This window comes from Manis pentadactyla, chromosome 13 (genome assembly GCF_030020395.1).
Source record: "Manis pentadactyla isolate mManPen7 chromosome 13, mManPen7.hap1, whole genome shotgun sequence".
Lineage (NCBI taxonomy): Eukaryota > Metazoa > Chordata > Mammalia > Pholidota > Manidae > Manis > Manis pentadactyla.
The window spans coordinates 60,149,022-60,271,338 of record NC_080031.1 but is presented as its reverse complement, the minus strand read 5'-3'; the positions used below and the strand labels follow the sequence as shown (position 1 = coordinate 60,271,338).

At 45.5% G+C, this 122,317-nt stretch overlaps 1 protein-coding gene and 1 pseudogene across 2 annotated transcripts; both read left to right on the top strand.

The window, feature by feature from the left end:
- Nucleotides 1-6,924: 6,924 nt before the first annotated feature.
- LOC118916124 (solute carrier family 22 member 4-like) lies at nucleotides 6,925-50,509 on the top strand (annotated as a pseudogene).
- Nucleotides 50,510-50,576: 67 nt separating this feature from the next.
- SLC22A5 (solute carrier family 22 member 5) lies at nucleotides 50,577-74,203 on the top strand. 2 transcript variants are annotated; one of them, XM_057490541.1, is made up of 10 exons: nucleotides 50,577-51,217; nucleotides 58,237-58,340; nucleotides 63,600-63,754; nucleotides 64,808-64,931; nucleotides 66,098-66,224; nucleotides 67,836-67,936; nucleotides 69,511-69,725; nucleotides 71,205-71,387; nucleotides 72,330-72,465; nucleotides 72,791-74,203. In XM_057490541.1, the coding sequence occupies exons 1-10, from the start codon at nucleotides 50,825-50,827 to the stop codon at nucleotides 72,876-72,878; spliced, it is 1,626 nt and encodes a 541-aa protein (XP_057346524.1). In that variant the 5' UTR covers nucleotides 50,577-50,824; the 3' UTR covers nucleotides 72,879-74,203. The 2 variants fall into 2 exon arrangements, with proteins under 2 accessions (XP_057346524.1, XP_036748499.2); XM_036892604.2 differs by having other exon boundaries at nucleotides 50,583-51,217; nucleotides 64,760-64,931.
- The last annotated feature ends 48,114 nt before the right edge of the window (nucleotides 74,204-122,317 follow it).

Sequence of the window (122,317 nt, the reverse complement as noted above, 5' to 3'; positions counted from 1 at the left end):
TGCTCTTTGCTCTATATCATGCTGCCTTCTGGCATTCTCAGTTCTATGCAGGTCAGAGGGATACACTTATCTTTATGGTCCTTTATGGCTTTGGTAAAGGCTCAAACTGCCAGACTTTGGCCCCTTGGAGAATTCAAGGTTGAGGGTGATTTTTAAGGACGGTGTGTGATACCAGACATTTTCCAAACTCATTTTCTATTACTCCCAATTGTTCAACATTCATTCATCAACAATTTAAGCAATCACCAAACGCCTAGCCTCATGCAAGTATTAGTTACCTAAAATGATTATATGAATGGATTCACGTTTTAGAACTCTATCCATCTGGAAGAGGATGAGGAGGGCGCACCTCTTCTCCTCACTGGCCAGAGAGCAAGGCCACAGTAGCCCAGAACAGCACCCACCCCCCAAGGATTGCTGGGCTCATGCATGCCCATGGCACACCTGACCTGTCCTGTAAGGAATGCTTGACCTTGAATTTTGTGGAGGAAGTGACCGTGTGGAGGAACTGTGCTGCCCATGTGTGTTTGTATGTGAATGCACATACGCACATACAGAGACCAAAGGGATAGTTCTGTCTCAGCAAAGAGAAGTCTGTCTCCCATGGGCCCTACCATGTTACTGTTAACCACAGGGAGTTCCCTGGCCCTGGCTAGTCTTGGGGCCCCAAGAAACACTCTCAAACCCCAAAGCTTGGCTTCCCCAAGAATAGTCCTGAGGAGAAAAGTGCCCCTCTTTAGACTGGCAGCTGATTTACTGGACTCCAGTCCTATTGAGATAGGGCAGAGACATGGGACAGGCATCATGATTAATTTTCCAAAAAAGCCAAGATATAAACACTATAATAAGAACAGGAGAGATTCCATCTTAAGGCTAAGGTTCCATTTTAAAAACCAGGAAGTTAAAAGGTAAGATTCTTAGCATATTCTTGGTAAACAGACAATAACTCAACCCACTTTGGGTTGACATGGATTGGTTGATATGTTCCCAGAGGGAAGCTGCTCCCCTGGAGAGGAAATGACCAATTTCTTGTATTAAGTTAATTTTGCAGAATTATCTGGAGGACTAGTAATGGAAGAGGGGAGACATAATATCTCTCACCAGAGATAAGCATTTTTTTCAGGTTTTTTAAATAAAAGATCATTGATATATAATCTTATGAAGGTTTCACATGAACAACATCATGGTTTCAACATTCACCCGTATTATCAAGTCCTCTCTCCCCACTCCACTGCAATCACTGTCCATCAGCGTAGCAAGATGCTATGGAGTCACTACTTGTCTTCTACGTGCTGTACTGCCTTCCCCATGACCTACCTATACTGTGAGTCCTAATTATAGTGCCCCTTAATCCCTTTCTCCCTCCTTCTGCACTCCCCTCCCCAGCCCCTTCCTTTCGGCACCTCCTAGTCCCTTCTTGGAGTCTGTGATTCTGCTGCTGTTTTATCCCTTCAGTTTTGCTTTGTTCTTATGCTCCACAAATGAGTGAAATCATTTGGTACTTGTCTTTCTCCACCTGGCTTATTTCACTGAGCATAATACCCTCTGGCTCCACCCATGTTGTTGCAAACGGTAGGATTTGTTTTCTTCTTGTGGATGAATAATGTTCCATTGTGTATATGCACCACATCTTTTTTACCCATTCATCTATTGATTGACACTTAGGTTGCTTCCATATCTTGGCTATTGTAAATAGTGCTGTGATAAACATAGGGGTGCATATGTTTTTTTGAATCGGGGATCTTGTTTTCTTTAGGTAAATTCCTAGGAGTGGAATTACTGAGTCAATATTTCTATTTTTAGTTTTTTGAGGAACCTCCATACTGCTTTCCACAACAGTTGAACTAATTTACATTCCCACCAACAGTGTAGGAGGGTTCCCCTTCAGAAATAAGCATTTTGAGACTATACCCCCTGGCCCTTTGTCACATTCCTGAAAATCCTTAAAAGACAGAAATCCAAGCCTTTGAAGCATGCCTCCTCTCAGAGTTCACCCACACTTGCCTTTCTTTAAGTACCTACTTTTAAATAAAGCTTTCTCACTGCTCAACTCACTGCGTTTTGTCTCTGCGCTTTTCCAGTGGTAAGTGTCTCTGTTTTTCTGCTATTTCATTCTATTTCCAAGTCTTCACTTAGTCTCCACTTTACTCCTGATAAGTAGGGAGGGGCTGCTGAGAGCTCTGATTTGGGTCTGCAATTTCCCAGTCACCTGGGTGACCCGGACAGAACTGCAGCTGTGTGATCTTCTTTTAAGTAGCCTTTCTTTGGGAAGAAAATCTCCTTTCTTGGCAAGTTCTCAGAGCATAATCTCACTCCCATACCATGCTCCACAGCTCCCCCAAATCCTAGGGTAGAAGAGGCTAGTCCCCATGCCATGCAGATCCAAGCAGACACTGGATGCCAGGTGACACTGGCTTATGGAGTGGGTGAGGGAATCTGCCCTAGGCCAAGAAGGACTTCAGTGAACTTTCCTTCTTTGCCTCTGCACTTTCCTGTTTTTAGCTGACTGCAAGGGAACTACCATTCCCTGCTACTCTCACTTTAGCGAACTCCTTTCTTACCTATACTCAGCTGACCTACTCGAGAATTCTTTCTTGTTCAGAGTCAAGAACCCTCCCCTGTCCAGGTTGAAGTTTTATCTGGTGCACAGGGAGAGACCTCCCCAGACACAGCTGCCAGGCAATACCATGAGCTGCAGCTGGAACTTTGTCTGCCAATCCTGGTGTGTTAATACCAGGCCCCTTGCAGCTTTCCAAAAAGACTCCTTAGGCACAGTAGGCCCCCAAGAGAGGGCCAGCCCTGGAACCTACTCTGAGGTCCACTTCCCTCCCCTGCTGTGTGTGAGCAGGATGTCCAAAAGCAGACACCACCACCATGGGCCTGGGGCAGATGGCTGCAGTGTGCACGTGGCTGCCTCCTGTGCTGTAGGATTCTGACGGGCTTTGTGAACCCTTCTCCAGGGATGGAAAGGGGACCTAGAGCCATGGATCTATGCCTCCAGGAGGAAAGCAATGGGGAGCTCGTCCTAGCCCCCTTTCCTGGCACCCTAATTCAGAACTTCTGCTCCATTCCCCAGAGGCCATGCTTAACCCCCTACTAGGGCCAGCTTCAGGGGCATGCAACTGGTATAGTCACACAGGCCCCACACTTTGTGGGGCTGCACTGCCGTTGACATCTTGAAGTTCTTAATTTTTGAACAAGGGGTCCTGCCTTTTCAGGTTGCCAATTAGGCAGGCAGCCCTGCTCCCTGCAGTTGCCCTCCCAATGCCTGGCTGCCCATCTGGAAGCCTTCCTCTTTCCTTTCTGTATCTGAGTCCTATCTATCCTACCCTCAGGCAAAGTCCTGACTGGAAAATATTTTAAAACCACAAACAGGAGCACATTATCCCTGTAAGAGCTTTTCTGTTTAACTGCAGATGGAAAGGTGATGGTCAGTAATAGACCCACTAATACCTATACCAAGCTTGAGATTTTTCTCAGCTCTGTGCAAGGCTAAGGGCTGTGGTGGAGGCTCCTCTACCCTAGTGCTGGGCCATTTTCCTTGAAGAAGTGTAGGAGATAGTATTAATAAGCTCATTTTGGCTGCTTCTGGGGTTCTCATCCAAGCAGAACATGGGAACAGTTTGGGTCCCGAAGCCCGAGTTGGTACCCAACATGCCCACTTACTTGCTGTGACTTCAGATGAACACCAGTCCCAGAGCCTCAGTTTACTCTTCTGTAAAAGTCCGTGGTCACACTCATATCATGAGGCTCTGGGGCTTCAATCGCTAATCTCTCTGTGTATTGGGGCAGATCCCAGGCTCTTTCCTGACACTTTGGCCAGTGATTTTTAGAAGCGGGTGGCCGTTACTTTAGGCGCATGTCCTGTCTACCCCTTCTGACCTGTGGCCTGCCTGGCAGGGCACCTGAATCCAACCATACAGTTTTGGAGCACTTGCGCCTCTTCCCCTGAAACCATTTGGGCAGCCCAGCTGCAGCTACCCTGCTCGGGATATGTCTCAGACTTACCCTGGGATTGTGCCTGAGGAGTGGGGAGCAGCAGTCCTGGCCCACGTGGGTTTTTCTTCTGCAGAGCTGGGCTTGGGCATCGTGCCTGTGGCCAGCATTGTGGGCACAGGAGAGGCAGCCTCGTGAATCTTGCTATTGTCTCCAGGACAGGGTATTCTCGAGGACATTATCCTCAACACCACAGAGTGACCCCTTTGTGGAAGGAAGTAGATAGGAGAGCCTTCTCTCAGGTCTCAGCATTCAGAACAACCAATCCTCTGCAGTGCAAATTTATCACTTTTGCACTGTGATCCTGAGCTGAGCTGCTGGAATACTCAGAGCTGGATTTCAGGGCTGCCCCTGGCAGAGGTCCTAGGGCAGGAGGGCGGGGGTCAGACCTACCCCTGCTCGGTAGCACAACCCTTCCTCCTCTGAGCTTCCTGTTTGCTGGGGTTCCTTAGATTTCGGTTTAACACTTCTCTCTTGCATGTTCCTTATCAACACCTCCCTCTACTGAAGACATAAACGTGTGAATTCATTTTAAATCTACTTCAGGGAAGTTGTGAGGATTAGGAACTGAACTGCTCTGTAAGTGCCGTGGAAGCAGTACCACTGTGAGTGGAGCTGGGATTGGGTAGGAGGCAGAATGCCTTCCCTCGAGACAGGATCGTCTTGCCACACACAGCAACCTCCAAGCCACAGCCATGAAATGCCTACTGGCATCTGCTTATTTTTTTAAATAAATGGAAGCTCATTGAACATACTTCGAAAGTTTTGCAACCTCTCTCAAGATTTTGCTGAATCGGCTTGTGACAAGAGCTGGGAACTGAAACTCTGGCCAAAACCCCCATTTTATGGATCCACCAACAGGGACTTGTTGGGGCTACAGCAGCCCACAGGCCCCAGGCAATGGGAGGGACCACGCTTCCTGGAAGACTGGGCGGGAAGGAGGGTGGAAGGGTTTAGAGGGGAGACAAAGAGCAGAGCCCCAGAGAGATGTGCAAGTCACAAGTTTGGCCTGTGGTGGGAATGACCTGGGTGCACAGGATTCTCCAGAGGGGTCTGGTCAGAAAATATAATCATAGACACCCCTGGGGCCACTTAACGCTTTTCGACAAAGCAGAGGAAACTTTTGCACCTGGACCAGTGACCGTGCCCTCTGCCCTGCCCCTTGGGAGTTCCAAGCACCGCCCCTCTGGGGGGGTGCCACCTGGGCCTCATAAGCTTCACAGCTGGGGGCTCCCCAGTCAGAGCCTCAGCCTCAGCTCGCCTCTGCCTGTGGGAGCTGAGCAGTTCCAGAGGCCTTGCCTTTCCTTGCAGAGGAGGAAGGTGAGTTTCAGGGAGGAGGGCCACTTGCCCCAGTAAATGGGAGAGTCAGGAGTCAAGCCCAGGGCTGTGAGGCCTCTGCCTTTACACAAAGGCGACAGGCTGGCGCAGGGGAGGAGAGCTGCCCTGCAGCTGGCTAACCCTCCGGCGGAGCTGCGCTGGGGCTCGGCCTGCTGCCTGGCGGGGCTCTTCCCTGCAGCAGGGCCTGGTATGTGAGGGCACTTGGAAGAAGGAAAGGTGGGAGAGGGCCCCTTGTCAGTTCACTGCCTGTCTTAGGTTGGACTGAATTCAAGCTACTTCCACCCAGAGAAAGGGAGGTCCCTCAGGCCAGCAGGCCAGTGAGGTCTCCTGCTCTCCTCGCCCGCAGTCCCTTGCTGGAGCCTACTTTGGCTCAGTTCTCCAGTCTTTCCCTTCCAGGGTTTTGGCTAAGGGTGGGGAGGGGGCAGTGGCCCCACTGGAAAGTGGAGTCTTTATACCACCAACCCCCTCAAAAAACACACAGCTGCCATGATCACTGCCTCCCCACTCCACCCCTGCCTCTTAGAGGACACGTGATCTGTCCACAAAGAGTCATGAGCCAGACTCAGGGCCAGACGGTGAGCACCCACTTCTGCTGTGGGCTGGGCCCCTGGCCTGACTCTGGGGCCACAGAGCTGACGCAGGCTGGTTCTGGGCCTCCCAGAGCTCACATTCTGGAGGAGATAGTCTCAAATCTCTGGGAGGAGTGCCCCACTGGCCCCTGAGTACGATGTGGGGACCCCAGCAGGAAGGTGGGAGTACTAAAGAGCAGTGCTGGGGAAGGCTTCCCAGAGGATGGCTGGCCCTCCCCCAGGGCACAAAGCCCACAGGGACCCTGAGCCCAGCAGCCTAAGATCTGAGTTTGGAAAATGGGATGGAAGACTGTTCTGCTCACACCTGGGCTCCCTTCCAGCCATTGGTCCCCATCAGAATCTGACATTCAGACTTCAGCCAACTACAGTCACTACTGGCATTGCTGGAAGCTACACTTCCCATACAACAGTGGTTCACAATTTTGGTTGCACTTTACACTCACCTGGGAAAAAATTTTAAATCCAAATACCCAAACAGCATCCCAGACAATAAGAACCTGGGGCGCCGACACCAGAATTTTTTGAAACTCTCCAGGATTCCAAGGCCAGCTAAGGTCGAAGCCCACTGCCAAACAGGGAGGCTTGGTTCTGCAGGGATGGAATTACGGCGCTGCTATTAGATGTGGTTACAATCTGTACTGCACCCATCTTCCAGAACCGTGGTGGCAGAGTCTGCCCATGCCTTGTTCTAAAGAGCAGATGTCCATATGGGCCTTGCATAAGCTGCTCTCTGCTTTCGTGATGTGGCGCCTCTACAGGAGGCTCAGACTCTCAGAAGTAGGGCAGCTGGACACCCTGAGGCTGGACCAAGGGGGAACCTGGGAGGATGTGACGCAGAGAAAAGTCTGTGACAGCCCTGAAAAAAACCCAAATCTGCCCCGCTGCCTGGCTCAGGGCTTGCCACATGCCCTGAGTTACAGCTGCTGGAGATGGCACATGCCACATTTTGTGCTGTGCCATCCTCCACAGCCTTGGCAGGAAGAGCATCCTCTTCATGACCATGGCTGTGCAGATTGGCTTCAGCTTCTTGCAGATCTTCTCCTCAGCTGGGAGATGCTCCCTGTGTAATCTGTCATCATTGGCACGGGCCAGATCTCCAAGTATGTGATGGCCTTCAGACTAGCTAGGAATGGCTTCTGACCCCCAGGGCTTCTCTTCCAGCGCTCAGAGAGGCCTGGGAAGAGGAAGCCACCAAATTGGGCACAGGGAGTGTTCCTGCACAGAAGGAAGCACCTCAACCCATGGGCTGTGCCTCTAAAGCGTGTCCTGTGGTGGAGGCTGTAGCCACGGGATCTTTGACCCAGTCGTGGGCAAGGCAGGCACTCCCGGGGAGCCCGCTCTGTGCTGGGCCCGGGAATGTGGTGGTGAGGAAGAGCTGCGGCTGGTGAGGACCAGCCACATGGTAACAGAGACACGATTCAGGAGCACAGGGCTTGGGGGAGGTGCAAAGGAAGGGGTCTCGGCAGAGGCACAGCCCAAGGATGTCTTTGGCCTGGGTTGTGGCAGCTGGAGACTTCTGAGGGGCCGGGGCAGCTCTGCTTGGCTCATGAGGGACTTAGGGTGGTTGGCACGGCCGGTGGGCAGGCGGAGGAGCCACGTGTCACATCAGGCTTCTCTTCCAGCCCGCTATTGCTGGGCAGATCTGGCCTCACCCAAGTCAGAGTCCGCTCCCAGAGCTGGTCAGCTGCATGCAGGACGAACCTGTGTGCCAGTGGCAGGCCTGTGTCGTAGCAGCAGCCCTGCTTCTGGAATCTCAGGCTGCATGAGGGGACTCACAAGCTGAAGGCCATGAGGAGGCCTCCAGAGCCCTCGCCAGCTTTTCCTGGGAGGAAGCCAGTGAGCTCCAGGCAGGCTGATCAGGGCCGTCTGCAGGAGTACGGCTCCCCGACACACTCTCTGAGGCTCCCTGCTCTGAGCAGGTGGGAGAAGGAGCAATAAGGAGAACCTCTGGGAAAATTCCCACCATCTCTAGTGTGATAATAGATCCTTGTTGCCTCAGGGCTGTCCCAGTTTATCCTTATTGTGTAATGATTAACAGTGCCCCTTTTTATAAATCCAATAACTTCTTGCCTCAAAAGTCTGAATTTGGTAACATGATTCTTATCACTTTGAAGAATCTGGATGAACCACCGGCTTTGGAGATCCTGTGTTCTCTTAGTTGAGGATGTGCACATGCTCTATCAGGTTGCCAAAATGGAATTGTTCAAATTCCTCTCCTTTAATCATCTGTGAAGGGTCCCTTGCCACAGGCCAAGGTGTCAGAAGAGGGCAGAAGGGAGAGCATGCTGAAGCCACATGGTCCTGGCACATAGCACCCTCTTCAGCAGGCCTCAGCAGGAAGGGACTCTCTGCTCCAGGCAAGGGAAAGGAGGGGAGCAAGGTTTTCTTAAAGAAAGTCATTTATATAGAGGACACAGAGAGCAACGAGGCCAGTAATTCTGGAGACTGGATATTGGAGGAATTTAGGAAAGAAATTGCAATTTCCTAGTGCCCAGTAGCCCCAGGGCTCTTGGGTACAGCAAAGCCTATTGTGCTCACAGTCTGGGTGCCCCAGAATCCATCTTCCTTGTTGTGACCCTCCCTATACCTGACAAGCTCAATGTGTGGCTCTGCTTGGGCCAGACACATACTAGAGACTAAACAGGCCTCCTCCAAATAGAGGATTCTGCCTCAGGATATCCAAGCCCTTTAGGAAGACCTAGAGGACCATCTGAAATGGATGTCAGAGAATCATGGTGAAATCAGAGAAGCTTTAGTGTTGGGATTGGGAGCCAGAAGGGCTTTGTGCCGGGCATGGAATCCCCCGGGTTCTGCAGAAGGTCCAGCCTGTCCAGGAGCACAGGGTCCTTCTGGGGCCACGGAGCCTCCCCTGGCTGATACATGAGGCTGGAAGAGCCCACCCTGGCCTCCTGCAAAAAAGTCCTCCCCAGCTGGCCCTGACACTATAACCTACTCCCCTCCCTACTCCCCATGCTAAGAAGAGACAGGAGGCCAAGGGGAAGGTAAGATCATGTGAGATCGGTGTACAAGCCAGCAATGGGCAGGACGCGGGGCTGGGGCTGCGGCTGCTGGGGGGTGCGCTGGGAGCTACCCAGGCTGTACTTCCACTCCTCGTGCTCTGGGGCACCCTGCTGACCGTATCCTGGCCTGAGGCTGCTGGGTCTCAGGCGGCAGCTGGTCTCTCTGCGGAACAGCATCGCCCTCTGGTGTTTCGGAGCTGAAATGGCAAAGGGCTGGCAAGACTGCGCTGCTTATTTCCTTTTACGTCTTCACATGAATTCAGGGAGCTGAGTTTCTCCCATTCTCAAAGCAGTGCAGAAATGGATCCTCTCCTTGCTCCGCTTTTTAAAAATTATAAAACCTGCCAGAGTCAGTGGATGCGAGACAAGGGGAGGCGAGAGCAGTGCTATCCAGAGGAACATGAGTGGATATGCTGGGAAGTGAGGGGCTGCCGGAAAGACGCTGGTTAGGAGGGAGTGACACTGAGGACCAGGAACACGGACCCTCCCCACACGCCTGCTCCCCTCACAGTCTCCCACTGCCTCCCAGAAATAACACCTTCAACCTGTCCACAACTTCCTGGGTAAAATGCCAGCGGCACCTTCCTTTTCCCCTCATAACTAGCTGTTTGAATTTATTTTGCATAGTTAACTGCCTCTTGTTTTGATTGACTCACTAATTCAGCACTTTCCCCAAGGATGTGGAAGAGGAGGGTGGGGAATGCGGGTAATGTCTCGCATCCACACTAATTTCACCAGTACCCCTTCCATCAACCTCCTACGCAACATTTATTCCAGTGAGCTGAACTGCTTAAAGCTCTGCTCCCTCTGTTGGCTGGATGTATTCTTCCTTTTGATATGCATGCAACTGATGACATTTTCCTTTATGCCTTTGGCTACCAGGAAGCTCAGGCAAACTTGAAATTTAATTATATCAATTATGCAGCCTTTATCAGCCACATAGTTTTACAATGTTTTTAAATTGAGGTATAGTTCGCATACCTTGTATTCACTCTGATAAAGTATATTATTCAGTGGTTATTAGTATGTTCACAAAATAGTACAACCATCAACTCTAGCAGACTCCAGAACATTTTCATCACCCCCAAAAGAAACCCTGTACCCATTACCCGCATTCCCCACCCTCCTCTTCCCCATTCTTGGCAGCCACTCATCTACTTTCTGTCTGTACAGATTTGTCTATTCTGGACATTTCAGATAAATGAGATCATACCATGTGAGACCTTTGTGACTGATTTCGTTCTCTTAATGTTTTCAGGGTTGGTCCAGGTGGTAGCATGAGTCAGTATTCCATTGGGTGGATAGACCACATTTTGCTCATCTTTTTATCAGGCGATGGACACCTGGGTTGTTTCCACTTGTAGGGTACTGTGAATAATGCTGTTGACATTCGAGTGCAGGTTTTTTTGGGATATATGTTTTCAGTTCTCTTGGTTATGTACTCAGGATTGGAATTGCTGGATCACGTGGTAATTTTACATTTAACCATTTGAGGAACTGCCAGGCTGTTTTCCAAAGAGGTCAGTTGCATATTTTTGTTCTTTTCTCCAAGACTTAATTTTTCACCTGTCTTTCTATTTTCCTTTTATGTTACCACTATTTTATTGTATTCAAATTATAAGCTACCTCAAAACCTTCAAGGGATGAGATAGGATATACATACATGAAAAGATGCAGAAATTTGCTGGCATCCCTTGTCCGCACTGCACCATGTGAGGGCAGACCTGGGTCGGTGGGTAGGGAGGCGAGGAGGCAAGGACTCCCTCCTGTCTGGGCTCAAGGAACGCACGTCTGTCAGCAGAGGCACCAGTGCAGTTATCACTAAGGATAAGGGTCACAGGCAGGGAGCAGATAACTACTCTGGGTATATGCAGAGGTGTGCAAGGTCACTTTGAACTAGAATTATCTATGAAGGCTTATAGAGAGGAGAGAGGAGGTCCTGAGCAGGAGAATATCTGTTAACTTGAAGAGAATTCTGAGCATTTTCCAGGGAGCAAAGACAGGTCTGGTCTTCTGGTCAAAGGCACTGTGCTCTCCATTATTCCCCTGACAGGTAGCGCATTTCAGCTATTTGACCAGGATAAAAGAATGCACTATTCCTTAGCACCTACCACATGCCAGATATGCTTCTAGGCACTCTCTGTACATTACCTCAGTCCTCATAATAATAATCCCATGAAGTAGGATTAATCAAAGCCACTCTAGTGGGAATGAGTGTCAGGGAGCCCAGGCCCTCTGCACATGGCCGATGGAGCACACTCCCCATCCAGGGGCCCCTGGGCAACTGCACCATGGTCTTGTTCCTTGAAGCGGTGTCTCCTGCAGGCCTCTGCTGGTCATTCACGGAGGGCAGCTCTGCCTCCATGTGTAATGGATTCAGTGGTTCCTAGGCTGACTACCCCAGAAGGGCAGTGAGTTACTTCCCATTGGAGACAGTGCTCAGATTCAATGACAGCAACAGGTGGTGGGCAAATTCTCCTGGCCAGGACACGCCCCTGTGGCTAAGATGTCAAAGGCTCACTCCCAAGAGACACTCAGAGGCCCAACCAGACCACGACCAACTGGGCTTTGCCCCAGGAGCAAAAACCTAAAGGGTAAAGGAGGCCAGGACAGGGGACCCCACTCAGCAGAGCCAGCAATCACCACTGCCAGCTGACACATGGACCATTTGGGGCAGCACCCTTCAGGCCATGAAAGGTCTGCAGGAATCAGAACTCTCCTAGTGCTCCCCAAAGGGAGCCAGTTGGTTCAAAGACCAGACCAGGCAGGGAAAATGCAAATCCTGACTTCTGAAAGGTGGCTATGGCCTCACCCGTCTTTCATGCATGTCACCATTAGAATCTCAGTTGAAGGAATTCTTAACAGAGCCAAGGCTTTGCTCCCAGGTGATATTTTTCTAGAAGGTATTCATAGGTCAAGCAGATCAGGCTTAAATCCTGTCTGGGCCACCTACTGCATATGTGTGGATTTAGGCAGTTTGCTTCAGCTCTTTCAGTCTCAGCTGATTATATGAAAAATAGAAGTACTATTAGTTCTTATGTAATTGTTGTCAAGATTCAAAGACATACTATATGTAAACAAATAGTCAAGAACCTGGCTCAAGGTGCCTACTGAATAAAAGGCTGGCTATGACAGTGATAATGATGGTCACATGAGGAGGAGGAGGTGGCGGGGTGACTGTCTCAAAGCCAGAGAGCAGGAAGTTGTGCTAACAAGGAACTAATCAGGTTTGTACCATTCATGTTGCTCTGCAGAGATGCAGATTTACAAAGCTTCTGTACTCCCAGGAACTCTGCAAAATTAGAACAACTTTGCTCTGGCCTGAGACCAAAGCTTAGAGAGGGAGATGATCCAGAAATCCAGTGGTATAACTCCTCTCTCTCCGCTCATCAGGGACATGGAAGCAGGGAGCTCCCTCGGCTTATGATTCTACCAGATTTCCACCTGGTTCTGGGCACTTTCTCTTTCCCATAATCAAATCCTCCATGGCTTCACTTCTGAATCTGCTTGGGAAGGAAGCACCCCCTGCTCATTCCCATAGCATGATAATCACAGCCAAAGGGTGAAGAAACCATGGCATGGTGGCTCTTCCTGTGGAGTGGTAGGAAGGTCATTCATGAGGTGAGGAAAGATCTGGAAATGACACTCATGATCCTCAAAAAAAGTCAGGCCCCACGCTTGGAAATGAGTTTAGGGGCTAAGCAATAGCAATGCCCTGTGTGGTTAGGGCTACTGTCCACACTCTGGGATCTGAGAGCCACTCTGTACTGGCCATTTCCATCAGCCTGGAAGTTAGAAATGGCTGTTCTAGAGGGAACCAGTGAGCACATCTCTCAGTTGTGCTGAGTGAGGAAGAAGTAGGGTGAGGACAGGACAGGTAGGCAGTGAGAATGGGAAACCAATGAAAAAGAGATTTTACTGCTTCTCTGGAATTAGCCCATAATTCTTTAGCCTGTCTTCAAGGTTTACAAACACGGCTGAGGAAATCTCTTTGGAAAGCCAAGCCTGAGTGATCTTTACATAGTCTGTTTTGTATTTTCTGAGCTACTTCTCCTTGGTGGGCAGATCTCAAATGAAAGGTGGAGCCACTGCCATTAGCCAGATCTCTGCTCCTAGGGCAGAGGACCAAGAGTGGACGCTGTGGAAAGGTCTGGAGCTCTGATGACACAAGGAGCCTCTGCCGGGACTCCAGGAGAACTGGTGCCAAGCCATCCACTGTAGTGCTGAGCAGAGCAGGAGCTGAAAGCCTCCTGCACGTCCCTGTCCCAAACAGGGCCCGGCATCCGGCAGTGTTGGGCCTTTATGGTGTTGTGGGGAAGCTCAGTTCCCTGGGTGTGTGGCTGGCTCCAGGGCTGCCACCCACAGAGCCAACAGAGCAGCAGCTCGGCCTCTCTCTGTGGTCTGCCAGGGGGGGTGGGTCCTGGGCATTGTGTGGCTGTGGGGGAAATGCAGCCCCGGGTGCTGGGGTCTGCTCTGTGTACTTCCAGGGCCAGCTGGATTCTATTTTTCATCTCTCATGGCTTGAGGGTGACTGAGGGTGTTCCAACATGACTTAAACAGTGAAGTTTCCCGGGAGAAAACTGTTTATTAATGGTGGAGAATTGTAGGAAAGGCTAAAGGCTCCATGACCCCATGTAGCCCCTTAGGAGAGCCCCCGCCGTCTCCCGGACCGTCTGGACCTGCTCCTCATCTGGAGCTCTTATTTGGAAACGTGGCATGCTCAGAAGAGATCACCTTTTGGGGGTGGGCATGATATTTCTAACATGAGATGGCCTTTAAGAAATAAATCTATGGCTCTTTTAAAGTCTCATGAGAACTCATTCTTCTATAAGGTGGTGAGTCTTGGGCCCCTTTCCGCCTTCCTCCAGCCTAACCACGCCTGCTCTGGGCCATGAAGCAACATGTTTTTCCTCTTCTAAATGGGTATAGTTTGGATTCTAACTGCCAGGTAACAAAGTAAAAACCAAATATTAAAGTGAGTTAAATGCTAATACTCCTCCCTTGTTTTGAACAGGAACAGAAATTCTTGGCAAGTCAGTTCGTATTATATTCTCCACATTAGGCGTGTGCGTATTTTTTTCTGCGGCCACTGTTTTTCCTATTTCACCCGAGACTGGCGGATGGCGCCGCAGGCCCTGAGGGTGCCAGGGTTACTGTGCGGCGGCTTTGCTGGGGAGTGGGGCTTGGTCCCAGGAAGTCCCTGCTGCGGGCCAGCCCACCGGGGCCAGCCTTGGCGTGGCCTGGCACGGTCTCGTGGTCGCAGGTGGCGGAGGCCGGGAGAGCTTTGTCTCACGTGGGGGCGCCCATGTGATCTGAGACTGTGCCACAAAGCCCCCTCGACAGGCCATCCAGGCCCCACCTAGGCTCTCCCCACTCTGGTCTGGTGTCGGTCATTCAGGGAGGTGGTACTCTGGGTCTGGCTGGTTCTGACCCTGTCCTTTGCACATTTTCCCTCTCTAGGAAATCCCTCTCTCCTTATTAATTCAACTAATGGAATTTCCTCCAGTTTCCTTATCATGTGACAATTAGCATCTAAGACGTGCCTGTCTAACTGGCTTCGTCTTGAAGGGCAACTCATTTGCTGAATGAATTGTTAGAAAAATGTTCTCTTCTTTCCTCCCACAGCACAGCAACCTGATTTTGACTCATCAGTATGGGAATAATGAAGTTTGGAGAGACCAGCCCCAGTTTCACCCAAAATTATTATGGGAGAGACCTAAGGGGAGAGAATTGATTAAGAAAAATAGATAAGGTCCCAGTCCTACCCTCTTTTTTGGGATTCCCCATTTCTTTAAGCTAGAGGAAAAGGGATTTCTTTCACTGGGCTTGCGTTCTCTCTCTCTCATTAATTCTTCTTCGTTTGGTTTCATAATATCAAAATCAAATCTCTAGCAGTGACTGTTTTACTGAAGTGATTGATCTCTACCTGCTTATATACGATGAAAGCTTCTTGAATCATTTTTTGGAACTCACAGTTTAGACTCACCCTCATGTTGCCCTGTCCTGGCCCCATGGCCTGGGAAGTTGCCTAGAATGTCCTTTATCTTAGTGCCCCTGGTAGGCAGCCACAGAGGTAGCCCACCTTGGTCTTATTAATCAGATGGCTCAGGCTGGACCGCACCAAGCTACTGTTTTTTTTGACCTCCAAGGATGCTGGGCTTACCCGTAAATTCCTGGCATGGGTGCGCACAGGGATAAAGAGCCTTTTTTTTTTCTTCTTACTTCCTTGGAATTTGAAAGACCGTGTATTAAAGTTTAGATGCTATTCTGATTTGGAGGTTTCCTCTGGCACCCAGTGTGAGGGTCAGAAAAGCTTTTGATAAATAAAGGCAGGCCCTTATCTACACAGCTCTGCCTCCATGGAAAGCACTCGAGATTGATAAGAGCAGGGCGGTTTTCTGGAATGAATCATTGTCATCATCATCATCACACCCTCTGACCCTCTCACCACAGTCCCTTTGCTAACTGAATTTATTATAAAAGATGTTGGTGACCAACGATTCTCTCGAGACACAAGACAAGATTATTCAAAGGTTATTTTCTTCTCCTGCAGATGAGTGATTTTCATGACCTATGTTGTCATTTGGCATAGAGACCAGTACTTACAAAATGTGCTACGATCAACCTTATTAGTGTATGCTTCTATCAGAAAGAGAGAATAAAAGTAGAAGGCCTTGACTGACCATAAAGATTAGTAGGGATTTTAATCTGTGGGGCTGGGATCTCAGCCTCAGGACCAAATATTGCAGCCAGGAGCAAATCTGATAGGTCAGTGCTTTGAGTGTCCCGCAGACATGGTGTGTCCCACCAGGAGCAGCCTTCCTCTTGCCCCAAGGAGAGCTCCTTCTTCTGCCGCCCACAGGCTGGCCCTGAGTGCCCCTGCCTGTGGGCACACGGTAGCAAGGACAGGATGGCCCCGGACAGAAGGGCAGCCTGGGGCCAGCACTCACAAGCTGAGTGCTCCTCCTGAAAGTTAACAAGCCTCATCATTTCCCTGTAAAAACAAACTATCTTTCTTTTGAATAACTCATCCTTGATAGTGCGGCTTCCTGGAGTGTTGCTCATCTGCCAACTGGGCTGGCGGGGTGTGGGGAACGCTGCGGGCGCCCGGCTCCCTGCTGGCTGCTTAATATGTGATACACACTGCCCAGCAACACCCTCCCTCTGCTCACTTTGAATTAAATCTGCAGAGCAGCTATGGTGTATGGCCTCCTTTGGCATTCCTCTAACTTTCTTATGATCAGCGAGACTTGATTCTTCAGGTACCAGAAAACCATGGTAATTCAAAAATGGAGATTGCAGCTGCTCTAAGTACAGAGGGCTGGAAATAGGAAGGGGACCTATACAGAGCCACTGTGGGTGGTTTGGGGGTGTTCTATGTCCCAAGTTCCCTTTAAAAGGCCTGGCAGTAAGTGACCACAGGTATGAATGGAGTATGTGTGTAGGGGGAGGGGAGGGAGCCCACACATGCAACGCAGGGAAAGCTTTGCAATATCTAATTGACCAAACATTGGGAGCTGAGGCCAGTGATGCCCCTCAGAGCCTGTACCAAGAAAGGTGGGATAGCTCTAAGACAACCTGACTGGGGAAAGATACTGCTCAGAAGCAGAAGTGCCCCTGAAGTATATAATGGCTGTGTAGTAAGACCACTAATTCTGCACTAATACAGTAGCCACTAGCCCCCTGCAGCAATTTAGATTAAAATGCATTAAAAGTAACTAAAATTAGAAAATCATTTCCTCAGTCTCCCTGGTCACACTAGCTGATAACCACATGTGGTTAGTGGCTATGGTATCAGACAGCACTGATACAGAACTCTGCAGAAAGTGTCTTAGTGCAGCCTTAATCACAGCTACTACAGGGATCGACGAAGGATATATTCTGAAAACCACAAACTGGGTTCATTTCTCAAGCCATGTGCTGGTAGGCTGGGGAAGGCAGCAGGCAGTGGCCATTTGATACATTATGTTTTGCTCTGATTCTTACTGGGGCTTTGGAAGAACCCATTAATTAGAGGAGGCCTCTGTATATGCTACCTGTAATTTATTTTCTAGGATCACTAAATACTGACAAATAGGTAAGGAAAACAAGAGCTGGCAGAAGAATGGCTAGGAGATTCTGAGAAATAAAAATCAGGGAAGACTAGAAAAATATAAATAAGTATAAAAATAAATAGAAAAAGTTAGGAAAGAATAGAAGTCAGCTGTATTGGAGCATCAGGTAAAAATGTGAACAATTGTGTAATAAACAAAATAAGTTTCTAGAAAAAAAATGTTTTTTTAAGACAGCCTTGGCTGTCTTCCAAAAACTGGTTTGGGTTCTCAGTGACCTGGGAATCCATGCAAAGCCATGGGTGCAGCCCACAGGAGGGCTGACCTCCCCTGACTGCAGAGACAGCCCAGGGAACACAGATACCCCAACCATTCTTCACCCAATAAATGGTGAGCCTCGCCAGATGGCCCACCAGGAATTCTCCCAGGGGGCAGAACACTGAAAAGGTACTAGACTGTGTTTCTTTGATGAGCCACACTGGCTTTTTCGTTTTAGATGGTCCTCTCTGGCTGCACTGGCTTAAACCCACCCACTGGTAATGTTACCCCTTACGGTGTGCCCTGGCTTCAAGTACAGCTAACGATCAGTCGTATGATTTGATTGGAATTTTGAACTTGAAGGTGCTTTTATTTATTCCCATAATCAATGGAAATCCTATGAGGCTTCCCTCCTGATTTTCTCTAAAAAGACAAAGTAGAATTACACAAAATAAAATTTGGGGGCAACTTATAGTTCATAGTGTCAAACCCTGCTACTGTGTAAAATTATAAACCATTAAAAATAAATTTTAGGTTTATTCCTGAATCTTCCCAGTGGCTGATATCCCAGAGAAGATTCAGAGAGGCTGAAGATACCATTCAAAAAGTTGCAAAAATGAACAACATAGCTGCCCTGGTGTGATTTTTGATCTTGCATCAGTCAGTATTTGCAGATTTTTCCCCTTGAGATCAGCTATGCGTTCTTGATTTGATGGAGTTTAATTTAATTCAATACGTTTCAAGTGCCCACTTGTACCAGGCACTGTATGAGGCCTTAGAGACACAATGATGGTTAAGTTCTGAGATAAAACCCACCTCAAAGGTCTAGGTACAAATTAAGTGTAATAATATGTATAAACAGCTTAGCATACAGAAAGTGTTGTTTAAATATTAGTTGCCTTCCCTTTTGCAAGTTTTTTTTTTTCTTTGTAAATGATAGCACCTTTATTCCAGGTATGGTTCCAAACACTTTATAAACCCCTTTTGCAAGTTTATCAACAACTTTTTATTGGTGTTGCTCCATACCATTGATGCAGCTACATACTGGTAATTTCTGAACATCAGATTAAGTGGAAAGAAATGTTTTTGAGGGCTACTCCATGCATGGGTTCCCTGCAGCACCCTGAGTCTTACCAAAGTCTGCCGAGGAAGCTGCACATGTCTTTAGTCTTGCTGCATTGTGTCCAGAACCTTGAGGCCTGAGAGCGCAGGCTGGAGGATTCACCTGTGAGGCAGGAGGCCACAAGGAAAAGCAAAGTTTCTAAGATGCAGCCACACTTCCTGGCAGTCTGTGAGGACTCACAGTGTCCTCAGCCATGCTGTGCCAGATCCTAGAGAAAACAAGAAAAATTAGACACAGCTCCTAGGTCAATGTAATTAAGAGTGTCAAGAGGATCAGATAAAAGACAAATGAATGCACAAGAGAGAAAATGCTAAGTACCCAAGGAGTGGACACCGTGCCAGCAGAGGGATAGCTGAGTGACTCAGGGCCAGAGATGCAGGTCCAAACCAGCGAGGAAGCTTAGATGAATGAAGAGGATGGGACAGGACATTCTTGGCTATGAGTAGGGTAGGGGACAGCTCAGGAAAATCAGGGGGGCCGCGTGACAACATGCATGCCCCTGGCTCAAGTCTGTGCTACTGGCTACCCCAGAAAGCAGGACTCTGTGGAGAGTGGGAGGCATGCCAGGGCTCTGCTCGAAGGCTTCCCCCATCCCCAGCCTTTGGCAGAGGCAGACACCTGCTAATGGCTGGAGGATTATTACATTGGCTGTGAACCCAAGCTCTCAGAGAACTGTGGAGACAGACATCTCTTAATTCTTTGCTCCTCAGTGCAAAGGACACTCATTCCATGTCCACTCTTAGTTTAACAGAATGCAAAAATAACATTAGGAGTGTCTAACACCTGTGCATCTCAGGGCTGTGCTAAATGTTTATCAATATTAGTATAAGCTTTATACTGTTATAATACTAACAACTGCAATTAATGTAATCAGTATGTAATAGAATTACATTACTAATTATTAATATATAAAGTTATCATTGATTAATAAAATATTAATTCTTAACATCAATTATTGGATATGTGGTCTGATTCCTGTCTTTGAGGAACTTACAGTCCAGTAGTAAAGCACAGACCTCCATGGGTGAAAGCAACCATAAGATGTATAAGAGATGTAAAGTTATGGACAAAGAAAGATAAAGTCCAGTGTCCAAACACATGCTTCTGAGGGTGTTTCTTGCTGCCATGAGGCACGTGAAGCCTGACATGGACAAGCCCGCTGGGGGAGAGGGAGCATGTGCTCTCCTGAGGCCAGTCATCGCCCTGCTCACCTTGGTAGGGCCCTCCTCGGAGGACCTGCGGAGCCCTGTGCCAGCAAATGTGGCCTGCCCAGAATGATAACACAGAGCCCCCCAGATGCCAGGTGCTTGATGCTCTTACTAGCCTTAGCTTGGAGGTGCTACTATAGGCCTGCTTTTCAGGGAAGGAAACAGAGGTACAGAGAAGGGCCACACAGCCAGAAGTCGCACTAGGTCTCTCTGGTGCCAAAGTGAGTGTTCTTCACAACTGCACTTCCTTATCTCATGTTGGGGTGGTGGCATTAACTTGGACAGGAAAACATGTAGAGCATATCTTGGAAAGTCATCTTGGGCTTCTCTGGCTTTCCTTCTGAAGCACCTTTAACCTGTTCACGACATCCAGTCCAAGGGCATTTTGGTGGCTCCACGCAGGCCTGGGTACAAGAATGTTCTTATCCTGAGGTTTCCCAATCTGGCTGCTTCTCAAAATCACCCAAGGAGCTTAAAACATACAGATTCCCAGGCCTCTGGACCCTAGGAAAGATTCAGATTCAACAGACCTAGGGTGGGACCTGTCAATTTGCGTTTTCACAAGGACCCTGTGGAAGCACCAAGTGTTAGTATAGGCCTGAGCCATGGGTCTTTTCTGTGCACAGCACTACTCCCAGAACCCTCCAGGAGAAACACTAGTTCCTGCTAGTTTATGTAGGCACTTTGCTTTTTTGTGCCAACAGGGTTATACTGCTGGGGGGGCACGTCCTAGAGTTATATACTCCAAATAGTGTAGAAGAAAAATGGGAGTATGGCTGTGAGCTGCTTGAGGAGGTGTCTGATTATTCTTGGACACAGGATGCTACTGTCTGGGGAGTAGTGGCTGCACAGGCTGTTTTGACACTCATTCCTTCACAAGAGACACTCTTTTCTCAGCATCTTACTGCATACACGCTGTAGCGCCACAGAGTCCTTGTACTTTATCTTGAGATAAAGGGCACTTTATTCCCCACCTCAGAGCCTTGTAACTTTTTAGTTTCAACTCTGATAAACTTGGTTATCTAGGTTCCTAATACATGGTAAATGAACTTCAGTAAACGTAAAAGTAAAGGAGAGAAGCCCATTGATAGTGATAAGAAATTGCCCCTAATCACTGACAGCTAGCACCTTTTCCTCAATGATGCAGTAATGATAATAATAGTTCAAATGTATTGGGAATTTACCATGGCTCAAGTACTAGGCTAAATGTTTTATATATATAATCTCACCTAATCTTCTCAACTCCCAATTATTAGATCCATTCTACAGAGAAGGAAACTGAGGCTCCAAGAGGATAAAGGGTAACTTGTCCAAGGTCCCCCAGTTAACCTGAGTCTGTTCTGATGCTGAGATAACAAGAAAAGTATAAGAAGTAGATGTGGACCTCAAGGCAGTTTGGGGCTCTATGGTCCTACCTACTCAACAAAGTCCTAAGGATCACAGCTCAGCGTGGCTGGGGTCACCTGTAGTGATGCTCATGAGGCAAAGACTGTGTTAGCAGCCAGGCTTTATATAAAGAGACAGTAGGGCCAGTGTTATATGTTTAAGAGGCTCCCTTCTAAAATGGGCCACATCTTAAAATATCTTAAAGTGTTAGAATAAGCATCATATATGTAGTTGTTCTTATTCTCTGCGAATTGCAGACTTCTAAGCTTATTCAAGATGAAATGGGAGTTCCATACATGTTTTTTCCCATGCTGTCATGGCTGAAGATATTTCCTCACTACCTCTTAATTCCATGGTTATTTGCATTATTTTAGCTACAAGAACTAAAATTCATGAAGAAGCAGAAAGTTTTCATTCTGGACCTGCTCAGGACTCAGAATATTGCTGCAGTAACCATTGTGTCTTTGCTGCTGTGGTAATAAGTGACCTGGAGATGCAACAGGCATTACATACAGCGGATTTTCTTTAACTCAAGGGAACATCAAAGTGAGGCCTGCATCTTCCTGAGACAAAACTGAAGTTATATAATTCTAAGTTACCTGGAAATGTTTCAATTCAATTCATTTCAGTGATGACCCTGGTGCCTGAAACTGAGATGCTAATTCAGCTCCTGCTTCCTGAAACTGTACTGGCAATCGAATGGTGAAGTTAGAATGACCTGGTTCCCCAGTGCCTGGACAGGAGTTTTGACAAGCTTCTTACACTTGCTAATAGCAAGCTATCAAGAGATTTTTAAGGCACAGAAGTAATGACTTGACTTTGTAGACTTGATTTAATAACATACCTGCTAAGAAATGAGGAAGAAGGATATGGGAACATGCTTACCCCATGGTGGCCACATAGAAAAGGATGATAATCAGAACTAGGAGGTTGAGACTATAGCCAGTCTATTTTGAGGACCATCCTGTTTTGCAATTAGAAGAAATCAGTGACAGTTTATGTGCCTGAATTAAGCAAGTATATCCAAGCACATGCTTTTCCTTACTGAGAGCTCCTTATTTCTTCATGTCATCATGTATCATTGACAAAAATGTGTCTTCAGCAGTATCACTACAAGCCAGCAGTAAACTGTCACTAATTGTATCTAAGCTGCTCTTACAATCAAATGTGAAAATTACAAAGATCCCTAGAGCACTAAAGTTTGATTTTTTGTGTGGTTTTGTGTTAGCCCTGTGCTACCCAACCAAGTAGAGTATATACAGTGTTCCTGAAAATATTTTCCAGAATCCTTTGCTTTTCAGTCAGGTTAATAATAAGCAAATGTCTGCATAGGGGAGTCTGCCTAATACAGTTATTTTTCCACAGACTAGCTTTTACATGGTCATTACCTGTAATAACAGGGTATGCAGCACACACTGTGATACTTTGAAGCTTTTAGGGGCTGTCATTCTTTTCCCTAAAGTGGTTTTACTAAAGCAACTGGAATTTAGTGTAGTGGATCCCACAGTTTTACTGATGTTTTCTTCTTCTTCTTCTCCTTTTTCCCCTTCTTGTTTTTTCTCTTTTTTGGTAAGAGTGAAATCTGGATTTTATATTCACTGATGTGACTAACATTCTTTCTTAAAATAACATCTCTAAAACATAGACAAAAATCTCTTGAACCTAAGTATGAGTAATTTTTTCCTGAACACATCTCCTCAGGCAAGGGAAACAAAATAAAAAATGAGGAAGTGGGGCTACATTAAACTAAAAAGCTTCTGTACAGCAAAAGACACCATCAGCAGAACTAAAAGGCAAAACTAAAAGCAGAACTGTACCTATAATATAGGAGAATATGTTTATTAATGATTCATCTAATAAGGAGTGAACATCCAAAGCATACAAAGAGCCCATATGCCTCAACACCAAAAAAACCAAATAACCCAATTAAAAAATGGGTGGAGAACCTGAACAGACACTTCTCCATAGAAGAAATACAGATGGCCAACAGGCACATGAAAAGATGCTCCACATCGCTAATCATTAGGGAAATACAAATCAAAACCACAATGAGATATCACCTCACACCTGTTAGAATGGCTGCTGTCTAAAAGACAAGAAATAACAAGTGTTGGCAAGGATGTGGAGAGAAAGGAAGCCTCTTACACTGTTGGTGGGAATGTAAATTGGTGCAGCTACTATGCAAAACGGTACGGAGGTTCGGCGAAAAACTAAAAATAGAAATACCATACAACCCAGTAATTCCACTTCTAGGAATTTACCTGAAGAAAACAAAATCCCTAATTCAAAAAGACATATGCGCCCCTATGTTTACTGCCACATTATTTACAATAAGCAAGATATGGAAGTAACCTAAGTGTCCATCAGTAGATGAATGTATAAAGAAGATGTGGTACATATATACAGTGGAATATAATTCAGCCATAAAAAAGAGAGAGCCTGCCATTTGCAACAACATGGATGGATCAAGAGGATATTATGCTCAGTGAAGTAAGCCAGGAGGAGAAAGGCAAATACCGTATGATTTCACTTATTTGTGTAATATAAATACAAAGCAAAATGGAACAAAATAGCAGTAGATTCATAGACACTGAGAAGTGACTAGTGGTTACCATGGGGTAGGTGTTGGGGTGGATGGGTGGGGAAGGCAAGGGGGATAAAGGGGCACAAAAATTCTCAATCATAATAGTCATGGAGATAGTAGTACAGCATGGAGGATATAGTCAATGATTCTGTAACATCTTTCTATGTTGACAGATAGTAACTGCACTGGGTGAGGTAAGGATTTAATAAGGGTAACTGTTGAACCATGTGTTATACATTTGAAACCAATATAAGATTGTATGTCAATGATACTTCAATTAAAATAAAATAAAATAAAATAACATCTCTAAGGGAATGAGAAGATACAAACTGTTCAAGAAATATTGAAATTTGAAATTAACTAGACTAGGATAAGTATTGTTGAATATTGGCATATCTAGACCAGTGCTGTCCAATAGAACTTTCTGTAACAAATAAAATATTTTATATCTGTGTTGTCCATTATAGTACCACTACCCACATGTGGCTATTAAGCAATTAAAGTATGGCTAGTGCAACTAAAGAACTGAATTTCAATTTTTAATCAATTTTATCTATGTTTATATAGTTGTATGTGGCTAGTGGCTACTTGTAGGACAGCAAGTTTTCTAGATTTCTTGACCATCATGAAATCTGACAGTGATTCAGACCATCATTTTGTCATTTTTGTCTTTTCTTTTTGGTCTTTCATGATGCTAACCTCAGTGGCTTACTTTTCTCTCTCTCTCAACGCTCCTAATTTATGTGGAAATGCCTACCTGAACTGTTTCCTCTCTGCTTTGATTGAAATTCCAGCTTATATTACAGCCTGGCTGCTCCAGCACCCCCTGCCCAGGCATTATATCATAGCTGGGGTACTGTTCTTGGGAGGAGGTGTGCTTCTCTTAGTTCACCTGGCACCTGCAGGTAAGAAACTAGCCAATATTAACACCTTACCAGAAAGGATCCACACCTTGATGAGGCCGATTGTAGTCACTGCCTTTATATCATATGTAAATATATGTGGACTTTACATCAGAACCATTCATAAGTCATCTAGACAAGGGAGAGTTAGCTATGCAATTTCCTGTGTTCAGAACAACTCCCCTCAAACAGAAGAGTCAGCTTTGGAGATTAGGAAATCACTACCTGCAGGGGAAGAGCAACAGTCCCTATAATCCCTTTGTAGAAACATTGACCTAAACCCTCCGGCCTCTTTCACTGAGTCACAACCCTTATTCCCAATTTATTGGTACTTTTAGACCTTTGCCCTGAGGTGTATATTCCAGTCTTAGAGTTGGTAGTACAGCCAGTTCCAGTGTCAATTCTGTGATATTTGTGGTCTGCAATCTATAAGCAGTTGAAGAGCACACAAAGGGACATATGTTTCCCTTTTTCCATTATATATAACTTTCTCCTATCATTAAAATGTTAAGTCAATAGATTATTGATACCTAGCATTATACATAGAAATATACAGTTCTTAAATAACAAATAGGATAGAAAGGATTGGTCCTTCTCTTTGAAGATTAAACTTAACTGTACTAACATGCTAACAATTTACCTTGAAACTGTGGTAACAAATAAAAATGGACAAAGGTCACTGAATGCCTAAATGATCTCAGACAATAGTAGAGCAAAGCATCAAGCAACCCCTTCCTCCCCATCTTTGTCCATGTCTCTTATTAAGATATTTGAAGACAAAGTATTATTTAGGGAATATCTTTATATTATAAAAACTTTCCCCTACAAGCAAAAGGGACAGTAAAAGCAAGTGAGTTAAGAAAGGATCACTTTTAAAAGCATCTCTGTTTACACTGGGTCTCTTCCGAATTACAGCTTCTTGACCATTGGTCTGGTGATGTGAGGAAAATGCAGATCATCTCTGCTTTCTCCGGGCTGTGTGTCTGCACTGCAGAGCTCTCTCCAGCCTTGGTCGGTGACATGGCTGTGCAGTCAGTCACATCAAGGCCTCCAGAGAGGCAGCATCATTGTTCTCTACTTTGTTTACCTTGGTAGGATGAATCTTATCAGTTTATCCTTTTTAAAAATATACAAGTAATAGATTTTCCTTATGAAAAATTCAAACAGCATAGAAAGTACTAGAAAAACTACAAGGTCACCTCTTCTCTCTCAGCTCCCAAATCATGTCCTTCAAATAACTGATAATAACAGTTTGGTGAGTAGACCTCAGACATTTTGTTTCTGCACAACATATACATATGTATTTTTAAACACGCAAACAAAATTATATGTATGGTTTCACCTTCTTTTTAGTTAGTGCCTACTCTTCCAAAGTGTGTATAAACATAACTTATTTAACTAGAGTCATGGGTGGGCATTTAGGCCATTTCCAAGTTTTTGTTATCACAAATAACTCTACAATGAGCATTCCCCTAAGCCCCTACACCCTTTGTTCCTTTGATTGCATATATTTGCATTCATGGGTTGCTGGGGAATTTGAAATTTTCATAGCTATTGCCAAATGGACCTTTAAATAGTGTATCAATTTACAATGCAACTATCAACATATAAGACTTCCTGTATCTCCATATCCTCAGCAACAATATGGATTATCCACTTTTTTCATCCTTGATAGTCTGTTACGTGAAAGAATGGGTATCATTGCTGCATTCATTTCCCTTGCTTTAATCATTAATGAGGTTGAGCATTTTTTCATATACTTATTGACATTCTATTTTTGTACATACCTTGTAAACGTTTTTCCTACTTTATCATTTATGTTTGACTTTATGATATTTTTTGAAATGCAGGACATTTTAGTTTTTATATCATCAGATGTCCCATCTGGAATAACACCACAGAGGGGCTTCAGTGGGATGTTAGGCGGATGTAGGATCTGGTACTGCAAGCACTCATTAAAGATTCTACCCGGGAGAGATGTAGACACACCTCCTTATTCTTCCTAGTCATCCCTTGGTTACCTACTGGTTCACACACACATATGCATACACATTCCCAAAGACATGCATGATTCTCAGAAAAGCACATTCTAAATCTTGACAGAAACATTTTCCTATTTTAAACATATTCTGTACAACTTCCCCGAAAAACACCCAAGAAAGCATATTATTACATTGAATGGTGTTGTTTCCCCTTTGTTCTTCCCTACACTTTCAAACCATGCCTCATGGAGGAGTCTGAGAGACAGCTTTCTGTTTCATAATAGTTACTCCTGTTAGTGACACAGAGTCCTCAGAGAAGCCTCAAGATTAATGTTTTTTGTCAAATGAAATTCTTGAGTGTGTTGTTCCTCTGCAATCTCTGTATGCAGAGGGGAAGCAAGATGAGGATCTATTATTCTCCTGCCTGAAATAACGCCAGGTAAAGAAGAGATGGAGTTGTTCTTCTAATCACATTTTTAAAAAAAGAAAAAAAAAACAGGATATATACAGCATAGTGCTTTTATAGTACCTGACATACATTTCTTCGTTTAATTTGGATCAAACATTGAACATATTACTTAGATTTTTTTGAGTCGTATGGCTGTTTGGACCTAGCTTTCCACTGCAACCTACTGGTTTCAGCAAAAGCAAAGGTCACCTCAGCCACAATGGCCAGTACCTGTCCCTGCAATGTCCTGGCCAACCTTTCCCCCTTGATGTCCTCCCAGGCCCCATCTCCAACTGCCCCTACCTTAAAAGGAGAACTTTGGTAGGCAAAGATTTCTGTCAAAGGCACATCTGTCACACTGACTCAGTAGTAGCTGGGAGAATGCCAGCTGATAGGAAAACCTCATGATAATGCAAAGCAAGGAAGCAAAGGATTGTGGAAATGTGAAGTCCATGGCCTCTGCCACAAAGAAACAGATTTTTGCATACTTTTTTCTTCTAAGGATGTCTAGATTTAAGACCACTCTCAAAAACTGCTTGCCAACTTTACAAAACGATTCTCAAGAGCATCTGGAGAACCCCTGTATCTAACTGATATCCTCATGTCTGGTGACTTACAGGTACTTACAGCAGAGCTCTGCCCTACACCCTCAGGGGCAGCCTGACTGTCCTGATGGGAATCATCAACCTTTTTTCCCCTGAAAGTTTGGGAATGACTCTCCCAGAGACATTAGAGCAGATGCAGAAAGTGAAAGGGTAAGTGGAACTTTAAAAATGATGCCAAGGACATCAGAAAGAATAAATGTGCAAGAATATCTAGGAAGGTTCTGAAAAAGAAAAGTAGTAAGTGGGGAGTAATGCTCTCAATAGTGAAGCATGTAACTAAGCATTGGTGATTAAAACAGTGTGATAACAAGATAGGAAGAGAAATCACTGGACTAGAATCAAGAAAACATGAGAATTAGGTATATAAGAAAAAGGAGCAATCAAAATCAGTGGGGAAAAGTTGTTAGAACATTCAGCTAGCCATTTTGGATAAATAAAGAACTTTAATCATACTTCAAAAGGACATCAAGATAAATCCCAGAAAGATTAAAAAGTGAGGCCTAAAAATGTAAAATCATAAATGTACCAAAAAAAAAAAGTATTTTTATAAACTTACAGAAGGCCACTCTGGACAGGTTGTGAAAAGCCAAGAGCCATAAAGGAAAAAAGATTGATATATCTGATTATGTAATTTTAGAAATTGCTGACATAGCAGAAACGAAGCCATAATAAGGTCAACAAGCCAGAGGGGACATATTTGCAATACACAATATGGGCATAGGGTTAATATACCTAACATAGAAAAAAGCCCTATGCAACCAGTGGGAAACAGATAACTCAGTAGAAACACCAGCAAAGGTCATAGAGAGTTCACAGAAAAGAGTTCAGTGGCAGGTATACACAGGTGAAAATAGTACTCGTTTACAGTGATAATGAAATACAAAATAAAATAATCTGGTATCATTTTTTTTTACCTATGAGATTGTGCCAGGGTTTTTCCTTTGATACCAACCAATTCTGACACCAACTGGGTATCTTCTAATTTAACTCAGTTCTCACACTAACACCCCAGAGTTTGTATCAGACTCCACTGGGTTAAAGGCTTAGTCCCACAAGACCGCCCTCACCTCAGAGTTAGTCACACCTGTCAGGCCCCTGGGTATTTACACTTCTATCCAACTTGGTTACAAAGCTGGGCATTTCCACAGTCTCCCTCCTGAAGTTCAGTCATATGCTAGAGTGACTCATAGAACTAGGAAAACACTTCCCATACTATCGCCAGCTTATTATAAAGGATACAGCGAGCAGCCACATGACATGGTACAAAGGGCAAGGTCCAGAAGGATCCAGACACAGGGGCTCCTGTCCCTGTGGAGCTGGGAAGTGCGACCCACCCAGCACGTGGATGTGTTCAACAGGACGCTGTTTTAGGAGCTCTGGGTCAGGAACCAGGGACAAAAATCAAATGTCTTTCTATGACATCTCAGCTTGGGAAACTTTTAAAAGATTACTGGTATGGTAGGACTCATTTAGATTCTAGAGTGGAACTGCCTCCAATTCCAAATCTGCTACATACATTTCTGCAAATTACTTAATTTTCACTAAACCTCAGTCTTCCCATCTATTATATGGGAATAGCTCCTATGGCTATTATGAGATTATATAAGTTTAAGTGTTTCTAGTGCCTGGCCATGATAGAGATGAATTTGTATGTGAATGGATCCTAATCTATGTCCTAACTTGTACCACAAAATTGTTCACTTTTGATAAGTTGTTTTCTTCTAATGATATAACTACTCCAAAATCAACTTTAACTTGCTAAGAACTCCATGCTTACCTCTCTGTCCTTTCCTCAAGGAAAATGGAAAATCATAGAATACAAGTTCTAGACTCAGGAGGTTCTCTTCTGGGTTAAAAGAATTATCTGTTCATTGACTGGATAAATATCTTTCAGGGTCAGTTTGGCAGTTTGAGGAGGAGAGTCTTGAGTATTTAAGTTTCTTGAGCACCTACCTTATTTTTCAGATTCAGATGCAGGAAAAACACGAGAGTCAATGAAGAAAGAAGAAAATCCCAAAGTTCTACTAACTTCCTTCTGATAAAATTTTCACCCTGTTTGATGAACTGAAAAACAGTTACATAAGATTCTATGAAGAAATATAAAGAACTCATACACTTCAATACCCAAAAAGCAAATAACCCTATTAAAAAATGGGCAGAGGACAGACAATTCTCCAAAAAAAAATTCAGATGGCCAAAAGGCACATGAAAAGATGCTCCACATTGCCAATTATCAGGGAAACGCAAATTAAAACCACAATGAGATATCACCTCACACCAGTTAGGATGGCCAAAATAGAAAAGACGAAGAACAACAAATGCTGGCAAGGATGTGGAGAAAGGGGAACCCTCCTACACTGCTGATGGGAATGTAAACTAGTTCAACCATTGTGGAAAGCAGTATGGAGGTTCCTCAAAAAACTCAAAATAGAAATACCATTTGACCCAGGAATTCCACTCCTATAAATTTACCCTAAGAATGCAGTTTCCCAGTCTCAAAAAGACATATGTACCCCTATGTTTATCACAGCACTATTGACAAAAGCCAAGAAATGGAAGCAACCTAAGTGTCAATCAGTAGATGAATGGATAAAGAAGATGTGGTACATATACACAATGGAGTATTATTCAGCCATAAGAAGAAAACAAATCCTACCATTTGCAACAACACGATGGAGCTAGAGGGTATTATGCTCAGTGAAATAAGCCAGGTGGACAAAGACAAGTACCAAATGATTTCACTCATCTGTGGAGCATAAGAACAAAGCAAAAACTGAAGGAACAAAACAGCAGCAGACTCACAGAACCCAAGAATGGACTGAAAGTTGTGTTGGGGGTGAGTGGGAAAGGAGGGAGAAGGGGAATAAGGGGCATTATGATTAGCACACATAATGTAGTGGGCAGGGGCACAGGGAAGGCAGTATAACACAGAGAAGACAAGTAGTGATTCTACAGCATCATACTATGCTGATGGACAGTGACTGCAATGGGGCATGTAGTGGGGAGTTGATAATGGGGGGAATCTAGTAACCACAATGTTGCTCATGTAATTGTATATTAATGATACCAAAAAAAAAAGATTCTATGAAGAAGCCAAAGACTTTCCTGAAGAAATGGACCGATTATAATTAACACTAAAATGGACTGCTATTGGAGTGCTTGTCATCTAGCAAACAGTGGGCCACTCTTCCAGATAATCTCCTTATTTTAAAAAACAAACCATCTTTTGTTTTTTTTCAAACAAGCCATTTCTAGAGAGTCCTTACTAATTACTTTGATAAAATGGGTTTGTAAAATTCAATGTGTTCTGTTGGTCAAGGACTGGTAAATCCATATAAAGATTAACACTCATTTCCAAATACTATCCAAAAAAATTTTTAAGTCATTGTATTAACACAACTCCCCAGTGACAACAGTGCATGTGTGTGTGTGTGTATGTGAGCCAGCAAAAATCAAAATGACAGTTGTTTTCGAAGTGAACTCATATGCTGCTATAATCAAATGATCATACGGCAGTATCTGTATCCTGAAAAATGTACACACTCCTTTGAGAAGAATTGATGGCAGGTATTAATAGCATTTTACAAGTGAAATGCAGCAAGAAATCCAGTAGCCTGGCCCATATGACCTGTCTGCCATTAGGAAGAGAACCACGGCAGTTCCTGGCTACAGTTTTCAGTGGCTATAGCTCACAGCCCATTGAATGGTCCACACTGGTTGTGCTCTTTTGAGTATGTGACTGGGCCTTCTGTTCCCTAAGTCTGGCTTAAGAGAAATTTTACTGGTAAACGGAGAACCAAGAAAAGCACAAACCAGTTAGATTGAGAGAGATGGTTTGTAAGCTGAGATGGGTCAGCACCCAGGAAGAAGTCTGTCCAAGCCAGCAATCTGGAGAGCCCTTTAAAAGTTCTTTCCATTAATACATACCTTCCTAAACACAGTAGGCAGCTGTAACCTCTCCCACCAGGGGTGCATTAGCCAGCGACACTGGGATCTCAGATCCATGAAGGAGCAGCAGGAGGATAAAAGCCACTCATGGGATAATGTATTACCGTAATGTCAGGTCTGTGTCTCACCATGTTTTAGGCAGTCTGAGATCATAATACAGCAAGAAGTTGCTCCTGGAGATGTGCCCCAGCATCCTTTTACTGGAAGTGGCTTCTCTGAAACAGCACTGTAAGGAGCTACTGATCTTTTAACATATCCAGCACTATGTGGCCCTCAGAGGCAGCCACTCATTTTTAATATGCTGCTTAGTAGCATCTTCTCTAAAAAACAATTATCCCCAAATATAAATTGTTACTACCCAAATACCTTTCAAATAACATTTGATGTAACATTTTGACAAACTGTCACTATTTCAAGACCCTTATCTTAAACTTTTCTGATGAACTCAGAATTTTTTTCTTACATTGCCATAGTTCTAACTACTAACACACTGATCCTACCTTGTGATTGGTTGCTTTAAAATCCACTAGCCTATCTTAAAATAGCTTATGCTTTGCCACTGGGGCAGGTGCACAGCTGCCTCCCCTACAGCTTTTATCTCCCCCATTGATGGCAGCCTGTCCGGGTAGCCTCTGCCTACCCTGCCAGGCTCAAGGCTTCCAGGGCCACAAAGAGCAGGTCTTGCTGCCTCCCAAGAAGCTCTCCTTAATCTTCTGTCCACCCAGCAGTGACTGTTGACTACCCAGTGCTCTTCTGGGCCCTGTCATCCTCACTCAGCTGGGTCCCCGTCTGGCTGTCCCCCAGTCTCTGGGAAACCAAGAGCCTGACCTTGCTATCTTTTCAGCCTCTGTAATGCTGCCTAGCATAGTCCCTTCTTGCATGTAACAGGCATTTGATAAATACTCATTTCAATTAAAATACATTGTAATTACAGCTGATGAAAATGTTGTTTGATGCATAGACATTTGAATTTTTAAACATCTAAATATAAAAAGCTCTTAAAGTGTTTTTTAGATATAAGAAGTAAGGATGTGATAATTACCTTTGATTGCTGTTCCTATGGGTGCTTTGTATTTTATAATAGTAAGAGATGATTTTGCAAAGTCTGTTTATAAAAAGGCAACAAGTACACAAAAGATCATCTCTTTGGTAGTTCAAAGGCCAATAGATCCCTACCTGCCAAAATAGTATTTGATTGGTTTCATAATACAGCCCTGATTTTTTAAAACTACTTTTAACTTCCTGAACTTGATTTTGAATATCAGTCTCAGGCTGGCAGCCAATATTACGCTGCATGTTGGAGTGGAACACTAGAACCATTTTAGTCACAGAACTTTTATAGAAACATATTCTAGCATCTTTTCAACATTCTTAGGTAATTTTTAGTAACAATAGTCAAAGTGTAAAATATAGATAAGAAGTAAAGCTATTAGAAAATAGATAAAATTACCAATATTATGAGAAGCATATCATGATATTCCATTTTTAAAATCCAAGAGAATGAAATAGAAATTCTTACATCTCAGAGGATCAGTTTAAGTGAAGGCATATAGGAAGTATCCATAAATCAAGAACTTTTTATGTCCTAGAAGTAACCAACTAGAGAATATACTGAAAGAAACTCGGTTCCATTTATAATAGTCATAAACCATGAAGCACCCAGAAAAAAAAATGTGTAAAACCTAAGTGAAAAAATTATTTCATTTTATTAAGACTGCCACGTTCCTGAGTGGGCAGAGTGAATGCTGTGAACCTACCATCCTTACCAAATTAATTTGATATAATTCTAAATGTGAATTTTAAATTTGAAATAATTCTAAAGGCTCTCTGAGAGAACAGGTACACAAGACTGTCCAAGAAATTCTGGAAGAAGAAGAGTGGTAAGGTGAAATATTCTCTCACGGATTTGGAAACATCAGGAAAGACCAATCAGTCACATAGGACAGGTAGCCCAGAAACAGACCCAAATGTTTATAAAATTGTAGTATATGATAAAGGGACATTCAAAATTCTCGAGAAAAGGACAAATTACTCAAAACTAATGCTGGGATGATTGACAAGGTGGAAAACTGATAAAAATGGAAAAACTGGAAAAAAATAGCATCTCACCATAAAACACATACCAAATGAATTCTCAATGGATTAAAGAGTCAAATGTTTTAAATAAATAAATAAATGAATGAAAAGTTACAAGAAGATATAGGTGATTATTTAATCTCAGGATGGCTAGGGAATTGAAGATAAGTTTAAAATAAATAGATCTTGCTATAAGCTTCTAGAAAACTTCTGTATATTAAAAATCTTTAAATTAGCCCCAGTTGAAAAATATTAACGAAACTAGATTGGACAAAGTTAGCATCCTTTCTGTTTGTGTACAGATCTAAAGAATACATAGATTTAAAAAATAAATTTAAAAAAATCTAGCTAAAGCAAATGATAAGAAAATTATGGGCAGATCCTTAAGAGACCAGTGTCCCAGGGTGGGATGCTGGGTCTGCTCAGCTATGTGGCCTCAAGCAAGTTACAGGCTTCAGCTTCTTCATCTGTTAAAGGAGATAATAGTTCCATGGGGTGACTGTGGGGGGTACATGAGAAAATGCTTATACTTAGCACTGTGCCTACCAGATTTAGATGTTTCCACTCTCTGGCATCTCACTAAATTCAATTGTTAATCATTATATTAACTTCCTTCCCCTTTCTTAATCCATCTTAGTCTTTCGGGCAAACTGCAATGCTGGTTAAATCCAGCTCCCCCCAACACACAAAAAAACTAAAAATGGAAATAGTTAAATAAATAAGGGTGTGACCTTATGGAAAAACATTATTCAACCTTGAAAACAGTGTTTAAGAATTATTCTTAAAAACATAGTAAAATGCTCATGACATAATACAAGTATTAAAAAATAGCATATGATCGTATTTAGGTTTTACCTAAATAAAAAAAATATTATTTACTAAGTAATGAGTGCATTCGTGAATAAACTCTGTTTATAAGGCATGGGGAAAAAAAACTAGAAGGAAATATCTCAATGAACTAATAGTAGGTATGTTTGGGTGGAGGATTATAGATGACTTCTATTTCAGTTTTTTTTCTGTAGTTTTCCATACTTTATAAATGTTTTACAAATAAATACATTAATTTTATAATCATAAGGAAGTTAAAAAATAAAAGCTTACTGAGTGTCAACTAAGTGTGAGGTCTTGGGAAGCAAAGATGAAGAACACAAATAATGCAAAATGCGAGCTCTCAATGGGCTCAGTCCCAGGTCATAAATTCCTATGTTTGTGGCCTCAGCAGTTCAGCACAGCACTCTCACCTGGAGCTGAGTTCTGTAAGCTGAAAGCCAGGGCAGAGTCATTTTCTTTCACCTAGGTGTGGGCATTTCTCTCTCTCTCCTCTCATGCCACTTGAGCAGTGTCACCTCTGTCCTAATTTAGTTTTACCAAGTCAAACTGGCTCTGCTGAGGCAAATTACCTTTTATTATTGAGGTTATGTTTAACAGACCGCTGGAGGGATTGTAAAAAATTATGAGGATTTGAAAGATCACCCAATACCTCTGTTGGCACAGAAGTCCTTAACCTGATTTTGAGACCCCTGAGACCCTCCTTCTCCAACATGGCAAAGGTAATCCTTGTCAAATACTGGCCTTCTAACTCCCCTCTGTGCGCCCTGTCTCTGCTTAGCCTCACCCACCCACAACCGCCTCCCCTGCTCCTGTGTCCTCTGAAACCCTCATCCCATTGTGGACGAACAAGTCTCTCAGGAATATCCCTGGTTGCTCTCTCCTTGTCTTGACCTGGACAGAGATCCAGCTTCCCCTGAGCACGCCACTCCCCCCATGTCCCTGTCTCCAGTGGAGGCTGTTCACTTTCCATCTCCTGCAAACTTCAGAGCTGGGTAAGGCCTTAGCATTTTCCTTGTCCACCACTGCCGTTTCCAAACCGTGACTCCTTCACCTTCACAGTTGTAAAATGTGGCCTTAGAGATTTGTGCTGTGCTCTCTGGCAGCTCTTCCCAGCACTGCCCAGCTGCTAACCCAGTCCGTGAACTATCTGGAACCCACCTGAGGATGAGGTTCCGCACCTCAGCCTCCCAGTGCTTGACCTTGACCTGCACTTCATCTTTCCCTGCCAAGGACTCACCCTGGATGCCATGATCAGTCACAACAATTCCACCTCATTCCAGGACCTCACAACACTTGAAGCTCCAACATGGCAGTTTCCTTCCCTTCCAATTTATGCATCACAATCCCCTCAATCCACTCATGCCCCTACCCTGGTTCTTTTGTTTACTCGTGTTGCAAAATCTAAGCCCAAGGTAAGACAAACCATTTTACCTTTCACTCTCAATCCAAGCTGCTGCATTAAGATATGGAGAGAAGGGGGAACTTTGATGGGTTAGAGAAACATATGGTTTGGGAGATGACAGGTAGGTTGAGGGTCCATCTGTGAGTGGAAATGTAAATCTGTAGAGGCACAGCTCATGATTGTGTGATTTTCCTCCAGGGCTCCCGGGTAGGAGTGAAACACCTTGTGAATGGTCCATGGCATCATACAGTCTCTAAGTCCCTCCCTTGTCATTCTGCTCAAAAATTCCATAAAGCCCCAAATCCAGCCACTGACCATAGCATTTAGACAAAAGGAATCAGAACATGATGACTTCTGTTGTCCTGTTATGCTGTGTCCATCCACGTTCTTTTTCTTTATTTGGGATGGATTAGAACCTGGTACAGTGTTGAGACCCAGAATGTTAAAAGAGGAGACTGTGGGTCAGCCTAAGGGGGCAGGTCAGCACCACCTCTCTCGGCCCACTCACCACTGCAGAGATGTGGCCATGGTCAAACTCAGTCCTTTGGTAAGGGCTGAGGGCTAGATTTCATTTTTCAGGGTAACAAGATATAGCACTAATAATTAGGAGTGTGGGCATGGAGACAGACTGACCAGAGTTCTAATTTGGACCTGCTACCTATTAAGTATAGCAACCAGGTAAATTACTTAACTTCTCTTTGGTTTCTGTCTGTAAAGTGAGGATAGATAAAAACATCTATCTCACAGAGCTGTTTTGAGAACTAAATGATGTCTTGGGCTATTGTTAGCATTATTATTGTAACAATTAAAAGCAAAGAGGATTAATATTTGGCCAGGACTTTCTAATTTCCACTCTAGCCCGGCCTCTAGCTCAGAAGATGAAGATTGTCGATACCTTGTATTACCCGAATTTAACTCAGTTAAAGCCTCCTGATAGCTTCCTATGCAATCTTACCCCAATGTGATTATATCCCATAAGGAGACCTATGTGCTCCTATTTATCTTCTCTCTTGGGGGATCTCGTCCAGACCTGTGGCTTTAAATACCATCATAATGTGGGTAATTCCCTTATTTAGATCTCATTCTGACCTCTTCTATTACCTTCAGACTCACAAATCCAACTGTCCCCAAACTTACACTTAAATGTAAGTTTAAAATACTAATATATGGGGAGGGGCGGAAGATGGCGGCGTGAGTAGAGCAGCGGAAATCTCCTCCCAAAACAACATATATCTATGAAAATATAACAAAGACAACCCTTCCTAGAATAAAGACCAGAGGACACAGGACAATATCCAGACCACATCCACACCTGAGAGAACCCAGCACCTCGCGAAGGGGGTAAGATACAAGCCCCGGCCCCGCGGGAGCCGAGCGCCCCTCCCCCCAGCTCCCGGCGGGAGAAGAGCAGGCAGAGCGGGAGGGAGACGGAGCCCAGGGCTGCCGAACACCCAGCCCCAGCCATCCGGGCCAGAGTGCAGGGCCCTCGATACTAGGAAAACAGGGCAGCAAGAACAGTGAGCAGGCACTGGAGGCTGGGCGACAGAGGACATAAGAAAAGCGCGCGACCATTTTTTTTTTTTTTTTTTGCTTTTTTGCTGCTTTGTTTTGGCGAGCGCTTTTTGGAAGTCTTAAAGGGACAGAGACCCCAATACTAGGGAAACAGGGCAGAAAGACCGGTGAGCAGAGGCCTGAGGCTGGCACCGGAGAATAAAGAAAAACGAACGACCACCTTTTTTTTTTTTTAATTAAAAATTTTTTTTTTTTTTTAAATTAAAAAAATTTTTTTTCTTGTTTTTTTTGTGGTCGTTGTTTTGTTTTGGCGGGTGCTTTTTGGAAGTCTTAAAGGGGCAGGGCGGGTCACTTAATCCAGAGGTAGGGAACCTGGGATCTCTGGGCACCCTAACCCCTGGGATGCAGGGAGCAGGGAGGCCCCTTACGGAGATAAATAGCCTCCCAGCAGCTCCTGCTCCAACGCGACTCCACCATTTTGGAGTAGCTGCCCGAGCCAGGCCACGCCCACAGCAACAGCGGAGATTGACTCCATAGCAACCGGGCAGGAAGCAGAAGCCCTGTCTGCGCGCAGCTGCGCAGCACAAGCCACTAGAGGACGCTGTTCTCCCAGGAGAGGAGGGCCACAAACCAACAAGAAAGGAAATCCTTCCAGCCGTCACTCGTCCCAGTTCTGCAGACTATTCCTATCACCATGAAAAGGCAAAGCTACAGGCAGACAAAGATCACAGAGACAACACCAGAGAAGGAGACAGACCTAACCAGTCTTCCTGACAAAGAATTCAAAATAAGAATCATAAACATGCTGACAGAGATGCAGAGAAATACGCAAGAAAAATGGGATGAAGTCCGGAAAGAGATCACAGATGCCAGAAAGGAGATCGCAGAAATGAAACAAACTCTGGAAGGGTTTATAAGCAGAATGGATAGAATGCAAGAGGCCATTGATGGAATTGAAATCAGAGAACAGGAACGCATAGAAGCTGACAGAGAGAGAGACAAAAGGATCTCCAGGAATGAAACAATATTAAGAGAACTGTGTGACCAATCTAAAAGGAACAATATCCGTATTATAGGGGTCCCAGAAGAAGAAGAGAGAGGAAAAGAGATGGAAAGTATCTTAGAAGAAATAATTGCTGAAAACTTCCCCACACTGGGAGAGGAAGTAATCGAACAGACCACGGAAATACACAGAACCCCCAACAGAAAGGATCCAAGAAGGGCAACACCAAGACACATAATAATTAAAATGGCAAAGATCAAGGACAAGGAAAGAGTGTTAAAGGCAGCTAGAGAGAAAAAGGTCACCTATAAAGGGAAAACCATCAGGCTAACGTCAGATTTCTCAACAGAAACCCTACAGGCCAGAAGAGAATGGCATGATATATTTAATACAATGAAACAGAAGGGCCTTGAACCAAGGATACTGTATCCAGCACGACTATCATTCAAATATGACGGTGGGATTAAACAATTCCCAGACAAACAAAAGCTGAGGGAATTTGCTTCCCACAAACCACCTCTACAGAACATCTTACAGGAACTGCTCTAGATGGGAGCACTCCTAGAAGGAGCACAGCACAAAACACCCAACATATGAAGAATCGAGGAGGAGGAACAAGAAGGGAGAGAAGAAAAGAATCTCCAGACAGTGTATATAACAGCTCAATAAGCGAGCTAAGTTAGGCAGTAAGATACTAAAGAGGCTAACCTTGAACCTTTGGTAACCACGAATTTAAAGCCTGCAATGGCAATAAGTACATATCTTTCAATAGTCACCCTAAATGTTAATGGGTTGAATGCACCAATCAAAAGACACAGAGTAACAGAATGGATAAAAAAGCAAGACCCATCTATATGCTGCTTACAAGAAACTCACCTCAAACCCAAAGACATGTACAGACTAAAAGTCAAGGGATGGAAAAACATATTTCAAGCAACAGTGAGAAGAAAGCAGGGGTTGCAGTACTAATATCAGACAAAATAGACTTCAAAACAAAGAAAGTAACAAGAGATAAAGAAGGACACTACATAATGATAAAGGGCTCAGTCAAACAAGAGGATATAACCATTCTAAATATATATGCACCCAACACAGGAGGACCAGCATATATGAAACAAATACTAACAGAACTAAAGGGGGATATAGACTGCAATGCATTCATTCTAGGAGACTTCAACACACCACTCACCCCAAAGGATAGATCCACTGGGCAGAAAATAAGTAAGGACACGGAAGCACTGAACAACACAGTAGAGCAGATGGACCTAATAGACATCTATAGAACTCTACATCCAAAAGCAGCGGGATATACATTCTTCTCAAGTGCACATGGAACATTCTCCAGAATAGACCACATACTAGGCCACAAAAAGAGCCTCAGAAAATTCCAAAAGATTGAAATCCTACCAACCAACTTTTCAGACCACAAAGGCATAAAACTAGAAATAAACTGTACAAAGAAAGCAAAGAGGCTCACAAACACATGGAGGCTTAACAACACGCTCCTAAATAATCAATGGATCAATGACCAAATCAAAATGGAGATCCAGCAATATATGGAAACAAATGACAACAACAACACTAAGCCCCAACTTCTGTGGGACACAGCAAAAGCAGTCTTAAGAGGAAAGTATATAGCAATCCAAGCATATTTAAAAAAGGAAGAGCAATCCCAAATGAATGGTCTAATGTCACAATTATTGAAATTGGAGAAAGAAGAACAGATGAGGCCTAAGGTCAGCAGAAGGAGGGACATAATAAAGATCAGAGAAGAAATAAAGAAAATTGAGAAGAATAAAACAAGAGCAAAAATCAATGAAACCAAGAGCTGGTTCTTCGATAAAATAAACAAAATAGATAAGCCTCTAGCCAGACTTATTAAGAAGAAAAGAGAGTCAACACAAATCAACAGTATCAGAAACGAGAAAGGAAAAATCACGACGGACCCCACGGAAATGCAAAGAATTATTGGAGAATACTATGAAAACCTATATGCTAACAAGCTGGGAAACCTAGGAGAAATGGACAACTTCCTAGAAAAATATAACCTTCCAAGATTGACCCAGGAAGAAACAGAAAATCTAAACAGACCAATTACCAGCAACGAAATTGAAGAGGTAATCAAAAACTACCAAAGAACAAAACCCCCGGGCCAGATGGATTTACCTCGGAATTTTATCAGACATACAGGGAAGACATAATACCCATTCTCTTTAAAGTTTTCCAAAAAATAGAGGAGGAGGGGATACTCCCAAACTCATTCTATGAAGCTAACATCACCCTAATACAAAAACCAGGCAAAGACCCCACCAAAAAAGAAAACTACAGACCAATATCCCTGATGAACGTAGATGCAAAAATACTCAACAAAATATTAGCAAACCGAATTCAAAAATACATCAAAAGGATCATACACCATGACCAAGTGGGATTCATCCCAGGGATGCAAGGATGGTACAACATTCGAAAGTCCATCAACATCATCCACCACATCAACAAAAAGAAAGACAAAAACCACATGATCATCTCCATAGATGCTGACAAAGCATTTGACAAAGTTCAACATCCATTCATGTTAAAAACTCTCAGCAAAATGGGAATAGAGGGCAAGTACCTCAACATAATAAAGGCCATCTATGATAAACCCACAGCCAACATTATATTGAACAGCGAGAAGCTGAAAGCATTTCCTCTGAGATTGGGAACTAGACAGGGATGCCCACTCTCTCCACTGTTATTTAACATAGTACTGGAGGTCCTAGCCACGGCAATCAGACAAAATAAAGAAATACAAGGAATCCAGATTGGTAAAGAAGAAGTTAAACTGTCACTATTTGCAGATGACATGATACTGTACATAAAAAACCCTAAAGACTCCACCCCAAAACTACTAGAACTGATATCGGAATACAGCAAAGTTGCAGGATACAAAATCAACACACAGAAATCTGTGGCTTTCCTATATACTAACAATGAACCAACAGAAAGAGAAATCAGGAAAACAACTCCATTCACAATTGCATCAAAAAAAATAAAATACCTAGGAATAAACCTAAACAAAGAAGTGAAAGACTTATACTCTGAAAACTACAAGTCACTCTTAAGAGAAATTAAAGGGGACACTAACAGATGGAAACTCATCCCATGCTCGTGGCTAGGAAGAATTAATATCATCAAAATGGCCATCCTGCCCAAAGCAATATACAGATTTGATGCAATCCCTATGAAACTACCAGCAACATTCTTCAATGAACTGGAACAAATAATTCAAAAATTCATATGGAAACACCAAAGACCCCGAATAGCGAAAGCAATCCTGAGAAAGAAGAATAAAGTAGGGGGGATCTCACTCCCCAACTTCAAGCTCTACTATAAAGCCATAGTAATCAAGACAATTTGGTACTGGCACAAGAGCAGAGCCACAGACCAATGGAACAGACTAGAGAATCCAGACATTAACCCAGACATATATGGTCAATTAATATTTGATAAAGGAGCCATGGACATACAATGGCGAAATGACAGTCTCTTCAACAGGTGGTGCTGGCAAAACTGGACAGCTACATGTAGGAGAATGAAACTGGACCATTGTCTAACCCCATATACAAAAGTAAACTCAAAATGGATCAAAGACCTGAATGTAAGCCATGAAACCATTAAACTCTTGGAAGAAAAACATAGGCAAAAACCTCTTAGACATAAACATGAGTGACCTCTTCTTGAACATATCTCCCCGGGCAAGGAAAACAACAGCAAAAATGAGTAAGTGGGACTATATTAAGCTGAAAAGCTTCTGTACAGCAAAAGACACCATCAATAGAACAAGAAGGATCCCTACAGTATGGGAGAATATATTTGTAAATGACAGATCTGATAAAGGCTTGATGTCCAAAATATATAAAGAGCTCACACGCCTCAACAAACAAAAATCAAATAATCCAATTAAAAAATGGGCAGAGGAACTGCAAGACAGTTCTCCAAAAAAGAAATACAGATGGCCAACAGACACATGAAAAGATGCTCCACATCGCTAATTACCAGAGAAATGCAAATTAAAACTACAATGAGGTATCACCTCACACCAGTAAGGATGGCTGCCATCCAAAAGACAAACAACAACAAATGTTGGCGAGGCTGTGGAGAAAGGGGAACCCTCCTACACTGCTGGTGGGAATGTAAGTTAGTTCAACCATTGTGGAAAGCAGTATGGAGGTACATCAAAATGCTCAAAACAGACTTACCATTTGACCCAGGAATTGCACTCCTAGGAATTTACCCTAAGAACGCAGCAATCAAGTTTGAGAAAGACAGATGCACCCCTATGTTTATTGCAGCACTATTTACAATAGCCAAGAATTGGAAGCAACCTAAATGTCCATCAATAGATGAATGGATAAAGAAGATGTGGTACATATACACAATGGAATACTACTCAGCCATAAGAAAAGGGCAAATCCAATCATTTGCAGCAACATGGATGGAGCTGGAGGGTATTATGCTCAGTGAAACAAGCCAAGCGGAGAAAGAGAAATACCAAATGATTTCACTTATCTGTGGAATATAAGAACAAAGGAAAAACTGAAGGAACAAAACAGCAGCAGAATCACAGAACTCAAGAATGGACTAACAGGTACCAAAGGGAAAGGGACTGGGGAGGATGGGTGGGTAGGGAGGGATAAGGGAGGGAGAAGTAGGGGGGTATTAAGATTAACATGCATGGGGGGGTAGGAGAAAAGGGAGGGCTGTACAACACAGAGAAGGCAAGTAGTGATTCTACAACATTTTGCTATGCTGATGGACAGTGACTGTAAAGGGGTTTATAGGGGAGACCTGGTATAGGGGAGAGCCTAGTAAACATAATATTCGTCATGTAAGTGTAGATTAGTGATAGCAAAAAAAAAAAAAAAAAAAAGGCAGTTCCTGTGTGGTAACCTCCAACGAGTTCTACACAAGGGTATAAAGGGCATATAAAAGTGTAGGCAAAGGGTCTGTTTGTGTTTATACAGAGGATCAAAGCCTAATTGGGCTACCCCGAAAATGAACTAAGATACGATATGAAAAAGAACTTCCAATATCTGCACTCTCTGGAAGACTCATGGCAGAAGATGATCATCAAAAAACCCCAACAAAGATCCACGCACTGCTACAGCTGTAGATGCACTCATCCCACCAGTTCCTGGACTTGCCATGGGAATGAGGAAGGAGATATCTAAGCTGGTCTGTGCATACAGTAAAACAACAAAATTGGACTGGATCTATACTGTTGGAACTCAACCAAGAATTTGGAGAAGTGCAAATTGTAGCGCTCCAAAGTCTTACAACTACAAACTATTTGTTAAAAGAACATATGGCATGTGAACAGTCCCCAGGAATGGGTTGTTTTAATTTGTCTGATTTCTCTCAGACTGTTCAAGTTCAGTTGGACAATATCCACCATATCATAGATAAGTTTTCACAAATGCCTAAGGTGCCTAACTGGTTTTCTTGGTTTCACTGCAGATGGCTGGTAATTACAGATATGCTTTGGTTATGTAACTATACTCCCATTATGTTAATGTGTGTGTGCAATTTAAGTAGTAGCTTAAAACCTATACATGCTGAAGTTACTCTACAAGAAGATATATCAAAGAAATAATCAATCTTCCCATGTTTTCTTCCGCCTGCTACTTCTATAGCTTTTCTTCTTCCTTCCTAATTACAACCCTTAAATAGAATTCGTGCCTCATATTAAATTTACCGAGTATCATAATTCTTCCAAGTGGTAAAGATACCTCAAGACAAATGCTGGGCATAGAAGCCACATGGCATAAATATGCAAAGAAGTAAAAAGCTAACTTTTTCAAACAATAAGGCTTCTCTCTCACTTACCAACTTCACATTTCCCTGTATGGCCCCGGAAGATGACTGGTTAGCCAGAGACGGGTAAGATTCCTCAAGGGAGGAACAACCTAAGACAGGCACAGTCGCAGGGGGGCCATCAGGTGAGAAATTGGGGATCAACAGAGGTGAGGCTTAGAACCTCACCCCCCCGTTCTGAGAGAAATCTTCTGCATACGTGGATGTTTTATTGCCCTGGTCTAGCTTGGATTAACACATAGTCTACAGGCACACACCTGATCATCTACATGTGCTCTCTTACAACACTAAACTATGTTTTCTACCTTTATCTTGTATCTACCTACCACTTCAGCATTTTATTAAAAATAATAATAATAAAGAGAGAAATGTGGTATCCACATATAAATCAAGTATAAAAACCAAATGAGTATTCATATTTGAACTGACTGTTTAGAGTTCATAATGCATGAGCAAAACCGAAAGTTTCTGTGATGACTGCCCTTGTACTGTTCACTATGTAACTTATTCATTATGTAAGAATTTGTTCTACATGTAAAAACTTGTTTGTTATGCCTCAGAAGATTGGAGACTGACAAAAATTAGGCTTGGGGTGGATTAATGATTGTGCATTGAGCACTGACTCCCCTATACAGAATTTTATTGTCGTTAACAACCATTTGATCAATAAATATGAGAGATGCCCTCACAAAAAAAAAAAAAAAAAAAAAAGGACAGACTTCCAATGGTAAAATAAATTAGTAACCGGGATGTAATGTATAGCATAAGGAATATAGTCAAGATATTGTAACAGCCTGGTAGGGTGATAGCTGGAACCTAGAATTATGTATATAAATGTTTTGCCACTGTGTTGTACACTTGAAACTCATGTAATGTAATACTGTGTGTCAACTACCCTTCAATAAAAAATAATTATTAAAAAAAAAAAAAATACTAATATATTTATATGTTTGTTCTTATGTTTAAAATAAAACTCTTGCACAGGCAACAAAAGAAAAATAAATAGGACAATATCGAAATTTTAAATATTGCATAATATGTGCATAAAAGGACACAATAAAAATTTAAAACACTACATAAATATGTGCATAAAAGGACACGATCAACAGAGGGAAAAGGCAACCCATGAAATGGGAGAAATATTTGGAAATCATATATCTGATAAAGGGTTACTGTGTGGAATGCAAAGAACTCCTACAACTCAACAACAGCAAAGACAAACACCCCAATATAAAAATGGGTAAAGGGCTTAAACAGACATTTTCTCCAAAAACAACATACACATGGCCAAAAGGCACACAAAGTGATCATCCACATCAGTAGCCACAGGGAAATACAAATCAAAACCGTAGTAAGATATCATCTCACACCCATAGGATGGCTGCTCTTAAGAAAATAGGAAAGGATGAGTGCCAACGAGGGTGAGGGGGAATCAGAACCTTTGCGCACTGTGGGTGGGGATGTGAAATGGTGCAAGTCCTAGTGGAAAACAGGGGGGCGGGTCCTCAAAAATTAAAAACTAGAATTACCATGTGATCCAGCAACTCCATGTCTGGGTATATGTATATACTCAAAAGAATTGAACAGATATTTATACACCTATGGTTATAGCTGCATTATTCACAACAGCCAAAAGATGGAAGCATCCCAAGTGCTCATTGGCAGAATGAGTGGAAAAACAAACCTTGATACGTACGCATGCTGGAACATTATTCAGACTTAAAATGGAAGGAAATTCTGACAGATGCTACAGCAGAGATGAACCCTGAGGGTTATGCTTAGAAAATTAAGCCAGTCATCAAAGGACAAATACTCTATGATTCCATTTATAAGCAGTACCTAGACTGGTCGGTCAGTCCAGAGCGATGGAAAGGAGAAGGGTGGTTGCCAGGAGCTGGGGGAGTGGGGATGGGCAGTTACTGTTTAATGGGTGTGGAGTTTGAGTTTTGCAAGATAAAAAGAGTTCTAGAGATAGGTGACGTGATGGCTGTACAACAAAGTGAATTGTACACTTAAAAATGGCTAAGATGGTCAATTTTATTTTTACCCTGTAAGACCTACCGGCCTTATTCCGGTCAGCGTTTCCCCCCAGTGAGAAAACGAGGGCCACGGCAGATCGATGCAACAAGCAAGAGGTTTATTATTCCAGCTAGCTGGGGTCCAAGTGTCTGCCCGACACAGCGGGCTTCAACAAGGACCCCGAGTACTCAAAGCCAAGGGTTTATATAGCATTTTCAAAGCACTTAACTCATAGTAATTTTCCACAGCTACACACTATTTTTGCAAGTCATACATCCTGGGGTTAAGCAAGAGCAAGATAGGACCACTCCTCAATTGTTAGGGCGGTTCCGCACGATAAGCTTGGTATGTATGATTAGCTGACTAAGGTTAGCTGACCAAGGGTCACAGCTGCCCACAACCCAGTGTTCATGATTAACTTGTTTTTCAAGCCTTACCCAGGTCCAGTTTTTCTTTCTAAGTCACATACTCAGAAAATGGCTTCTAGACCCTTAAGATGGCTACTCTTATGCTAACTTATTCCCATTCTTACAACCCCAATAAACATTTGTTAATCAAAATAAAATAAAACTCTTAATTTCCCTCCACCCCTCCACCCCACCCAATTTCCTCATCCCAAATCCTGGCAACCAAGTTGCTTAGACCAAAAACCCAGGAGTCATCCTTCATTTCCTGCCCTTGTGCCCTTATCCAACAGCAAGTTGCATTATCCTTTGGTTCCAAATTACATTCCACATTCATCCATTTCTCTCTCCTGCAGATGCTGCTCTGCTGCAGACCATCCCAGCTCTTGCCTAGCACGCTGTAGTAGCTGCTAACTAGTCAACCTAGTTGCATTCTAGTCTTCCACAGTCACTCTGCCACAGAGCAGCCAGCATGCTCTTTTTAGAACAGAAATCACACCTTGTCCTTTCTCTGCTGAAAAATGCTCTGATGGTCTCTCATTGTACCTAGAAATCCAACTCCTTGCCACCATCTACAAGGCATGAAGCGATCTGGTGTCCATATAAACAGGCCTCCTGCCAGTGTCTTTGGCCTTAGGTCCCATCACTGCACACTGGGATCCCTGGGTCGCAGTCACACTGGTCTCCTTCCTGCTGCCTGAGCAGCCAGGTGCTCCCCTACCTCGCAGCCTTTCACTGGCTGCTCCTCTGCTTGGTACCCTCCTTCCCAGATCTTCACCTGGTGGGTTCCCTCTCATTCTTTGCATCGCAGCTTAGATAGCGCCTTCTCAGAAAAATATGCACCATTCAGTCTAAAGCTAGCCACCACCGACAGTTACTCAAGATACGTCCTCCTCCTTTATCTCTTCTTGGCACTTACCACTGGTGAAAGTCAAACTTATTTTCACAAGTTTATTGTCAGCTTCACCATCCCCCAACTGAAGTGGGAGCTCCATGAGAACAGATACCCAGTTTCTTTTTCCTTTCCCTGATTCATGGAACTCAGAACAGTGCTGGGCACGTAACAGCCCAGCCAAAGGTTTGCAGGATGAATGAAGACATAAGTAGCACTAATGACCCAACTTGCCTTTTCTGTCACATATATGTATATAAAAGCCTTTTGGGAAAGTTGTAGTTCTACCGTACGCTGTCACCAAAGTTCTTTCCATCTGTTCTGCAATGTGATATGACCAGCCTCATTCCTTGCCACCACTTGAGCACCTAAAAGGGCTGCTTACGTGGCAGCTGCTTCTCCCAAAGAAAAGGAGGAGGGAGGAGGGGGAGGGGAGGAGGAAGGAACATTCAAGATGGAAATCTTTTAAAATACAATTTTAAAAAATCTTGTAAAATGTAATCACTGAAGTGATGAAACATCTGCTATGCGCCATTGGTCACACAGATCAATCCTGGTACAAAGTGGGAGGGAACTACACAGGATATGATTACTGGAAAGCAGGGATCATTGGGTACTGATGTGGAGACCACCTAGCATTTTAATCCACTTACTCTAGGGTTTGAACCCTGATGCTGCTACCTGCCATATAAACCCATTTTATTTTCTTGTATTTATAAAATAGAAATATCCTGATTCAGAATCTTGAGTGATAAAGGGCCTTAGGTAACTGATCCTCTCAGATTCTAAATTCAATCTCTCTTTTAAAAGATGCAGTTTAAACAATCATCACATACAGATAGCAATCACTGCCTCACCTACAACTAGAAGGCTCTGCCCCAGGTTGTTTTTTCACTTTGTGCACTTGTTCAACCCACAGGACAAACAGTTTGTTTGCTTAAGATCTGCAACTTCTTTGGTTGCCTACTGGATTGTTTTCTGGTGCCCGTGACTAATATTTCTTAAAATAAGACTTTTTCACCTTGTGTGGACTGGACACAGGTCAGCATTCTTCTCCTAGGAGCTTTCATTTATTTTGACATCTTCAAACAATTTTGAGAATTGATACAAGAAACAAGTTTGTTTTCCAGATCTTGGCTCTCCTTTTCAGTAAATTCCAGAAAAGGACTGTTATTTGAGATAAGATGTTAGAAAGGATGAAGTACATTTCTGAAGGCATAGCCAGCCCTGTTCAGAAGGCAGGGATATTGAACAGTAAGTGTACACAAAATGACTAATACCCGTGATAACATTTTTATCCTAATTAAAAATATATATAATATGCTTTATGAAAATGTTTGTAATTCCTTTTGTAAAACATGTTGGCAAGGTTATCTTCCCCTTCTCTGTTTTTTATATTCAATTTAGAATTTAATTACTGTGAAATAGTGTTTACCCTACAGATTACATTTTAAAATGTACATTAAAAATCACTTAAAAATAGTTCTTTTTCTGTCACTGTCAATTGAAATCAATATGACTGTTATATTTAAGGAAGATAGAGTTTATTCATAGTCTTACTGAGGACCATGGCCTGAGAGCAGGCCTTTAGTGAGTTCTGACAACTGTTCTAAAGCCCCTTTATTTGGAGACATATTAAATACTTTCTCTACAGCAAGGGATACGTGTAGAAAGGTTACATGTATCCTAGTTATTTTTCTGAAAAATCATGCTGTAGACAATCTGATGCTATCTATGTGCATGAGGGGAGGCAAGGATAAGAGTCTCATTAAGTGGATGACCATATCTTCCTCTGGGGATGGAGAGGGCATATGTGAGATTATCTTATCAATGATGACCAGAAGATTCCTGACTGACTACATTTCTGGGAGGGGTTGAAACGACAATTAGCTTAGGCATTAAGCCCTGGTTTGGTGACTTGGCCTAGCAGAAATGAAACCATGTTGGGCCCGTGTCTTCTTTTTTAACACAACTCTGTCACTGTCATATAAAGAAATGTGCTGCAATGTTCAATTTAGCAGTCCTAATTCTTGAAGACCTTAGAACACTGCTATCCAATAAGATAACCACTAGCTACATGTGGCTGAGGACTTAAGATATGACTAATCCAAACTAAAATGTGCTATAAAATACACACTAGATTCTTGAAATGTACTATAAAAATAAAAAGAATATAAGATCAATGATTTTTAAATATAAAATGTAATCTCAGTAATTTCTATATTGATTCCATGATGAAATGATAATGTTCTGGACATATTGGATTAAATATATTAAAATTAATTTCACCCATTTAAAAAAATTTTTAACATATAGGACTGCCAGATAAAATACAGGGTGCCCGGTTACATTTGAATTTCCTATGTCCCTGCATATACTTTAATGCTGTAAAATTATTCAGTTTAACTGAAATTCAAATTTTAACTGCTGTTCCTATATTTTTATTGGCTAAATCTTGTAACTTTATTATCAGGTACTGGAAAATTTTAAATTACAAATGTATTCTGTTGAACAGTGAAGCTTATCAACCTAGTTGGTATATATACATATATACTTAGGTATTTTTAATCAATCATCTCTTCACTCCGTGAAGAAATAACTAATCTGAGGATACATTTAATTCTCAATTGGGATCATAACTAATCCTTAAGGTAAAGTTTTACAACTGTTTCACCAAGTTGAAGGACGACAAAAGGGCTTGTTACAAACCAAGCATTGAGAGGGCAACTGAATTAAAAGCCACTGCTCGCAGCCGCTCCTTCGGGGTGGTCAGCAGTTCCGGTTTCGGAATATTCTGTCCCTGCCGGGCGGCTGGGCGGCGCAGAGGGCCCTGGTTTGCAGAGAGACTCCCGCAGGCCGCGGCGAGGAGCCGAGGGGCGGCACTTGCAGCCCCGTAGTCCCGCCGCCCGCTCCCCACCCGGGCCTCCCCGGCTCCGCGAGGCGGCCGCGAGCTGGGCCTCCGACTGCGGCCGGGAATTTCGCTGCCTTCCCAGGCCGAGCCAGGGCTCCAGCAGTCCCCTGGGGGCGGGCCAAGCCGAGGCCGGCCCCACCCTCCCCGCCCGCGGGCGCGTCTAGCGGCAGCCCCCGGGGCGCGCGGCGGCCGGGCCCGCCTCCCCCGCCGTCGCGCGCAGCCCCAACTCCGCCTTCATCCGCGCCGCACTGCGGGCGGTCGGGCGGGACACGCCGGGCGGCTCAGGCCCCAAGCCTGCCCCGCCTTGCGCCCCATGAAAGGAGGGCCGCCGCTCACGGGCCTGCGCACTCGACGGGCCGACCCTCGGCGCGGCCCTCGCTGGCCGCTCTGTGGGGACTCGCCGCGCACGCGCACAAGCCCGCCGCGCCCCGCCGCGTCCTTCGACCCCGGGCCGCCTGCTGCGGGCAGTTGAGGGCGGCATGCGGGACTACGACGAGGTGACCGCTTTCCTGGGTAAGTGGGGGCCCTTCCAGCGCCTCATCTTCTTCCTGCTCAGCGCTAGCATCATCCCCAATGGCTTCAACGGGATGTCAGTCGTGTTCCTGGCGGCGACCCCGGAGCACCGCTGCCGGGTGCCGGACACCGCGAACCTGAGCAGCGCGTGGCGCAACCACACTATCCCGCTGCGGATGCAGGACGGCCGCGAGGTGGCTCACAGCTGCCGCCGCTACCGGCTCGCTGCGGTCGCCAACTTCTCAGCGCTCGGGCTGGAGCCGGGACGCGACGTGGACCTGGAGCAGCTGGAGCAGGAGAGCTGCCTGGATGGCTGGGAGTTCAGCCAGGATGTCTACCAGACCACCATCATAACCGAGGTGGGCACCATTCCCGCGCCGGGGCGGGGGACTGGGACATAGGGAGTCTGAGCCCCTGCACTGCAACTCCCCACACGGTGCACGCTGGATGCTGCCTCCCTCTCCCCCATCACACTACACACTGGTGATGGGCATCCTCCAGCCAAGTGTCTCGGGAACACTTCGCAGAGTGACTTCCAGCCAGAGCATGGCCCTCACAGCACGATGTCAGGCCGGCCACCTATTTTGGTGGCCACCCTGGGGAGGGAGCCAAGAAAGCTCTGGCTGCCCCTGGTAGATACTCCACGACCCTGAGTGGTCAAAGACTTCCTCTAGATGGGGGTGGGAGAGTTGGGGAGCAGAGCCAGAGCTCGGGCCAAGGGGCTGCCACCCTTTTTCCTCCAGCCTCATGGCATCTGCCCAGAGAGAGGAAATACTCCTTTCTTGAACTTCTGAAGTTAAAGGAAGCATGAATAATAGGAATGTCTCTTGCTCCTTTCTCAAGGTACTCCTTCCCCTCCCACACTCACCCTAAAATGACAGTCTGGTCATGTCCTGTAAGGAATTGTTGACCTTTTCCTCAGGGTTAGTTACCAGGATCCATGCACCTAAAGGTCTGACTTCACTGCATCCCTCTTCAGTAAGTAACCAGAAGCAGAACTTACAGGGCCTCCTGAATCATGGTATATGGCTTTCCCAAGGCGGTTTTTGCCTATAACCCCAGGGACAGCTTCTGCTTTCACAACTCTCACTGGCATCCAGGAGGGTGACAGACACACTCGCTTGTGAGGCTAGGACTGGATTTGCGATGACTGTAAGTTTTGATTCCTTGTGACCTCTTGGGCCACAAAGCAGTCATCTACCTCCAGCGCCTCTCTTGTGAAGTACCACCACCTCAGGGCACTGGAATGATGTCGCAGGCCGAGAGATCCCACTGGGGCTCCAATCACACTCCTACTACATGCATGTGGGAGTAAGGAGCACAGGTGCTCAGAACATCAGATGTCCAAATGTACAGAGAACACAGACACAAACACAGCTCTCAGGGCAGTGAGACTTCCCTGGAGGGTGATAACCCCAGAAGCATACACACAGGGCCTCTAGAACCCATGTAAACCCCTTTGAGACTCCAGTAGGGTTTGTTGCTGTACTGAACTTGTGCACCCTCCCTTTTAATCCCCTCCCTGTGAACTCTGCCCTCCTGCTAGTCTGTTTCTTGCTGTTCCAGACTTTGCATCTGCTGAGCTGAATGCCCTAGACTCACTGAGAGGCCTCCTCCTCCGGGAATCCTTCCCTAATCTGTAAATCCTTGATCTTGACACTTGGTGAACCTGGGTACCCAAGTGCCTATCAAGCAGGACCCTTTTTGTGGCCCTGCTTGTTGAGTTCTGCCGAGACTCCAGGGAGTTCCAGTGTCTGAGTAAGATGCAAAACACAGCCACATTCATTAACACCATGTCACACATCCAGCTTTAATAGTGACTGCTGGGTCAGCAAAGGGGGACAGAGCCACCCAAAAGGAAAATCTAAGGGGCTGGGGAATGAGAAAATTTTCCCCCTACTGCCAATGAATGAAGGTTGTGTGCTTTCACTCAATCTGGGCAATGATGTTGCATTAGAAAACCCTAAAACATTACAGGTCAACATCACCCTGAATAGATCTTCAGGTGCATGTTCTTCAGGAGTATCTTGAGAAAGGAGTAAGATAATTTTTATATTCATGCTTCCTTTAACTTCAGAAGTTCAAGAAAGGAGTATTTCCTCTCTCTGGGCAGAAGCCAAGAGGCTGGAGGAAAAACGGTGGCAGCCCCTTGGCCCAAGCTCTGGCTCTGCTCCCCAACTCTCCCACCCCCATCTAGAGGAAGTCTTTGACCACTCAGGGTCGTGGAGTATCTACCAGGGGCAGCCAGAGCTTTCTTGGCTCCCTCCCCAGGGTGGCCACCAGGATAGGTGGCCGGCCTGACATCGTGCTATGAGGGCCATGCTCTGGCTGGAAGTCACTCTGTGAAGTGTTCCCGAGACACTTGGCTGGAGGATGCCCATCACCAGTGTGTAGCGCGTTGGGGGACACACTACATGGCATCTCTTTGCTTTTACCTGGCGCCCAGGGTCCCTTGGCTCCCTCTAGTCATCTGCTCCTGCTTTCCTTCCCCCACCCTGCCTTCTGCTGAGAGTGCTGGTGGCGCTGATGATCCCAAAGGTCGGCTGTGCTGGAAGGGTCCTTGAGCTCTGTTGCCGCCTGAGTCAGCCTTCCCTTTTTTATACTTAGTCTCTTTATTTAGCTGTCTTCGTTTTGTAAGAGTTCTTTGCCCTTTCATCTACTTACAGGTTGTCAATCTTCACAGGGAGGCAAGATTAATATATTACTTAGCCCTTTGTTATGAGATGCAGGAATGCCTGACTTTAAAAGTCAAGGCTACTTGTTCCTCACAGGTGAACACTCGCTGTTGGAAGCTATTGCATTAATACTCTGATGGCTCTGTTTTTCTAAGGCCCATTTTCTTTCCACCCCAGACCTGGTGTACTGACTACCACAGCTAGTCCCACATCTTCTAAATCTCTCCAAGCCTGCCCTCTGCCCTAGATCATATGTAGAGGTGTCTGTAAGTACACTGGTATTGAATTCCTATCCACGTTTTTCAACAAAAGATGAAAATCTCCTGTTTCCTGTTTGATTTATTTTTCTTTGTTGAACTTAAAGTTTTTCTTTGTGGTTGGTTCCCATCTTGGCATCTCCCACAAGTCCTGACATGATGCGAGATACAGAAGGTATACTCAGGGAAATTTTTGTTGAATGGATTAATGAAAAATATAAGAAATATTCTCCAGTGTTTCATAAATGAAGATGAAGAGGACAGTTTAATTCCTAGAAGAGAAATTGGGGGTGGTCAGAAAGCATTCACTGAAATATTTTAAAGTATAATCCCTCATCCCACAAGCTAGGGCTTGCTCCTGTGGGGATCTGCAGTCAGGTGTTGGGATTGGCAGGAAGAAGATGACACTCTTTATGAAGTCAAAGTGGTGGCTCTCCCATGTTGCAGGAATAGCTCGTGGTCCGCGTGCCTCTAAGCTGGTCCTTCTCTGGCCCCTCATCATCCTCAGGGTGCTGAGCAATCAGCCACCCCACCTTGCAGAGCTGCTCCAAACTCCAAGTGCTCCCTGGCCCCCAGGACTACCCCTCCTCTGGGAACCTGGGTGATTTCTCAGGCTGCCTGGCTTCCTGCTTTTTGATGCCTCTATAGCCCAGCCTACAGCCAGAAAGCCTCCTTTAGAAACGTCTGGCTCTTCTGGCACCCATGAGTTGGGGTCTCTTCAGCTGAGACCTGGCAGTCCTCTGCATCCCCTTGCTCCCTGCCTGTCTTTGTTTCCCAGAAGCCCCCTATCCCAGCCTTTGGGAGCACTCTGACTTACTTCTTGTTCTGAAAAGTCTCTTTCTCTGGACTAGCTTTTCTCTCAACCTTATCTCATGCCTAGATAGTCTTGGAAGATAGGAGAGCCCCCACTGCCATACACCCTGCCTGAAGGAAAAGCTACATCAGGCCCTCCGCTTGGTGGAGCCCTAGAGACCTGGAGCTCGTGCCTCACTGTTGCGCCTTTGCTGACCTCTCCCTCACGGAAGCGCAGCCCCTCCTCCCTGCCTTTGCAGCTCATGGCAAGCCAGAGAAGCCACTTGCTGGGTCCCCAGAGCCCCCTGTGCACACGCGGTCAGAGCAGACCATCTGGCTGGGAGTGGTCAGATGGAGCCTCCTTCCTGGCTAGCTGAGAACTCGCACCCTGGGTCCAAGGGCTGGCAGTTGACGCAGGGAAGGTGGCAAGGGAGCGAAAAAGAGAATCTATTCTAAAGCTTGAAGTTCTGGCTTCCTGTGGGCTTTGGGCAGCCAAGCCCAATGGATACAAACATGTTGAAGGCTAACAGCCCTTATATTCATCTGTTCACTCACTCACTCATCTATGCACCAAACAGGTTCTGAGCCTCTCCTCTGCAGGGTGCTGCCAGACACAGGAGAGGATATGGCAGCAAATACTTCTTCTCCTTGCCCTGACAGCCTTGGGGGAAGGGTCTGCCATGAGGTGTAGCAGGTGGCAGGACAAGATGTGTGGGGGAATACATGGCATTCAGTAACAGGCATGTGTGTGTGTGTGTGTGTGTGTGTGTGTGTGTGTGTGTGCACCCGCACGCAACCACTGAGGCAGGCAGGTGGGCCCAGCTCTGCTGGGAAGAGCTTCTGCTCTGTGTTCACAGACCTAACCGCCTCTCCCTTCCGACCAGCTTGTAGGTAAGAACATGTAGTCCCAGGGAACCACGTCATCTCAAGTTGCCGTAACTGAGAAACAGTTATGTATTATGTGCCAAGGACATAGTGTCCTCTCTTTAAAAAGCTTAACAGCTTTATAGAGGCATAAATGACATAAAATGAACTGCCCATAACTAAAGTGTGCAGTTTGAAAAGCTATGAGATACACACACACACACACACACACACACATGCATGCATGCATATACATGAAACAGTTACCATCAGACAGGCACATTTCTGACCACAAGATGGCTAGTCTAGGCCCCCAGATTTTTTCCGGTTACACCTGCTTCCACAGCTCACCCAGCTGAGAGGTAGCAAAGTTAGACTTGTGACCTGAATCCTAAGCCCACACATTTCGTTCTGACATGGATTCCTGTTACCACCAGTATAACCCATTCCAAAGACCACTGGGGGCGTCAGTTATTTGGTCTGTAGCTGCTTTAGTCCCGGCTGGGGAGCTAGGAGCTTAGTATAGGAATCCTAGATTCCCCTGTAAACACAGGCCCAGAGCCTGGGTTCCGTGGGCTTCTCTTTCCGCCCCTCCTAAGGAGGATTCAGGCCCTGGAGCCCACTATAGTCCATCTGGCGACTGACCAATAAGTGGGTGAGTCTGCTGGGTGGCACCCAGCCTGTGCCTGCTCCTGTGCTCATTTTTTGAGATCTACTACATGCCCTGACCCTACTCACTTGTTTCCTGTGGCCCGTAGGAAGGAAGTATGAACCCATGTTTGCTTTTGCAGGACGCAAAGCCAGGCCCTGAGAATTGTTGAGCACTGCCGGTGGTAGAGTGCCCAGTTAATCCAGGAAGTTGCACTCTTGCCCAGAGTAAGGACAGGCTGGACCAGGCACTGGAGATGAGGCCCTGGGAACCAGAGACATGCTACAGGGACCTGTCCCATGATGGGCACTGCAGTCACCTTGTCTCCCGCAGGGCACAGTCTGATCTGGTTTTAGGTAGCCCCTGACCTGGCCAGCCCAGAATTCCTTGGAAGCCTGTGTTGGGAGGCCTGACATGGGTTAGGAAGGAGGCTACAACCCGCAAATCCCCTGTGGATTTCTAGTTTAGCTCAGATGTATCAGCCCCCAACCCTCATAAGAGATCTGTCGAGAAATAGTTACTGACCCTTTCTTCAGTTTTTCATCTCCATTGCTACAAAAGTTAATGCATGCCAGCTCAGAACAGATCATGTTCAAGAGCAGCAGTGGCCATAATCCAGCCCCTGAATCCCTGCCTGGCACTTGAGTCCAGCACCCCATCCCTGCGTCCCTCAGCCCTGACTCCCCCGCCACTCCCATCCTGACCTCAGCGGCCATGTCAGGTGGGGGCTGTCTTCCCACAAGAGAGACAGTTATCTGGGTGTTAGCACCACTAAGCCTGCAGAGGCCACAAGGCTCCCGCCGCCGAAACAGTCAGGCCTTGGTGCTCTGATGTTCCTGCCTCCTGCTAGTCTGGACGTCCTCTAGATTTTAGGAGCTGGTCTGTCAGGTCTTCCCTAGGGTGAGTCACCATCCCAGTCTCAGTTCATCCAAGGTGCATGCTTATTCCAGAGTGGAAAACCTGCTGTCTGGTTGAGTGACACTGGTGAGCTGTGGGCAGGGGAAGTTTTTTGTGTCTACCCTGAGGGCTGCCCTCCAACTGTCTGAGGTGCCCACAGGCTGTGTGCACACATACTGCTTAGCAGAGCAGAGACGCAGGCTTGTCTCTCCCTTTGCCACTGGCCTGGAAGAGGTGCTTTGTTCTCTGCAGCTGCATGCTCCCCAGCCTGTGTTACTGAGGAGCCAGCAAGCTCCCTGACGGGCAGGACGGCAGCCCGGCGCCAGGCAGGCGAGAGTCTGAATTCCCTGGAAGAGGGCCTTGGTTGCTACTGAGTGCCGTCTCTGGCCTGGGGACCACTACGCTTCCCGTTCACCTTTTCTCGCTTCTTTTGGCACCTTGCTAGGCTGGGCCGCCCTGATGTCTGAGTGTCCAGCTGCCTCCCCCTGCCTGCAGACCTCTTTTCACGGTAACTGTTGATGGAACAACATAGAGGGTGCTGCCTGTTCCCCATTGCAATCCTTGTTTTACAAATGGGGAAATTAAGGCACAGTGAGGGGGGAAATCTCATTTGAGGTTGGAGAACTGGGTAAGAGTAGAGTGGAAGCTACAACTCTACAAGAGTAGAGTGTTGGCACCACCTCAGGGATCCCAGCTCTAAATGTCACCAGAAAGGCCCAGGACTCAGTGGCTCAGGGTGGGGGCCGGAGCAGAGCTAAAGGAACCGATCCAGGGTGAATCCCAGGCCCTCTGGCCTTGGTCCCTTGCTGGATGCCTTGACCTTAGAGCCCCAGAACCCCTCCTGTGCCGTGCCCGCCCCTGGCCTGCAGCCCACTGAAAGCCCATCCTCAGCCCCGGGCTCTGCTCACATCCTTAGACTGACCATGAGAAGTGGCCGTGCCTTCTCCAGGGTTGGCACATGTGTTCTCTGCCTGTCTCCCCTCCTCACATTAGTAGCAAACAATGGGGCTGAAAGGTACGAAAACAGGCCAGAAGGGAGCTCATTCTCCCTCTGAGCAGGAACCTGCTGTCTGCCTCACTGGCCGCAGGAGCCACCATCTGCCTGAATGAGCTCAGACACCTGAAGGGTGATGCAAACGGAGCACGCAGAATTCAGGAGGTTCTGATTTCATTTTCCAAGAAGCCCTAAATTTAAAACATTAAAAAAAAGAAGTGAGTGACATATTCCTTTGCTCCTCCTACAGTGGAACCTGGTGTGTGAGGACGACTGGAAGGCTCCGCTCATAGTCTCCTTGTTTTTCTGGGGTGTGCTGATGGGCTCCTTCATTTCGGGACAGCTCTCAGACAGGTAAGGTGGGTGTCTGTCCCATGCAGCTGCAGGGACCACAGCACCGAGCAAGGAGCACAGGGGCCTGGACCTCAGCTTCGGGTGGCAGTGTTCTCTCAGCCCAGGGCCCTGTGGTTTAAAAGAAGGGGAAGCTGCATCTGTGGTATAGACTCCATACCAAGTCAAGAGAGCCAGCAACTTCCTCTCTTAATTCTTGCTGAGCAAAATAAGTTGAGCCAAGTGTATCCATGATCCAGCCAACCTGGGACTATGCCATGATTCACTACTGCACCAGCCTGGCTGGCCTTCCCTGGGGAGCCTGGCTCTTTCATGGCCTGAAGCATGGAGAGGTAGACACTACACACACACATGCTCATGACTGTGTTGTGGATCTTACAGTGTGCTGGACGGCCACCTCTCCAGTCCCGAACCGTCGCTGCCTCTGCCAGATGAGAGGAAATCTCATAGCCAGAAGTGGCGTGACAGGCAGAACTCTGTGTCCATAGAGCTGATGCCCCTTTGCTAGGAGGCCTGTGGCTACACCACTTACTTCACAACAAACTGGCAGCATACATTTTGACCCATAAGTGGGTTATTTGTGCAAAATTACAAGTCTTTTTAACTCGAGACCCACTCGTGACTTAGGGAGTTCATCTTCTCTTGAAATTGCAGAATTTTAGAGATTGTACATAAGCACTTAAATGGAGTCCATAGTTTCCAGGAAGTTCTCAGAGAGGTCCATCTTACTGTAGCTCCCTATCCCAAAGCTTCAGGGTCTGTCAGAGAAGCCTATGGCAAGAAGAGTGGCCTTGGGGAAGGTCGTGGCCACACTGGAGAGGTGTCCCCGTGTCCTCCCAGCTGGTTGGGTCTCTGATAGAGAAGTTCAGGATGACAATGTCATTCTACCTTAAGAACAAAACCATTTTTATCCTGTAGCACAAACTCAGGTGATGTTTTGGCATGTTTATATCTTTGGATTATTGTCTTTACTGAGGAGTCTTTCCTCATTGAGAAATATGTGCACTTCTCACTAGATTTGTCTTTTCCAGAGTGCCATCTAACGATTAAAAAAAGGAACCAATTCCTACAGTCCCCAGTGGGCACTAAAGAGTTCAGTAGGCCATGACCACTGACTGGCGATTCTAGGTGAGCCTGACACACTTGCCCCTTTGGGAGAAAGGCCTTTGCTTCCTCAGGTCCTTAATCTAGCAGCAAGTTATCAGCTAATCACCTGTATTTATGTAACAAACACCACGTAATTTGTGCCAGACACACTATAAACACTATACACATTTAAAAAATAAATAAATAACCCTATGAAATAGAAGTATTATTCTTATTTTACAGATGTGGGAAATGAAAACCAGAGGAGTTAATGACTTGCGCAGGGTCCCACAGTCACAGTGGCAGAGCTAGGATTTTGGCCCAGAGAATCTTGAGCCTCTCTTTTGTGTGGACCAGTGTTCTAGGGCCCTGCTCTTCTAGAATTTGCCATCTAGTAAGGCAGAGGTCACTGAGGGAAGTGCCTGTTACCCTTCGCGGTGGTATCATAGAGGAGAGAAGTGCAGGATGTTAAGAACAGGAGGCCCAGTGAGGCTGCCCTGAGAAGGTGAAGCATGCCCTGGGGGTTAAAGATAAAGAGAAATTAGCCAGCTACAAAGGGGGTGGAGAGAGGAAAGAGCACCCGACTGGAGAGAGCTGCATCTGCTTCAGCCTAGACTCAAGAAGAGGTGGGTGTGGCCCACTTTAGGAACTAGAGGAAGTCCGCAGTGGAGGTGTAGAGAGGGCTTGGAGATGAAGGGGAGACGGGCAGAGGCCTGAGCAGAAGAGCAGGCAGGGCGGGGCAGATGGCAGGAGTTTGGCCTTTAGTCACAGAGCAGGGGGAGCTAGTGAGAGTTTTTTAAAGCAAGAGTGTGACATAATCAGATTTGCATTTTTAAAAAAATTACTTGCTGACTGTGGAGAAAGGATGGAAAGGAAGCCAGAGGGGTTGAAGAGAGACCAGTTAAGAGATGATCACAGTGATTTGTGCAGGTGTTATTGGTGATTGATGGTCACTGATGGTGGCTTGGACTCGGCTAAGGGTGGTGGACACGGAGAGGAGTGGCAAGAGGTAAAACCGACAGGACCTGGCTGTGGGTTGGATGTGGGAAGTAATGGGTGGGGGGTTGGATTTCTGGCTTGCACAACCGGGCGTATGATGACAACCTCTAATATAAAGGACTCTGGGAGAGGACCGTGTTTGGAGGAGATGTGCTTTACTTGAATACACTGAATTTGGGGTGACCAGGAGACTCCTCTGAGGGGAGGAATTGAGTGTGGAGTTGATGTCTGGGCAAGGTGCTCTGAGAGAGGGTGGGAATTGTCAGCACCTAGGACCCTTATCAAAGCCCCGAGTGTGGATGAGATAGCCGGGGTCAGGGGGAGGGCAGAGGGAGAAGGGGGCGCTCAGGACTGAGCCGAGAGGCCCTCCTGATGGGATGGTGAGGAACGCCCTCTCACATGGTGAGCGGCAGCTGAGACTCAGAGGAATTTGTCTCATGTGAAAATCAAGGAGGAGATACCCCAAGTTCGGAATTGAAGCTCAGTGTATTTTGGGGTCACCTGTGTCATGGGTTAGGTAGATCTTTGTGGGGTAGCCGAAGAACCTGACTGCCACCTGACACCACGATGCCGTGAGGATAGTGTTCAAGTCCCAGTAGATCTGTTCCAAAGGGAGTAGTGGAAACAAAACTAATGGGTATGGTGAGGACCACCGTAGTCTTTAGCAAGGCTTGGACAGTGTTTTTCAAACCTTTTAAAAAATGTTGTCAGAAGACTTCTGCTTCTAAGTAGGATCATTTGCATCCAGTAAATGAAACGGCTGAAAGTGTGGCTCCTCACTGCAGCTGCCACCTCTCCTCCGCACCCCACAGACCTGTCTGCACCCCCATGGGAGGCCCAGGGCTCTATGGGATGGGCACTTTCTGTTCTTATTACTTCTGAATAAGCCGGTTCAAAACCCTGAGTCAACAAATTACCGAAGAGCAGTAGACTCATGCCCTCATCTCGTTACCTGGGATCAGCAGTAACTTTTCATATACGACAAAGATTTCACCTTCTTTCTGGCATATGAATAAGCCTGAAATTCAAGAGCAATTAAAATAATCCTGGTTGTCAAACTGTTTTATTCGACATCATTGAGTTCTCTTTATGTGCATGAATTACAAGAGAGTCACAACCCTGGGAGGAGGTAAACTGATGTTTCCTGTCTGGTAGGCCTGTACCGCTATAATGTTTTGTTTACAGACTTTAAAAGGGAGTGTGTCTGGCCCCAACCCCAGACTGCCAAGGACTGGTGCTCTGTAAGTGTTCCCTGGGCCTTTCTCTGCCCTGTCACCTCAGGGAGCCCATGGGAAGGGCAAGCAGGTGCGGAGGTTAAAGCTGTCTGCCTGTCGCAGGGACGGCCCCTTGGGTTGTCTGGGGCACTGTTGCCACAGGACCGTGCAGGGGAGGCGAGTCTCCTTCCAGACCCGGGCTTCTCAGCCTTGGCTCTGTTGACATTCTAAGCCAGAGAATTCTTGTTTGCAGGGGGCCATCCTGGGCATTTTAGGATGTTTAGAACATCTCTGGCCTCCACCTACTAGAAGCCAGTAGCATCAAGAACACAAAACCAAAACCAAAAAACCACCTGTTGCAGTGAGAGAAGCACCATACTCATCAGCATCACTTCAAGGCCTTGTGTGGTTTGGCCCCTGCCCACCTCTGCATCTTTTGCTGGCCAGCGGATACCAGCCACGGTGACCCTCATGGTCCTCACGCCCCCTCAAGCCACAGTTGTGTCTGAAGCGCTCCCCACCCGACCCTGTGGCCTTCCTTGGCCACGCAGGCTGAACTCAGGTCCCTGGTTTACATTACCCTGGTTCCTTGTGCCTTTCCTTCACAGCACCGTTCAGAAATTGGTCAATAAAAGGTGTTACCATATGATTAAAGTTGGTGTCCCCACCATATTAGAAATGTCATTGAAAGCATGGTCCCTCACCCCTGCTTCCCCTTGCTGATGACTGCGTCTCAGGGCCCCACCACCAGGGAGACCTTCCCTGAATGCCAGTGTCCCACCTGTCATGCTAGTCCAGGGTTGCTTCCTTTGTTGTGGACTTGGGAGCTGGTCCTGAAGTGCCCTGGTCTCCCTTTAGGACAACTGTGCACCCTTGTATATTCAGTAGGTGGTCGTTTGATTAAAACATGATCACTGTCTGTCTCACCAACTATAGTCTGTCAGCTCCTTGAGGGCAGAAACAGCATCTTTTTTTATTCAGATATATTCTTAGTGCCTAGTATGTAATAGATATTCAGATAAACATTCCCTGAATAATAACGTGTGTCAGCCAGCCCTGGCCAACTCAAGCTGAATCTGCTAGGGGATTAGGGCGACTTGTTTCCCCCTGTTTATGGCACTGTCTTTAAAACCAAACAAACCAAAAGCCCCGACATTTAAAAAAAAGTTTCAAATGAACACAGAAAACCACACAGAACGGATGTGTGGCTTAATGAATTACTCCAGGGGACTAACCTTGTGACTACTGCCAGGTCAAGAAATAGAACTTTGCTGGCCTCCAGAGCCTTCCTTGTGTCCCATGTGCAACAGCCTCTCTCCCCCATAAGGAACTGGTAGCCTGACTTCCATAAAATCGCTTCCTTGTGGGGTTTTTTTTTGTAGTTTTATCATCCAAACTTGCATCTTTAAACACAAGCTTAGTCTTGGCTCTTAGCCGTCACCGAGACATATGCCCATGTCTTTCCATTCACCGTGGGGTGGGGGTGGGGTGTAAATGGTGTTATCTAATTTTAACACTTCTTTTTCATTTAATAGTTGGGATACTTTTATAAAATGATACTTCCCACCATCTGTTAGTAGCTGCTTTTCCTGCTGTTTGTGAAGAAAAGTCAGGACAAACGTTTCTTTCCCTTTATTCACCAGTTCTCATTTATAATAGGTTGTTTCTCCATCACTTTCCAAAATAAACTAGTTCTTTTTTAAGAAATGTATTACAAATGTATGGATTTAAGCATAATGAACGTTTCAATCCCTTGCGATCATTACCCTATTTCTGGCGCGTTATAATTTGGGCAGCCCTGGTGCCCAGGCTGCCGCTGTTTGGGGGGAGTGGGGAGGAGGAGTAACAGCGCGGAGACAGGAGACCAGGTAGCCTGGCAGCACTGTTCACGGCCCCTGCCCTCTTGGTGGAGCCCGTTCCTGCCACCTCCCAGCTGTTTCTGTCATTGTCCCTTCCTTCCCAGGTTTGGTCGGAAGAATGTGCTGTTTGTGACGATGGCCATGCAGACAGGCTTCAGCTTCCTGCAGATCTTCTCAAAGAACTTCGAGATGTTTGCTGTGCTATTTGTCCTTGTAGGCATGGGCCAGATCTCCAACTATGTGGCAGCATTTGTCCTGGGTATGGCCATCAGGTTGGAGTTGAGTACTTGATCCTGTGTCTCACCATCATCCCACCACCCACTTTCTAGAGACAGCTGTGATGTGAAGCAGTCTTTAGCAACACTGACCAGGGCTTCTTGGTAAACCCAGCTTTAAAGGCAGGGAAACTGAGTCAGTCGAGTGTCCAGCCTTGGGTTCCCAGGAGCGCAACAGCCTGAATTCCAGTCCTTTCCTGGACGCTGAGGTGTGGCACCTGGGTCTCATTAGCACTTGATGGCCATTCTGCTAGAACTCACCCAAGGTCATGCATAAAAATGAAGGGCCTGCCCAGGGTGGACGGAGCTAAGGCAAGAGGGAGGCATGGCATGAGGAGCAAAGGCCATGAATGGTAGGTTTGCCAAGCAGGAGAACTGCCTCTTCTGCAAAACACTGTGGCCAGTGAGGCTGACCAGCAGGAATGAATTGGTGGGGATGGACTTTAGTCATGTGACCTTTGGGGTTTAGCTTAGGGTTGATGCTGCAGGGCTTTGGCCTCTTCTCTCTAAGTCGCTAGTCCCTCTGTGTGCAGGACTCTGACTCTAGCCTGCTGGTCTTGGGTTTCCTTGAGTCAGATTGTTGAAATGATCATTTTTTTCTTTTCACATTTAATAGAATGTTTTCTCCTTGAAAATACTTCCTTAAGTCAGCATGGACAGCCTTAGTAATGACTTCCCCTTTAACGAGTTCTTCCTCGTGTAAGGATTAAGTTTTGAGGCCTAACATCACATTTTGAGCATATGGCTTTTGGAAGTGATGAAATTTTCATGAGAATTATCATTGAGGGGCCTGAGAAGCCACAGTGAGGCACCCCCAGCAGATGGTCAGACTGGGCTGGGTTCAGAATTCCATCCCTCCCCAGGGCTTGGAAACTGAGAGACAGTTTTGGGTGTTTTCCTGTCTGTATGTTGAAATTGTACAATAAGAGATTAATAAGGAAATAGCCTAAATTAAAATGCTAACATGGCTCCTCCCTTGTTTTGAATAGGAACAGAAATTCTTGGCAAGTCAGTTCGTATTATCTTCTCCACGCTAGGCGTGTGCATATTTTATGCATTTGGCTACATGCTGCTGCCATTGTTTGCCTACTTCATCCGAGACTGGCGGATGCTGCTCTTGGCGCTGACGATGCCCGGGGTGCTGTGTGCAGGGCTGTGGTGGTGAGTGGGGCCCCTCAGGTGCACGCCCACAGGATCTCTTCTCTCTGGCCTTCACTAGGGGGCAGCAGTGGCCCACAGATCCCTCTTTGGGCTCCCAGAGACAGGAAGTGTATTTGTAAGTTGTTTCAGAATGTTTTTCCATACTCCGACAAGCCAAAAATGAACATCTCCAGACATCAAAGACTTGTTCTCAGCCCTGTGCTGGTTTGATCACTGTGCAGGGAGAGGAAGAAGCCGTGGCTGCAGGATGATAGGGTCTAGCATGACGTCCAGGAAGTTATCAGACTGCAGGACAGGACCGCTGAGATGCTGGTTCTGCCTGTGTGTGTTCCAAGGCCGCATACCGCGGGCGGGGAGAAGAGGGAGAGCACCGGAAGCGGGAGGCCTCAGGGCAGCTGCGGGGAAGCCGGGTTCCATCTGAGCCTCCACGACAGAGGAGTTGGACAGGCAGAAAGGCGCCAGTCCACACCAACACAGGGAGCGTGGCAGAGGGGCTGAGGCAGGAATCGCCCCTTTGCAGGGGGGATGGTGAGATCACTGCCCTACATGGAGCTAGAGCATTTCAGAGCATAGTGGGAACGGTTGCAGAGCCTGGCATGGGTTTACATCGTGACAGAGAATAAAGGTCCACAGGGTCCACAAGGCCTCAAAGCTCCCAGGTGCCTTGATCAACGTAGGTAGAGTGTCTGACAAATCAATTGGCTAAATCAAGGGTGAGGGTGAGGAAAAATTAGAGGTGAAGAGGCCAGTACAGAAGCCTCTGGATGCTGGGACAAGAAGGGAAGTCCAGCAGGTGGGAGTCTGAGCGGGGCCAAGCCCACCACCACAGCCAGGCTCACAAGCCGTCCTGCGCCTTCTCCTGAGTGACCAGCAGGGGGCACAATTGCTCTTCAGAAATGGAGGTAGTCCAGCAGTGGAGGAATCCCACGGTGGTGTTCAGGCCCCTGTGAATTTGGTGCACTCCAGTGTACTCTAAAACTCATACTTAAGAGTCATTCCTGGGTGTGGTATGGACCATTTTCTCTTATGGCTTGAAAACACCAAATATTCTCAAAATCTAGCTTTGGTTCTGAAACCCCGTTTCCCACCTCCACTTGGCTATGCCTGGTCTGTGGGGCAGCTGCTGGCCAGGAAGGCCTCCGTGAAATCGCTCCTCGTACTTGCAGGTTCATCCCTGAGTCCCCCCGGTGGCTCATTTCTCAGGGACGATTTAAAGAGGCAGAGGTGATCATCCGCAAGGCTGCCAGAATCAATGCCATCGTCTTGCCCTCTACCATCTTTGACCCAAGTGAGGTAAGCAGACCGTGGGAGCTGTGAGGTCTTCAGTGACCATGACGTCCAGGCAGCCCACAACACAGCCTGAAGCCCTTCCTTCACACAGGAGTCCAGCCTTCACCCTGCCTGAGCCTCAGCTGCCCCCTAAATCTCTCCCTGTTTCCCGAGGATTTTAGATTTTCATACTTTATGTTATCATTTTCTAGCAATCGTATAATTTAACTATTATTTTTAATAATAAATACAAAGTAATAGGCCTTCCACAAAATTGGCACTTGGAGAAATCATTGTTTCTAGGGAGTAAGCTCCCTATGTAGTTTCTTATCTTAAACAAATAATGAGGTCCGTAAAATGTGAAGCAAAAAGATTTGGAGTTAGAAATGCTCAGTCTCCTGACCACCAGCTGTTAGCTGTTGCAGGTCATCTGGGAGCCCGGCCCTTTGAGATCCATCCCTCCCCTGCCCTGCCCAGCCCTCCCTGCAAACCATGTTCTCACGCACCATCAGTAACTTCCTGGCTCTGCTTGATTCCTGGGTCTTGCGCTTGCTGTCCCTGTCCTTCCACCCTCTCCGCTACAGGCAGTTTCCCCCAGTCCTATGATGGCGAGAAGAGGTTAGAGTTGTCATTGTTGGCTGATCACATTCTGGAATGTGTCTCTGATCTGACGGGAAGACAAGGGGCATGGCTGTGAACACAGCCACCCGCTGTCATGCTGAAGTGCACGCAAAAGGCATGTTAGAGACGCTTCACTCAAGATGCAGGCTCGAGGTTTGGGAGAGAGACCAGTTATTACAGGCAGCAACAGCTCTCGCTCTGCACCTGCTGGAAGGGGACTGAAGCACAAAGGGCAGGGCAGGAATAGATGGCAGGGAAGGCTTTCCAGGGAGGGGTTGTTCTGGGTGAGTCCACAGACCCACTGGCATCTCTCAGGAAATGAGGCTATTTCAAGGGATCCATTAAGTCAGAAGTTGACCTTTTGTTGAACTGCTAACTTGGGAAAAACAAACTCCAAAGCTGGGTTCACTTAAGAAACCAACATCAGTGTGTTTGGACATATGGTTTATTAATGTCCCTGGTTGTGCCAGATTTCACAGGAAGTTCCTCTGGGTGAAGCTGAGGTCAATTTTCCTGTTTTTCTGTCTGAAATTTTTTTTCCTTGGAAGTAGACCAGTAACTCCATGGTATAAGGTCTCAAAACATTAATTCTTTAAAGTGTCAGCTCCACAAACCACATAGCCAGGTTCTCTCTCTGACCCAGAGGGCAGGAAGCCAGCCTTGGAAGGAATGCTCAGAGGCCTCCCAGGAATGTGGCCACTGATGGTGGCTGGGTTGCTGCCGAGAGGGAGCCGGGAGCTTGGGCCTCTGCCTTGGATTTCTTTGCTGAGTCCCCTGAGGGACTGGTCACCTAGTTTTCTTTTTCTTGCTCACTAATTTGTTACCAACAAGGCCTGGGGAAGCCTACTGTAGCCCAAGATACAGGCTCTCTACTTACTCTTTTCGAGAAAGAAACATGAAACACTCCCCAACCCGGAGAAGTGGAGAACTAAGGTGCTGGGCTCGGGTGTGTTGTTAGATCTCTGAGTCTCCAACTTGCCCTCCCTGCCATGCTCTGTCATGTCCTTTCCGCAGCTACAAGACTTCAGCGCCCAGAAGCAGCAGTCCCACAGCATTCTGGATCTGCTCCAGACCCGGAACATCCGAATGGTCACCATCATGTCCATAATCCTGTGGTGCGTGAGACCCACCTGAGGCTTCTAGACAAAGCTGGCAGTGGCTGCCAGGTCTCTGGTTTGCAGACTGTGTCTGAGACCAAAATTGAATGCCTGTATCATCAGAAAGCAGAAGGGTGGTCCTGGTAGTGAATGAAATGGGCATGTCCCATTTATAATGTGATGGAAGCTCAGCAGAGGAGAATGAACCTGTTGTGCCGTCCTTTTGGGGAGATATGGGATCTTTGGGGTCCCTCCAGGTCCTAGGGCAAACCCTTTGGGTTCTTGTTTGGTTGGTCCTGTGTCCTGTGCCTTGGTGACCGAGGACAAGTAAGGCCTCTAAGGAGGATGTCAGTGAGGCTGCTATGGAGCCTTTCTGTTACAGAGGCTCTGAAGTGGTTTCTGGACCTGTGGAAGCAGGACTGTTGCCCTCTGGGATATTTGGAGACTGTCCTGAATGCAGGGCCATGGCCTCGGTGTCTCCATCAGGTTCCCTCTAACGAGGCATTTCATCACATGTCTCAGGAAGGGGTTTGTTGGGGGCCAGTCAGAGGGAATGCATCTGAGTGCCTGGATAGCATGTGCTCCATGGCCAGACCCTCAGGCCATTACCTGAGCCTGCTTGGTGAGGAAGGCAGACTTCATCTCAGAATCCTTATTATTTGGGGCAGCCAACCATTTTGCTCACCAGGGAATACTACGAGCCACCCATTTCCAAGGAATGGCCCAGGATCCCTGAGGGATCAGGGATAAGCCTCAGACAGGACCAGCGTTCAGGCTGCACACACACTTGCTGGCCTGTGCCAAGCCACCCCATGTGGCCCCCAGCTGGCTGCCGCTCTGGGTCTCCCAGGGATTCCTGCACATGCCCTTTTCCCAGATGGTACAGCTATGGCTTCGACCTGCAGATGAGGCAGAAACAGTCTAATTCATAAAGATGGTGTCTGCCAGAGAGTGTTACTCATCAGCAGTAAGATGGCCATCTGGGGACAGGGTCCAGGCCAGGCAGGCGTGCCGACAGGACCCTGCCCTGAGAGCCTCCTCTCCACTCTGTGAGTCCGGTGGGGCAGGAGCGGCTGCCCCTGACCGGCCTCTTCCTGGCCGGTGGCCACAGGGTTTGCCAGGTCTCTGTCCAAACGTTTGACCTAGTGATGCTCCTGATTTTCTTCTCCCCCCAGGGCTGTCGTGCCCCACTGGGTAGCTGCCTATTACTCACTCCCTGTGAAATGAGCGGTGCGGTCCTGGGGGCAGCTCCGGGGGCGGAAGGAGGCTCTGTGAGGGCCTAGCCAGGGCTGTTAGAGCCAGAGGCAGGCGGGGCTGTTCTCGGTTTTAGTTCTCAGCGCGTTCTGTCTGAATCATATAAGCCTGTTTGCTGGGACCTTGTCTCTGGAATGCTCTGAAAGTGCTCTGGCCTGGAGTTTACACTGGACTGGGGCAAGTTTTCTTTTGTCCTAAGAAGTGAGACTCTGGGTTAAATCTGCTGCCCTCCTGGTAAGGATGGTTTTGACTGTCCTGCAATGATTGTATTTTACAAGTTGACAGGTTGGGAGGCCTGTGGGTCCTGCTTCTCAAGTTTTCTTCTGCCTCTGTTTCAGGATGACCATATCAGTGGGCTACTTTGGGCTTTCCCTTGACACCCCTAACTTGCACGGGGATGTGTATGTGAACTGCTTGCTTTCGGCCGTGGTGGAAGTGCCAGCATATGTGCTGGCTTGGCTGCTGCTGCAGCACCTGCCCCGGCGCTACTCCATGGCCACCGCCCTCTTCCTGGGCGGCAGCGTTCTGCTCTTCCTGCAGCTGGTGCCCCAAGGTAGGGCCCACGGGCAGCTGCTCTCCCCGGTCTTCGCTGAGTCACTCAGTCTCACCAGGCTGTGTCCCCAGTTAATAAAGAGAATAAAATCATGCCATCCAGCCCACCTCCAGATCCACATTCTCGACCAGAATAGCAAGAGCAGGGGTCTCATGGGTCCCTTATCATGCCCTGGGCTTTGGAGGAGTGGGGGGAACACCTGCATGGTGCTGGCCGGTGGCTAATTGTGCTCTCTACCCAAGTTAGTGGGTGCATAATTGTTTTTCTCTGTAGTGTAGGAGGGAGGAAGGAGAACCATCCCCATATTTTTGGCCTTGTCTTAGTCATTTATTTATTCAGCAGGTAGCTACAGAGTGCCTGCTGCTGCTCTCACTGTGCTGGGGCAAAGGATGCAGAAGTAAACAAGTCAGGCAGAGCCCCAGGCCCTGCAGGAGTTCACACCCTAGTTGAGCAGATAGATGGCAAAGTAGATAAAATGCTTGATGTACCAACTGTACTACCCTTCACAGTAACAGTAAAGGACAAGAGGGAACTAGTTTACATAGAGGTCATAGACTGTCCCTGTGGAGGGAACAACTGAGCAGAAATGTAGATGAAACATGGAGAAACCCATGGAAGTCTAGGAGCACAGCCTTTCAGGCCAAAGGAACATCAAAGACAAAGGCCCTCTGGAGGGAGGGAGCGTGGCCTGTGTGAGGAACAGAGCTGGTAAGAGGCAAAGAAGGAGAAGGGAGGGTCCAGGTGGCAGAGCGTCCCCAGCCATGAGCAGGAGTATTTTTAAAGCCATCTTGGTATCCCACAGATGGTAGAGGAGGCAGGCCTCCATGATTCATCGAGCAGTTGATGGGCTCTCTTAAATCCTCCATGGTACCCAGAGTTGTCAGTGTGTCCATGGATTTGGGGGCCCCTGTGGCTGGCAACAGTCTGCACAGGAACAGCATGGCAGGGAGCCCAGGAGTGCGTGTAGAGGGTCTCAGCAGAGCTTGGGTGACTCAGTGAGCAGGATGGATGGGAGGATTGTTCCTTTGGGTCCGCAGGTCTGAACTGTGGGGGTCTGAGTACAGTGAAGGCATGCAGGGAGTTAGAATCGAACTCCCCACTCATCACAGGCCAATGAGTTTACTCCACAGTGCTGTAGCATGCCTGCCCATCCCCGACAGATATCTTTATTGGCTTTGGGACTGGAAAGCAGGTTTATTTGGGCTGTTGAGGGGCTCGCTCTTGTGGTCTTTAGGCCGAGAGAGGTGCATGTCCTCACAGATAGAGGTCCTGGCCTCCTCTCAGTAACCAGCTTTGAGGGACATCTTGGCTACAGTCCTCTGACTTCCCTTATCCTACAGTGGGAAGTCAGAGAACCTGCCCCTACTACCCCTCTCCCCAGAGAAAAGGGAGAAAGTATGTTTCAGGCAGAAAGGAAATGGAGCTCTCAGTAAGTGCCTTGGGTCGGCACCTTCTTGTCTCTTCCCTTTGCCTCTCCAGACTTGTATTATTTGGCCACAACCCTGGTGATGGTGGGCAAATTTGGAGTCACTGCTGCCTTCTCCATGGTCTATGTGTACACGGCCGAGCTGTATCCCACGGTGGTCAGAAACATGGGCGTGGGGGTTAGCTCCACAGCATCCCGCCTAGGTAGCATCCTGTCTCCCTACTTCGTTTACCTTGGTAAGTCCTGTGCAAGCTCTGAGTTGCTTTAATGTGAGTTGGGGGTGGTCTGTCAACAGGAAGACAGTCACACACAGCATACGGGATCCATCCAGTCCTGGGTCTGCCTCCAGGCACACTGTGGGGAGGCGCTCTCATTTGTGAACAGAAAGCCCCCTGTAGAAATTGACGGGACATATATAGGTTTTCTTTCTGGTTTAGCCATCCCAGGCCTTCCATCAGAGAGTACAATTCCCTTATCCTAAGATGCTGCGGAGTGGTTTAGAAAGCCAGTGTACTTATTGGAGAAATTTCTTCCTGGAACCAGAGTTTAAAGGGAACATGGAGAGAAAGAGATGGATTCAGAGGGCTGATAAGCTGAGAGTTGCTGTAACTGGAGGACTTTACCTAGGGGTGGTATACTGTGTAAAGTTCTGCCTCAGGCTATTTTATGTAACAAGGCACCAGTTTTCTCTTCCTCAAAATTATGTCTTCATGGCAACTGCTGTTGCCCTGCCCATCTCTAGCCAGCACACCTTCGGGGCAGGGTGGCTCCCCACCTTGAGAGTACCCAGAGTGCTCTGGGACCGTGTACCTCTGACAAGCAGAAAGCCCCTCCTCTCTGACCTGAAGGCACATTGAGTGGCTGGGACACATCCTGGGAGGAGGAGGAGTTACTCCTGTCCCTGGATGTGTACCTTGAGTCCCTTAGAAACCCAGCGTTGGGAATAGGAATAGTGATCATGGCTTGGCCCCTTCCTCCCAGTCTGCACGGCCCCTGCATTGCCACAGCCTCCAGGCTGGGAGGACTGTGGGGGGCCAGATTCCAATCTGGCAGCTCTGACTGGGAGATGCAGAGGCCAGGAAGGTAGGTGATTCCCTTTAGAGTCCTGGGAACACAAAGAGGAAGGGAGACCAAGTGTAACTGCACCCCTGGCTTGGGGTCTCTCTGCCTCACCATAGGTGCCTATGACCGATTCCTGCCCTACATTCTTATGGGAAGTCTGACCATCCTGACAGCCGTCCTCACCTTGTTCCTCCCAGAGAGCTTTGGCACCCAACTCCCAGACACCATTGACCAGATGCTAAAGGTTAAAGGGTAAGGAGGCCTCCTTCACAATGTGGATGCACTGGGTCTGGGCCTGGCAGAATCCCCTCAGACTCACACAACTGCCCTGGACTGTTAGCCATCAGAGGTTAGAAGTGGCAGGGTGCTTCCAGCCTGTGCTCTCTGGCTTGACCCAGGCCGTGGTGTCACCGGGTGCATCTGCACAGCCACAACAGGTCTGGGACCGTGCAGAAGGTGGGAGGAACCTTTTGTTTTTGACTTAGTGAAAGATCCTCAGTTCTGGATTTTGTTTACTTTGAGCCTGCTAGACATCTTTTAAGATTAGTTCTAACATTTGTTTTGCTTATTTTTATAGAATAAAATACAGGCAAACTCCAAGCCACACAAGAATATTAAAAGATGGTGAAGAGAGCCCCACAGCCCTGAAAAGCACAGCCCTCTAATACAACCTCCAGTGAGGGAGGAGGTGGAAAGGAAGTTCTGTGTCTTGTCAGAGCAGCTTGTTCAGACAGAGAGTCCGTCAGTGGCAAAGGGCTTTGCTGTGCATTCTCTTGGCCCAGTTTCTGGCTTATTAATGGATCGACACCAGACTCTAAGGCTGCTTGTGGTCCTGGCACGCCACCTGCCCTCCAGGAACTCTGTGGCTACTGGTGGACACCTTTAGATAACTCCTAACTAGTAGGAGGATGGACTTGGCACTTCCTGAGAAGTTAACTGTTCACTAGACCCACTGGGATTTGGAAGAATATGAGAAGCATCTAATGAACTTATATTTTAATTTCAGACCCTGAAAAGGCCCCTGAGCAAATTGAAGGTCTGCTCCCCACCCCTCCTCAAATTTTGTCCCAGTTCCTTCTAATGGTGCACTTTACAGGAAAAGAAATAATTTCCCTGGGAGCTTGGCTTCCCACACTTTCTCAGTTACAGAGGCCTATAACTGGGATTACTGCCTTCCCGGGGCAGGAGAGCACAGGTCTGGGGAAACCTAAAGGTAATGAATGTCAAGGGGACTGAGCAGATACAGGAAATGGGCAACAGCATTGATCTGTGACTCCTGGACCCCTCAGTACGGCTACTGGGTAGACTTGTTTACGTCCGATCAAAGCACTGGGCTTGTCCAGGCCCATCAGAGATGCATCATTGAATCTACTAGGCTGGTTTTCCACTGCTGTATAAATCCAGCCTCGCTGCTGTGGCATCTGATACACAGTTGGAAGGAAGTGTATCAGTGAGAGAGACAGGCACACTTGTCTCTTCTCTCAAAACTATAATGTGGATTTTACTGTGTGTGTTTGTTTGTTACATCTTTTTTTCCTTAAGTTATTTGCCCTTCAGAATAGACTTAGAAAAGGCTGATCCCTTAGCTTCCTGGTTTCTCTCTCTTTTTTTTTCCCCCAATCAAGAATTACTGGCAATGCTTTGCGGTTACCACTCATGCAAGGCCTCACCAGCCTTAGCCACTAGCACGTTCCTGAGCGCCAGAAATAATGTCATTGTGTGTGTTCATTTTGTGACATCTAATCATGGAGAAAAATGGCGAAGAAAGTCAAATCGTGTTCACAGTCTTTCAGAGTTGCTCACTCCGGTTGTGTAACGTTGGGAGGTATTCTGTGTTCAGGGTAACTGTCTTCTCTCTTCTGATTATGGTACCATGGTACTGCGAAAGCATATGCTTCACCCAGTCAACAAACCATATTTGTGTGAAAGCTACTGAAGTGCCTTGGGAAGTGAAGATGTTTTAATAAATAAAACAATTTTTAAAATAATAGCAACTGCCCGCAACCCTTATTTCCACACCACACCATCACCTGACTTTTCTCTCTGTCAGCTTGGGCCGATTCTAGCAGTGATTTGCAATCAGTCTGTAATGCTAAGATTTAATCCCTGTGTGCTAGAAATCGTCACTCTATTAATTGACAATGGACTGAGCCAGCCCTTTGCCTCTCGGTCTGGGTTCCCCTGAGAACAGAGCCTGCAAGCAGTGCTTCGTGCAGTTAGGAAGTTTATTTGGGAGCAAGAGTCCAGGGAGCAGGAGTAGCATAATGGGAGGAAACAAGACAAGAATGCATCAGGTGGCCAGGGCCGAGGACCCCGCTCTCTCCAGGTGGAACTGCTGAGGAGCCTCATGAAATGTATGTCAAAACCATCTGCACCATGAATAAAAGAGGAAGCATTCACATATTGGCCCTCATCCCCAACTCGTCAAAGGCAGCCCCATAGGTGTCGGCTCTCATTTCCAGGTTGCACATGCATGAGTCCCAAAGAGGTTCTGCCCCTGGGTAGAAAGCAAGAAGTAATACATTGCAGGCCCACAGTGAGGCATTGCCAGGCTGCCCTTCAGCGACGCTGGTCAAAGCCTGTGTGAACTGGTCACTGCAAGCAACAGTGTTTGGAGTAAGTGGTGGAGCTGAGAGGATTGGGGGTTGTACATGGTACACAGTACACACACATACAAAATGTGTCACAGGGCAATTTGAGCTAGAATATGTATGTATGTGAGCTAGAATATGTATTTACCTGGGTAAAAAAAGCTCCAGTGTTGGAAAGATGACATGTGGTCAAACTTGAGGGGGTGGAGGTGGGGGGAGGAAGGAAGCTTGTTTCTGTGACACTGTTGACTTCTCCACTCCTCAAACCTGATTCTCTGCACAGTTCCTAATTAAATGACATCAGAGTGGCTCCAGAATATAAATTAAGGTCCTGCCTGCCCTTTATCCTGTTGCATAAATGAGTCCTGTGATGGGGCAACAGCCCGTGTCACTGCTCCCAGGGCTGAGCCAAGTCTCCAAGTCCTCTGTCTAGGCCTGTTGGACTCTTGTGCAGCTGGTTTCCATCAGAGTCACGACTTTGGGAAGACTAAGCTGTCCTGACCAAGGATCTCCTTTCAGGGAGCAAAGTGTGCATGACCTGTAGTCACAGGGACAGTGGGTAAGTGATGAGGTGCTCGGTAAATACCCATAGAATGTATGAGGGACATATCCAAGGTGGTGAAGGAACAATCCAGATTTAAAAATAATAAAATGCTTTCTACCACAGAAATAGGGAAAACAAAGAGTTTACTCTATAATCTTTTCCTATTCTTGGCACCTAGCTCCTGTCTCCATCAGAGTTTCCTGAACACTTTCATGAATTCCAGAAGGACTGGTGTTTGCCAAAGAGAATTATCCTGCTCACCACCTAATCTAAATGATGATGAATGAGCTGGGCAGAAGGCCCTTTTCTCTGTCAGATAGTAAGTAGCACAACAAATCTTTCCCCTCGGTGTGTGTCATTTAATTGCTCTTCCTAAAGGGCTGATGGAAAGAGGCTTGATGTCATATATCAATGATATCTAATGCTGTGAGCCACTGCTATAAAAGCAGTTTGGAAAAATAAAGGCACACCTCATTTTATTGTGCCTCACGTATGGCACTTGGCAGATAACTGCACTTTTAACAAATGGAACTTCAGTGGAGGAAGTCAGTGCAGATGTGGTGCAAGTAGCAATAGAACCAGAATTAGAAGGGCAGCCTGAACATGGGACTGGATGGCTGCATCGCATGATAAAACTTTAATAGAGGAGTTACTTCTGATGGACGAACAAAGAAAGTGGTTTCTTGAGATGGAATCTACTAGTGAAGATGCTCTCAAGATTGCATTGGGATTAGAATTACATACACTTAGTTGATAAAGTGGCAGCAGGGTTTGAGAGGATTAACTCCAAGTTTGAACATTCCATAGGTAAAATGCTACCCAATGCCATCATACGCTACAGAGAAATCATTCATGAAAGGAAGAGTCCATCAATGTGGCAGATTTAATTGCTGACTTGTTCTAAGAAATTGCCACAGCCACCCAGCCTTTAGCAACCACCACCCTGATCAGCCAACAGCCATAACGTCAAGGCAAAAAGATGCTCACTGTAAGCTCAGATGATAGCATCTTTGAGTAATAAAATATTTTTAAATTAAGGCATGTTCTTTGGTTTTTTTTAGACACGATGCTATAACACACTTAAAAAACTACAATATAGTGTAAATACAACTTACATGCACAGGGAAACCAAAAAGTTGATTTGATTACTTTATTGCAATATTCACTTTATGCAATACTCACTTTATTGGGGTGGTCTAGAACCAAACCCACCATGATCTCCAAAGTATGCCTGTTTAGTTCTCATAAAATGCCCAGGATGACAGAATCAGAGGTTTCTCAGCAGAAATCACATGTCTTCCTGGAGTCTCAGGCAGACCTACCCCAGAAGGTCTCACCTTGGGAGGAAGGGGCCTAATCTCAAGGACAGTTGTGCAAGAAACTGCCAGTGATACCAAACATCATCTGTCTGTTTGCCAGCCAGAGGGCAACAGCCAGGCTTTCATTTTACCCTGGAAGAAGTCTCACATGAGAAACTCTTCTCATGGAGGTGTGGAAATATACTGTACACATCAAGGATGGACTACTAAATGCATGCAGTGGTATCCGCATTTCACAAGGCTAGTCTACTGAAGAGATTTGAAACATTTAATTATCACGTAATCTTTCATTGTGAACAAAATAGTTCCAAAAATGCCCTATGACTTTATAGAATTGCCCTCCCCTATACCAGACAAGTGAGCCCAAAAAAGTAAAGACGTATAAAGGTTTTTCACCAAAATTAACCAAATGAGAAAAAAGCATGACAATTCAATACACTCTTAACAGTGGTAAAGGAAAGAAGAAGATTCTAACATTATTTGTAAACTTTCTAGCCATACTAAGAAGCCGTCAACACCTGAAACAGTCTCTCTAATATCCCCAAATCTGGCCAACAGCAGACTGGATGAAGTCCTTTATTTACCTCTTCAAAGATTTAAAACAAATTGGTAAAGTGGAGAAAATAGGTAATGGGGCTGATTATTCTGAAAAAATTAGACCTGCCCTATAAGAAATGATAAAGTGAGTCCTTCAGGCTGAAATGAAAGGCTAGTAGACAGCAACTCAAAATCACAGGAAGGAATAAAGAACACGGAAAAGAGAACTACCTAAGTAAATATAAAAGACAGTGTTAATGAAAGTGAGGAAATTACCAACCTTATAAAAATAAAATGAATTATAAGAGATTAAGTAATTGTATGCCTATAAATTAGATAACCTAGATGAACTGGACAGTTCCTACATACAAATTACCAAAACCAACTCAAAAAGAAACAGAAAATCTAAACAGACTTAAGAGACTGAATTAATAATAAAAAAAAAAACCTTCCAACAAAGAAAAATCCAGAACCAGATGGCTTCACTGATGAGTTCTTCCAAATAGTTAAAGAAGAATTAATACTAGACCTTCTCAAATTCTTCCCCCAAATAGAATTCTGAGGCCAGCATTACTGAGACCAAATCCAGACAGAAACCAAAAGAAAAGGAGACTAGATCAGTATCTCTTATGAACATAGATGTAAAATAGTCAACAAAATACCAGCAAACCAAATCTAGCAGCATACTAAGAGGATTATATATCATGACCAAGTGGGATTTATTCCAGGAATATAAGGGTAGTTAAATATACAAATATTAATGTAATGCAACACATTAATAGAATGAAGGTTTTAAAATATTATATCAATTGATACAAAGAACCATTTGACAATATTCAACACCCTTTCATGATAAAAAAAAAAACAGAACAAAACACCCCAACAACTAGAAATAAAAGAAAACTTCCTCAACATGATAAATGGCATCTATGAAAACCACACAGCTAACATTATACTCAGTGGTGGAACTGAAAATTTGCCCCTTAAGATCAGTAACAAGACAAAGATGTTCATCTTGCCACTTCTGTTCAACACTGTGATTCTGGCCATAGCAATTATACAAGAAAAAGAAAAAGTATCCAATTGAGAAGGAAGAGTAAAGCTACAGTAATCAAAACTGTGTTACTGATAGTAAGATAGACATATAAACCAATGACACAGAATACAGAGCCCAGAAATAAACCTTTACACATATGGTCAAATGATTTTCAAAACAGGTGCCAAGACCATTCAAGAGGAAAAGGACAGTCTTTTCAACAATGGTGCTTGGAAAATTGGATGTCCACATGAAAAGAATGAAGTTGGACCCTTACCTTATACAACATGTAAAAATTAACTCAAAATGAATCAAAACCTAAATATAAGAGCTAAAACTCTAAGACCATTTAGAAGAAAATGGAAATTTTCATGACATTGGATTTAGCAATGATTTCTTGGATATGACACCGAAAACACAGGTAATGAAAAAAAATACATTAACTATTTCATCAAAGCTCTATTAAAATCTTTTGTTATATGTCAATTATATCTCAGTAAAGCTGGGAACAAAAATAAAAACCTTTGTGCATCGCTATCAAGAAAGTGAAAAGGAATCCCCACGAAATGGGAGAAAATATTTGCAAGTAATAGATCTAGTAAAAAACTGTTACAACCCAACAAAAAGAAAAAAATTTAATGGGCAAAAGACTTGAATAGATATTTCTCCAAAGAAGATAAACAAATGGCCAGTAAGCCCATGAAAAGCTGTGCTAATCATCTGGGAAATACAAATCAAAACCACAAGATACCACTTCATACTCATTAGGATGGTTGTTATAAAAAAAGAAGAAAAAAACAGAGAAAATAGCAAGCATTGGCAAGAATGGGGAGAAATCGGAACCCTAGTGCACTGCTAGCAGAAATGTAAAATGGTGCAGCTGCAGTGGAAAACAGTATGGTGTTTCCTCAAATAATCAATCATAAAATTACAATATTCTTTAGCAATTTCACTTCTATAGGTATATACTTAAATGAATTGAAAGCAGGGACTTAGACATATTTGTACACCTATGTTCATAACATTATTTACAACAGACAAAAGGTGGAAACAACACAAGTGTCCATCAACAGATGAGTGGATAAACAAAATGCAGTATATTATTCTGCCTTAAGAAGGAATGAAATCCTGATACATGCTACAACATGGATGAACCTTGGAAACATTATGCTAAGTGAAATAAACCAGAGAAGGACAAATATTGTGTGAGTTCATCTAGAATTGTCAAATACAGACAGATAGTGGAATAATGGTTACCAAGTTTCAGGAAGAGGTAATGGGAGCTATTATTTCATGGGTACAGAATTTCAGTCTGAACTGATGAAAACGTTCTGAAGACGGATGGTGGTGTTGACAGCAATAAATTTTGAATGTACTTAATGCCACTGAACTGTACACCTAAAATGGGTTAAAGTGGCTAGTTTTGTGTATGTTTTATCACCATAATCAATTGTTCAAGTATAACAGCAATAAACATTCTTAAATATTAAATTTAAACAATAAGATACCCATGAATCCTTTTTGAAATAAACTATTTAAAAATGAAATCCAGGCCATTAATAAATGAATCCATTGGCAACTCATATAACAAAACACTAGTTTACCTAATATGAAAATATCTCCCACAAAAAAAAAAAAAACTGGGCAAGAGATATAAACAAATTGCAGAAACTGAAGTACAGATGACTTTAAACATAAGATTCTGTACCTCACTCCTAATAAGAAAAATACAAATGAAAACAATATTGAGATAACATTTCTCATCTACCCATCCATCCTCCTCTCTGTATAAATGCAAAGAAAAATATATCTAATAATATTTTTCTAGTATTAATAGTATTAATTTTTTTATGGTAAGACTTGGGAGAGCCTTTAAAGCACTATTATTCTACTTTCTATAGTGTTTATATTCCTCATTCTGAGCATGTACAAGCTTTGAAGTGGTTTTTAGTTAAACAATAAAACTGGAAGTAAATACACAAAATGAGAACAGGGATGAATTATTTTCTACTGTGTATTTTTTGGTATTTTTTTAAAACTCTTCCAACGTCCTCTCAAAACTTCACATATTTTTAATGTATTTCAACCTGTTATGATACACTTCCAGTTTTAAATTTCTCCTTGACATTCTTGCCTCTGTCCATATATTATCCTCCTTCATCTCCAATTATCCCAATTCTACCCATGTTCAAGGTTCACCTCAAGTACATCCTCTTTCTGGGAGGCAGTATAGTTTATTGTCTAAGTGTCCACACCCGGGGCAGATACATGGTCCGTGCAGTCCAAAAGTAGGCTTCTCCAATTCCTAGCTCTGTAACCTTGGGCAATTCACTTAACCTTTCGAAGAGTCAGTTTTCTCATCTGTAAAATAGAGGACATAGCTGGTGTTGGCAAAACTGGATAGCAATATGCAAGAGAATGAAACTGGATTAGTGTCTAACCCCATACAAGACCTGAATGTAAGTCTTACCATTATGAAACGATAAAACTCTTAGAAGAAAACATAGGCAAAAATCTCTTGAATATAAACATGAGCAACTTTTTCCTGAATGCATCTCCTCGGACAAGGGAAACAAAATAAAAAATGAACAAGTGGGACTACATCATGCTAAAAAGCTTCTGTATAGCAAAGGACACTATCAGCAGAACAAAAAGGCATCCTACAGTATAGGAGAATATATTTGTAAATGACATATATCTGACAAGGGGTTAACATCCAAAATATATAAAGAACTCATATGCCCCAACACCCAAAAAGCAAATAACCCTATTAAAAAAATGGGCAGGGGATATGAACAGACAAATCTCCAAAGAAGAAATTCAGATGGCCAACAGGCACATGAAAAGATGCTCCACATTGCTAATTATCAGGGAAATGCAAATTAAAACCACAAGGAGATATCACCTCGTGCCAGTTAGGATGGCCAATATAGAAAAGGATAGGAACAACAAACGCTGGCGAGGATGCAGAGAAAGGGGAACCCTCTTACACTGCTGATGGGAATGTAAGCTAGTTCAACCATTGTGGAAAGCAGTATGGAGGTTCCTCAAAAACCTCAAAATAGAAATACCATTTGACCCAGGAATTCCACTCCTAGGAATTTACTGTAAAAGTGCAGTTTCCCAATCTCAAAAAGAGACTATGTTTATGGCAGCACTATTTACAATAGCCAAGAAATCGAAGCAACCTAAGTGTCCATCAGCAGATGAATGGATAAAGAAGATGTGGTACGTATACACAATGGAGTATTATTCAGCCATAAGAAAACAAATCCTACCATTTGCAACAACATGGATGGAGCTAGAGGGTATTATGTTCAGTGAAATAAGCCAGGCGGAGAAAGACAAATACCAAATGATTTCACTCATCTGTGAAGCATAAGAACAAAGCAAAAACTGAAGGAACAAAACAGCAGCAGACTCACAGAACCCAAGAATGGTCTAAAGGTTGCCAAAGGGAAAGGGACTGGGTTGGGGGGTGGGTGGGAAGGGAGGGAGAAGGGGAATAAGGGGCATCATGATTAGCACACATAATGTAGTGGGGGGGCACAGGGAAGGCAGTATAGCACAAAGTAGACAAGTAGTGATTCTATAGCATCTTACTATGCTGATGGACAGTGACTGTAATGGGGTATGTGGTGGGGACTTGATAATGGGGGGAATCTAGTAACCACAGTGTTGCTCATGTAACTGTTTATTAGTGATACCAAAATAAAGTAAGTAAATAAGTAAATAAAATGGAGGACCTATCTCATTGCGTTTTTTTTAAGGATTAAATTTGATCATGCATGTGAAGTGCTTAGCAATACCAAATTTGTTTTGACAATAGTAGTATGGCTGTTCTCCTGATCTCCTTTATGTCATTGTTTATGCTACAAATAATAAATCTGTATCATATTCTGTTTGGTTCCATGAGGAAAATATAACTACTTTTCGGTGAATTACTTTGACTCACTCATCCCTTCATGGAAAACATACTTCATTGTGTCCACACCTACCTCTCTTTTTTAGTCCAAGCAGGCTAGTAGTATCTGGGCTTCCAGAACGCCTAATAACAAGAAGTAAACTTACCATTAGCCTCCACACGTTACCATGAGATGGGAATGGGCTGTCCAGGACCTGTGATTAGTGAAGGAAAATTGATCTAATACTCATGTAGTAGTCGTGATTTGTGTTTAGTAGCACGAAACAGTGTTGAACAGATCTGAACAGCTCTGCCCTCTCTCAGGTGATCCATTCAGACAGGATGCTGGTGACTACAGTCCCCATGACCCCACCCAGCTCACCTAGGGCACCTTGCTCAGAGAGAGTCAGAGCAACAGTGCCTTTTGGAGTGCTGGCTGCTTTTTCCCACAGAATGACAAGAGATTTCCATCTGGGCTGCCAAATATGTGAGTGTTTTCCTTCAGGAACACTTAGAGAAGACTACTCCTCTTTCCCAGGAAACCAAGGCCCCTGAGGAGCAAAATTATTTACCTTTGATTATTCAAGAACAATTGCTTGCTCTCTTTCTATTTTTTTCTTACTTTTTCCTCTTCCTCAAAAAGTTAAAGGATATTTTTCTAGAGGAAACAGTTCTAGTATTGAGCTCTACTTTGGGAATTACCAAAATTTGCATTTGACAAAAAAGACCAGACACTAGCTCACCCAGAGGACTTAGTTAACCGTTTGGCAGCAAAGCACAAACCTTATGAGCAAGAAAGTGGACATGGAGTTGCCCTGCCCAACTGACAACTCACCCAACGTACAGAATCGAGGCCTTCCCAAACTTGGTCCTTTTCAAGATTCTGCAGCTCACTCAAGGGCATCGCTGTGCCAGTCTGGGTCTTCCAAGGGCAGATGCCAAGGTGGAATTAAACATGCAAGAGTTTGTTGGGGAAAATGCTTATTAAGGGTAAAGAGGGCAGGGAGCAGGAGTAGGAAGAGAGAGCTTCAGACCATGAGGCAGGTCTGTGCCCTGTGAATGGGGAGAAGGAAGGAAGGAGGACTAAGTAGGAAGAGCCCTAGACTGCAGAGCCGTTCTGTGAAAGGCCAAGCCGATGGGAAGCCCAGAGCACAGATTGCCTGTTAGAGGACTCCCATGGGCAGAAACGTCCCAGCTCTGGTACCTGCACCAGAGTCCCAGCTCTGGTACCTGCATCTTGCTCACTGACTGGCAGCAGCCAGAGAGTGTGTAGCCCTATGTGAATACTGCAGTGGATCTGAACATGTGGCAGCTGGAGACTGTCAGCCAAGTATGTTCTTTGTAGAAGGCCTTCTTAAAGAGAGATGTGTGTCCCTCCATGGGTGCCACATCATTCATTCAGTTATGCAGCCTGGGAGTCATGGTTCATACATTCTCCCTTATCTCTAAGTCCCAATCCATTGTCAAGTTCTGGCCATTTCACCTCCTAAATATCTCTCACATCTGTCCATTTCTCTCCAACCCCTCCCCCATTACTACCATCATCTTGCGCCCAACTGGTGACCATCTTTCAATCCATTTGCCACACAGCAGGAGCCATCTTTTCAAAACACATGTCAGATGATATAATCCTATTTAAACAACACCAGTGCTCATAGGATAAAGACCTAAGTCCTTAGCATGAACTCTAAGGCCCTGCCTATTACAGCTTTTGTCTTACTCTCCAGCCTCCTGTGGACTTGGGTTCCCCCTACTTGCTCTCCTCCATTGACTCTTTGGGCATCAGATAGATAAGGGTTCCAATCCAGCCTGCTACCCATTCCCCACATGTTCCAAGTTCTTTCCTGCCTCTGGACCTTTGCACATGCTGTTCCCTCCACCAATTAACTCTTCTCCCACCCCATGCCCCTTCACCCAGTTAACTAAATCTCATTCTCCCAAGTTAAACATCACTTCTTCAGCAAAGCCTTCTCTGCACCCCAGACAAGTTTAAATCCTTTGTCATTCCCTCATAGAATCAAATGCACTTTGCAGCATTTAGGATGGTATTCTGTATTTGACTGATTATTTGATTGCCTGACTACCTCACCAACATGTGTTTCCTGAGGGCAGAGACCATATCTATTTTTGTTCATTACTGAATTCCCATCATTAGCAGAGTAACTGCATTTTGTAGTTGCCACAAAATATTTGTTGAATGAATAAAGTATCTAAAAGGGTTATCTGATTTTTTTCCTTTTTATTTTAATCGCACACCAGGTGTTTACTTTCTAAGCAATGAATTCTATCTTTCTATTTATATTGCTGTCCAGCTAATAGATAATGTGTTGCATTATCTATCCCCACTTCACCTCACCCCCACCCTCCACCCATGGTAAAGTCTTTGAGGGATGGCCTTGGGCTTGGATTTTTGGGTCTTCGTGGATGAGCACTGCAGGCCTGGATAAAATGCTCGTTGCAGATCTTGCTATTGCATAAGATTTTATTTAATTAGGTGAGGAAGGGTAGGAAGGTAAGAAAAATGAGTTGACCCCAAAATGTTGGGATACAGAGTTGATCTTTGAAATTTAAATTATAAATCAAGTCAATCAGAGCAAAGACAAACAAAATGCCCCCACAAAGAGAAATAAGGATTTCTAGACCTACAAGACCTAACAGTACTGTTACCCAGTAAGGCCTTGATCTAACTAAAAAAGACATGTGACCATCTGAAGAGGGGCAGCATAATAAAGAGCCTTGGCAGCACAGATGGAGGCTCCACGGGGCACCATCCCAGGAAGGGCCAGCCAGGCCAGTGTGACTCCAGTCTTCCCAGGAGGTTGTTTGACCTTTGGTGTAGAGGAAGACATACCTAGGCTGCCCAAGGCCAATACCATTAAACACATAAGATTATTGAGTCTTATTATTCAAGCTTGCCACCTTCTGACAGCGAGGATCCAAATCGCAGTTGTAAGAATAGAATGCTCTCATCAGGCAACTGCAAGGGTCTTGTGTTCCCGACAGTGTTGCTTCTAACAGGAATGGTTCAACTCCAGGTTTTAGAACCAGACATCCTTTATCTGAACTCTGACTCTACGACTGACATGCATACGAACTGTGTGACCTTGGAGATCCCGCTGGAAAAAACATCACAACATACCACAATTATAGGGAGAATTAAATGAAGCAATGTATGTAATGAATGCACTTAGCAAATCCAGCAAACAGTTAAAGAAATCAAATAAATTGTCATTCTGGTTTTATACAATGCTGATTTTTAATCAAATTATATTGGGAATACAGAATCTTATCGATGTTTTCCAAGTAGAAACGCTTACAAAATGATTTTCAGATTTCAGTGTCTGATGCTGGACAGAGCTACAGGGACTTCTGTCAAACTTTGTAGCGTTGCTCTACTCTGACAAACCCCGTCGGGTGGCCTAATTACAGGGGCTCATTGCCAGGCTAAGCGTGAGGTGCCTTCCCAAAAGGCTTTAGTGCCTCTTCAGTCCTTCTAAATCAAGATTACACAATCCAGACTTTGACACCTATCCTATTACTACAGAGACTTTCAATTTTATCAGCTGACCAGTAGAGAATGGAAGCATCCAGAAAAACAATGACTGATCATTTGATTGCCTGACTACCTCACCAACGTGTTTCCTGAGGGCAGAGACCATATCTATTTTTGTTCGTTACTGAATTCCAGTAATGAACTGGTGGCTGCAATCAAAGAATCCACCTAGAGGCTAACAGAAAATACTTATCGTTCTGGTATTTTCTCCCTTCACATTTCATTTAATTCCTACAACCCTGAGGTAGGCATGGTCATTAAGTCCATTCTACAGGGTTAGAAACTAAGAGCAAGGGAGTAAATACTTTTCCCATATCACACATCAATAAGTGTACCGGGAATCTCTAAATCCTTGGGTATTGATGGGCACTTTAAACAAGGGAGTCCAAACCTTAAGCTTTTTGTTCCATTTTTTCATATCAATTGGAGGGTCCCCCATATCGTCATCACTGACTTGATTTCTCCGTCGACCCAGGATGAGGAGACGGGCACCTCACTGTCAGGACCAGGCTGTTCCAAGGGACGGTGCCGCAGCTCGGCAGAAGGGCCAGTGCGCATGCCTGGGCTTGGGAGCTGCGGGACCCCTGGGGTCTGCGAGGCAAACGGGCCCCAGTCGCTCAGCGCCTCCAACCCGGGCCCCTCGGCTTGTTCCCAGCGCCGGCCAGCACCCGCCCCCTCAGGTCAGAAGCCCACGAGGCGCCGCCAGCAGTCAGGTCCCGGGCGGGCTGCCAGCCGCGAGGCCCCAGCAGGCGCTGGCTGCGGGGCAGATGCGGGAAGCCGCCGCGACCGACCGAGGCGCCGCGGGCCTCTCCACTCGCTGCCCGGCCCCCGGCCCCCGGCCCCTGGACCCCCGCCCCGGGCCCCGCCGAGGCAGGTGCGGCCGGGAGGTGCGCCAGCGGCCTCTCGGGTGGTCGGGGCTCCGGCCCGAAGGCCGCCCGGCCGGCCGCACACAGACCCGAGGCCCCCGTCCCTGGCGGCCGGCCCGCGCCCCGCGCTCCCCGAGCGCTCGGGCTCGGTCCCGCCTCTCGGCAGGTTTCGCTTTCGTTTTCCGGGCACTGTCGTTAAGGAAAATGAAAGTGGCCGTGGCCAGGCCCGGCGCGGCTGCCGTCGGGGCGAGGGGCGCAGAGTGCGGGGCGACCGGCCTGGAGCCGGGAGCCGGGACCGCAGCCCCCACCGGTCGAGGTAAGCGCAGCCCCTTCGCGGCCGCCTCGCGGGCTCCTCCTTGCGGACCGGGCGGGCGGGGCGCCAGGCGGCTGGGACGCGGGCCGGCCGGCAGGGGTTGCTCCTTGGGGCGGGGAGGGCCTGAGACGCGGCGGCGCGGGGGCTTCTTGGTTCCGAGCCTCCAGGCCGCCGGGAAGACCTCGGGGAGCTCAGACCAACAGGGAGGGACCTGACAGCCCGGGGTTGAGGTGGGATCGTGGCCAGTCGGGCCACCGTCTTCTGCACACGTTTCCTTTTTGTGGAACACCACCCCCCACCCCCAGTCCCACCACGGGGTTCGGTAAAAATCAAAGTAGAGGATGTAGTAAAATGCCGAGCAGAGTGAGTGCCTCTCCCGAGCTCAGCAGGGAGGACCCTTTCTTACCTATCAGCGACCCCTTTTCCCCACCTAGCCCCACCTTCTTGTAGTTGGGCTTTTAAGTTTTTCAGATCTTGTGTACTTGGGCACACTTGGGGTGCCTTCCAAGCGTTCCCTGAACTGGCAGGCTTGCAGCTCGCCTCTCTGCATTGTAGGTTTGGAGAGCAACTAGGCCAGGATGCCGCCCCTCTGCCAGGACGCCAGTCCGGGGCTGGAATCAATCAATGGGCAGGGAAGGGTGCAGTCAGGGACCCAGCCCTCCTCGAAGCAGGAAACGCTCCGTCCACTGTGTCCTCCAGCAGAAGGGTGAAAGATGAGTGTCCAGGTCTTTGCTCTGGGTCAAAGATATGCGCTCATCTGTGGCATACAAGAATGGCTGTGGAGACAGTTCCTGGCAAGATAAAATACATATGCAAGTTGTTGCATATATAAGGCCGGTTGTGTGGGACAGGCATAGATGGAAGAAGGCACTAAATGTCGAATGTGACTCAGTCTGTGGGCACTTGACTCACACTTGAGTGATGGCAGTTTTCATAGCCAATACCAACAACCCCCTCTTGCTCAATTTTGTCTCAATACAAATGAATTTAGCCTAATCGTGTGGATCTGATCGTAAAGCCCATTACTGAAACAAAACTTGAATGATCTTAACTTTGAAAACGGCCATCTGAATTTGGCAAAGGGTGACCCAGGGTCCTAATTTTAAAACTATGGGTGGTGGTGAGTATTCATTGCTTTTAGAAAATACTGCCTTTACAGTGAATCAGAAAATCAGATTGTCTTATTTTGTGACTTACTTTCAAGCTATTCCTTTTGCTCTGAATTCCATAATGTCTTCTCTTTTCTCTCCCTCCTGTTAACTAAATTTAAACTGCCATGGATGGTTCTTTCCCTTTCCTTTCTAATCTGTCTGCAGGTGGGAGGAAGGGGTGTGCGTTAGACACCATCCATCATGTTTCCATCACCCTGTAGTATTGCTTCCATGTTCCTGAAAACTGAATGACTCAGCTGAAGACCACGCAAGCCCCTGTCTTCCCCGAATACCTTCTGTTCTCCGTAGCTTTATTATACATTGTTTTAGCTCCCAGTGTGATGCGCTTTGCTCTTAACGTTTTTCATTAGAAAGTAGTACATGGATTTTGTTTCCTTTTCTTAAGCTCTCAGGCTTTACTCTGTTTAATTGTTTAAATACTTCTATTCATGGTACACTGTGATCCTTGGTCCATTTAGAGTCTTTCATTTGTTTTTGTTTTATCATTTCCTCTATCTTCCATTTCTCTCTCAACACCTTCTTCCCATGCACACACAGACTTAGGCAGCCATTCTAGCATATTTGTTCTTCCTAAATGACCTTTCCTTATATCTTCTTAGAAAATGTGTGTCTTTGAAAGATATGTCATCTTGTGCTTTTGTTAGACTTACCTAAATAAACACCACTGTGCTGTAAATCTCATGCTTTCTCTTTCTCCCTCAGCATTGTGTTTTTGAGTCAAACCATGTTGCTATATGGAAGTCTAGTTCCTTGCTCCTGGATATTACATTGTTCCCTAACAAAACACCACAATTACTTAGCCAGTTTCCTGGGAATAGACCTCGGCTGGCCTCTAACTCCTAGCTTCCACAAAGTGTTGCACCAGACATCTATCTGTTTGGGTGTCTCCTGTGGTCTTATACAAGAGTTTCTCTGAGGTAGGTAGACAGATGGACAGACAGACAGACATGGGATTGCTGGGTCTTGGATACCCTCATGAACTCTGACTAAAAACTTCTACATTGTGATAAGGAAGGGCTTGACCAGTTTCCTTCCACCAGGAGTGCGTGAAAAGCCCTTTCCCAACATCTAGAGCACTTACTATTACCTAATTTACTGATTTTTGTCTGGCTGGTAGGTTAAAGCAATATTCCATTTCTGTTTTAATTGGGCATCTCATCATATTGTTTTGTCACTTGTGAATTGCCTGTCCATCTCATTTGCCCTTCTTTTCTTTTAGGTTTCTGATATTTTTCTGTCTGGTTTACACCTATTCCTTATATCTTGGTATTCTCACCAGTAACATTAAAATGTTAAACCTTTGTTAGACACAGATGTTGGAAGTCTTCTCCCAGTCTCATCATCCGTCTATTAACCTCATTTACGGTCTCCTTTTTATTATTATTAACAGTTTTATTGGGATATAATTTACATATCATAAAATTCACCTGTTAAAGAATACAATTTAGTGGTTTGTGGTATATTTACAGAATGTATAACTCTAATTTTAGAACATTTTTATTAGTCCATGAGCAGTCACTCCAGTATCCCACAGTGTGCCCCTCCCCAGCCCTGGGCAAGCACCAGTCTACTTCCTGTCTCTCTATATTTGCCAATTTCTGGTCATTTTCATATAAACAGGATCTACCGTATGTGCTTTAATGTGACTGGCTTCTTTCACTTAGCATAAGGTTTTGGAGGTTTAGCTACATCATAGCATATATCAGTAGTTTGTTCCTTTTTATTGCACAGTTGTAGCCCATCAGACAGATACACTGCATTTTGTTTATCGATTTTGCCAGTTGATGGACATCTAGGTTGTTTCTATTTTTTGGCCATTATGAATAATGCTTCTATGAACATTCATGTGCGAAATTTTGTGTGAACATAGATTTTCATTTCTCTTGGGTATATACGCAGAAGTGGAATTGCTAGATTGTATGGTAACTCTATGTTTAAACTTTTGAGAAACTTCCAGATTGTTTTCCAGAGTAGCTGCAACATTTTACAGTCCTGCCAGCAGTTAATGAGGGTTCCAATTTCTACACACCCTCATCAACATTTGTTGTCTGTCTTTTTGATTATAGCCACCCTAACTGGTGTGAAGTTGTAGCTCATTGTGGTTTTCATGTGCACTTCTCTGATGGTTAATGATGTTGAGCATCTTTTCATGCACTTATTAGCCTTTTGTATATCTTTGGAGGAATGTATTCAGATCTTTTTTAAGTTGGACTGTTTGTCCTTTATTATTGAGTTGTAAGGGTTTCTTATGTGTTCTTGATACTTGTCTGTTATTATACATATGAGTTGCAAATAGTTTCCCCCATTCTGTGTGTGTCATTTCAATTTCTTGATGGTGTACTTTGAAGTAAAATAACAGCTTTCAGTTTCAGTGAGGTTCAACTGATGAATTTTCCGCTTTATACCTTGTGTTTTGTTGTCAAATCTAAGAAATCCTTGATTAACCCAAAGTCATAAAGAGTCACTCTTATGTTTATATCTAAGAGCTTTATAGCTTAACTTTCCCTCTTAAGCTTTATAGCTTAACTTTTTTTAACGTAAGTTTTTCAATTTTATGTAGTCTTATCCATCATTTTTCTCCTTTCAGTTTGTGCTATTTGCATCTTTTTTAAGAAGTTCTTTCCTACCTAAAGATCTCACCTTTTTTTTCCCTACCAACTTTATTATTTCTTCTTCTACATTTGCATATTTAACCCAATGGGATTTTGTTTATATTACTATGGCATTGTAATATGTCTTAGTACCTACCTTTTTGTTCTTCTGTTTCAAACTCTCCTTAGGTTTTCATGGATTGTTCTTCTATAAACATTTAAAAATTTGTTTGGGAAATTCACAAGAAGTCCTCCTGATATTTTGATTGGAATCTCATTGAAATAATAGGTTGATGCAGGAGGAATTGGTACCTTTAAATGTCAAGTTATCTCATCCATGAATATGCTCAATCTCTCTATTTATGCTTTCTTTTATATACTTAAAGGTTGAAGATCTTTCTCCACAAGGCTCTTACACATTCTTTATTATGGTAATTCCCAGGTTCAATATGATTACTATTATAAGCGGTATCTTTATTACATTGCTGCCAGTTACATTCTTACATATTCTCTCTCTCTCCCTTTCCTTTTTTTTTCTTCTTTTTGGCTGGTTACTAATAGCAGTGGATTGTTTTTGTTTTTAGGTTGGTCTCATATCTGACTCCCTTTCTGAACTCCTACTCATTTTAATAGTTTTTCTGTGGACTCTCTTCAGAGTTCTATGCCAGTAATTATGCCAGTAGCAAACACTGACAACTTTTGTCTCTTTCCTTCCAATTTTGTACTTTTCCTTTTTGTCACCTCCTCATAGTGGCTACTGCCTCTGGAATTCTATTACGTGGTGATTGTCACAGCAGCCATCCTGCCCTGATCCATTTCTTAAATAGATACAGCTTCTCTCTTCAGTATGACGTTAGTAATAGGCTTCACCAGGGAAAGGAAATCTTTTTCCTTAGGATCTAAAATACCTAGAAAAGTAAATAAAATTCCATGCCTTATTTTCTAATGAAAAATTTAATAACAAAGTGTATCACATGTCATGGCTAAATCAGTGAAGAATCAAGCTACAAAGTAAAGAAGGTGTTGAGGAAAACAGGGTCTTGGTGTCCTAATTCTTCTCTAGGAGTTGAGATTTTTAGATTAAATGTAATTAATTAATTTTTATTGAAAGACAGTTAATACACAATATTATATTGGCTTCAGGTATATAACATAGTGATGCAACAATTAGATACATTAGGAAATGCTCACCATGGAAAGTGTAGTTACCATCTGTCACTATACAAAGATATAACAATATTATTGGCTATTTTTTTCTGTGCTGTACTTTTCACCCCTGTGACTTTTCATTTTATGATTGAAAGTTTGTTCCTCTTTACCGCCTTCACCTATTTTGCGCATCCCCCACCCCCACCACTATGGCAACTACCATTTCGTTCTTTGTATTTATGAGTCTATTTCTGTGTGTTTGTTTTGTTTTTAGATTCCACATATAAGTGAAATCATATGGTATTTGTCTTTCTCTTAGCTTAATACCTTCTAGGTCCATCCATGGTGCTGCAAATGGGAAGATTTCATTCTTTTTTATGGCTGACAATATTCCATTGAATGTATGTTCCACACGTTTGTGTCCATTCATCTCTAGTAACAGTTAGGTTGCTTCCATACCCTGACTGTTGTAAATCATGTTGCATTAAACATAGGAGTGCTTGTATCTTTTCAAATTAGTGGTTTTGTTTATCCAGGTAAATAGTTGTGGGTTTTTTTTTTAATCATGAATAAGTATTGAACTTTGTCAAAGGCTCTTTCTTTATCTGGTGAGAGGGGCGATTAGGATATATATGTTAGCTATTGTAACAACTCCAACATTTCAGTGGCTTAAGCCAATAGAGCTATCTTACCGCTCCTGGCACAGTACAGGGGTGTTGGCCAGGCAGTGGGCTCGTCTTCACTTCGTTGTTCAGTAACCCAGGCGCTTTCTAGCCAATTGCTTTCCCATGTGCTAGACAAATATCACTTCTACTTGCATTGTGGTGGCAAAGACTAGTCATGTGGTTCCACCTAATTGTAAGGTGGCTGGGAGTGTAGTGGTATTCCTGGGAAGGAAAGGGGAACAGGGATGGTGAGCAGTAGTAACCTGTTCGTAACACATTAATGTAGTGAATTATATTGAAAGATTTTCTGAGTTTGAACCACTTTTTTATTACTTTATCATGATATATTAATATACTTTTAGATTTGATTAGATAATATTTTAGTGTTTAGCATCATGTTTATAAGTGAAACTGGCCTGTATTTTTCTTTTTTTGCACTGTTAATATTACACATTTCAAAATGATCGTGACCTTAATTTGAACAATGTTTCCTCTTTTTTCTATTTTCTGAACCAATGCATTTAAGATAGAGATAGTTCCTTAGAAGTTTATAGAATGCACTTGTAAAACCCTCTGAGCCTGAGACTTTCTTTGGAGGAGGTTTTTTAAATTATTTCAATTTCTTAAATGGCTGTTCTTACTTACTATTACTTTTGTGCCAATTTTGGCAGTTTTTCTATAAATTTACTCATTTCATCTATGTTTTCAAAATGTATTATCATATACTTATTTATGTTACTCTTTTATAAGTTTAAATGTCTGCTGTATTTGTCATTTTGTCTTTTTTTGGGTCCATCTTCTATCAGTTATTTTTGATCAGTCTCCATAGAGGTTTGCCTATTTTCAAAGAAAGCCTTTGAGTTTTGTTAGCTACCTTTATTTTTTTGTCCTCTATATCCTCTATTTCATTAATTCTACCCATATATTTATATATATTATTTCATTTATTGTTTCTCTGGTTGCATGCTATTTATAGTAGATTCAAACAATGTAGACACTCATAATAGACACTCATAAAGTGAGATAGAAAAGTCCACTCCTGTCTCCTGTAATCTCACTCTTTATAGGCAACCACTCCAGATTGGTGTTTTTCTGGACCGTTTTCTCTGCTTATAAAGTTTCTAAAACTTTCTAAATTAGGTAAGTCATGGCCTCTTTCTGTGGTGTACACATGCACTCACAGACACCCATACATCTGTTAAAATGGATTATTAATAATTTATCCATTTTCCGTTAATGGGTATTTGGGTTGAAAGTCTTTTTTTTTTAGCAATGGATTTAATTCGTTCATTATTTTGATCACTGATAAGTAAAACATTATTTCTGCCATGTTGTTTTACCATATATTTATCAGGAGTTTTTCTTTCCTTTTGCTTATACCTTTTCTGGATTCACCAGGGTATCCTTGTCTCCATTCCTTCCTTCTTTCTTTGTATTTAGTGACTTAGAATCCTGTATTTTTACTAGAAGCCCTCATTAATTTAATAAGCCATAGATAAATCATATTTCCTATAAATGCAAAAATAAATCAGAATCTCTAACCTCCTTCCAAACATAGGAAACTTTTTAGTGTGTTTTTAATTCCTTTCTACTGTGCCACTTTTCCCTCACGTGCACATGCACGTAGTATCTGCCCAGGAATTGTTAAAATGATCTGGACACTTCCTATTTTACTAACTCTTCATGCTTCAAAATATACTTTTCATTTTCTGTTTTAGAAATCTTTTATTAACAGTTGTATTAATCTTTAACCTATTTGTTCAGTTGCCTGTCACACCAGGATGGGAAGGCTTTTACCTATGTTTCTTTCAGAGTTTTCATCGGCTTACTGAGAATTTGTAGTGATTTGTGTCCATGAGTAATGCTTCTTTGGCTCTTACTTCTCAAAATATACTTAGGAATCCATGCTATTCTGATCCTCATTTGACCTTTGCTGGCGCAAAAACACTCTGAAATGTTTGCAAATGCTAAAGTCACTTCCTCATGTTTTATTGAGTTTACTTTAGCTTGGTTAAACCAAGTGTAATGTCAGTTTGTGTAAACTTACCAGTAACTGAAGGTTCACATAATGGCCCTGCCCCAGAGTCAGAGACTGGCTAGAGAAGTGTGAGCATAGCTTTGAAAATTCAGCTGCTGAATATCCTATACTAAAAAGGGTAACATTTTAACGTTTTTCTATATAATACTTAGTATTTGAGGATGAAGTACAATGGGCACTTTCAAAGATAGTAGAACTGTGGTGAAACTAACTTGGATGGTGTTTTATCAGAAGCTTTCTAAAGTGCTCATACCTTTTATCCCAATAATTCCACTTCCAGGAATATATCTTAAGACTTGTTTCCTGTGTGAGGTTATTCCAAGTGGTATGAGGTGATACGAGGCAGAGCGCTTGGCAGCACTATCTTACACAGACTCGCATAGTGAGAAAGTTACTTCCCTGCTCTGTTCCTTTCTAATCTTCTGAGCAAGGGAAGGAGGAGATCAGCTTGGTGCTAGTATGTCTTTACCATCCCTGTAAGCCCTCCTAACCTCCCTCTGATATAAAATAATGAGCAAAGCGAGAGCGATATCTTAGCTCTATTTCTACCTTGCTGTTTTGTTTTCTATTGCATTTATGACATATGATGCTGATTTTCCATTTTCAATATACTAAATAAGGTTTGCTTTTAAAACACATTTACTTCATGGCAGAAATGAGTTGATTTAGAGAAAAATGGTAAGTATGGTACAGATCGTGTTTAATCATGGCGAAATAGTAATGGTAATATATGGATGACTGAAATGGTGAGAAACATGATCCTTAGCAATAATCAGAGCTTTGAACACAGATTTTAAATGAGTGTATTCTTACATGTAGGGCTGTTCCTCCCAGTGTGACTTCCATTACCACTCAGCTGTCCAGCAATACAGGAATGGCTAATTGATTTTTATATATTCCTATGATGGAATATTGGCAGCTATTAACAAAGTATTCTTAGTGGCATGGAAAAATTATATACTGCTAGATAAAACAAAACTGGTTGCAGAAGAAAAATATGCACAGTATCCCACTATTGTTAAAAAGAAATACAGATATAGATAGACTAAAATTATCGGAAAAAAAATTGGAAGAAAATATTCTTAAATAAGGTATCTCTGATGGTTGGGACTATAGAAGATTTTGTTTTGCAATTATAAGCCTATGTCACAGAAAACCTTTCTTCACAGAAAAACAATATATACATGTGTCTGATATTTTTTAATTAATCTGTTCCAATCCTAACAGGAATGCCTGGTCCTTGGCCATCTGCAGGCACTTCCTGGGTCCCCAGTATGTTTCCAGAGTCCAGTAGGTCCCTGTGGCTTGCTGCAAAGGCACTGGAGGATAATGCGTGGGGCCTCCTTGTCACCCCTCAGTACACACCCAGGTACTTGGTCAGAGTGGGTGCACATTTATTCTTTTGGAGAAAAATAGGGAGAATGTATGTAAAATTCTTTGAAATCACTTTTATTGCCTTTTCTTCTCAACAGCCCTGGTAGGCAGGACCAAATTCAGATCACCCTTTTTCAGTACGTCTGGATCATTAAATAGGAATTGAGTAAATGTTGAGTGGGTCTCATTATTTCTCACTTATTCTCTTTCTTTAATTTCTGCATTATTCTACTGATTGTGAATGACCATGATTACATCTACATGTTGGATATAGTCATGGTTCTGCATCACCTGAGTTGGAGATGTATTTATATAAACCTGGACACCTCCTTTTCAGGGTTACAAAATCTCTCTGTAAGTAAGAAAAAAACGTTCAGTGCAAGGCCTAATGTTTGGCAGAAACAGTTGCTACCTTTTCCCAGTAGAATCTCTCAGGATGTTACTTCTTAGAGTTTGTTCCTGGAAACCCTGGACTCCTTTGTGGGAATGGGGCTGGCAGGTCCCTGTTAAGCGAGTAAATGGTGTCCCTGTCTGGCAGTGGTCGTATGACTCTAGGGTGAGCGTCCTTCTTCTACAGAGGGTGCTGGGTTGTTTCCAGAGCGAGCCAGCCAGGTCCTGTGCCTGAGAGAGGCCTGCCGTGGCCTTCCAGCAGCATCTGCCAGGGTGTAGCAGGCCCTTTGACTGGCCAGCTCCCTTCCGCCGCTGCGGTTCCGGCTCTCACATCTCTTGCCGGGTAACACGCTGACATCTGATGGGCCCTTGCCTCCCTTTCCCCTTGCCTCTAGTCTGTTTTCTCACAGATGCCAGTGTGTATTAGTCTCCTATTGCTGCCGTGACCAATTACCACAAAACTAGTGGCTTGAAATATTACAGATTTATTATTTTACAGTTCTGAAGGTCACAAGTTCTAAAATCAAGGTTTCAGCAAGGCTGTGTTCCTTCTGGAGGCTCTGGAAGAGAATAATTCGTGCCTTTTCCAGCTTCCTGCATTCCTTGGCACACAGATACTTCGTCCCTCTTTAAACTCATGAAGCCTTTCTCACGCTGCATCGCTGAGACTTTCCTCTTCTGTAGTCAAATCTCCCTTCCCCCTCTCTTGTAAGGACACTTGTGATTCCACTGAGCCCACCTGGCTAATCCAGAATAATCTCCCTGTGTCAAGAGCCTAACTTAATCACACCTGCAGTGTTCCTTTTGCCACCTAAGGGCCATGTTCACAGATTCTGGGGATTCAGACATCAGCATCCCCGGCAGGTTCATCGATCAGCCTACCACTTAGTGTAATCTTTTAAAAACACACACATCCAACCACATTACTCTTCTGCCTAAAGCCCTCGTTTGGTGCCCCAGTTCTCAGAAGTTGAGGGCTCCTGGCTGGGAGGCTTGTGCCAGGGCTGCTACGCCCCTTCTCAGTCTCCCCTGCCTCCTCTCTGCCCACCCGCTTCTAGTGTGCTGTCTAGAGCCAGCCTGTGCATGTGACACACTTTCTACCAGGGATACTTCTCCTCCCCACGCTCCATCCCAGGCCTTCCTGGGGTTCTAGACAAGGTTAGGCCTCCCTGGGATGTTCTCCTAGGGACCTGTGCCATTCTTCTGTCACTTACCACAGGTTAACATCTTTGCATTTATATAGATGGTCATTGAATCAATATGTGTTTTTTCTATGTGAGTAAATACGTAGGGGTGACCACGTCTAATTTTTGCCCATCATTGTGTCCAGCACAGTGCCTGGCTTGTGGTCGGTGGCTAGTAGGTGCTTGGTGATAAATGAATAAATGAATGACTATTAACAGCACTGTCATCACCATCCGTCCGCTTTACCCCTTTGGTTTCTGCACAGCATTCACCACCTTTGCTCTTGCTGCCTCCTCCCTCCCAAATGGAAGTGCCACGAGAACAGGAACTTTGTCTTTTGGGTTCACACCTCCGTCCCTGGTCCTAGAGCAGTGTCTGGCTCATAACAGACGTTTGACAAGTATCTGGGAATGAATGGTCTCCAGGGTGCTCAAACTCACTCCCAGAGTTTTCATATCTGATCCCTCTTTGAAATCAGGTATTAACAAGTTCTTCATTTTAATTATTCAACCTAACTCAATAATCAGAGTTATTGATTGAGACAAATTGTCAGAGACCTGCTAAAATATTTATTCATATTCTTCATGAGGTCTAAATAAGTTAATAAAAGGAAGTCATGCAGAGCGGTATCTGGCGCACAGTGAGCCCTGTGTAAGAGTTTGCCATTGTTGTTAAATATCTGAGCCCTTAATAGTTTCGAATTTTTACTGGCTGTGTCTGTTGTAACTCTGTGGTGGGATGCCAAACAGAACCGAGTGAGTTCTGACTCTCACTGGGACAGGACCCAGGTCTCCCAGCTAGCTACCTGAGGTCAGACGCAGGCCTGGGGGCTTCAGGTGAATAAGATTTGGGCCCTAACTCATGCTTTTTCTTGTTCTGCCTGCAGATGGCAGCACACCCCGGGCTTCTCCACACCGTAAGCAGTCCCAAGGCTGGACGGCAAAGAAACAAGGAAATGGATTCCATGGTCAGTAATCTGAGCAGTTGAGTGGGAATTGTTTACATTCTGTTTCAGCCCCCTTTGTTAGTTTTGCCCTCAACAGACAATAATTCCAAGTTTTATATTTGGGAATAAGGATACTTTCTGTCTTTAATGCTAAAAGGGCAACTGCACCACTTCTTTGTGTTCTGATAAAGGGTCTAGCCAAGACCCTCCCTGACTTGCAGTACCTGCTGGGTTTGGTGATGTCCCTCCCTTAGCTGCAAACCCCTTAGGGCCTGGCCTGACAAGGATCCTGTTTCATCTCACCCCAGGGCACAGATCTCTCTTTGCAGGGAACTTGGTGCTTGCCCTTCACCCCAGCCTGTGCCAGATTCGACCCAAGCCTGTGTGTCAGGCACTATGTTCCACACCTGCAACTCATTCAGCCTCCACAAAAACCTGGTATTATTATTAATCCTTTGTTACAAATATGCAAACCAAGGCTCGCAGTAAATTACCTACAGAGCAGAGATGTAGCCCACCAGGGTGGTGACCCAAGGTCTCTGCAGCTTTGCCCCATGAGAATGAGACAGGCCACCCATGGGTAGAAGACAAATCACATTTGTCCTTGTGTACCTGAAAAAGGAGCAAAGTGAAATTAATGAAAAATGTTATAATCCCCAGACAACCCCCATCTCTATTGTCCTAACTTCACATAATACTGTTTTCTTCCCTATTTTATTTAATCTGAATTGCTGGCACACCCGGGTACAATTTGCCTCTGCTACTGTTTGCGTTTGCTTTATGCGCATCGTTGTGTGTCCCAGTTCATGAAAGGCAGTTGGGCTGCTCATTTGAAGGGCCTAAGACCCATAAATCGAAGAAGTTTGACTTGCAAATTGGAAAAGTCTTTGTCTGTGCTCAGATTTGGTGACCTGCTTGAGGACACACACACACACACACACACACACACACTTTCTCTCTCTCTCTCTCTCTCTCTCTCTCTCTGTCTCTGAGCCCCTGAGCATGACTGTCTCAGCTTAGTTCTGATAACTGAGGCAACTGAGGTCTTAATTGTTGTCAAAACCAGTTATTTCAGAAACTAGGTCACTCATAAGTGCCTGCTGATACCTGAATGTTTAAAAATATTACAGTTAAAACTATCACCAGTGAAAGAAAAGCTGTCTGTTGTCCTGGGTTGCCTTGCTGAACGCCGCTCTGGGACACCTGTTCTCTAGCAGTCATGACATACAGCCTCAAGTACACATTAACTGGAGATGTTTCAAACAGAAAGATTTACACAACAGCCCCTCTCTCACCATACCCGTCTCTAATTTGTGATCATGGGATATTTTCTCCTTGCCCTTTTTAAATCTTAAACTTAATTAATTTGTTTAACAGCTTTATTGAGATATAATTCTCATTCAATTCACCCATTTAAAATGTGCAAGTCAGCGGTTTTTAGTATATTCACAAAGTTGTACAAGTTTCACCAGAGTCAATTTTAGACCATTTTCATTATCCCAAATTCTGTACCCCTAATTATGACCTCACCAGTCTTCCGATTTTCCCAGCCTCTGGTGACCACTAATCTACTTTCTGTCTCTGTATAAATATTTGCCTATATTGCATATTGTATAAATAGCGCCATAAAATGTGTGGTCTTTTGTGTCTGGCTTCTTTGCCTTAGCACAATGTTTTCAAGGCTCACCTGTGTTGTAGCAGGTCAGGACTCCATTGCTTTTCATTGCCGAATAATGTTCTGCGGAGTGGGCATGCCACGGTCCACTCTCCCTCTCCTTGTCTGCTGGGCTCTTGGGCTGTTGCCATGCATCAGCTATGATAAACAATGCTATGAATCTTTTCATGCACAGGTGTTTGTCTGGACTATGACTGCGTTTTGTGACTGTCAGCTGTAATGAGCAAGTCCTGTTTTTAAACATCAGAGAGGAAGAGAACTGAGTTGATTTTGTTTGAAATGTAAAGGAACAATATCTTTGTGTACAGATGGAGTTGTATTCAAAAAGATTATAACTACCTAATTAGATAGATCTAATTCTCCGTATCATTTGAGTTTTCCAAGTTCTGTCTTTTAACATTGTTAAAAAAAAAAACAGAAGAAAAAAGTATATGTTGGCCCTGAGGCCTCTCTTGAAATAATGTGGAATTAGCTCTGGTGCAGGTTTGTGTGAGGAGTCTTCTCCTGACATATTTCACAGGTGGGTGGGGGAGGTAGGGATGTGGACCAGAGAGAGGAGCAAGGCAGCAGGAGCTGGGGGAACAGGGGCCCCCATCTGCTGTTGGGCAGCCTCCCCATGGCCTTGGCGGCCCCGGAGACTGACTGGCCATGCTCAGTGTGGTTGTGGCTTGTTACCTGGGTGGCGCTTCACAGCTGAGCTCCTCCCTGTCCAGTTTCACTCTGCTTCTTACTCACCAAGCTCTGGTGTTGGGCTGTTGGTTTTCAGTAAAAGCAGGTGTTAAGAGTATAATAAAGGACAAATCAGCCCCCAAGGGACTTTGATAGACACAGTCCTAAAAACATTTCCGGGCTGTTTGTTGTATTTCTTTTTAAACAGCACTTAACAGTTTTCAGTTTAACTGTGTTTTCCTTCCTGAAATCTTTAAGTGAGGCTAGTTCTTCTGATTAGCTTTTTATGCACTGTTTTTAAGGAGTTCCTCCACTTGTGAAGTCTGGGTTACAGATACAGATGATTTTGTTTTGCAGAGAAATAGGAGTGATTTGAGTTTGTCTTCAGTTTAATTTATTTCTGTATTTGTATTTTCCTTGCCTTGGAAAATAGGGGGAGTATGTGGGGCATTTAAACTGAATTCTAACTTCGGGTGAATCAGTTAGCAGGAATGTTTATGTACCACCCAATCAATACCTGGTAGGGCGAGAAGAGAGAAGAGACAGTTGTCCTCAAGGATCCTAGGTTCTTGTCGGAGAGTCAAAACTTTGTTCCCTTCCAGCTCCCATGCGCTAGTGACCCCACTGAGCGTGCGGCTGTGAGTCCCCAACAAGCCTGAGTCACGAAGGCTTTGTGAGGCCTACCCCGGGGGCACTTAGGTGGGAGAAGAGAGGCAGTGGGGCTCCAGGCACACAGGTGTGGGAAGGGGTAGGAGTCCATCCAGATCCCCTCAGTAGGCTGCGCTGACCAGACTTTGGGAGCAGCAGGCTTGGACAACCAAGCCAAGAAGTTTGGCTTTGATATCATAGTGAATAGGAAGTAAGGACTTTTGAACAGGAGGACGAGCTTACTGTTTGAAGTAGGGGCTTTTCCATTTTCCACCTGAGAAAAGCAGTGCTTCTTCCACAGTTATACAGTGGGTGGAGGTGGGATCTGCCAGACCCCAGAGTCCACACACATGCGCATCCCTGCCCTGGCCTGTGTTATCTGCAGGGCACAGGGTAGTCTTCAGATCACCAAGGCTTTCCCCAGCTCTGACCTTGTGTGGCCCTGTGAATCTATCCAGAATTGCAGTTGCTGAAGCGGTAGGGGAGGAAAGGGACCTCGGCCAAGTCACTGCAGCCTATCTAAAGCCCTGGAAAAGGAGGAACCCAGCCAGGCCTCGTTGGTCTGCTCGGCAGCAGTCCAGGCAGGTTCCAAGAGCTGCAAAGACTGCCGGGGGAGTTTTGGAGCTCTGGGTCCCCAGGCAAGGCTTCCCTCCGTGGTGGGAGCTGCAGGGCTAATTGCGATCTGGGCAGGTGCACCACAGCTGTGGCCACATGGCGCAGGCTGACTCTGTTACTTCCCTAATCCTCCAGCTCTGGCCAGAGAACGTGGGGACTTGCTTTCCCAAGGTTTCCCACTCATTCGTTTGTTCATTCCTTCACAGAGCATTCAGCAAATAGTCAGGCACCTAAAATGTACCAGGCACCACTGTGGGTAGTGGGCTTATGGCAATGAGCAAGCAACCCTAGTCCCTGCTCTCATAGAGCTTAAGGTCCGACCTGGAAGCTGGACAACACTGAAGACAATGTCCGGGGGCAGTGGTGTGAAGAGGAAGAGTGAGGCCGGGAGAGGGGATGGAGCCAGGGTGGCCCAGGAAGAAACCAGAAACCTGGGTGAAACCAGGGAGCAAGCCCTGATGTGCATGTATGTTCCAGGGAGGGGGAAGAGCACGTTTATAGGCCTGGGGTGGAATTGTTTGGGTAGAGCACGGAGACCTGTGCACTTGGAGCCAGGCGAGTGGGAGGAGCAGAGGCTGCAAGGGGCTGGTGCCCAGCCTTGCAGGCCACTGTAGGAAGAAAGGATTTTGTTCTTGGCCCAGTTCTAAGGTGCATTTGAGGCATTGTTCCTGGCTAGTCGGCCTTGAACCTTAATACTCCCAGACAGCCTTTTGATCTACTCAGTATTCTCCTCCTATAGAGACCCATTTCTGGCAATACTAACCACCATTAGTTCTGTTGTCTGCAACCATGAGCTATGTCCTGTACAGAGCTTTTTGGGAACTGGGGGAGGATCAGTTACATTTAGAACTGAATATTGACCAATGAGTAGTGAAATAAAATTTGTTTTTAAGGTTAGAAAAGATCTACTTTGGTATTACATTAAAATGTTTAAATTTTGGTTGGAGGGGCCCTACCTTGACACAAATGGGCCTTTTATCGTCACCGTTCCATCCCTTAGGAGTCCGGGGGCTGGCTTCTGTCTGCCTGCTCCCTTGCCAACTGAGGGCCTGAGCTGGTCATCCTTGCTCAAGCTTTCTGGTCTCACCTGAAGAATTAGGTTAGTCATAACATTCCTGCCCAAAGGGACACTGGGGAGGAAAAAGACTCCATCTTAGAGGCCTCTGATTCTGTGGCCAGGTTCCACAGGGTGCTCTTCACGGGGTTAGGAATGCCCCTTCAGTCATGGCCAGGGAGCTGTGACTTGTATTTGTATCATGCAGCCCCTCCCACACTTGGTTTTTTGCTTTCAAAACACTTTATCTGCCCTTGATCTTTATAAAGTAACTCTTGTCTATCATGTGAAACAAAGTGGTACTGAGAGCCAGGTCCACTTTTACTAACTGTGGGCTGTGGGCATGTCCCCTAACTTCCCGGTTTTCCCCAGTTTCCTTGTCTGAAAATGGGAATGAAAATGGTACCTACCTCAGAAGGTACTCAGAGGATAAATATGATGACGCGTCCAGCATAGGGCCTGGGTCAGAGTGAAACCTCAGTGAATGTTAACTACAGTGATGATTATGTGTAATTACTCCCACTTAACAGGAAGGAAAGCCTAGACCAGGGAGGTGGGGTGATGTGCTGAGGCTCATGTGCAGAGGCAGAGGCAAAGCTGGAAACAGGAGCCAGGGCTTATGGAATCCCCAGCAATGCGCTCTCCCCAGGATTCATTTTGGTCTGCAGGAGAAAATGTCAGTACACACAGTTTTGTCTGAGTCTAACCCTTTGGCAGTTGATTTTGGCTCTTGTAAGGGTTTGGGGACAGGGCTTCCTCAGCACACAGGACCCTTAATTCTGGGCATGAAGAGCTCCTTAGGGAGGGGCATCCGTGGGGACCAAGGACAGGGAGCCTCCCTCCTTCTTTTCTGAGAGTCCAGGGGGCTAGAGGTTGTCTGCTGCCAGTTCCCCTCTGCCCCACCCTTGCCTGGTGCTGGCTGGAGCCTGCAGTGTCCCCAGGGCATCCCAGAGTTGAGCCTGAGTGGGGATGGAGCCGGGACAGGCGTGCAGCCGGCAGATGGGTACTCTGGAACTTTATTTCTGAGCAGAGCTGGGTCCTTATCCTGTGTCAGGGCCCTGTGGCTCCAGGCCAGGAGCTGGGTATGGGAGGGGCCTCCCTAAGGCCCTTTGGAAAAGGAGACTTTGCCCTGTGGGCAGGGGCAGCAAATGTCCTTTCCAGCTGCTGTGGTCACCATGTCACCTGAAAACCGTCCCCACTGGTCTCAGGTACCTAGTGGCAGAGCAGATTTAAGGACTACCCAGGTGGGTTTTCCCTGGGAAATGGACGGCATTTAGAAGTGTGCTGCAGGCAGCATAGCACAGTGGAAAAAGTCCCAGGCAGACCTGGGTTTGAATCTCAGCTCTGCTTCTTTGTGTGAATGTGGGTGTGGGTGGACGTGTGCTTGGAAAATTATTCAGCTCTCAGTTTCCACATCTGTAAAAAGGGGACAAGAATAACTACCTCAGAGATTTGCAGTATGAATTAAATAAAATAACCTGCATGAACTGCTTATCATGTGCCTGGCCCATGGCAGCTATTTTTGCCATCCCTGTCATTACTATTACACATGTCAGTGGGCAGTCCGTGGATAGAAAGCTTTCATGTGTGGCTCGGCCTGATGTAGGCTGTGCACCTGCCATGACTCAGGAGCCTAGAATGGCACAGCCAAGAGCTCACACCCATCTTTGAAATATTATTTGCAGTTTTTTGTGCTATCCATGGTGGATAATTAAGTTTCTGCTGATGTGTATTGCCATGACATTTATTTTTTTCTTTTCTCCTTAGTTCATTGTTCCTGAAAGAAAAAATTGTTACATAGCTAAAATGTATGGTGGGCTTACTATACTAAAAGTTTTACAAATACTGTCTTCTTAAATTCACATAGAACCAAATGAAGAAGCAGAGATTAGATGATGCTCAAGCCTACACTGCTTTCATGCAGCAGGCCCGGGCTTCGCAGGCCCACCTCCAGGGCCCGCGCTCGGCACCCAGACTGCGTCCCCAGCAGGGCAGGAGGTGGCTCTGGTAGCCTTGAGAGATCAGGACGTCTACACCGAGCTGTATGTCCTAGAGGGAAGATCCATCCTACTTTAGACACTTCCTGGAGAATAGTGTGGATTCCCCTTTGGTAGCCATTTAAGGAGAGTGTGAGGACGTTGACTTACCTTAGTCCCCTTGCATTTCCCCTTGAGGCCAGCTGTCTGTCCTCAAGAGTTAGGGATGGGTTTGAGGGTGTGCCCTCAGGCGGGGTCCCCTGGCATGCAGGTGGGGCCTCCCGCTGCTCTGGCGGTGGTGTGTGGCATCCAAGGTGAGCGGAGCCACTATTGGAGCCGCTATCATCCCCACAGACCCTCCAGCCAAGTCACCTGACCAGGTCTGCACCCACCTGGCTCCAGGGGCGGAGGAATTGGTCTGTGGACCACCTGGATCCCTGGGCTGAGTGGCCATGTTCTGCCTGTCCTACAGCCCCTGGGGTGACAGTTAGGGGTGGATCTGCTCAGCCATAGTGGCCACTGAGGATTTATCTAGAGGCTCTGGAGCCTGACGACCTACATACCACCTCAGGGAAGCTCCATTCAACAAGCACTTATTGAGCACCTGCTGTTGTCTCAAGAGACCATGTGAAAGAGACCTGAGACTTGAGCTGTTGCAGGGCTGCCTCTGACCCAGGCAGCAGGGCCCCCCAGCCCCCCCAGGGTGCTCCACTGCCTTCAGCAGGCCCAGGGCTGGCAGAGGAGCCAGGCCAGTTGTGTTGTTACTTATCTAAAAACAACTTCCATGACAACCAGGAGGTAAATACCTGAGGTCAAGAGAAGTCTGAAGCAAGATTAGATGTCTGCATACAGAGTGTGGCCTGTACTGTGATTTGAGACCCTTAAGTGACCAGAATATTCTGTGTGGCCTATTCAATAATAGGCTAATTAGTTTGTTAATTAGTTAATGTCCCACCCTATTCCAGACAGATTCAGAGTGGCTCCATTCAGCAGGTGTTTTAGAGGGAAGAAGGAGTCCTAAGCTTGCTGTGAGTGAAGTACTGGGGTTGAGGCCCTACATGGGTCATTTAGCAGCTGCCAGCTCAGCTCCATGCCCCTGGGCTGGCTCCCTGGAAAGCACAGCCTTTGCTGCCTGTGTGTGTGCTCTGGTTTGCAACAAATGTTTGATCACCGCCTGGTCCCTTTGCAATAAGTGGCCCCAACACCTTCCTGCCTTGAAGCAAATCATGTGACTTAAGAGAAGCAAATCTGACCTCCATTACCAGGTGCAAACATCAGCCACTAGGAGTAACCAGGAGGCCAGTGTCCCTTGTTCCAGCCTCTGGCAGTGCTCTGTTAAGGGTATGATAAAGGCTATCTCTCTGTATTTATGATTTCCAGTAAACCAGAGGGCTTCAAGGCAGGGCCAGGGACAGGTGAGAAACTCCAGGCCTGGCCCTGTGCTGAGCTGGCAGAGCAATTTCACGGGAGTGGGAGGGGTGGGAGCAGGCTGCAGCTTCTTGAGGCTGAATCTGTTTTCCAGCAGAGCCAGAGAGCCATGCTGCCCAGCTGTGAGAGGCAGGACCAGTTTCTGCACCCAGCCAGGCAGCATGTGCACTCTCAGGGTGGTGATTTGTGAAAAGGGAGATGTCTGCTTCCGTGTGCTGATCACCATGCCTGCTTCCTGCTGGGTGCTTGGCCACCCAGGAGCCCTGGGCACATTCCTCCATCAGTCTGGGCAGTGGGCAGCTAGAGTTACTCTCACAGAAAGGAGGAGGAACAGTTTCATCACCAGGGGCTTGCAGACACATGGGCTGAGATTCCTTAGTGTCTGACTGCAGCATACCTAACCTTGGCCTTGTGAGGAACTGAGGCCCCCCTTGCACCCTCCAGTGCCATGAAGAAGGCCTTTCTGAGCTTCTCTTGAGCACCTAATCCAATGCAAAGACAGAAGACAAGCATCAAATTAAGTTAGAATGCGGTAAAAGTAGCATGCCTTCATTTAACAGATACTGAATGCACACTTTGCTAAGTGGCACCCACTGTGCTAGACGCTAGACATACAGCTGTGGACAGACAAGGTCTCTGCTCAAATGGGGTTTCCAGGGTAGTGGTGAAGATAGAAAATAACTAAACAAACACATACAGAAAATGTTATCATTAGCAATAAATGCTATGTAGCAAATTAAATACACTGTAATTGAGTGACTGAATGACTACTTTGGATGGTGGTCAGGAACAGCCTCTGAGGAAGTGGCATTTAAGATGAAACCTGAAAAAGAAGACTTTTCGAAGAGGAGGTGAATGGTCATAAGGTTAGTTGTCCTGGCTGCTATTGGGGCAGGGGTGCTAGGGTGACAGGAGGAGAGAAGAATATTCTAGAACATATAGCTTGGGTAAATTGATGCTTTGGGATTTGTAATACTTCTTTTTTTATTTTCTGAATTATTCCCTAAACATATTTACTCAGTAAACCTTTAGTGAGTGTCCTCTGTGTGCCAGGCACTCTGCTGGACTGTGATGAAGCCAAGATGACTATGTCAGGGTCCCTCCCCAAGAGGGGTTCAGTCTGTGGGGAGAGTTAAGCCAGGGAAGCAAGACTGTGGGTGAGAGAATCACATGTTCATAGGAGCATACCGAGGGGTTTCCCAACCCCTGTGAGCATTGAAGGGAGGAGACACTGTCCAGTAAGCTCCCTGGAGGAGATGCCACCTTGGAGGTGAGCCTGAGGAGGAGGTGAAGAAGAGAGAGTATATGTTCCAGTCAGAGGGAGTGGCCTGTGCCAGGCCTGGAGGGGGAAGGCGAGCCAGTGAGAGGATGCTGGAGGCCGAACGGGTCGCTCAGAACGCTCTGCTGTGAAGCCTGTACCAGACGCTCAGGAATAGCTTGTGGAGGGAACAGGCCAAGTTAGCAGCAGGCAAAGGAAAGGGCACTGAGTTCACGACCTCAGACGGGCCTCTCTTTGGGCCTTCCTCCCACCAGTAGTCATCCTGTGGGAGGACCAAAATTCACTCCAAGCAGCCATTTTCCAAGGCAGAGTAGAAGATTCACCTGAAGCGGGCACCCAGGTGGGAGCGTGCAAGTAACTGAACGTCCATGTGAACACATTTGACTTTTAGGTTTTTGGAGGGAAAAGGGGCACTGAGGTAAATCTGTTCATCTACAAATGAAATGTAAGATTTTGCATTTAGGGCAGGAAGACCTTTGCAAATCTCACTAAGCTTTCTGGCAAGTCTCACTAAGCTGTAAAATTCCAAAGCACTCTATTATCACATCTCAATACATGCACAATTTGATCATAAAGTAAGATAATACCGCGTTCATTCCAGCCTGGTAGGGAGCACACAGCCTTCTCTCATTGGGTTTTCTTAACTTCTTCCCTTTAATTTCTCTCTCTCCTCTCCAGCCCCCAGAGTCCCTAGCTATCTTTTTTACACACTCATTACTCTCTCAAAACCCTCCAATATAGATAACAGCCCTGGATTACTTGGAAGTCACTGTAACCATTCATGACCTGTTGAGAACCAGGAAGTAAGCAGTAAATTACAAAGGCAGCCGGAAAGAGGGGACAGAGACAGGCCAGAGTCCAAAATGAACTTGCATTTATGGAGGACTTGTGGACTTACTGTGTTCAAGGCATCATATTAAGCTCATTACATCCTCTGTCTTGTTTAATCTTCTGAAAGCTTTTGCATTTGCCCCTCAAGATCTGCTCTCCCCCCTCTACCTGTTGTATTGCCCTGGGAGGCTGACCTGTGTGCACTGTATCACAACCTAGTGGTTTGGTCAGTGAGAGCACTGGCAGATGCGTGGACACAGGAAAGTAGGTCAAGAATGTACTCCCCTGGGTCCCCGTTGGGTCACTGCAGGCCAGCTGCATGCTCCAGTGGAACTCACTGCTCCTGCCAGACACCCATACCTAGGCTCCCTTCCTGGGCTCCCCTACCTCTTCCCTTCTGCGAGGCTGGAGGTGGTACTACCCCCTACAGTTGCTAGCCCTGGAGCACCTCACTCTCCCATGTTGGTTTCCTTAAACTCCTCTGGTTGGAGTGTGCCATCTGTTTCCTATGAGGTAGGCCTCTGTTGTCCCCTTGTAAGACAAGGAACTTGAGACTCAGAGAAGTTTAATTACTTGTCCAAGGGCACACAGCTGATGAATGGTAGAGCAGGACTCAAATCCAGATGTCCTAATACATGTGTGTGACCAAGTAAGTGTACTTTTAGTCATTACATCACATTGCTTCCCACACACTAAGGACCACCTCCTCCAGCCTACACTCAATATCAGTATCTGCTTTTATATTTTGTTTTCCAATCCACTACTATTTAAAAAGAGTAAAAATTAAAAGTCAGTGGCAAAGGCAGGCTTTCAAGTAAATAGAAGTGACAGGCGATGGTCTGAGATGGAAGAAAGGCATAGTAACTATTAAAAATATTCTTAAGAACTGAAGGAGACTTCAGATCCCACACTTGCATTCTCCTGTGCATTCTGAGGGATGGCAACATGGACAATCCTCTGGAGCCTGAAGTCAAAGTCTGAATTTGCCAAAAGAGTTAAGGTAGGGTTGCCTAATTCTCCCTGACACTGGGCCTTATTTTTGTGGCTAGTTTTCATGCTTAGTTGGTGACAGCCCAAGCGCAGGGCAGAGGTTCTTTTTAGTTTCGAAACTGCTGATTCAGTTTGCATGAGGATATTACTTTTTAAGGAACTTTCAAAAACACCTAAAATTTAATTGTAGCCGTAGTTTAGTTAGAGAATCCCTGGGTGCAGAATTTTCTCCACTTCCCAGCCTTTACAGAATCTGACATCACTTGGGGCAGGAGGGAAACTCTGCAGAGAAGGGTCAGGGGCCCCTCAGCAGTTGGAAGGGCCTTTACCCTGGGATTCTGTCAATGGGCAGCTGTAGGGAGCTTGTTATCAAGGCAGTCAGCTCCTGATGCTCCTCTTGATGCCTGTCTAGCTAGCCCTTCAAGGTCTTAGTTGGCAAAGACCAAAAGAGGGCTGCTTTACATTTGTTTGATTATTAGGAAGGTTGACCCTTTAAAAATCTTCTACATTTGTATTTCTTTTGATAATTCTGTTCACATGTATGTTAGAAACTGCTAGTTGCTTTCCAATATCCATTCCCCCTTCTTTATTGGTAACAAACCCAATTTTTAGGAGAGCCCTTTGCCACCCAACTAAAAAACTGTGTTTGCTTGGCTCCCTTGCAGCTAAGCATAGACACATGACTGAGTTCTAGCCTGATTGACTGAGAGCTGTTAAGTATCAAGTGGGACTTCCAAGAAGTCTCCTTAAAAGGGGAGGGGTGTGCCCTTCTATCCACACTCCCTTTTCCCATCCTACTTCCTTAAATAAGTCACAGGTGACTAGAGCCCTAGCAACCAACACGACCATGGGAGCTGCACCCTAGGGGTGGTGCAGAATGAGCTCGAAGAAGCCTAGGTCCTTAATGACTCCTGAAACCACCATACCAGCCTTGGACTGACAACCTCTGGACTTTTCGTTTTTTTTCTCATGTGAAAAAGAAATAAGATTTCCATCTCGTTTAGGCCATTGTCACTTTCCATTGTGTGTAATTGAACCAAATTCTAACCCATACAAAATGCTGTTTTTTCTTCTGGAGCATTTTTTTTTTTTTAATTACTGATCTGTTGTTGACATATGAAGGATATTCTCTCTCTAAATGTTGTGTGTATTCTCCCTGCTTTTGCTTGCCTTTTGATTTTATGAGTTTTGTTTTTAAAGATAGGTGTTTATTTTTAATGTTGTTAAAATTTTCAGACTTTTAAAATGCTATTTGCTCTCATATTTAAAGTCCTTCTCTATTCAGATCAGATAAATATTCACCAATATTTTTTTCTAGTTCTTTTTAATGATTTCACTCTTTATAGTTAGCATCTCAGTCTATCAGTGAGTGCTGTTGGCAAGTTTTCAATCTTCTGTAGGTCATGAGTTTCTAGCCCCAACTATTCTCCTTAACTGTAGGTTAGTAGCCAGCTTCACCTGTCCATGCATTGCTACCTGTCCTAGCCTGAGCCTCCTGAAGACCAGCACACTCCACACACACCCCTTCTGCTCCCCACTCTACCCTCTCCTCCTCTGGGGGTCATCTGCCTATCACCCAGGATCGCACTCTGGACTTCTTGTGGAACTTCTGTCTGCTCTCCTGTGCTTAGCTCAAGTCCAGCCCATCTCTAATTCCTGTTTACCTAGATCAGTCCATCCAAAGATGTCCCAACTATCCCAGGAATTTTGTGTTATTTTTTCTCTGGAAAGGTGATATGAAGAATTTTTATAGTGTTTTTCAAGCATGGAGCTTTTTAAATTAAAATTTTGTTTTCTGATAAGAAAAATAAACTATGTTTATCATGTAAAAATTCAGGAAATGGAGAAAAGCATCAAACAAAAATAAAAGCCAGAATTTCTCATTCACTACTACTTTGTAAAAATATATAAAGTAAAAAGTGAAAGCCCTACCACCCTATCAATAGCTAATGCACCTCCTTCCAGAGTTCTTTACATAAATAAGGATGTCCAGATGCACAATTTGGTTCATAAAAATTAGATTATACTGTATGCTTTATTTAGCTACTGGATTTTTACAAAGAGCAGCATATTGTGTCCCTCTTTCTCGGACAGTACAAGAGACTTACTGCATTCTTTTTCAAGGCTGCATGGTATTACTGTGCTGTGTGGTTGTACCGTTACTTCCTGTTTCCTCCTCCAGAAGAGCATGGACTTCTCCAGTGTCATGCTAATTACATGAATCTACTTAAGCATCTTCATCCTTATACTTTCATGCATTTGTGCTAGTGTTTCTGTAAGATTTCTAAAACTGGGATTGTGAGTTAAGAGAACATACATAGTAAATTGTACATGCTGCTAGTTGTCTCTTGCCAAAACCTTGTACCAGTAAGTGCAGTGTCCTTTAAATGGTCCTTTCACAACCCCATTCCCTCCCCAACTGGCTCATTCCTCACTCTGCTACTGGAGTAGTTTTATAAAATTCAGATTTGATCATGGTTTCTCCTGTTTAGAAGACCTCAGTGGCTCCTCTCTGCCAACAAGACCGAGTCCAGACACTGAGCATTCCACCAGGATCCTTATCAGCCAGGTTGGTCCTCTGGAAAGCAGGCTCCCAGACAGAATCCAAAGTGCAGGAGATTTAAGGAGCAATACCTGAGAAAGAGAAGGGGAAGGGGGCAGGAGTCGGCAGGGAGAAGGCAGCCACAGACTGGCATCAAGGCCTAACCACGGGAGAAAGGAAAAGGATGGGAAGGAGGAGCCTGTGTCTGTGACGCAGCTTTGCTGGTGACTCAGCCAGCCCCATAGGGAGCACCAGAGTCTGGACTGCCCGTTTCCTGAGTCTCATTTTGGGCAGCAGAGAACAGGCCTAGCGCCTGGGCCGTGCTCTGCCGTCGGCAGGGAGCTTTCCCAGGTGGCAGTGCTGGAATGGCAGCCAGATCCTGAGGCTGCGGCAGTCACAGTCTGTGCAGCAGGTTCTCTGGATGACACTTGTCCATGGCTAGCATGAACTGCAGCCTGCCTTTCGTTTCCTCTTTCCCTGCTCTGGCACCACTGGCCTGACTCCATGCCATATCCCACATGACCAACTGCCAATACCACCCCCCACCCGAACCCTGACCTTTGCTCACTTAGTTCTCTGCCTGGAATGCCACTCCTTCCCAGCTATGCCCATCAAAATCCTGTTTTCAAAGCCCAACTTAAATGTCAGCTCTCTGGGTTACCTTCCCAGATCCCACCATGAAAACTTAATTGTTTCTTGAGCCTGTGGTGCTATTTGAGGTTAGCACTTCCCAGGTGGAAATATTCCAGCTGCTTCTTTCTCAGATTCTCAAAACCTAGCACAATGTAGGTACACAATGAATGTTGACCGAACTGCCCCCTGCTCCTCTCAGAACATTTTGAAGCTGCAGAACTCTGAGTCCTGGAGTGGTTGGAAGCACACAGTCAGTGGTCAGTAAATGTTAGATGAATTCTCTGGGACCCAACATGGGCAAGGTGAGATAGATAGAAGGGTGCAGGGAAGAAGGTATTTACGTTGCTGGGAATCACCTAGTTTGGTACCAAGACAGAGTTTTAAGACTAGAGCATGTCTTTCTTTGTTTATATATTCTGCCATGATTTGGAAAGACCCCAAAGGGTTTTTTAAGTCATCATTTTATTGCCTGTGATCAACAGATAGGAATTTGGGGCGGGAGGGCTTCCCTTTTCCAGCCACATTTTTATGAGTTGGGATCTTGCCTTTCTTCGTCTCTCATTCCCCTTGCTGGGTAAGAAGAGCCATCATGACACCTGAGATGAGGTCCCAGGCCACATGCGTCATCATTTTCTGATTGAGTGTTTGTGGAGGGGAGGTACTTGGGAGGGATGGAAATATTTTTACTTTTCCTCTTTCCCACACCCTCCAATTAAAAATCTTCCCTGGGAGGTGACCTGTGGGAAGTGGCCGAGGGTCTCTGGAGTGAGCGTAGTAGGGCTGACATCAGGGCTTGGTGGGGAAGCCGGTGGATGGAGATGGCAGAGAGGAATAGCTGCTGGGCCAGACTCTCCCCCTGCAAGACGTCCCTTGGCTGCTGTCCCTCTGCTGAAGCAGGCCATACCCTCCGCTTCTCCCTCATCCCCTCCATGCCGTCAGGCCCTCAGGGGAAACCCTAGGGTTTTCTCAGCAGGGCGTGAGGACCACGTGCCTCTGCCCTTCTGTGCAAGCAGGGAGGTTCCAGACTGAGCCCTTGGCCATCAGCTCTGGGGAGGAACTCTTGGAGGCTTCGGGGTGTCAGGAAGTCTGTCAGAGGACAAGGTTCTCATCTCTGGCTCACCTTTGGGGGCTGTAACCTATCCCCTCCCCTCAGGTGGCATCAAATTGTGCATCTAGTGGAGGCATACATAGCTCTTATCGGATTCTTTGTTACCAGAAAAGTGTGTGATCCAAACCAGTGCTTTAATCCAAACACTATCCTTTCTAATGAAAAAGAGGCTGTTTTCCTACAAGAGCCAGATTCTAGGTAGATTGCTGGTACTGAGTAGTAGACCCCAGGGTGATTCTAGAAAGAAGCCCAGATCATCACCTTCACACTATGACTGTCCCCCAGGAACTTGCATTCCCTCTGGAATCAGAGTGTGTGGTTTAGGGACCATATGGATTTGGTTGGCTCGGTTCCAGAGAGTTGAGCCCCTGAAAGTTGGGCCAAGTGGTCTGACTCCCACCTACAAGGAAGTCAGAAACGGAGTGTGTGGAAAGGGAGAGGGGGGTCACGGTGACCTGGTAGGCATGGAATGTCTATGAGAATAGTATAGTCCTAGGCTCCTAAATGAATTCCAGGATAGTCATTCTATAACCCCCCAAAAACCTGAGTTCTGGGCTGATTCTGGTCTCTATTCCAGGAAAACAGCTCTGATATTCCCAGAAACTATCAGGAGAGTATGGTGCATAGCCCTGGACAATGAGGAAAATGAAACTAGAAAGGGGGAAAATGCATAAAAAAGAAAATTCTCCAAGTAGAGTAAAAATCTTGAACTTGGTCACAAAAGCACAGAACTTTAACGTGACAGTCTCTGATTTCAACAACCCCTCCACTTTATTCTTTAGGTCCTGCCCACAGTTATAAATAGGGAACCATATCTGCTGAGACTACCCAAGGGTTACATAAACAATTTGGGTGGTGATTAAAAAAAAAACAAAACAGTTTCTGAAAACACTAAAAAAATCCCACTTATTTAACAGGCTGCTTGAGCCAGGCCTGGGAGTCCCTGGGAGGCCTTGCAGAATCACTTCCTCCTGCTGCAGCAGGGCAGGGCCCTGGCTTGGTCAGGAAGTTCTGGAGGGAATGCGAGGAAGAGTGGGTGGTGCCGTGGGAGGGGGGAGAGGAGGCCTCAGGAAGACAGCGGTGGCTTGTCCCTAGTGGGAGGTGGGGACCCAGGATGCAGCAGACGTAGGTCTTTGGAGACTTGGCTCTTTCAGGAGGGAGAATGTGCCCCAGATGCGCTTTTCCCATTTGAGATCTTACAGGCTGGGAGAAACGGTTGCTGGGCCCCTAAGTCATGGTGACAATCCTCCCCTTTCCTAAGGTCATAGCACCTTTAGTGGCCTTGAGGACTTCTCAAAACAGAGGGGCTGGGCTTCACCTGAGAGATGCTCGTCTTTTTTGACACATACTGGTCACCAACTCCTGTCCCCATCCCAGGAGCCTCCAAAAAGCCCTCTAGACAGAAACACTGATCTTATGCACCAGTGGGGATGGAGGAGAGCAGGAAGACCCCCTGCTCCAGGGTTGTCCTCCCCTGCTCAGGTCACCTGTACCTCCATTTTGCCATTAGAAATATATTTTCAGTTAAGCACTCTGCTTCCCCAGATGCTATTTTGGAAGTGCCATTAGCTTAAGATCATAGCTCATTAGTGTGAATTAACTTTATCAAACTGACACACTCTATTAAAAGAGGGCCTGGTCCAGGGGGTCTCACCCTTTTTGAGGTCACATGCCCCTTCCAGGATGGAAGGAAACAGATGGACCCTTTCCCCAGGAAAATGCACAGGCATCCAGAATTTGCACACCATTTATGGATTTCAGGGGCTCCATTGACCTGGAGTTCTGAGGGCTTCTGAGGGGAGAGTAAATGGTAAAAGTGGGGAGGAGGGGCTGGGAGCAGGCACAAACAAGGAGCCTGGGTGCTGCTAGAAATGACTGTGGTTTTCCCCAAGACCAGTAATGTGAGAACATCAGAAATGGATGTCTATCACCTGGCTGTGGTCACTGCCCTGCCCTAGAGAGAAGGTAGGCTTCAGTGATGTTGGGGACTTGTGCCCCACACCTCTGAGCCCCCAAGACTATGTGCAGTGTATCTCCATGCAGCTGGATGGGGGGGAAATCACCCCTAAGACTCTGTAGCTGGCTTTCTGCTATAGGAAGCAAAAGGCAGCTTTTGCCCATCTCATGGGTTGGGGTCCTCTTGGCCAGGTGGCAGGGACCACAGGCCTGCTACCACCATCCACTGCAAAAGAGGTGGGAGCTTGGTCCCTCCAGAGTACACATTCATAGCCCTGAGTCTGAGATCCCTTTTATTTTCTTTGGGGAAGTCAGTTTTACCAGGCAGCTTGTGATTCCCTGAGTATTGTTCTGTTCAAACTTGGGGAAACGTAGGGAAAGTTTTTGGATTTAGATCTAATCTGAAAGCCTCCCCGGGGATTTTGGAAGTGATGCAGCAGAGTGAAACAAGGAGAGTGATCATTTGCTGTCTAGTGCTTGTTATGCGAAGCTCCTCCTGTCTGTGGTGACTCAAGGAGGGGAGAATTTCCCTGTCTGGAGCCAGCTGGACAAGCGTCAGCCTTGCTTTCTTCACAGGTCCTGGCGTGGAGGTGGAGCAGGGCTTGCACTGGGGGAAGTCTGTAGGGTTTGGGGTTCCAGATGCAGTTTGTCCTTCTCCTGAACTGTTGGCCAGGGTACCCCTGCCCCACAGAGCTGTCCCAAGCGCTGGCTCAGCACCGCATCCAAATTTGGCACCAGCACATGCTTGTGGAACTGGTCGGAAGCTCCCCTCTCACCTACATCCTGTCATGGAGCAAAGCTCAGGTTTTGCCCACTGTACTCATGCAGGCACACCCTCTGACCGGATGCAGCCCATCTCCCACACCCACCACCAAAACTCTGCTTCACACCTTTGCTTTTTAATATTAGTGATTGGTGTTATTGTTTATTTGAAAATATTCTTCATTTGAAAATAAAGATTTCTTGAACAGGATACAAAAAATATCAAAGAAGGAAAGATAGATTGAATTTAAATGAGCTTTTGTTCATCAAAAGGTGAAAATTCATTTAAAACGAGTGAAAACACAAACCACAGACTGATATTTTCAGGAACATGCCAGACAGAGAACTTACACCCACAAAGTACAAAGAACTACTGCAGGTCAATGAGGAGATGACAGACAAAGCAGACAAAAATCTTGAATAGGAACATCTTCAAAGTGGATATCTCAATAGCCAATAAGCAAAATAAACTTTACAAGGTACCACTATCCACCCACCCAAAAGACTGAAACTTAAAAGATAGGTGATACTAAAGGTTGGTCTTCCCACACGGCTGGCAGGAGTGTAAATTGGTACAAGCATTTTGAAGCTGTTGAGCCGTATGTATTATGGGCAGGATCATACCCACTCCATAAACCAGCAATTCCATTTGTAGGTATAAACTCAAGAGGAGTAAGTGAGTACACATGTCCACCAGTGTTTGTAGCATTTTTATTCTTAGAAGCTCCAAACTGGAAGCAGCCCAAATGTCCATGAGCAGGAGAATGGGTAAATCAATTGTGTCATCTCCGTGCAATGGAATACATGACAGCAGTTTTTAAAAATAACGTATGATGACGCATAACAACATAGATTGATATCACAGATGTGCTGAGCAAAAGGGGCCAGACACCAAAAAGGTACACATTAAATGATTCTCTGCTCCTAGAGGGTAGGGCCACACCCCTATTGTCTCTGAAACTCCAGTGCCCAGCACAGGTACTGCATATACAGCTGCTCTCGGGAAATATTTTTTGGCGGAGGGAGTGAAGTAAGACTTGGCCTCTACTCCTGAAGGTGTTCGCAAAGTAATGTTTTTGTGTGTGCCAGAGTGGAATCTGTCAGAGAGGCAGTTAAGAAATGCTGACTGTTTGCTGTAAAGTGAAGAAGAAAATATGTGCTATAATGCAGCCCTTTCACCAGAATGGAGAAGGGGCTGGCATAAGGGCTGTGGGCGCCAGGAAGAGGCATTCTCAGGTGTTCAGGGCGCCAGGAGGGCTTCCCGAAGGGATAGTATTGAGCTGAGCTTTGAGAGATGGTCGAGATGACAGCATGCAGCAAGGGCCTGAGCAGCCACCCCCGGCTCAGGGATGGCATAACCAAGTGATTCTCTAGTACTGGCACATGTCGGAGTCACCTGGGAAAACAGGTAGCTGGGCCCCACCCCACAAACTCTGATTCAGGAGGTCTGGGGTCAGGCCTGAGAATCTGCATTTCCAACCAGTCCCAGCTGCCACTGCTGCTGGTCTTGGGGCGCACAGTGAGAACCACTGGCTTAAGCCAAAGCCAGCTAGTCCAGGCAGCTGCATCCCACCTGGGCCACCGTCTGAAGTAAGCGAAGTGCACGAGGGGAAGGGAGTGTGGACATGAGTGGGCCCTGGCCTGGAAGCCTTTGGCTACTATCTGAGAAGTTTAGACCTAATTCTTTTGTCTTAAGCATCCATAGATGGATGCTCTAAATTTTTCTTTCTCATGGCCCATAGCCCTCCCAGATTCTCAAGGACAAGGATGTTACACTACACACCCTGTCTGTTTCTATCACCAGGAGACACCTATGTCCAGGAAGTTCCCTCCGAATGGTGTCTCTTTGGCTAAGGAAGGGGAGAGTTAGCCACCTGGGTGGGGTTTGGGGAGGGAGGTGCACTCTGTGAATGTGAATGTCCCAGGTGGAGGCCCTGCCCCTCCCCGAGGCCTTCCTGGTCAGGGCCCTGGACCAGCGGGACTGGCCCTCTCCCAGATAACCCAGGCATGCAAAGCAGATGCCGTCAGTCAGTGTGTACTGTCTTCCAGGGACACCTCCAAAAAAGCACACTACTGAGGACCAGCTCTTTGCAAAGTAATCTCCAGGGTGTGGTAAAGACAGATGAATCTCCAGGGTGTGGTGGAGACATGCTATAATGAAGCCCATGGACCTGCCCTCTGAAAGCATATAGGGTAATAGCGGGAAGGGGAGCATTGAATAATTTTCCATTATTCCATGATTCAAATATTTCTACTTCTTTGCATACCTGGTAAATTTTTGGTCACAGAAAACCCTCCCACCTAGTCCCTTGTTTCCTCATTCTGCATCCCTTGCTTAGGTCCAGCCACCTCCCCCTCCTCACTCCCAGTGCTGGAGGCTGGGGGCTCTCACTCATTAAGCAGGATCCTGGAGTCACAGACAGGAGTAAATCAAGATGAGTAAATCAGCCCACCCTGTGGTCTGGTGGGGTCTTCCTGCACCATAACTGTAGATAGGCCAGTCCTGGGTAGGTGCCCTGTAGCCACTCGCCCTGCTGCTGGGGCCATGATCATCTGCTCTGGGCCAGGGAAGCCCCTGCTCGCTGGGCTCCACCGTGATAGAGGGAGCCTGGGGGCCCCCCGCCTTTGCATCAGCCTATCCTAGACCAGCCAAACCACAGGCCTCTGGGTGCCGCAGCTGCTGTGCATGACGACACACAGGAAGATGAGACAGGGCGCAGGTGACTGCCGGTGCACCGCCGACTCCCTGAGGATCTCCTTCCTCTGGAGTGCTGCCTGCCTTTTCCCTGAGGGGCATGGGAACTGCCTTGCTTCCTTCTCACCACCCCACCTCCATTTGCAAGAGAATCACCTGGAAGAGCACAAGGGCCCAGAGACCAGAACCAGGCTGCGATCTTGCTCTGCGGCTCCCTGGCTGTGTGAACCAGGGAGAGGCACCTAGCCTTTCCAAGCCACAGTTTCCCCATTTGCAGAATGGAGATATGACCTTGCGTACTTCTTAGTGTTGTTCAGAGTCACAGAGGACACAGAGGCAAAGTTCTTGCCCTTACAATGCCTTGAAGCCTAATGGGGAGCTGGACATACACACATACACACACACACACACGCACACACACACACACGCACACACACACACACACACACACACACGCACAGTGTGATGTGTGCCATACAGTGGTGTGTTTGGGGTGCAACAGTGAGCAGAGAGGAGGCAAACTAATTCTGTCTAACAAGGGAAAATGGCAGAGCTGCTACAAGGCACGGGGCCTGTGGAAGTAACTCTCCAGAGCTTCGGACACGTTTGTTGAACAGCAGACACTGTGTTAAGCATTTCACCCAGGTTTTATTAAGTCCTCACAACAAGCCTGTGAGAGAGGTGTTCTGCACTTTACAGATGAGCCAGTTGAGGCTCAGAAAGGACCAGACATTGACTAGCATAATATTTTTCGAGCACCTGCTATGTGCTAAGTGTTGCAGATATAACTGTAGACAAAGCAGACAGACCCCCGTCCCTCACCCACAAAGCCTGCACTCCATAGGCAAAGTCACTTGTCCAAGATGAGGCTGGAATGTGCCAGAGACAGGATTCAACCCCAGGGCTGGTGGTCTCTGGGGCTTGTGTTTGTCCCACCTCACCCCAGAGCTCCCTGCCCCTGCTCCTCTCATGGGGGTCACAGACCGTCCCTGCCAGCCCCTGTGGGGAATCCAAGGACCCAAGAGCAAGGCTGGGGCAGGCTGGAGAGGGGCTGCTGTTTATGTGGCACCCTCTGTGCCCGATCATTCCTGGGCAGCCTTGCCTCGGGGAAGGGCTGAAGGCCACATCACTTGGATATCTTTCCTAGGGAAAACGGAGCTTCCCCAAAGGGGATTTCAAGGGTACATGGGTGCTCTCTGTGCTTGGAACAGAAAGTGACAGCCTCTTCCTGGCTCAGGCGGGGAATCCCTCTGGATTTCACTGGGTTTATAGGAGGGGCCTATTGTCTTCCTACTTCTCAGACTTCAAGGGAGGAAAACTCAAGACCAGGGTCTGTCAGGGACAAAATCAGAATCTGGCACCTGGGTGAACTCTGAGCTCATGGCTCAGCCCTGCCTTTCCACCACGCTCAGCCTCAGGCTGCCTCTTGATGCCATAAAATCCATGGCATCCCAATGGGCAGTGACATTTTCTTTTAACCCGATGTGGGTGAAATTGTACCATTTCCAGAATATCTTGCCTGGCCTTGGTACATATGCATATCAATAGGCGTTCAGATGTGGGAAGAAGTATGGCTTTAGTTTATTTGCATCATTCCTCAGGGGTGGAGAGAAGTTCAACTCTGTATCAATGGTTAATTACCTGGGCAATGGAGGGCTTATCTGTACCTGAGAGGGGAGGGGAGGGCCGGTTCTGCTGAGGCTGGAGCAGGAAAGAGAGATGGGCCCAGACTGCAGTTTTGTGAGCAATAAACGGATTTTAAACTTTATTTCTTCCTTTGACCAGTTTTGGTTTTTAGAGGTATTTTGCCTCAGGATTTCCTCTCCCTAGACTTACACCCAAGAAAACAGAGATTTGCAAGCCTCTCTCGCTAAGAAAAAAAGATACAGGATTGTTCATTACAGCATTTACTCATAGTATCAGTCACTTGGAAACAATCAAAATGGTTAATATTTGGGGATTAAATGAAACATGGTAAAAAATATACATTCAAAAGACTACTATGTAGTCATTAAAAATCATGTAGAAAAAATTAAATGACATGCGAACACTGCTTATAATAGATTAAGTAAAAATTCATGACCAAAAATATACACAAAAACAGAAGATACAACATGGTCTCATTTTTAAAAAATATGTCTATATATGCATAGAAAAATGCCTAGAGGGTGCACACTACCTGTCAGCAGTAGCCACCCCTGGGGAGTGAATTGGATGTGCTTTTGTTTTCTTCTGTTTTCAGTATTTCCAATTCCCTCAGTGAAAATGCTTGTCTTTCATAGTCATGCAGAAAAAATCCCCACAGCATATATTTGAGAGAAGAAAAAGGGAATGTTTCCTTTTGGCCCTATACTTAGATGGCCGCAGGTACCACCCCAGGCACCTTGCGAGATTCGAAAGCCTTAGAGTAGTGGGGTGGGAGCCAGCTTGAGAATTAGCCAGGCATCGCTGTCCAAGTCTCCCAGAAACGCAACCTGACCACTCAGCCTAGGTGAAGGATGGCCCCCCATGCTGTCTCTCCCCCTCCCACACCATTCATCATCTTCTCTGTGCTTGTCCGCCTCTGAATGGACCTGCCTGCTCACCTGTCTCCTTGGTGATTGTTAGCCTCCTGGCACAGAAGGCCAGCTCCGGGAGAGCAGGGACCCTGCTGCCCTGCCCCTCTGACTTCCATCAGGAGGACAGGCCCACGAGAGGTCTTGGTTGTAAGGGACAGACAACCTGCTCTGCAGCCCCAAGCTATGGGCGTTGATCCCAAGCTACACATGATGACAGCGAGAAAATTTGGGAATAACTTTGTGAGGGCCTAGAAATAGGCAGGTGGCCGGCTTATCAGGCCAGAACTGGATGGGGCTCAGCAACCCAAAGCACCTGGGGCAGCTCCTTACCAGGGAGGTGTGGAAGTGCCAGTCTTGTGCTTCACATCTGACAAATGGGTGAAGTGAGGTAGGAGCCGTTTGTCTCACTGCCCTGTGCTCCTTTGCTCCTTGTGTGCCTTCTGCTGCCAGCCCACTGTGTCCCCAAGCTCACGACATCAGCACCTCTCTTCTGAACCTGCTCCAGTCAGGTT

Coding starts and splice junctions, on each gene's coding strand:
- SLC22A5 (XM_036892604.2), top strand. CDS start 50,825: ATGCGGGACTACGACGAGGTGACCGCTTTCCTGGGTAAGTGGGGGCCC. Junction 66,225..67,835: donor CCATCTTTGACCCAAGTGAG/GTAAGCAGACCG, acceptor TCCTTTCCGCAG/CTACAAGACTTCAGCGCCCA. Junction 67,937..69,510: donor ATCATGTCCATAATCCTGTG/GTGCGTGAGACC, acceptor CCTCTGTTTCAG/GATGACCATATCAGTGGGCT.